Source organism: Pan troglodytes, chromosome 9 (genome assembly GCF_028858775.2).
Source record: "Pan troglodytes isolate AG18354 chromosome 9, NHGRI_mPanTro3-v2.0_pri, whole genome shotgun sequence".
NCBI classification, from domain to species: Eukaryota; Metazoa; Chordata; class Mammalia; order Primates; family Hominidae; genus Pan; species Pan troglodytes.
Genome location: NC_072407.2, coordinates 43130868 through 43275046, shown reverse-complemented (window position 1 = coordinate 43275046; position 144179 = coordinate 43130868). Strand labels below are relative to the sequence as shown.

The following is a 144179-nucleotide window of genomic DNA, read 5'->3' as shown; positions in this document are numbered from 1 at the left end:
GCGACATTCAAGATTTAGCAGCAGTCTGTGCCTTTTTAGATGACATGGATATACCCAGAAGTCAAAACCCTGTAACTTAACAGCACAGGATTCATTAATAGCACCTGATACAGACCCTTTCAAGGGGCTGGAGGTAGTGATACTGGAGTCCATGTCCTGACTGGAAGTTATAAAAATAGTCTACAACCTTGCAGTGATTAATTTTTATAGCTTTGTAATAAGTCAAAGGCTTAGTTTAGAATTTTGGTTTTGAAGATATTAATCAAAGATATTAAAAGGCCGAAAACATTTAATTAAAACAGAATCATAGGTTATTGTAAAACAATAGTCATTCATTTAGCTAAGTTATAGTTAAAAGATCTTAAAGGCCATGCAGAAATTTACATGAATGTAAAAACCATAAACATTTTAAATCTCAGTTTTCCTAAGTAATCAAAAACCTAATAAAGACAATGTAGTAATTATCTTGGTAAAATGTAAAATCTTGTTGTTTAAGCTGGTTATCAAAAAGGCTATAGAAAACTTTCTGCAGTGTGAGTGCTTCTACTTACGAGAAGCCTATTTAGATAACATAGAAGTCAAACCTGATGAAATGAGTACTCAAATTTAATCAGGTATAGGAAAAGTGTGTTTAAGGTTATGAGTATCGCAGGGAAATACGTGACTCTTTGTAACTGCATGAGTTTTCTGATTAGATTGAAAACTTTAGACATACTAACAAAAGCAAGAGTATAAAATCAAGTTATAATGGAGGAAAACATTGATTTTTCTAGTTCTTCAGGATAAAATATTTCAGCATCAGGCCACAACAATAGTTAGGAACAGAGGAAAAAAAGTTGCAGGAACTGACAAAAATGTTGAAGAAAACAGTTATAATCTTAGGTTTTCTGAAGGGGCAAAAAAGCTGAAAGCAAAGAGACACACAAAAGTTGAACTTCTGAGATAATGAATCTAAGAAGTTTTCAAAAGAATTAAGTTACAAAATTAAAAATTAAAATTTCTTATAATTTTGTTAAAAGTAAATCAATACCTTAAGAAACCTTGTTTTAACATATTACAATATAATAATACTATCATAAATAATTTCCCTTTACTTATAAGCAGCTTAATCATACACATTTCTTTCATAAAATATCTTCCACGAACCATAATATGCCTTATAAAGACCAACTACAACTTGGTTGGATGTTTTTGATTCATCCTATGTTTCCTCTTTTTAAAATAACTAGTTTTATTTAGCAGAAAAATTTACCATACAAGATTCCCTTTCATACAAAATTACTCTCTTTTCTTTATAACCTTTCTTACCAAAACTACATCTTTACTGCTGCAGCTCTTTTCACGTCTCACTTTCCTACTTTCTGGTTCACTTTTACCCTATTTTTCTTTTCTTTTTTTTTTTTTTTTGAGACAGAGTCTCGCTCTGTCGCCCAGGCTGGAGTGCAGTAGCGCGATCTCGGCCCACTGCAAGCTCTGCCTCCCAGGTTCACGCCATTCTCCTGCCTCAGCCTCCTGAGTAGCTGGGACTACAGGCGCCCGCCACCACGCACGGCTAATTTTTTGTATTTTTAGTAGAGACGGGGTTTCACCGTGTTAGTCAGGATGGTCTGGATCTGCTGACCTCATGATCCACCCGCCTTGGCCTCCCAAAGTGCTGGGATTACAGGCGTGAGCCACCATGCCCAGCCCCCTTTTACTTTATTTTTCAAATAACTTTTATATAACTTTCAAATTATATACCATTATTCTTTTTCTCAATAAGAACATAACTTATAGAATTTATGCATTAATTAGAACTATTATTCTTAGTAATCTTAACTGTTAATAAAAACCTAGGAAGAAATTCTGAAGTGTTTATGAGATGGTAGCATTTTATAGACAAAACAATGCCACAATTTTTAAAAACATGTTTCTCAACTTTATAACCCTTTTTTAATTGGAAATGACCCAGACATACAATGAGCATTTATTATTCAATTCAAAATAACTTTAAGATCTTAAATTATACAAAAAGTTACCTACAAGCATTAATCCCATTTACATGTACTCAATTTTTTGAATAGTTTCCCTAGAATTTCTCTGAAAACTGAGATATTAGACGAAGCTAGCCATTATTGAAAGTTATTTCTCTGTTAACCATTTTAAAAGCCTATGATCATCAATTGTTTCCCTAAGAACTTTAAGTTAAACACATAGGCATTTTGCGAGTAACTCAGAAGATTCAGTTGTTTTCACTGAACCACAATTTTAAATTATTCTTACTTGTCAAAAGGATCGCACAAAGATTATTCTGGTTTTGGCTGGGTTTACAATCTTGTAATCTTTGTGCCAAACCTTGACTCCTTGAAATATCTAGCAGAGGCAAATATAATACTTAACACAGACAAAAATGTGTGCTAACAATTTTGAATATATTTTCTAAATTTTTATTTTACCAATAATTTTAAAACCATCTTATTTATTAAAGATTCATTAAAGTCTTGTAAATTTGAAAAACATTTGGACTTATTTATTTAATTTGTATGTGCTCTCTTATTTGTATGTCAATTTATTACTATGTAGATACAGCAAATAAAATAATACATATATATAATGTAAACATACCTAAACGCATATATACACACCCAAATAAGAACTTTAATTTTTTTTCCCCTTGGAACTCTAGCCATGAGATAGGAACTCACAGGTTTACATGAGATAGCTGGATCCAAATGGTATTTCTGACAAAACTGGGACCTGTTTATATGTCTAAACTTATTTTGCCATTATAGGTAATCAAGTGAAGACTGTCGACTAAAATTTTGGGTAAAATAGTTTCCATGGCAGTTTGATTTTAAAGCCTCTTTTACTTTTTTTTTTTTTAGTTTTAGTTTTTAATGTTTATATATTAGCTAGAACTGGATGAACTATATAAGAAAAACAAAATTTTCAAGTAACATTGAATTATTGAGTTTTATCTCAACACTAGTAGCTTAATAACAGTGGATTTAAAGTAGGCAGAAAAGAAAAGAGAAATAGAGATATTTGGAAGACTCTACTTAACTATAATTGCAGATTAACTATTTGAGCCCTGAATGTTTCTTACTATAATTTGTCCATTAGTTTTTAAATGTGTATAAAAGTAGGCCATAATATGTAACCAGTTGGAGTCCCAGAAAACCTGACATTTAAACGTGCCTTTAAACTTGCCTTTAAACTTGCCCATGTTTTTAAACATGTAAGTCCAGGTCCCACAAAAACAACCGACATAAATGCAAACGACCAATTCTCAAATTAGGTAATAGTCCAACAACTATTCCTTTCTGCAACAAGGTACCCCAATCAAATACACAGAGTAGTTTATTCTAAGGAAAAGCCTAAGTGGAAGGAAAGACACTTGCCAGTTGTGCATACTAGAGTGATTTACCCAGTCTTGGAGCCTGTGGACTCCACCAGACACCGCATTTCCTCCAACAAGGCATTGCAGGCAGTGATGACACGAAGGGGAAGGAAGGGAGAATTCCTAAGGCAAAATGTTCTTAACAGCTGCTGATATGTCCCTAGTCATGAGCAGCAGGCACTCATGAATGGTTTTTGATTTGCCCCATAGCATGAATGGTTAAGCCCGGGCACGCTGCTGTGGTCAATTGCTTGGTCCCTTGGAAACACAGCAGGCTGGAAAACACAAGCCACACAGTCCCACGTTGTATGCCATTAAATTGTAATTGAACCTAGGTTCTGTGATTTGCCACTTCAAAGCCAAGCACAAGAGATAAGAGTTGGTGGGAAGACAAGCAGTTTTATTCAGAGAGCCGGAAAAATGAGAAGGTGGTGAACTAGCATCCTACAATATCATCTTAGGTCAATACACATTTCAGGCTCTTTTTATGTTAAGGGCAGGAGGAAGAAGAGAGAGCTGCAGTCAAGAGATGACCAACAACTGCCCACATCTGGGCACCAGCAAGCATCTGAAAAGATTGGGAAATCTTTTGTCCTTGGTCAGATCACAATGCTCCTATAAATCTTTAACAAAACATAGTTAGTTGCTTACCTAATTTCCCTTTAATCCCAGAGTGAGTTTTAAAAACTACATGATTGCTGTTTTTGCATATCATCTCAGTTCTCTAAAACTACCCTAGCCTACATGCAGGAATAGGTAAAGGCCGATTAACCAAAATGGAGGTAACATAATGGTTAGTTCTTTCACTGTTTCACTGTTACAGAGCTTTTACAGGATAAAGACAGGACAGGCAGTTGATTTAAAGTTACGTCACATACTTAACATCTATTGATAGTGGCTGGCATCCTATTGGTCTAGAATTAAATCCTAATTTGTGAGAATGTGCTATAGGCCTTCTATCTGGTTTTCTACAACACCAAACATTTTCATGTCTTAGGAACTTTAAAATTGGTCCTCTCTCTTCGTTAACTTTCCATCCCTTCTAACCCTATCGTCAGTATAACCAGCCAACTCAGTTCTTCCAAAGAGATGCAAAGGTGCATGTAAGCACTTACTTGCATGCTTGTATGTATGTGCACACACTGGCACACTTGTGTCAAGACTTGCTTCCCCAACGTTTAAAATGGTACCTGTAATGTATGACCCATTCAGTAAGTACTTGTTTAATAAATGATGTAATGAATGTTTTTGAATAAAGGAGTATGCTTAAGCAGACAGAAGACTCTTGGGAGTAGAGGGTAGACATTGAGTACGTTGTTTAAAATATTTGGAGGACTTTATCTTAGAAAATCTATTAAGTGGCTTTGGTGAGATAGCAAGCTGCAGAATTAGAAAAAAAAATTAAAGCTACCAGGTCAAAGTTTAACTAAATATTTGGGAAAGTTTCTAAGTGGAATAATTATCTGAATAATAGATTACTGATTGAAATGCTGATTTTTTGGTCACTATATATGTTAATAAACCTAATTTCTTTGTTTCATAGGAACACTCTTATTTTCACTTTCTAAAGTCTCTGAAATTGGAATGCCTCCTTCATGTGATGGTGTCTTAAAATTGCTATTGTAGTTGTTACTTTCCATGAATTCCTGGCCATCAGACAGTATCAGCATTAAACTTAAGAATACTTATCACTGGATTGAAAGATAATTGCAGAGTCACGCCAGGCATTAAATGGGGCTGTGGAAATAGGAAGGGAGGTGGTGATCCGATGTATAGTAGAAGTCCTGAAATAGGTTAGTGATGCTGTCTTGCCAATACTTTTGATAACCAGAAAATTATTTTTTGTGAAAAAAATATAAAAAATAAGCATTTGAATCTTTAGTTAATTCAAATAAATAAGGTGCTGGGAGTATAGAAGTTTTAGAATTGTGTAACCAATTATTTTGTTTTTATTTTCCTTTGATGTTATTCAAAGGTAATGTATAAAAAATGATGACTACTGAAGTCTAGACAAAGGCTTTAATAAATATAGAACTTAAATTCTGGGAAAACACTGTATCAAAGTTTAATTGGCAGTGTCTCTTTTTTATCTTTCAAATGGTAAATAAACTAATGCTTCAATAGCAATTTAATCTTATATTTTATGAAGTATGATTTAGGTTCTATACTGTGCTACCATCTAAAGAAGGTGGTGAAGAGCATACAGTTAAATTAGATGGATAACTAAAAGTTAACATACTAAAATTCTATTTTAACCTTACCTTTCTTTGTTTATGTGTTATGGATTGAATTTTGGCCCACAAAAATATATGTCAAAGTCCTACCCTAGGAATCTGTGAATATGAGCTTTCCTGAAAGTAGTCTTTGTAGATAGAATTAAACTATAATAAGCTTATATTCAACTAAGGTGGGCCCTAATGTAATGTAACTGGTGTCCTCATATGAGAACAGACACAGGGGGAACACCATATGAAGACACAAAGACAAAGAGGAAAGATAACTACGTGAAGATAGAGGCAGAGATTGGAGTTATGATGCCAAATCCAAGAAATGTCTGGGCTACCAGAAGCTGGAAGGGGAAAAGGAGGACCCTTCCGTAAAGGGTTTGGAGAAAGGATGACCCCATTGAGAACTTGATTTTGGAATTCAAATCTCAAGGACAAATTTCCATTGCTTTAAAATCTGCATTAGTTTCCTAGGGCTGCCATAACAAAGTACGATAAGCTGTGTGGCAAGGGCCATACTCTATTGCAGGGTCTAGGAAAGACTCTCTTTCATGCCTTTCTCCTAGCTCTGGTGTAACCAAAAATCCAAGAAGTTTGTCAGCTTGCAGCTTTAAAACTCCAATCTCTGTCGTCACATTCTCCCTCTATGTCTTCACATTGTCTTATAAGGAGACAATTCATATTGGATTAAGGGCTCATCCTGTTCCAGTATGACCTCATCTTAACTAATTACATCTGCAACTACCCTATTTACAAATATGATTATATTCTGAGACACTAGATATTAGGACATCAATATGTCTGTTTGTAGGACATTATTCAACTCATAACACTAAGTTCACAGGAAAAGTTATTTTCTGTTTTAGCTAGCTAAAAATCACAGTAGTGTACCTTTAATTTCACTATATTGAAAACAGCTTCTTGTAAACACCTTTTAATTCATGTTGTTAGACAAAATGCTGATTTGTGGTTGTAAAGTGTCTAAATTGTGTATTCTGAGTCTTAAGCACTCACAAATGTAAAGAATGTTATTTCGTCAGGAGTCTGACACATTAATTTCATTACGATATATATTTCACTGTTCCTATTAGGAAGAAATAATAAAGACCATTTTTAGGACTCTGGAACTTTAATATCTGCGTTAATTATTCATTCAATAAAGATAGTAATAATCTTAACTAGTCTTTTTAAAATGAATATTTTAAAATAGACAATACAAAAATTACAGCTATATACTTTTTAAAAATAGGCGTATTCTAATCTAATTACAATAAACTGCCAACTCAATGCCATTAACAGCCTATTCTGAGTTGAACTAACAATTTTTAAAAGTTAAGTTGTCGTCTTGGTGTCCATTTATGTTTCCAATGATGATAGTTTAGACATCTAGAACTCACCTTTGTACTGTTTCTTCCTTCCCTGATAAGTCATTAAATGATTTAATTTTTCAATGTTGTTCTTGGTAAATGCCATGTTTGATATAATGGAATACATGAATCTGTCCTATCATGAGTTAGTAATCTAATTAAAAGTATATAGTTTGTGTGTATAAATATGTGTGCATGTGTTTCTGTGTGCGTGCAAGGACAGGTTTGATCGCTAGTTATACCCATAGTAGGAATGAAAAAGGGCATTTTATTCAAAAAAAGAACTTAGAGTAGTTTTTTTATGGTTGAGACACCACAGATTTTCCTTCCAGTAGCTCTATCACAATTCAAAATGTTCTAACATCTAATTGGAACATGCCATCTGTTAACCAGGGAGGAAATTCTTTGTGACACATCTATCAATTCATTTGTCAAGTTTGGGATGAAGAAAAATCACTAGTATAATTCTAAATACTTTGCTGGGGTTAACATCCAATGTAACTAATACCAACATTCTAAGGAGCCTCCTCAGTTTTAACTCTGTTTCTTGCTTCCTTTAAGATCAATTCCTCTTCTACCATAGAAAAGGAAAATATAGTTTCTTTCCATTAATAATGAGACAGAACCTCGTGTGAGAAAGGCACAGCCCTTTTAAGAGAATGATTAAACTGTGATAAAGGAATCTAAAAAGATTAACCGCAATGGAATGCCATTTTGTAGTCCTAGAAAGAGGTAAGGATCTAGCTACATCTCTAAATTCTTGCAGAGTGGAAAGGCCTTTCGATAAATTGAAGAGAGAACTGACAACACTTTCTCTGATTGCCTGTTGTGAAAAACTAAGGCCTAAGATGATTGTACTCAAGGTTCAAGGACTTAATCTGCTCCAATGAGCCTCTATTAATCTGGCATTAAATAAGCTAAAGTCTACTTTTCCCAATCCAGAAATAAAGGTCCTAGTCACATTATAATCTGTCCCATAAGCTAGAGAATATTGAATGCATTTTGATTAATATTTATTTCGTAAGTACACTCTTTCTATGTAATGTCAAGACAGGACCTCATAAATTGCTAGTTTTCCTTGGAAATAAGGACATAAGTGGAATATTCATATAGCATTTATTTTCCTTGGATATTCTTATTTAAGTGCACCAAATATACATGATGCTAAGCCTTTACTATTCTAGGGAGGTTTATTCACAAAGTAAACTATGAGAGTAAGATATCCTATTAGTAAATTACAACTACTGTGGTGTAAATATCTGTGTCCCCTCAAAATTCACATGCTAAAATCCTAACCCCTGAGATAACGGTATTAGGAAGTGGGGCTTTGGGGAGGTAATTAGGTCATTTGGGTAAAACCCTCATGACTGGGATTAATTCCCTGATAAAGGAAACTCCAGGGAGCTAGCTACCCCTTCCAACATGTGAGGTCACAATGAGAAGGCACTATCTTTGAGGAATGGGTCCCTCACCAGACAGATTAAGACACCAGACTCTGCTGATGTCTTAATCTTGGTCTTCCAGCCTCTGGAACTGTGAGAAACAAATTTCTGATGTGTATAACCTACCTGTTCTATGATATTTTATTATAGTAGCTTAAATTGCCTAATCCATCAACCATACTCAGTGTATACCAAGGATTTAACTTGTTCTGTGGATTTGCAGAGACAAAACATGAACTAATGAGTGGAATCCATGAGCAAACAATTAAGTTTAAGAAGAGAAGGACTTTATATCAGGCTGCTTAAAAGAGAAAGACTTTCTTTCCAAGAGACGGAGTTCTTAAGAGTGGACTTTTCTGTTCATATTCCCAACACTGACTTTCTTTTTCTTCTTCCAATAGCCTCTAAGTTTTGGAGAAGGTCTATGTGGTTACCAGGATGTCAACTTACTCCTCCAGGTGTAAACATGTAATCAAGATTAAGCAATCAACCGGGTGCGGTGGCTCACGCCTGTAATTCCAGCACTTTCGAAGGCCGAGGCTGAGGGATCACCTGAGGTCAGGAGTTTGAGACCAACTGGAACAATATGGTGAAACCCTGTCTCTCCTAAAAATACAAAAATTAGCTGGGTGTGGTGGCAGGTGCCTGTAGTCCCAGCTACTCAGGAGGCTGAGACAGAAGAATTTCTTGAACCCAGGAGGCAAAGGCTGCAGTGAGCCAAGACCGTGCCACTGAACTCCAGCCTGGGCAAAAGTGTGAGACTCCATCATAAAAAAAAAAAAAAAAAAAAAATTAAATGATCAATGCATTTCATTCATGTGTATAATTATTGGCTTATGTTTGGCAAGTAACAGAATCGGTCTCAGGATCTGTTCTGGAACTTTTGTGACAAATGTGCTCACTTTTTCATCAATATGACAATACGATCAATATGTATGATAGTAGAATGTCTGAAACTATTGAAAACATGCTTGCTACAGAGTGCGAGGAGAAGGCACTATGAGGATGAGGGTAGAGTAAAGAGGAAAGACAGGAAAGAATATCATAAGAAAGAAACTGGAGGCCTGATGCCGTGGTGCACCTCTGGATCAAACAATACCTGAAATAAGCCATATCTCTGAACTTAGTGACTACATCAGCAAGTAAATTTCCAATTTGTTTCTATGTGAGTTTGAAGCTCTGTGTCACTTGGAACCAAAAGCAAACTAACATAACCTGACACTTGACTTGCAGACATGTAGGCTGGGACAGAGATTCTTAAAATTAGCATCATAACAGACTGCTGTGTTGGAGGGAAATTGCTACAATTATAGTTTGAATCACTAAAATTCAGAAGCCTTTCTAAAATAAATGAAATATAGTGTTTTTATATAAAGATATAGCTATCATTTAGATGTAAAAGGAGTATTTTAATAATCTTGGCAAGAATTGCATATAACTCATAACTTTTTCTTTTCATTGCCTCAGCTCTTGAGTCTATGTGTGTTTATTATGCCTGTGAATATCTTATCACGTATGGTGGAGAGAAACATAGCAGCTGAAAATGAGTGATCTAGAAGCCTGTTTCTGGAGAACGTTTCAAAGGTGATGGAGCTATGAGCTGAAAACAGAAGGCACTGGACAAGTAACCTCTAAAGGCCATACAACCCCTGAGACGTGATTTTACAATAACTGCATTTCTAATTAAATATCAGAAACTGGAATTCTCTTTTTATTTGTTTGCATGTTTTGCATTAAATAAATCATTTTTATTTTTATTTTGTGTTTCTAAAGTGTCTCATTTCTGAAGATAGTCATTACCACACATAAAAGATTTAACTTCCTTTTACCTGGCTGTGAAAGTACGTCAACATCTTAGCCTATATATATTTTTAAAAAAATAAAAAATAAAAAAAATAAGGGCTGGGCAGGGTGGCTCATACTTGTAATCCCAGCACTTTGGGAGGCCAAGGTGGGCAGATCACGTGGTAAGGAGATTAAGACCATGCTGGCTAACATGGTGCAACCCCGTCTCTACTAAAAATATAAAAACAAAACCAGCCTGGCGTAGTGGCAGGCACCTGTAGTCCCAGCTACTCGGGAGGCTGACGCAGGAGAAGGGCGTGAACCCAGTGTGTCTGGACTTTATTCCTTCCGGTGGGTTCTTGGTCTCGCTGACTTCAAGAACGAAGCCGCAGACTTTCGCGGTGAGTGTTACAGCTCTTAAAGATGGTGTGTCCCAAGTTTGTTCCTTCAGATGTTCAGATGTGTCTGGAGTTTCTTCCTTTCAGTGGGTTCGTGGTCTCGCTGACTTCAGGAGTGAAGCTGCAGATCTTCACAGTGAGTGTTACAGCTCTTAAAGGTGGCACGTCCATATTGTTGATTCCTCCTGGTGGGGTTCGTGGTCTTGCTGACTTCAGGAATGAAGCTGCAGACCCCCTTGGTGAGTGTTACAGCTCTTAAAGGTGGCACGTCCATATTGTTTGTTCCTCCTGGTGGGTTCGTGGTCTTGCTGACTTCAGGAATGAAGCCACAGACCCTCTTGGTGAGTGTTACAGCTCATAAAGGTAGTGCAGACCCAAAGAGTGAGCAGCAGCAAGATTTATTGTGAAGAGTAAAAGAACAAAGCCTCCACAGTGTGGAGGGGGACCAGTGGGGTTGCACTGCTAGCTTGGGTGGCCAGCTTTTATTCCCTTATTTGGCCCCACCCACATCCTGCTTATTGGTCCATTTTACAGAGCACTGACTGGTGTGTTTACAATCCTTTAGCTAGACACAAAGTGCTGATTGGTACATTTTTACAGAGTGTTAATTGGTGTGTTTACAATCCTATAGCTAGACACAGAGTGCTGATTGGTGTGTTTTTACAGAGTGCTGATTGGTGCATTTACAATCCTTTAGCTAGACACAGAGTGCTGATTGGTGTGTTTTTACAGAGTGCTGATTGGTGCATTTACAATCCTTTAGCTAGACACAGAGTGCTGATTGGTGTGTTTTTACAGAGTGCTGATTGGTGCATTTACAATCCTTTAGCTAGACACAGAGTGCTGATTGGTGCGTTTATAATCCTCTAGCTAGGCAGAAAAGTTCTCCAAGTCCCCACTCCACCCAGCAAGTCCAGCTGGCTTCACCTCTCACCAGGAGGTGGAGCTTGCAGTGAGCCAAGATCATGCCACTGCACTTCAGCCTGGGTGACAGAGCGAGACTCCGTCTCAAAATAAATAAATAAATAAAAGGTTCAATTTATTTTAATATGTTAGTTCAACATTTGGGTTAATTAATTAAGCTTGCTATGACTTAATATAAATGGAATTATGATAATATTTTTCTTAAAGGTTTTTAATGAGTTTTGACTAAGATCATCCATGTAAACTATTTAGCTTGGTGTGTGGCACGTACGGAGCACTCAGTGATTACTTCTATTGGCCTGAAATAAATCTGATGCAACATACGACTTAAATGACATTGATTTATTCTAAACTTTTCCAATATATGCTGAGACTGGAGAATACAATCAATAGTAATATATAACATTTATATATTACAAATTCCAAAGCATTTTGACATACATAATTTTTTTCTGCATAAAAATGAGTTTGGCATCATCATTTACAACTAACAAACAAGAAAATTGAGGCTCAGGTAAGTAAAGTGATCACCCTCATCACCATTCATTCACACACACAGAAAATGAAAAGTTCAGGACCTAAATCTAGGCCTTCTGACACTGAGCACATTATTCTTTCTGCTATAACTTTATTATATTTGGTCATCATAACTCTTTTACCTGAAAAAGCTCAGAATATATCTGTACCATCATGTCACATGCATACTGATAAAGAAAAGAAATATTGAACCATCTTGGAATTTGGTAGGAAACTCATGCCTGATAAATAATCAGGAATAAATATGAATGACTACAAGCGGGATCCAATGAATTTAATGTACATATTCTTTTTAAAACAATCTTAAAAATATGGTGCCTTTAATTAGTGGGCAGTTTTCCCTTGCATGGGACTTGTTTAAAGAATATATGAGGGTTAGGTATAATCAAATTATAATTATCATATTTTACATTAGAATAAGGCTTTACATATTGAAGGCCCTTTTTTTTGAGATAGGGTCACACTCTTTTGTCCAGGCTGGAGTGCAGTGGCACAATTACAGCTCACTGCAGCCTCAACTTCCTGGCCTTAAGTGGTCCTCCCAGCTCAGCTTCCCAAGTAGCTGGGGTTGCGGGGGTACACCACCACACCAAGCTGATATTTGTTGTTGTTGTTATATTTATTGTAGAGACAGAGTTTCACCATGTTGTCCGGGCTGGTCTGGAACTCCTGGGTTCAAGCCATCTGCCCACCTTGTCCTCTCAAAGTGCTGGGGTTACAGGCATGAGGCACCACATTTGGCCTTTTATGACTACTTTATATGTTTTCTCTCATATTTTTAATTTGTAGATTTGCTCTACAGTATGTTCTACAAATGTAGAAATTGTTATTTTTAGATTAAGCAATATGAACAGTTTTATTTAACATTTCTTATAAATAATTTGTATTTTACTGAGAAATTTCCAGACTTGCAGCAGACTGTATTTTGGTGTAAGGAAATGTCGAGTAGCTAATAATACACTGTAGAGATGTATTTTGGGGCTGTCTGGATTTGATGTGTAGGAATGGGTATGTTTTAGTGAGTACAAGTACAGTTTAAGGTAAAATATTTGGAAAGGTAATCCAAGCTCTACCACAATGATAAGCTTTTTATCTCTCACAAGACTAATCAAAGAGAATGTTGATGGTATTATTATTCACCTGCTCGTTTGCTGATTTATGCAACTCACTTATTAGTATCATAGAAAATATAGTCGCTTAGGATGTATTATTCATTACAATATAGCCAGTGGTAGTGTCTCTGCCAGTTGCCACTGTGCACACAGTTTCATGCAACCAGATTTTGTGACTAAGAAATCAATACAGTGAATTGCTAGGGAGCTAGGACTCCAGCTAGAAAGGGGACAATTTACAGTTCTGGGTTAGTGAATAAATTTAGTTTGAAACCAGTAAGGTGCTGGTTCAAATTTTCACCTTTCATCATTAAGGGTGATGCATTTCATAATAATGATTTTAGGACTTTCCTGAAGTAATATAGGGAACAATGGAGGTATGTATGCATTGAGGATGTCAGTTAAGGCATATAGGTCCACTAATCTGACTTAATTCTAATACATTTTGCAATGTCTTTATGAATCAAAAGCTGAGCCTATAGAATTTAGTGGAAGGATTTCCTGGTATCTCTGACAACATCTATTAAACCTTATTCATGGGGCTGTAAATGGCTATTAAAAATCATTGTGCAATAAATGCTTCTTTTTTTCTTTTTCTTAATTTCCTACTAATTTTGTTATGCACACAGGCTTCCCAAAAACTATTCAAGGAGACATCAGTAGCAAACTTTCATTAAATCCCTCAAATATTTAAAGTATCTGAAGGCTCTTTTCTTCACTTACTAGAGGCTGCTGTGCAACATTGGCTGCACAGATGTTTTTCCTCTCCATGTTGTCATAATTAGAAAACTTCAGCCCTGCTGTAAGGAAGCAGAAGTGATAAGGAATCCTTCAGTCAGTAAATTGCTTTATGAGGTATAAGTGTGTCTGTATAATAGGGAATTATGCCAATGAGAGTGCCATTAAAAACAAAAGGTTTGAAAAAAAGAAAAAGAAAACAATGAATTTCTCTCTAAAACCAAAAGACTTTTTAGCGTTTGCTTCCTGCTTCTAAATATATTGAAAGTATCGTATGGGTCATTGCACAAACTGTTGCAAACTGCCTTAAGGCAACTGGAGTCTGTACTTCTATGAAGTTATTTTCAAGAGATAATTAGTAAGCACCAACAATATTTTAGGTGAATGAAGTGTACCCATGCTCCCCACACCTCCAGGTTAAAAGTGTAAGCCTAAAGAATAAATTGTCTGATTAAAGCAAACATTTACAAAATAAATATTAACCCAACTGCTGGGTGAAGTCTCCTCATTTTGTCCTTTTGGGTGCTCTATTCCTGTGGCAGATGGAACAAATCTCCATAGATGATGTTCTGTGATGTATAGTTAGCATCTAGCAAGCAGGACTCTTCCACAGGTGAACAATACGTTTAGTTAGGAATCAAACGTTGTGATACATCCTTGAGAGTAAAAGAACGGAGGTTTACTGATTTTTTTCTTTTTTCTTTTTTTTGGACGGAGTCTCGCTCTGTTGCCCAGGTTAGAGTGCAGTGGCGCGACCTCAGCTCACTGCAAGCTCCGCCTCCGGGTTCACGCCATTCTCCTGCCTCAGCCTCCCGAGTAGCTGGGACTACAGGCGCCCACCACCACGCCTGGCTAATTTTTCGTACTTTTAGTCGAGACGGGGTTTCACCGTGTTAGCCAGGATGGTATCAATCTCCTGATCTCGTGATCAACCCGCCTCAGCCTCCCAAAGTGCTGCGATTACAGGCCTCAGCCACCTCGCCCAGCAGAGGTTTACTGAATTCTTATCCTGTGTTAGGAGACACAAACTAGGAGACCCCTTCAAAATATTTTCAGCCAATCTACAATAATAGATAAATAGACAAAACTAATAAACACCGTCAAAATATTTTCAGCCAATCTACAATAACCTGCATACTTTTAATTTTACCAGAGGTATTCCATTTCTAATACTCTCATCATAACAAAAAACTATTATTTTTACTGTTTAAAATCCATTTTTGAGCATTCATTATAGTAATTAGCAAAACATTGGATTTTCATTGATAAATGGATGACAGATTGCTTGTGGATACTGCTTTTTTTATAGCATATTAGTTGCTCTGGATTATCACTTAACCTAAATTGCCAACACAAAACTTGAATAAGTAGTAAGTCATATATTTCAAAATAAATTGTAGACACTACCAAAAGCTTCCCCAATTTTAAACTGAGAAATGTGATTATGGTGACATGTCCAAGAAAAAGGGGTAATAATTAGTTGAAACATATGAAAGACTAAGAAGCTCGAATCCTAAATAATAAAACTCTAAGCTAATTCATGATCTCTTCTGCTGATTAAAAAAATAATGTAGTATTGTTAAAAGCATAAGAACTAGGAAATCGGTCAGCCTCGGTGGCTCACGCCTGTAATCCCAGCACTTTGGGAGGCCAAGGCGGGCAGATCACCTGGGGTCGTGAGTTCGAGACCAGCCTGACCAACATGGAGAAACCCCGTCTCTACTAAAAATACAAAATTAGCCGGGTGTGGTGATGCATGCCTCTAATCCCAGCGACTCAGGAGGCTGAGGCAGGAGAATTGCTTGAAGCTGGGAGGCGGAGGTTGCGGTGAGCTGAGATCGCACCATTGCACTCCAGCCTGAGCAACAAAAGCAAAACTCCGTCTCAAAAAAAAAAAAAAAAATCCTATGAAATCAAGATAATAGAATGGATTCCAATTTTAGCACTAGCTAAATGAACTTTAGCAACTCACTACCCCAAACTCAGTTTCCTCACTTGTGAAATGGGTTGAAATTCTCACTTTTCAAGACTGCTGTGAGAATTAGATATCGACAGAATGACCTTTAAGACAGCAGTTCGTCCCACAGGCTCTATAGACATATCTCCCTTCCTTTGGAGTAGCAAAACTGATATCACACCTGATAATTCAGAACGCATGAAAATTATTGCTAAGTAGCAACAGAATAAGAAGTGGCTCCGAGAAACTTGATAGGTGAACATAAAAAAACACCAACTTAGAAATTGTATTGAGTTGGATAAAAATCATAACCTTTTCAACTTCAGGTTAACACAAGAATTAGAGCAACATAGACATGAGAGCTGCGTGTTTCAGTGAACTCTAATGGGAGAGGTAATGCATTTAATTCTGAAGGACTTTGAACCACAATGAATCAATGTGGCTCTCCATTGTAAATGGCTTCAATTTTGCTTGCTGACAATTTTATTATTAATAAATCTGTTTAAACATGAGAGTACAGGTATCTCTGACATACTAATTTAATTTCCTTTTGATATATACTAGGAAATGTGATTGTTGGATCATAAAACAACTCTATTTTTAATTATTTGAAGTACTTCTATATTTTTTTCTATAATGGCCTTACTAATGAACATTCCCACCAACAATGTATAAGAGTTCCACTTTGTCCACATCTATGCCAGCATTTGTTATTTTTTCTTTTTATTCATGACCATTCTAAGTGAGATGATATCTCATTGTGGTTTTGATTTGTGTTTCCCTGATGATTACTGCTGAGAATGTTCTCACATCCCTATTGGTCATTTGTTTGTTTTCCTTTGAAAAAATGTCTATTCAGGTCTTTTGCCTATTTTTAAATCAGATTATTTGTTTTTCTGCTATTGAGTTAATTATATTCTGAATATTAACTCCTTATCAGATGGATAGTTGGCAAATATTTCCTCCCATTCTGTAGGTTTTCTCCTTACTCCGCATATTTTGTTGTTGTTGTTTGTTTTTTTGTTTGTTTTTTTTTTGCTTTGCAGAAGCTTTGTAGTTTGATGTGATCCCATTTGTCTATGTTTGCTTTTGTTGACTTTCTGGTGGAGGCCTTATCCAAAAAATCCTTGCCCAGACCAATGTCATAAAGTGTTTCCCCTGTTTTCTTCCATCACTATTCACAATAGCCAAGATATGGAATCAACATATTTTCATCAATGGTTAAACAGATAAAGACAATGTGGTATACATACACAAAGGAATATTATTCATCCATAAAAAATGAATGAAATCTTGTCATTTCTGGCAACATGGTGAACCTGGAGGGCATTATGTTTACTAAAATAAGCCAGGTGCAGAAATACAAATGCCACATGATCTCACATATGGAATCTAAAAAATAATAATTTCATAGACATAGTAGAATAGTGGTTATTGGAGACTGGAAAAGGTAGTGGGAGAACTGAAAATGGGGAGAGATTGGTCAGTGTATACAATGTTGCAGCCAGATGGGAGGAATAAGATCTGGTGTTCTAGTACACACTGTGGTGATCATGGTTAATAGTATTTTATTGTATATTTCAAAATAGGTAGAAGAGTGCATTTTGAATGTACTTACCACAAAGAAATGATAACTGTATCAGGTGATAAATATGCTAAATAACCTGATTTGATCATTATACAATGTAAACATGTATTGAAACATCACACTGTACCCCATAAATATATATAATTATTACATGGCAATTAAAAATAAAATTTAAAAATAAAAAATTGTATTCTCTTATGAATTTCACTCTCCTGTAATTACAAGACAAATAATTTCACTTTGGTTTCTTTTTTCCTTTTCCATTTTTCAAATTCTTTAAGAAAATGAGGCTTGAAGAACCCTCTCACCGATTGTTGATAATTGACAAGTAAATGTTTGCACCTGTTTCTTTGAATTGATACATACAAAATGTGAATGATGCTGCTGAAAATAACAGTCATTAAAATACCCGCATAATTTTTATCTCTAAAGATATTCCTTTAACTGCATGAGAAAAATAAACCCTAGTCCTATCAAGAAACACTCTTTTAGAATAAAAATTATTTTATTTCCTTAAAGAAGTCTGTAAAATTCAAGGAGGAATTTCTATTAGAGGTATGTAGGAAGCCACTTAGTCTTGCTCACATGTTTTGGTAATTTCTTCTTCAAAATTACCACTAAAATTACCCTAGAAGTTTATGTTTATTTAAGAATAACAATTTCATTCCCTATATTATGTAATTTTGAAATAAAATCACATAATTTCTATTACAAATTAATATAATTGAAGAATCTTGCTTTATGCTTATAACTCTAAAATTTTTGAGAAAAATGTAGAGCGTTAAAATGTACATTTCAGGTTATAAGAGTATTTAGAGTATTGTTTCACTTGCAGATTATTGCCTGGAATTTATTTAGGCTGAATTATATTCTGCCTTGGCTGGTCACAGTCTGAAAAACCTCTAAACTATATCATAAAAAATAATAATATCCAACAATTATTGAGTACTTACTAGATGTCAGGCACTCTTCTGAGCAGTTTGCTTTGGGGTTACCTAATTCAATCTTAATATCAGATTTAGCCAAGGAATATCATGAATAATTGGGGCTTTTTTACTATACCTTATTATTTTTAATTGAAACCATGAATTGAAAATCTGTACCTTAAGCTTCTTTACATTGTCCTTCATGGTCTTCAAGCTTAGAGGACACAGTGTCCCATTTCTTTTTAAAACAAATCTGAGTTCCCTATAATATTCTTCAAACTCTATTTCATATTTCACTCTCTTTAAATTTAAATTTCTCTCTTCTTTTCTGATTCCTTTTTCCCTCTGTTCTCTGCCTCTTTTTCTTCCTTTATATTTATATTTCTCTGTCTTTTCTTAACCTTCTTCTCTTTGTTCCTTTCTTTCTCCTCTTTATTTTTACTATATTCTAAATTGCATTTTCCCTATTTTATTTTTCATCCCTGCTTGTTTGTCTTTTTTTCCTTCCTCCACCAAATATTGGCCATCAGCATGTATCCAATTCACTGATATTTCTCAGCATTTTAAGATAGGTGGTTTGTCTTACAATGATGTCGTCTCTCTTTCTGGGAACATCTCAGCCAGTTTAAGGATAGATGATAGCAATCCCAATCCCATGCTGTTCATAACACGTCTGTCATAAAGAAACAATATGCTGGGAAGGAGGCTGTACCCTGCAAAGTCACAGAGATGGAGCTGTCCAAAACCATGGGAACCCACCTCTTGCTTCAGTGTGACCCAGATGTGAGACATGGAGTCAAAGAAGATCACTTTGGAGCTTTAAGACTGTACTGCCCTTCTGTATTTTGGACTTGCATGGGGCCTATAGCCCCTTTGTTCTGGCCAATTTCTTCCATTTGGAATGGCTGTATTTACCCAATTCTTGTACCCTCATTGTATCTAGGAAGTAACTAACTTGTTTTTGATTTTACAGGCTCATAGGTGGGAGGGACTTGTCTTTTCCCAGATGAGACTTTAAACTGTAGACTTTTGAGTTAATGCTGAAATGAGTTGAGACTTCGGGGGACCACTGGGAAGGCATGATTTGTTTTGAAACGTGAAGATATGAGATTTCGGAGGGACTGGGGTGGGATGATATAGTTTGGCTCTGTGTCCCACCCAAATCTCATCTTGTAGCTCCTATAATTTCCAAGTGTTGTGGGAGGGATTTGGTGGAGAATTACTGAATTATGGGGGTGGGTCTTTCCCATGCTGTTCTCGTGATAGTCAATGGGTCTCACGAGATCTGATGGTGTGAAAAAATGGGAGTTTCTCTGCACAAGCTCTCTTTTTGCCTGCCATCATCCACGTAAGATATGACTTGCTCCTCCTTGCCTTCTGCCATGATTGTGAGGCCTCCCCATCCACATGGAACTGTAAGTCCAATGAAATCTTTTTCTTTTGTAAATAGCCCAGTCTCCAGTATGTCTTTATCAACAGCGTGAAAACAGGCTAACACTCTACATTTCCTATACATCTGTTATTCTGTATTCTTTGACATATATCTCCCTATTTCCTTCCTATCCCCTTCACTTCTGGTAACCACTGCTTTATCATCCTTGCATATTTGAGCTCTTTTTATTTAAAAAAAAATTCCTCATATAAGTAAGATTATGCAATAATTTTCTTTCTCTGTCTGGCTTATTTCACCTAGTATAATGTCGTCTATAGTAGTTCCATTCATGTTGTAGACCTCCTTCTTTTTAGGGGTGATTATTTCTGTGTGTGTGTGTGTTTATGTGTGTGTTCGTGACATTGTCTTTACCCATTTGTCTGTCTATGTGTATTTATATTGTTTACATGTGTTGCTATTGTAAATAATACTGCAATCAACATGAGAGTACAGATATATTTGCAAGTGTCTATTTTATCTCTTATGTGTATGTATTCAGAAAATGGATTGCCAGGTCATATAGTAGTTTTATTTTTAACTTCTTTAGGAACCTTCATACTGCTTTCCATCATGGCTATAGCAAACTACATTCCCATCAACAGTATACCAGGGTTCCCTTATCTCCAAACCCTTGCCAACATTTATCTTTTTCTTTTTAATTAATAGTCATCCTTATGGGTATGAGATGATATCTCATAATGGTTTAATTTGCATTTCCCTGGTGATTACTTATGTTGAGAATATTTTACATCTTTTTATATTTTGTATTTTAAAGCTTATTGTAGCTATAGTTATTTTTTACTATAACTGTAGCTACAGGTATATTATTTTGACTTTTAACCTTTGTACTGGAGATTTGAAAAATTAACACATCACCATTACAGTAATAGAGTACTTTGGGTTTGCTTATGAATTTTCCTCTACCAATTGGGTTTATACATTTTTATGTTTTCATGATAGTAATTATCCCTTTTTTTCAGTTGAACTTCTCCCTTAAGCATTTAAGTCCATTCTAGTGATGATAAATTATGTCAGCTTTTGTTTCTCTGGGACAGGGTTTATTTCTCTTTTATTTCTGAATGCATTGCTGGGTATAGTATTCAGGATTGATAAGGGTTTTATGTATTTATTTTTCGCAACCCTTTGAATATAAGGCAACCCATTCCCCCTGGTCTGTGATTTTTTTTTTCTGCAAAATCCTCCCATAGTCTAATAGAGATTCCCTCACAGGTGACTTGAAGCTTTTATCTTGCTCTTTTTAGAATTCTCTCTTTGTCTGTGCCTTTTTTTTCAATTTGTAAAACATAGAATGCTTCACAAATCTGTGTGTTGTTGTTGCACAGGGGCCATGCAAATCTTCTCTGTATATCACAATTTTAGTGTATGTGCTACTAAAGTAAGCAATAACTCTAACACTCCATAAAGCAGTGATTTGTATCTGGATTTACATATCAGAGATTTAATGCTTACAGAGTTATGATAACTGACCCTAGAACACTCAGATAACAAATTATAAAGCCAGAATTTTGACTCATGCTTTCCTGATATCAAAACTTATACTCTTACTTGCATTACTAGACTGCCTATTAAAGAACTCTTTCCCTTCATGAGTCAATATCCATTACCTCATATAAGTGTACTCGTTAAGTTTGTTTTATATGTATATTTTTAGGGTGGATTCCTTACACATGCTTTGTCACTATGGTAGTAGTGACAATATGAATTTACAGCATTAGGAAATAGATAACTGGAGAATGTAAAATTTACCCTGAATATCCTGAAGAGTCTTCACAGGCTGAGGTATCAGTACAGTACTGTACAATTTTTGAAGATATTACTTTCTATAACTCAAACAACAAACTGAAATTTCTGGTGTTTCTGTTACTTGTATTGGCACATGCACAGACATAGATTTGTAACGTTGGCCGGGCGCGGTGTTTCACACCTGTAATCCTAGCACTTTGGGAGGCCAAGGTGGGCAGATCACAAGGTCAGGAGATCGAGACCATCCTGACTAATGCGGTGAAACCCCGTCTCTACTAAAAATACAAAAAATTAGCCAGGCTTGGTGGCAGGTGCCTATAGTTCCAGCTACTCGGGAGGCTGAGGCAGGAGAATGGCGTGAACCTGGGAGGCAGAGCGGCAGTGAGCCAAGATTGCACCACCGCACTCCAGCCTGGGAGACAGAGCGCGACTCTGCCTCAAAAAAAAAAAAAAAAAAGATTTGTAACCTTGCCAAATATTGCATGGCAGGCAATCTTTGTAGAACATGGAATTAAAGCCATCAGGACATGATAATAATGTGAAAAATATTAGCTTATTAATAGCAAATTTTATAATCCTTAATCACTCAATACATTACCAGCAAATATTCTGAAGTTCAGAATTCAATATTAAAATCTAAAGAATTGGTTGTTAGCAAAAGCTAAAGTCACTGGGGGTTCAATTTTCAGCCCACCATGATGTCTACCACCTTATACTTCCATGGGGTTAAAGGTCAGATATATTAATTTGACCAAAACTTGAGGTGATACTAATTTTAAACATTTCAAAATTGTTAAAAAGAATAGTAATTTCCTCACATTAGCTTTGTATTGACTGACTACTTTATTCCTCTTTTTTTTTTTTTTTTTTTGAGACTGTTTTACTTTGTCACCCAGGCCAGAGTGCAATGGTGCAATCTCGGTTCACTGCAACCTCTGCCCCCCGGATTCAAGTGATTCTCCTGTCTCAGCCTCCCGAGTAGCTGAGACTACAGGTATGCACCACCACACTTGGCTAATTTTGTGTTTTTAGTAGAGATGGGGTTTCTCCATTTTGGTCAGGCTGGTCTCGACCTCCCGACCTCAGGTGATCTACCTGCCTCGGCCTCCCAATATTTTATTCCTTTTTGTGTTTAACACTATCCACCATTCCTCCACCCCTCTGATTCCTGTCTAACTGGAGGAAAGTCACCTTGTTGACACACATCTCAGAAATATTGTGTTTAAAGATATACAGAGTACCTTGAATTAGGAAAAGCTTTCAATAACCCATACAGTCTATAAATGCTAGAAAAAAAAATCCATACTGGTGCAAAAATATATTCCAAGCTCTCTACAAGCCTCTGGATTATACAGCCATTATTAATTAAAATAATTCCAGTCAGAACTAAATAGAATCGAACAGGACACTTTGTCTTGCATCTACTAAGCCCCTGCACTTTTATTTTCTCCGTTAGGGCTCTTTTACCAAGTCCTGGGAAATTTTGTCTGGTTTACTCTGCTTACTTGTATGTGGAATGAAATCACACTTGAGTATATTGCCACTCTTTTCTTTTTCATGAGTTCAATTAAACAGTAAGAAAGATCAACATGGGTTTGAAGGCCAGCTATATAACCTTGAATAACTATTCAAGTTTTTTAAAACTTAATTGTTTCATTTGTTAAATAAGGCCAAGGGTGGTTGTCATTGTTTTACACAAAATGCTTCTTTGAAACAATTATCCCAAATTTTCCTAGAAAAGATATATTTTAGATAGAACCGTTTGGAAAACTCTATATACTATGTTATCATCATTACATATCAAAATTATATTATTATATTAATGATTCTGAGCAGTACTAAAATAAGGAAACCTGTTTATAGTAATTCAACATTTCTAAAACATATTGATTAGATAAGCTGTGTGTTTAGTACTTATTAACCTGCTGCAGAAATAGACACTTACGGAATACACTTTGGAAAATGCTGTTTTAAGGATTAAAAATTGTTTTCAGCCTAGATCACATTGCTAAATTCTAGTCTACAACTACATATTTGATAACCACACTTAGATATCTATCTAGAAAAGTAAAAGGTTTGGAAATGAAATTCTGATTTTTCTCTTTAAATCTGCATCTTATGTACTCATTCTAAACTCAGTAAATATCAGATCAATTATTTGGCTGAGACCAAAGATGTTGTGATTATTCTTGATTCCTCTCTTTGTCTCCTACTCCACATCATGCTCATAAAAAAAATCTTATTTAAAAATACAAAAAATTTGGCTAGTTCTTACCAACTCCACCATTATCACACTAGCCCAAGTCACTCTCTTTCACTTAAATTTCAGCAATAATTTTTGGCTTGGTTTCCATGATCTTTTCATTCTCTTCTACAGTCTTTTTTCAACATAGCAGTTGAAAGTTGTGTTTTTAAATGGAAGTCTCACTGTGTTATTCCTGCTCAAAAATGTCTAATATTTTTTAAGTTGTGCAGATTAAAAGCCAATATCCATGTAAATGACCCCAAAAGTTCTTCAGGATCTGCCTCAGCCTTTTAATTCTCAGACTTCATTTCCTGCTACACCCTTTTTGCCCTCTTTCTTTTAGCTAAAGTAGAATTTTAGTAATTTTTAAGCACAAAGCATGTGTATCAGTCCATTTTCATGCTGCTGATAAAGACACAACTGAGACTGGCAATTTACAAAAGAATGAGGTTAAATGGACTTACAGTTCCACATGATTGTGAGGCAGGTGAGGCCTCACAATCACAGCAGAAGGTGAAAGGCATATCTCACATGGTGGCAGAATACAGAAGAGCTTGTGCAGGGAAACTCCCCATTTTAAAACCATCAGATCTTGTGAGACTTATTCGCTATCCTGAGAACAGCATAGGAAAGACCTGCCCCCATGATTCAATTACCTCCCACTGGGTCCCTCCCACAATACATGGGAATTCAAGATGAGATTTGGGTGGAGACACAGCCAAACCATATCATTCTGCCCCTGGCCACTCTCAAATCTCATGTCCTCACATTTCAAAACCAATCATGCCTTTCCCCCAAAGTTTTAACTCTTTTCAGCATTAACTCAAAACTCCACAGTCCAAAGTCTACTCCAAGACAAGGCAAGTCTCTTCCACCTATGAGCCTGTAAAATCAAAAACAAGTTAGTTACTTCCTAGATACAATGGGGGTACTGGCATTGGGTAAACACAGCCATTCCAAATGGAAGAAATTGGCCAAAACAAAGGGCTACAGGCCCCATGCAAGTCTAAAAATCCAGTTGGGCAGTCAAATCTTTTTTTTTTTTTTTTTTTGAGACAAAGTCTCGCTCTGTTGCCCAGCCCAGAGCGCAGTGGCTCAATCTCGGCTCACTGCAAGCTCCTCCTTCTGGGTTCACACCATTCTTCTGCCTCAGCCTCCTAAGTAGTTGGGACTACAGGTGCCCACCACCACGCATGGCTAATTTTTTTGTATTTTTAGTAGAGACAGGGTTTCACCACGTTAGCCAGGATGGTCTCAATCTCCTGACCTTGTGATCCACCCGCCTTGGCCTCCCAAAGTGCTGGGATTACAGGCATGAACCACCACGCCTGGCCCTGGGCAGTCAAATCTTAAAGCTCCAAAAAGATCTCCTTTAACTCCATGACTCATATCCAGGTCATACTGATGCAAGAGGTGGGATGGGAACTGGAGCAAGGGTGACTCCTCTTATGTTCTAGCCTACAGACTGGCAGCATTTTACCCCTGTCCTAGAGATTTGTGGAATTTCGAACTTGAGAGAAATGATTAAGGTCAACTGGTGGAAGAAATTTATAAGCAGCAAAGCATATGAGAAGTGACCTGGGTGCTGTTAAAGGCATTCAGTTTTATAAAGGAAGCAAAGCATAAAAGTTAGGAAAATAGGAAAATTTGCAGCCTGACAATGTGATAGAAAAAGAAATCCCATTTTCTGAGGAGAAATTCAAGCCAGCTGCAGAAATTTGCATAAGTAATGAGGAGCTGAATGTTAATCTCCAAGACAATGGGGAGAATATCTCCAGGGCATGTCAGAGGTCTTCACAGCAGTCCTTCCCATCACAGGCCTGAAGGCCTAGGAGGAAAAAGTGGTTTCATGGGTTGGGCCCAGGGTCCCTGTACTGTATGCAGCCTAGGAAGTTGGTGCCCTGTGTTCTAGCCACTCCCATCATTGCTAAAAAGGGCCAAGCTTGTCCCATGGCTTCTGAGGGTGCAAGTCCCCAACCTTGACAGCTTTCATGTGGTGTTGAGCCTGTGAGTGCACAGAAGTCAAGAACTGAAGTTTGGGAACCTCTGCCTAGATTTGAGAGGATGTATTGAAATGCCTGGGTATCCAGGCAGAAGTTTGCTGCATGGGCGGGGCTCTTATGCAGTACCTCTTCGAGGGTAGTACAGCAGGGAAATGTAGGGTAGGAGTTGCCACACAGAGTCCCTACTGGGGCACTGCCTAGTGGTCTGTGAGAAGAGGTCTGCCGTCCTCCAGGTTTTATTGAACTGTAAGTCAATTAAATATCTTTTCTTAATAAATTACTTAGTCTCATGTAGTTCTTTATAGCAGAGTGGTTGGAGCAGTTTTCAGGGTTCAGAAAAAGACAGGAAGATTTGGGAAAGTTTGAAACTTCCTAGAGACTTGTTGAATGGTTTTGACCAAAATGTTGACAGTGATATGGATAATGAAGTCCAGGCTGAGGTGGTCTCAGATGGAGAGAGGAACATATTGGGAACTGGAGCAAAGGCCATGGTTGCCATGCCTGAGCAAAGAGACTGATGGCATTTAGCTCCTGCCCTAGAGATCTGTGAAACTCTGAACTTGAGAGAGACAATTTAGGGTATCTGGCAGCATACATTTCTAAGCAGCAAAGCATTCAAGATGTGACCTGGCTGTTTCTGAATGCATACAGTCATATGTGCTCACAAAGATATGGTCTGAAATTGGAAATTATGTTTAAAAGGGAAGCAGAACATTAAAGTTTGGAAAATTCAAAGCCTGACTATGTGATAGAAAATAAAAACCCATTTCCTGGGAAGAAATTGAAGCTAGCTGCATAAATATGCACAAAGTAATGAGGAACCTGTTATTATTAGCCAAGGCATTGGGAAAATGTCTCCAGGGCATTTCAGCAATCTTAATGGAAGCCCCTCCCATCACAAGCCCAGAGGCCTAAGAGGGAAAAATGGTTTTGTAGACTGGGATCAGGGCCCCCACTGCTCTGTGAAACTTTGGGATATAGAGCCCTGTGTCCCCAGTGCTCCAGCTCTACTCGAGGCTAAAATAGGACAAGGTACAACACAGGCTGTGGCTTCAGAGGGTGCAAACCCCAAGCCTTGGAAATTTCCACGTGGTATTGGGCATGTGGATGCATAGATGGCAAAAACTGAGGTTTGGAAACCTGTGTCTACATATCAGAGGAGGTATGGAAACAACTGTATGCTCAGGGAGAAGTCTGCTGCAGTAGCAGTGCCCTCATGGAGAACCTCTGCTACGGCAGTGCAGCAGGGAAATGTGGGATTGGAGCCCCCATACAGAGTCCCCACTGGGTCACTGCCTAGTAGAGCTATGAGAAGAGGGCCATCATCCTCCAGACCGCAGAATGGTAGATCCATTGACAGCTTGCACCGTGTGCTTGGGAAAGCTCCAGGCACAGCAGCCTGTAAAAGAAGTTTCAGGGGCTATACCCTGCAGAGTTGCAGCAGCAGAGCTGCCAATAGCTCAGGAGCCCACCTATTGCATCAGCATGCCCTGGATGTGAGACATGGAATCAAAGGAGATTATTTTGGAGCCTTAAGTTTTAAGATCTTCCCTGCTGGGTTTCTGACTTGCATGGGGCCTGTTGCCCCTTTGTTTTGGTCAATTTCTCCCTTTTGCAATGGCAACATTTACCCACTGTCTGTACCCCCATTGTGTCTTGTAAATAACTAACTTGTTTTTAATTTTATAGGCTCATAAGTGGAAGGGACTTCCCCTGTCTCAGATGAGACTTTGGACTTGGACTTTTGAGTTAATGCTGGAATGAGTTAAGATCGGAGCGACTGTTTGAAAGGCGTGACTGACTTTGAAATGTGAAAAGGATATGAGGTTTTGGAGGGGTCAGGGGTGAAATGATATGGTTTGGCTCATGTCCCCATCCAAATCTCATCTCAAATTGTAATCGCCACTTTTGAGGGTGGGACCTGTTAGGAGGTGATTGGATCATGGAGGTAGGTTTTCTTCCTTGCTGTTCTTGTAACAGTGAATTCTTATGAGATCTGATGGCTTAGAAGTTTCTCTCTCTCTCTCCCCCCCCACCTTCTCTCTCTGCCTTTCCCTCTTAGTCCAATCTGGCAGTGCTTCTGCTGGTATAACATTCCCCCATTCCCCCAGACCTTTATAGTTTCCTGCAAATATGTCACTAGGATTTTTCAATAAACAAGAGATTTCTTCACATTTTTTTTTTGATAATCCAATCTATATTCCCAGATTAGGCTGAGGAGGTTGAGGAAAACCCTGAGTCAATCTCTTGCTTTTGTTGTCACTACTCTCACTCCCTTCATGTCTCTCTAATAGGACATGTTGTGATTATATTAGAGCCACCCAGATAATCCACAATAATTACCTCAATCTACCTAATCACATCTGTAACATCCCTTTGTCATATTAGATAACATAATTACAGGTTTCAGTGATTAAATATGGATTTTTGAAGATATCTCAAATAATTATTACATATTTTATTTCCTGGAGAAACTCAGCAATTAGCATTGATATATTGTCTCTCCTCCACTTGACTTCAGCCAAAAGGCCAAGAAGCAATTGCCTCTCCTCTGCTATAAGCATGCATTCAGAATTCAGCCAAAGAATAAAAAGGAAACAAGTTTCCAGAAAAAAAAAAAGAAAATTACCAACCCTATTTGGAATAAAATTAAACCTGAATGGCTATATAACTCTTTTCAAACTAATTCATAGTGCAGTTATCTAGCCAAAAATATACCAGGCCAATAATATTTTTTTATTCAGGGATCTAATTTAAGATGGTCCTTTTTTTCAGACTTGTACAGGATGTACCAGAACACAACCCATCAGAAAAGAAAAACTCTCCTTTATGAGGTGATTACAGCTTTAATATCAAAATTAGGTAATGACAGTATAAAAGGAAAATTATAGATCAATTTCATTTATAAAATATAAGCAAAATTCTAAATAAATATTAAAAACTTGTCTAGTAAGGGATATAAAAGTAATGCATAATGATTATGCTGTGTTTAAATAAGAAATTTTGGCCAGGCGCAGTGGCTCATGGCTGTAATCCCAGCACTTTAGGAGGCTGAGGTGGGTGGATCACCAGGTCAGGAGCTCAAGAACAGCCTGGCCAAGATGGTGAAACCCTGTCCCTACTAAAAATAGAAAAAATTAGCCGGGCATGGTGGCGGGCGCCTGTAATCCCAGCTACTTGGAAGGCTGAGGCAAGGAATTGCTTGAACCCAGGAGGCGGAGGTTGCAGCAAGCCCAGATCGTGCCACTGCACTCCAGCCTGGGTTACAGAGTGAGACTCTGTCTTAAAAAAAAAAAAAAAAAAAAAAGTATCAGAGTTTTTCATCAAAATGGGAGAACAATGAGGAATAAATAGTTATTTTATTAAAGTATTTGATCAAATTGAACACCTAATGAATTTTAAAATCTTAACCATGTTATATAAAACAGAAATATTTTTATTCTAATAAACATTTTCAAAATCTACATAATATATTAAATATAGTTATTAAATGTTAAAAGCTTTCCACTTAAAATCTAGAACAAATCAAAAATGCACACCATTTCAGTTTCTATGTAAAAATTCCCTGGATACCTAGTCGTTATAATAATAAAAATAAAGTAAGCAGAAGGTAAATTACAGAGTTAAAGAAATTATTATTTTTCTTAGATGATATAACTGTCAAAGTAAAAAACTCAAGACAGTATGTAAACAATTTATTTAAATTATTAAGACCATTTAACATGTTTGCCAAATGTACAATAAACATAATATATCAAATGCATTCCTCTACACTAGCAGCAAATATTTTAAAAATACGGTTTTAAAATGTGACACATTTTGTTGTTATAACAGCAAAATATAAAGTGTCTATTAATAAATCTAAAAAATCATAAAGCCTGTAATATTATTGATTTTAATTAAAATATAGATAGAAATAAAATAATTAAGAAAATGACGTCAATAGAAGGAATTTGCTATGCTTATAAATAAGATTTAAAAAATTAGAAAAGCCTTTATTCTCCTTAACTTAATCTGCCAATGAAATCAGTTTATCAGATCTTTCTAATACTGATCTGCATGGGCAAAGGACTGAATATAACAAAGGCAATGTTTAAATTGCACATGATGGAGGAACTTGTTCCACAACATGAGAAAACTTACTATAAAATCATATTAGTTACCATCCTGTCAAAATCCTGGAGGGATATAGACATTTCCCAATTAAACAGAACTGAAATCCAAGAAATATCCACATTTCTATGGAAACTTCATACATGGCAGAAATACACTTGCAGATCAGAATGGAAGAAAAAGAGAAATTAATACTGATGGAAAAATTGATTATCTCTTTTGAGAATGTTCTGGGTCTATAACTCTCATCAATAGCAAACACCAATTTCATGTAGTTTAATAAACAGAGAGAGCAAAACTAGAATAATATTTTATCATATCAGTATAGGCAACTTTTTCTAAAGAAACACAAGTAAAATAAAAATTTAAAAAGAATAGAAATTCTAAGGTATGGAGTATGGAGAGGTAAAATGTTGACTTTAAAGTAGAGATGCCTAACAACCTCTACTTTCACTGAATGATCAAAGTTTCTATGTCATAAATATCATATACCCCTGGTTTGATGCAATGAGTAGGACAGTTTTCTCAAAATCCATATACTCAGTCTCACCATGAGAAAACTTCAGATAAACCCAAATTGAAAACTATTCTACTAAATCTTAATAATTACCCTTCAAAAGTGTTAAGGTTATAAATAACATGAATAGGATGAGAAAATGTCACAGACTGAAGAAGACTATGACAAGATGACTTAATGCAACATGGTATCCTGGCAAAGAAAAATAGAATTCGTAAAAAATTCGGTGGAATCAAGTCTGTAGGTTAGTTAATGGCATTTGACCAATATTAATTTCTTAGTTTTGAAAAATGTGCCCTGGTTAATTAAGATATTTACAGTATAGAAAGCTGAGTGAAGATCTATAGGAACTCTACAATGTCTTTACAATTCTTGTGAAAATCTAAAATTATTTCACAATAAAACTTTTAAAAAGATTCCTGATTTGAATACATTCAAACAATATCAAGAAAAAAGAACTCTATCATAAGACTTTATAATTTAGTTTTAGAGACAAATTTGGAAGAAAATATTGCAATGCCTATAACTGAACATAGATTAATATTCAGAACAGATCAAAAGTGCTACAAAACATAAAACATCACATAAGTAAAAGAGAAACAAACTTTTTGCAAACATCACCTGAAATGAAAAATAAAAAATCCAATATGCTCATCCATTGACTGAAGCTAAGTAAATTGACTTAAATACACTGGGGAGAAATACAGGCATAGCAATATCTAATCAACTCATATATTCAAATAATCTTTAATTCAGCCATTTCACTTTGTTTATTCACTAACTTTCCACATACGTGAACAAGGAAACATGCACAAGAATGACATTTACATTATTATAAAACTAGAAAAAGTTTAAATGTTTATTTAAGAAGAGAACAACTTAATATAGGAATGTTTTTGCAATAATATACTATACAAAAATTAAAATAAGTCAATTCAATGTAAATGCTTAAATTCATTGCTGAAAATTGCTCAAAAGTTGTTGCTGAAAAGAACAGAGTTAATTTTTATAGATATGAATATATATGTATAAAATAATGCCATTAAAATATTATCAAAACATTCAAAACAACGGATAGGTAGGACAATTATAAAGATATGTTGGTAATGATAAAAACAGATTCAAGATTGTGAATTTCTCTGAAAGGTGTGAAGAGAAAATGCTGAGGAAGGAGGACATGCACAGTGAGGCTTCAACTGTTTTAGAAAAGTTATACAGATGCATATTGCACAAATTATTTTTTTAATTCATAGGTGTCACCTAGGTAAAAAGGAGCAGGATTGAATGAAAGAGAATTTTATAGGTTTATGTCACATTGAAGAAAAAACCCAAGGCTCTAACTGGAGTGGAGCATATTAAAAAATACTGGCGACCTCATTACTTTAAATCTCCCCCAGATTTAAGGATCATAGTGCCAGAGAAATGGCTGAGCTTCTGTCAGGCTGCTCTTTACAAACTGCTCTGTAAGTAGTTGTGAAAATTATTAATATGCTTCTCTCATTCTATTGGCATTGATCCTTTATTTCTGGCATTTTGTAAGATGCATATTTACATGTTGCACTTATACTCTAGGGGCTAATTTTTGAATTTCGGAACAAAATTAAAAATGTTGGAAGATTACATAAACTTAAATGTTATATTTAAATGATTGAGAGGCACTAAGGCAAAATGTCAGCAGGATTCAAACTACTTTACTAGGAAACTAGTTCCATATGATGGAAAATGTAGCCCTAGACCCATATCCCATTAAAATGTAAATAGATATCCCAATATGTTTCTTCAAACTTTTTAAATAAAAATTGAGCTGTATTTTATGCATGAGGCTGTAGCTAAAATTGTCTTGTTGCACATGTGCATTGGGATTACTGGAGGTTTTAGTATTTGATGCCAAAAGACTTGAAACTCATACCCAGAAATCCATCTAGAGAAAAGTGAGGTTAAGCTACTATTCCTCATATTGTGTGTGCATTGTGGATTACTGGACCAGATCCAGAAAGTTCACATTAGTTTGAACCAACTTGGAAAACCTATAAAAAGATAGGAGTAGATTAGTTACTGTGAGATTCTTTAGAGTAGGCAGCTCTCACATATTCTAGTTTCTTTATAACTGAAACATCACTGTATTAATGCATCTGTATGTACTTAGAAACATTTTTTTCTCTAGTCAATTATCCCTATACTTGCCAAGAGTAGAAGAACGTGGTGGTTCAGAACAGCAGCTTGGGAGAAATATAGTTGCATATAAAATCTGTACCCACTCATGCACATGCTACATGAGTGACCAAGAGGTAAATTTCCCAAGCTTTCAGAGTTAATTTTCATCACCTGAAGTGGGAGTTATACGAAATACCTACCTCATAATGGTTTTGTACAGAATGAATTACATAAAGTATCTAGGATGATATTGTAGACATACTAGGGAGTGAAAAGTGATAATTATTTTTATGTATGGCATTATTATTACAAAGCAGACTTAAAATGTAAAGAAATACATTTTATCAAATCTTTGATCTTAATTCTATGTATGTATTTGCTATTATTGATGTTTATAGGAAATAATGTCTTTTAAAAGGAAAATTTATAGGGTGATCATTTCCTATTCCATTGAAACTATCTCACTGCCTCCTCCCCTTAATTCTCTGAAGAAATTGTCTTTCCTATTTCAGAGAAGTGCTACCAAGGGTACTTGAATGATCATCATATTTCTCCAAGTGAAGTAATCTTTTCCCATCTCTGAATCCTCATATTTTGACTCTTTAAACATTTAATATTTTCTTCTTTATGTCATAATTATTTGCATTCATTTAGTTTGCACCACAACTAGCTTTCAAACTTTTTGACTAACACTTTCAGTAAGGAATACATTTTATAGGGTGATCCAGAGTATGCATTCTTATTCTCACCTTTACCATTCAGGCTACTCTAGTCTACTGTTTTCTAGTCTTAGAACAGTATACCTGTTATTACAGAGCATGATAAAAATTGTGACATTTTGGAATTAAGAAACTGCATGGAATGAGAATAAGTTTTGTTAATATGTTAGCAAAACAACTGGCTATTGCAAAATACACATATCCCATGGGTCTTCTCCCCTCTCCTCTCTTCTCCTATCCTTTCCTCTTGTTTTCTCTTCTCGTCTCTTCTCACTACCTTATCCTATCCAAATCTCTTTTTTATCCATCTGTCTCTTCTCATAATCTGATATCCTAACATATCCTATTTTACTCTAATTAATATTTTAAAATTCTTTACAGAAACTCTAAATTGATTACATACCAAATAAAGCTGTGATCACTGTCTGTAAACCATTTCCCTGGTCTTCTTTAAGTAAGCTGCACGTTAGATTCTTCGTGTGCCTTTAATAGTGTAGAATGGGCTGGGCGTGGTGGCTCATGCCTGTAATCCCAACACTTTGGGAGGCCGAGGTGGGCAGATCACCTGAGGTCAGGAGTTCGAGACCAGCCTAGCCAACATGGCGAAACCCTGTCTCTACTAAAAGTACAAAAATTAGCCAGGAATGATAGCGGGTGCCTGTAATCCCAGCTACTCAGGAGGCTGAGTCAGGAGAATTGCTTGAACCCAGGAAGCACTGCACTCCAGCCTGGGCTACAAGAGCGAGACTGTCTCAAAAAAAAAAAAAAAGTGTAGAATAGTGCTTTCCGTAGTATAAATGTGTGCAAATATTTATAAATGGACAAATTAATGAAGGGTCTGTTTCAATTCAAAATAACTCAAATTTTGAAGCTCACAGAATTTTTGCTGTTGTTGTTAAGAGCAGTGGTCTATATAGAAAGAGGATTGTCAAATCCAAACTTATTAGATACAGAAGCATGAGGTTAAGCAATCATGATAAAATGGTATAGCCTTGAAGCACAATTCTTAATTGTTTGAAAGTTTAATCTTTTTCATTTGTGCCAATGATTTATGTTGATGGATTCTGAGTCATCAACATTTTTTTCAACTCTTGTTTTCCTCACAAGTTATTAAACAATAGATTTTTTTCAGATGTCATTTTAATATATTTACTCATGGATTAGGTAACACATTATCAGACTATTTAGTTACCTAAAACAACATTCTTTTATTATCTATCACAGAATGCGTGGTTGACAATGCAGATTACAGTGATTACAAAATATTTTGATATCATATGAAAATATTTTTCTTTACACTGCTAGAAAACCCTTGCTCTAGAACTATGGAGAATACAAACTTCAAAATCAAACAAAAAAAAAATCTTCTCCATGAAATTTTAGAATTAAGAAATTGCATTGAATGAAATTTTTATGTCAACAAGGGCAATTGCCTGTATCAAATATACACATCTCCCATGTGCAGGTCTCCCACTACCCAGTGCATTATGGGACAGAACACAGGTCTAGACATTAGACACCATGAGAGACTTCTTCTTTGTCGTGTGTGATTTGGGAAGAGCCATTCCCTCCTTTGATGTGGGCAGTGACTGGAATCCATAATCAGAAGGGTTGAGCATAATACTGATCTTGAGCCCTATTCTATCAACTTATTGTTCAATGTTTATGAGAGTGTAGGTTCCAGACTTGATGTAATCAGCTGGGATGCAAGCATTGTAGTTGTTCCCAGTCTTGATATTCCATGTCAGAACTCTATAGGGTTAATTACTTTAAAAACTATTCTATAGTGGGTTTCCCTGATGTTCTGTAAGAGGCTATCTCTTTCAGAATCCAGCCTCTGGGGAATGGCTTTGGATAAATTCAACCCTACCTCAGAGTGATAGTTTTGAGCAAGTGCAATTCCTCACTGGAAGTTGCTATGGTTTGAATGTGTCCCCCAAAGTTCTGAAACTGACCCAATAGTCACATAGATAGTTTTTCAAATAAACATTGAAATTGACCCTTCTTGTCTTAAAGCTTGAACCTTATATTTGTTTTATCTGAGTTCCTTCCTCAGGAAACCACCTTAGGGCCTCTCAAAAAAAGACTCAAAGAACTGAAACTCACCAGATCACTGCATTCAGACAATGAGATGCAGGACCCCTCATTCATCATGATTGCCTCTTTGCCCTTCCCTAGTTCCTCTTTTACAAAACATTGCTACATTTCTTCCCTGCTATATAAACCTCTAGTTTTAGTTGGTCAGGGAGATGGATTTGAGACTGATCTCCCATCACCTCAGCTGTAGCACCTGATTAAAGCCTTCTTCCTTGGCAATACTTGTCTCTGTGATTTGCTTTTTGTGCAGTGAGCAGCAGAACCTAGACAAAATGCCAGGTGTTTCAGTAACAAATGTATGTACTGGAAACTTGATTCCTAATGTGATGGCATTAGGGGATGAAAACTGATGGGAGACGTTTGGGTCATGGGGGCACCACCTGCATGAATAGAATAATGCCATTATTATGGGAATGGTTTTCTTATTTTAAAATATGGGTTTGGCCACCTCTTGCTCTTTGTCTCATTCTTTTTTGCCCCTCCCCCTTCTGCCGTGGGATGAGGCAGCAGGACAGCCCTTGTGAGATGCCAGCCTCTAAATAAAGTTATGTTCTTTATAAATCACTCAGTCTGTGGTATTCTGTTATAGCAGCACAAGACAAGCCAAGACAGAAGCTTTATTAAGCTGCTTTGTAATTTTTTTCATCATTAAAAATCTTTCTTAAAGGTGTAGAACTTGTAATAGAGAAAATAATTTGAAAGGAAAAATTAACAGAACCAATTTTCATAATATATTGGTATATCATCTAACTTAAATTTAGTAAAGGAACTTACTTTTCTAGTTAGTAAATGGAGTATGTTTCCTTTTATTAGCCAAGATTTTGAATATCTCTACTTTATTCAAATTTGGGGGGAAATGGTGGATATTAGGAAGCATAACATATAATGAAGATACATGAGAAAGGGCAATTTATTCATAATAGACTCCAAAATTGTATCAGCAAAATTGACCTTTTTAAAAAACTTCTGGTACTAGTATTTGAAACAGTACTCACATCACATTTACTTCTATTTGAAAAAGGAAAATATGCATACATTATCTAAATGGGTTGTATAAATGGATTCAGTAGTCAAATTTCCACAGAATGTCATGCCACAATATTCCAGAATTCCAATTACATTTTAGAATTGGACTGTCCACAAAGAAGGTTTTAGGAAGGAACACACATATGTGCACACGTGCACACACACACACACACACGCAAACTAAAATTGTCCTGAGTTTATTTCTCGAGGACTTATTTAAAAGGTAAATGAAAGGTACTGATATATCAAATAGAACAATTTTCTAGAAGCCAGTTAAGTATTGTTTGTCTGAATTTGTTTAAAAAAATCATTAAGTAAAAAGCACTTGAAATATAATGGAGCCTATTTGCAAAAACTTCTAAATTTCTGTTATGTAACAACCAAGAAACCTAAAATCATGTACCATGAATCATGTAATTGTTAATATTACAATGAAATTGTTTAGGATCTGAGTCCTAAAAGAAGGGAAAAAAGAAAGAAAAATAAGTTGAGAATAAGCTCTTTTATATAATTCAATTATTTGTAAAAGTTTTATGACTGAGTTCAAATTTGCTAAAGGTAAGAGGTTGTTTTCTTAGCTTCCATACATCTGGTCAAAGCTGTGGCTATGAGAGAGGATATTCAACGAAATATGAGCTTTGATACTAATTTGGGTCTCACCAATGCCAAGGTCAGCTCCTCTGGGTTATAGTAACAGACTATTCATCATACTTTGTCTCCATGTGTGGCCTTGTTCTGAACTGATGAGAATCTGCAGTTCACTGGGCATTGCTTGTGACTGAAGGGCTAAAATTAAATCAAATGACAGGGAATCAGTTGGATTCATCTCTATATATAAAAGATATTTTCTTAGGATAAAGAAGAGTCAAGAAGTAAAGAAACTCTTAGAAAATATTCCTTAATTCCAGTTAGATCCAGACATGACATGCTATTTATTCAAAAAATTTATTCTCAGCAAGGGGAGCTTGAGTAGGTAGGTAAAAAATTTGTTTTCAAAGACTTCTTTTTGAATCATTAATCCATTTTCCTCTGCATTTCTAAACTAGCTTTCTTCTAGAAAAAAATTTTTCATTGTTGGTGCTTTGGAAAGAAAGTTTTTGATCACTCTGAAAAAAAGTACACTAAAATATGAAAGTAGTGCTAACAAATTATGCCCTGACTACAAAATGAAGAAAATTAGAACATATCTCTGAACTCTGAACATATACATTTTAAGAAAAATTTTCTATCTTAAGAAGATAGGAAGGCTCAAAATTAAGATATTAGTTGCATTTTTACAAAGGCATTTGCATTTCTCACATTCAACATTTTACAGTACAAACTAGAATGAGCTAACATTTTGTTTCAATGTTCATAAATACAACGTCAAGAGGCAGCTATATTAAATTTGGAATAAAATGATTTTGTTTCAAAGCTAAAATTGATTATCTCGCTGTTGTTTAACTTTGAATAAGTCATTTAAATATTTGAGATCTTGGTGTCTAATCTCTTTATAAACTCTAAAATGAATATAATGCTGTTAAACCCACAAGGTGATTGTCATTCTCAGTTTTTTCCCAGTCCTGCCTTACCCACCATTCATAACAGACGCCTACTTCAGTTAATACTCTCCAGTCGATCAAACTAAGGTCTAAGGCTGGTGATTGTACATCCAGTGACAATTTTCCACTGGCTGATTGGGTCTGGAAATTGTCTGGGAAAGAGTTTTCTTACATCAGACACCACAGAAACAATAATTTTTTAATATGATAATGTTTGAGTAATTCTCACCCAAAAGTCTTTCATAAAATCTATTCAAATTATTTAATATAAATTCATTGCATATATTGGAATAATATATCTTTTGGGAATATCTATATTCTCAGTCAAGGAAGCTGGACTCCTACTATATAATTCCACATATAGTTTTAAATGACATTGAATATGTTGTTATAGTATATAAATAGGATGGAATTTAATTTTAAATACTAATAATCAAAAATATATGATAAACTGATTTACTCTGAATCTATGAAAATTTTGACCTTATCTTATATTCTTTTCCATGAATGGTGTATTTACATATTCCAGGAATTATAATAATAACATATGAAATACATATTTATTGATAAGCCCTCCACATATGAGAATTTATAAAATACTATAATTAACTTTTACCTCAGTACAGATTAATCTATCTAATTCCAACTTTTAGTTTCTCCAATGTAATTGCAGGATTATGGAATTGTAACAAATTTACTGTCAAGAATGAGAGGTGAAGACGTTTCTCTACTATCCTCTTATATTTTCTCATTAAATTTTTGTCAACAACAACCTGTAATTTTTTTTTATACTTTAAGTTTTAGGGTACCTGCAACGTGCAGGTTAGCTACATATGTATACTGTGCCATGTTGGTGTGCTGAACCCAGTAACTCATCATTTAACATTAGGTATATCTCCTAAAGCTTTCCCTCCCCACTCCCCCCACCCCACAACAGGCCCCGGTGTATGATGTTCCCCTGCCTGTGTCCGTGTGTTCTCATTGTTCAATTCTCACCTATGAGTGAGAACATGTGGTGTTTGGTTTTTTCTCCTTGCGATAGTTTGCTGAGAATGATGGTTTCCAGCTTCATCCATGTCCCTACAAAGGACACGAACTCATCATTTTTTATGGCTGCATAGTATTCCGTGGTGTATATATGCCACATTTTCTTAATCCAGTCTATCATTGTTGGACATTTGGGTTGGTTCCAAGTCTTTGCTATTGTGAATAGTGCCACAATAAACATACTGGTTTATGTAAAACAATAACTAAAACACTTAATTTAAACTTAAAATCTTCTTCCAAATTATAGTTTACATGAAGATTGAATTCCATGGCTAAATAGCTTTTGAATTTTTGTCTATGTGTTCTACTAACTTTTAACAACAGCCCCTAGATTTCATTTTTACAAATATGTGTATAAATGATGGGTGAACCCCTAATTGTGCAACATAGTTCCAGTAGTCTCATAGTATCTTTTGATTTTCTTATGGTCTGCTCTATGATTTATTAAATTTAGCACCTATGAAATATATTGAAATGTTAAGCCTGCATAAACCTTTCTACCTAGGTTAACTATTTGGATCTCTCAGTCATAAAAGGTACTTTCCAGGCCTTTCCTGTCTACCATACTTCTAATTTCTTCTGATAAATTTAAAGTGACTTTCCCAGCACTATCACTGCAAATGTTAGTGACCTCTTTATGCTAGAAATTCCTTCCAGAAAAATGATAACTGCCTAGCAGGACTACCATGAATATTAAATGAGATAATACATATGATAGAAACCCAGTGATTGGTACTGTGGACTGTCAGTATTAGTTTGCTTCTTTTCCTGGCTAAAAGGAAACAAAAAGAATACCTCATCACTAAGCAGGTGCTGAGAGACATTGATTAAATTTAGGCCATATTTCAAAGTAGTTATTCCATTAGAATGCTTTAACTAGGACACTAATTAGAAAATGGCATAGATAGTGCTTAGTTTTGGCTGCTATTACAATTTCTGGCATAGAAAAACTATACTTATTTCATTCAGAGACTGTAGAATTACACTGTATCCACTTTAAAACATACCTCCACTTATAAGTTGATTCCATCTGAAAAGAGGAATGAATGCTTGATTAATTATATTTGTGTTGTTTTATTTTATCTAAAGATAAAGTAATATAGAAACTTATAGATGCTTATTGAAAATAAGTATGATTTTTGAAGTACTCTGTGACATTATCATAGACAAGGAAATACTTTAAATGAAGTAAAATTGATAGATTGCATATACTAAGCATGCATTGATTAAATATAGGAAAAGGGTTTTCAGAGATAATTTACATAAGAAAAAATATTTTTAGGCAGAATAGAGCCAAGCTCTTTTACATATCTCCAAAATAATATTAGGCTGTTTTTCAGGGGTCTATTTCTTGGTGAATACTGAATGTGAATATTTCACACCCCTCCAACCCTCAGCTCAGTGAGTTTGTCTAAAGATATGTTTACCTTCTTATTCTTTCAGTCAAAATTGGCAGACACCTCTAGGGAACATGTCTTTCAATGATGGGCTTTTGTCTCTGAAGTTTCACCATTTTAATACATTAGCTCCACAAGTCCTATTGCCTTGTTAAAACTCTTACATATTAAGTTTGATTTTTTTTTCTTTTTAAAAGAATTTAAAGTTATTCTCAGTGGAAGCGTTACTCCAAAATATATCATGTGTCATTTTTGGTAGTGGAACTACTTGGTACTCTTCTTAAATTTAATTATTAGGAAGAGGTAGAAGGTAAAATAACAAAATCAGCTTCATATACTCCAGTATTGTGTTGCTGGTCGTAGAAGAGGCTAAAAATTTGGCATTCAGCATTCACTAAAAAAGTAGAGCCCTGGCCGGGCTCGGTGGCTCACACCTGTAATCCCAGCAATTTGGGAGGTCGAGGCAGGCGGATTACGAGGTCGGGAGATCGAGACCATCCTGGCTAACATGGTGAAACCCTGTCTCTACTGTAAAATACAAAAAATTAGCCGGGCGTGGTGGCAAGTGCTTGTAGTCCCAGCTACTCGGGAGGCTGAGGCAGGAGAATGGCCAGAACCCAGGAGGCGGAGCTTGCAGTGAGCAAAGAACTCCAGCCTGGGCGACAGAGCGAGACTCCGTCTCAAAAAAAAAAAAAAAAAAAGAAAAGAAGGAAAAGTAGAGCCCCCCCAAAATAGCCCAAACATTAGTTTGGCACCCTGAACTGTTATTATACTAAGTAAAAATTTAATATACCGAGTAAAAAACAGCTAGTCACAGAAGACCACGTTTTTTTTAAATTCCATTTATAAGAAATGTCCAGAATAGGCAAATTTATAAAGCCTGGAAGTACAGTAGAATTTTTCTTGTGTCAGCCACCTTGGAGGAAATGCAGAGGGATTGCTCATGAGTATGAGATTTCTTTTTGAGGTGATGAAAATAAACTAATATTTATTGTGATAATAGTTGTACACCTCTGTGAATATACTAACACAGTTTGAATTTTATATTTTAACTGGTGCATCACATGTCATGTGAATTATATCTCAAACTATAACTTTAAAAATGAAAGCAAAATAAAGACATTTCCAGGGAGAGAAAAACAAATAACCAATCATCAGACCTAATTGCAATAAAAAGTCAGATATTTCTATGGCTAAATAGAAGATAAAATAAAATGAACAGATGAAAGCTTGGATATTTAGAAAGAAAAAATGGAAAAATATGTACAGAAAAACACTAAATAAATTTTAAATCTATAAATTAATGATAATAATTTTTATATATTCAAAATTTATAAAATAAAATGCATGAAAAAATAAAGTAAAAGAAATATACTAATAAGTGTTAAAGTGTTCAAAGGTTTTTTACTTGGAAGTACAAAAGTAGTAATTTTCCAGCACTATTTGTTGAAAAGACTACTCTTTTCTCCGTTACATTGTCTTTAAACCCTTTTCAAAAATCATTTGAACATAAATGTGAAAGTTTATTTCTAGACTTCCAATTTTATTCCATGGATCTATGTGTCTGTCCTAATGCCACTGCCACACGGACTTGATTACTATAGTTTTGCAGTTAGTTTTGAAATCAGAAGTGTGAGTCATCTATTTTTGTACATTTTCAAAATGGTCTTGACTATTCATGGTCCCTTGAGATTTAATAATCAGCTTGTCAATTTCTCCAAAGAAGCCTTTTAGGATTATGAGTGGGATAGTGTCTAACTTGAAGATTGATTCTAAAATGATTGCCATTTTTACATTAATAACTTCTAATTTATGAACATATGATGTTAGTCCATTTATTTAGATCCTTTTTAAATTCGTTCAGAAATGTTGTGTAGTTTTCAGTGTATATATCTTGCTTTTTTTTGCTAAGTTGATTTGTATTTTATTCTTTCTGAAGCTCTTGTAAATGACAGTAATTTACAATAAACTTAGTAAGTCAAAAACATATATTTATATTTTTAAAACAAGATAAAAAATCGGAATATAACTATTGCCCCACCTGAGATGTGAATCATCCCTTTGTCCAGTGTGTCCACACTCTCCAAGCTACCTGCCTGTTAATCACTCAATAGCCATCTCCCTTATCAGATCAAGTGTCAAATATCACAGTGCGTATGCGCCACTAGCCCTATTTGAGGTAGTAATGGCCCCAAAGTGCAAGAGTAGTGATACTGGCAATTTAGATATTCCAAAGAGAAGCTGTAAAATGCTTTCTTTAAGTGAAAATGTAAAAATTTTTGACTTAATGGAAAAAAAGGAAGTCATATGTTGAGGTTGCTAAAATCTATAGTAAGAAATGCATCGTCTATCTGTGAAGCTGTGAAGAAGGTAAAAGAAATTTGTGCTAGCATTGCTGTCACACCTCAAACTGCAAAAGTTATGGCAACAGTGCATAAGTGCTTAGTTAAGGTGGAAAAGCCATTAAATTTGTGGATGGAAGACATAAACAGAAACGTGTTTCAATTGACAATGATGTGTTATGTCAGAATGCATTGAGGCTATATGACAACTTCAGTAGGAAGTCCCTGAAACAAGAAACACAAAGCCATTTACTTCAAATTAGAGACAGTGCACAGATTCAGGAATGGGTTTAAACTAAAAAATGTAAAAATTACTGGGTAGGTTGTGTCTGCTGATTAAACTTAATGAGAGATATGTATATTTATGAAAAAAATGATATATATAGGGTTCCATGCTATCTGTGGTTTCAGGCATCCACTGAGGGTCTTAGAATATATCACCCAAAATAAGAGGGAGTTACTGGACTTTTGTTTGAAGAAAAGCAGAGAGAAAACTGTAATAGCTGGAGCTAGAGGTATATGAAAAAAAATTGTTTCTCTTAAGATAAAATATCCCATAACATGATTATATACTAATCAGAATGGTAATAGACAAAGTAGGTTTAATTAATGAACTGAAGTCCTTAATATGGTGAAAGGTGAGTTTATCCACAACAAAAAGGGAAATGGCCTTTTCTTGGAAATCATTAGGAAAGGTTGAATGGAGGAAGAAGAACAAGTTTGAGTGGCTCCTGAAGCGGGGAAGAAATATGAAAATGAGTTTAAAATATTATAAATCGAATTATTCCTAATGAGACCTTTTGTGGCAGAATAACCTAATAGGTACATAGGTTAGAAGATTCCGTGTATTGTCATATTTCAAGGATTGAGTATGGTAGGGGTTAATTTGAATAGAAGAAAGAGAAGGACAGGAAGAATTTGAATTCTCTAGAAAACCCTGAAGAGGGAGAAAAGAGGCAGGGTATAACATATGTGAGAAATGAGATGAGGACATCCTTAAAGTGAGAGACACTAAAGAAATGGTGTCAAGAGAAACATATGAAATGGCATTTATAAATTATTTGATTATGGATACCACTTAATAAACACATTTTCTCAGTCTTCCCTGTGAATTTTTAAATTATATACACATTACTCACTAATGTTCATATCTACCCAGGGATAGAAGAATGATTTAAAACGCATTGATTTCGTGTCTGAGAAGCCCTATGAAGCACATAAATAGCATTTGTGCACACAGGAGTGCCAGAAAGGGACACTTTGAACTCTGGAAGTCATTGCCAGTAACTGTTTCTGAAAGGATTCTTGCCTGTCCTCACGGAGCCATCCTACCATCAAGCTGGGCATGTATTTGACTTTAAATTCTGCCTCTTGAGCACTTGAAAACATGTGTCTTTCCTGTTTGTAATAATCAATGAGGTACTGTGTAGCTGATGTCACTACAACACCTATTTGGAGATGCTCTGTGTGGTAGACCAAAAAAGCCTGATGTTACTTACTGCCAACACAAACATATAAGATTGTGTTCAGACCCCTAACGTGCCCCTACCATACTTTCAAATTCCAAGAGCTGAAGTAAATCAATAACTCAGGTTGGGAAGCCCTGAAGAAAAGATACTGAGGTTCTAGAACGGAGGTGTGGTAAGTGCTGTAGTGGCTGAATCCATAAGGCATTTCCGAAATGGTATTAGATAATGTTGGTATTCAATTTTTTATGTAACACTTCAGAAAAATTCAAGCAAAGATACAAGTCAAGATGGCTAGGATTCTTATTTCCAACAATTGACAGTAAAGGTATTTCATCATCTGAGACCAGAAGGCAGAAGGAGAAGCAAACTTTTGGAGTGGAAGACAATGAGTTTGTTTTTGACAAATAAGTTTTAGAGTGATTACAGCACAAACATTATAAATAAATTTCAAGCAGGAAGTTGGTTATAAAATATAGGTCAATTATTTCTCTAATGTTCATCACTTTTTTGAGATTGCACAATCTTGAAGATAAGGAATAAATTTTTTTTTAAATATTAGGAAAGATAACACTGCTAAAAACAAAATGGCTATTAGAGTACTTAGATATAGTTTCTCATGAAAGTGATGTGAGGGAGACCTGGCTGCAGGATTGAAGCCATTTTGGAACATAAACACACAAAATTATGATCAGCTGATGATTAAATATTTGATAAATGTATTAACCAAAGTGAGAAAAAAATAATCACAATCTTTAGAGACTCATCAGACTGTGGAAGGCGTGGCTTTGCCTCCTTCAGATTATCAACCAAGCAGTTAGATCTGTGTACATCTTTCCTTAGTCCTCCAGGAGAGCTACCAGCCACTGGCTTCTCTTTGATAAATAGAAAGCAGCTGGTGTCTCAAGGATGGCTATTAATCTCCTCACAAGATAAAAGGAACTGGCAAAGCTGAGGAATGCTTTGTAATCATTGATTCATGCATTCCTTTCCGAAGAATAATAAAAGATCTTTGAAGCAGTTTCTGTTTAGAAGATGGATGCATTTTAATTGATACATGGTCATTTTAAGAAGTCAGGGTGTACCAATTTGAAGTCAGAATTTTAAACAAAAAAAACTATTTTTTATTAAACTTTAAGTTCTGGGATACATGTGCAGAATGTGCAGGTTGGTTAAATAGGTATACATGTGCCATGGTGGTTTGCTGCACCCATCAACCCGTCATCTAGGTTTTAAGCCCCGCATGCATTATGTATTTGTCCTAATGCTCTCCCTCCCCTTGGCCCACACCCCCTGACAGGTCCTGCTGTGTGATGTTCCCCTCCCTGTGTCCATGTGTTCTGATTGTTGAACTCCCACTTATGAATGAGAACATGCGGTGTGTGGTTTTCTATTCCTGTGTTAGTTTGCTGAGAATGATGGTTCACAGCTTCATCCAGGTCCCTGCAAAGGCCATGAACTCATTCTTCTTCATGTCTGCATAGTATTCCATGGTGTATATGTGCCACATTTTCTTTATCCAGTCTATTATTGATGGGAATTTGGGTTGGTTCCAAGTCTTTGCTATTGTGAATAGCACTGCAGTAAACAAAGGTGTACATGTGTGTTTATAGTAGAATGATTTATAATCCTTTGGGTATATACCCAGTAATGAGATTGCTGGGTCAAATGGTATTTCTGATTCAAGATCCTTGAGGAATCGCCACATAGTCTTCCAGAATGGGTGAACTAATTCGCACTCCCACCAACAGTATAAAAGCATTCCTATTTCTCCACATCCTCTCAGCATCTGTTGTTTCCTGACTTTTTAATGATAGCCATTCTAACTGGCATGAGATGGTATCTCACTGTGGTTCTGCTTTGCATTTCTCTAATGACCAGTGATGACGAGCTTTTTATCATGTTTGTTGCCCACATAAATGTCTTCTTTTGTGATGTGTCTGTTTGTATCCTTTGCCCACTTTATGATGGGGTTGTTTGTTTTTTCTTGTAAATTTGTTGAAGTTCCTTGTAGATTCTGGATATTAGACCTTTGTCAGATGGATAGATTGCAAAAATTTTCTCCCATTCTGTAGGTTGCCTGTTCACCCTGATGATAGTTTCCTTTGCTGTGCAGAAGCTCTTTGATTTCATTAGATTCCATTTGTCAATTTTGGCTTTTGTTGCCATTGCTTTTGGTGTTTTAGTCATGAAGTGTTTGCCCATGCCTATGTCCTGAATGGTATTGCCTAGGTTTTCTTCTAGAGTTTATGGCTTTAGGTTTAAGCCTTTAATCCATCTTGAGTTAATTTTTGTATGAGATGTAAGGAAGGTGTTCAGTTTCAGGTTTCTGCATATTGCTAGCCAGTTTTCCCAGCACCATTTATTAAACAGGGAATCCTTTCTCCATTGCTTGTTTTTGTCAGGTTTGTCAAAGATCAGATGGTTTTAGATGTGTGGTGTTATTTCTGCAGACTCTGTTCTGCTCAATTGGTCTATATATCTGTTTTGGTACCAATATCAGCTCTTAATTACTGCCTCAATTTCAGAACTTATTATTGGTCTATTTAGGGATTCAACTTCTTCCTGGTTTACCCTTGGGAGGGTGTATATGTCCAGGACTTTATCCATTTCTTCTAGATTTTCTAGTTTATTTGCATACAGGTGTTTATAATATTCTCTGATGGTAGTTTGTATTTCTGTGGGAAAAGTGGTGATACCCCCTTTATCATTTTTTATTATGTACATTTGATTCTTCTTTCTTTTCTTCTTTATTAGTCTGGCTAACAGTCTATTCTGTTAATCTTTTCAAAACACCAACTCCTAGATTCATTGAGTTTTGGAGGGTTTTTCATGTCTTTATCTCCTGCAGCTCTGCTCTGATCTTAGTTATTTCTTGTCTTCTGCTAGCTTTTGAATTTGTTTGCTCTTGCTTTTCTAGTTCTTTTAATTGTGACGTTAGGTTGTCAATATTAGGTCTTTCCCACTTTCTTCTGTGGGGATTTAGTGCTATACATATCCCTCTAAACACTACTTTAGCTGTGTCCCAGAGATCCTGGTATGTTGCGTCTTTGTTCTCATTGGTTTCAAAGAATTTATTTATTTCTTCCTTAATTTCATTATTTACCCAGTAGTCATTTAAGAGCAGGTTGTTCAGTTTGCCTGTAGTTGTGCAGTCTTGAGTGAGTTTCTTAATCTTGAGTTCTAATTTGATTGCACTGTGGTCTGAGAGACTGTTTATGATTTCCATTTGCTGAGGAGTGTTTTACTTTCAATTATCAGGTCGATTTTATAATAAGTGCTATGTGGTGCTGAGAAGAATGTATATTCTGTTGATTTGGGGTGGAGAGTTCTGCAGATGTCTCTTAGTTCTGCTTGGTACAGAGCTGCGTTCAAGTCCTGAATATTCTTGTTAATTTTCTGTCTCATTGATCTGTCTAATATTTACAGTGGGGTGTTAAAGTCTCCCACTATTATTGTGTGGGAGTCTAAGTCTCTTGGTAGGTCTCTAAGAACTTGCTTTATGAATCTGGATGCTCCTGTATTGAGTGCATATATATTTAGAATAGTTAGTTCTTGTTGCATTGATCCCTTTACCATTATGTAATGCCTTTTTGTCTTTTTTTATCTTTGTTGGTTTAAAATCTGTTTTATCAGAGACTAGGATTGCAACCCCTGCTTATTTTTGCTTTCCACTTGCTTGGTAAATATTCCTTCATCCTTTTATTTTGAGCCTATGTGTGTCTTTGCACATGAGATGGTTCTCCTGAATACAGCACACTGATGGGTCTTGACTCTTTATCCAATTTCCCAGCCTGTGTCTTTTAATTGAGGCATTTAGCTCATTTACATTTAATGTAAATATTGTTATGTGTACATTTCATCCTGTCAACATGATGCTAGCTGTTTATTTTATACATTAGTTGATGCAGTTTCTTCGTAGTGTCATTGGTCTTTATACTTTGATATGTTTTTGCAGTGGCTGGTACTGGCTTTTCCCTTCCATATTTAGTGGTTCCTTCAGGAGCTCTTGTGAGGCAGGCCTGGTGGTAACAAAATCCCTTAGCATGTGCTTGTTTGTAAAGGACTTTATTTCTTCTTTGCTTGTGAAACTTAGTTTGACTGGATATGAAATTCTGGGTTGAAAATTCTTTTCTTTATGAATGTTGAATATTGGCCCATACTCTCTTCTGGCTTGTAGGGTTTCTGCAGAGACATCTGCTGTTTGTTGGATTGGCTTCCCTTTGTAGGTAACCTGACCTTTCTGGCTGCCCTTAACATTTTTTCCTTCATTTCAACCTTGGAGAATCTGATGATTATGTGTCTTGGGGTTGCTCTTCTTGAGGAGTATCTTGGTGGTGTTCTCTTATTTCCTGAATTTGAATGTTGGCCTGTCTCGCTAGGTTGGGGAAGTTCTCCTGGATAATATCCTTAAGTGTGTTTTCCAGCTTGGTTCCATTCTCCCTGTCACTTTCAGGTACACCAATCAATTGTACATTTGGCCTTTTCACATAGTTTCATATTTCTTGGAGGCTTTTTTCATTCTTTTTCATTCTTTTTTCTCTAATCTTGTCTTCATGGTTTATTTTATTAAGTTGATCTTCAATCTCTGATATCCTTTCTTCCCCTCGATCAGTTCAGCTATTGATATTTGTGTATGCTACACAAAGTTCTTGCACTGTGTTTTTCAGCTCCATCAGGTTATTTATGTTCTTCTCTAAAGTGGTTAATCTAGTTAGCAGTTCCTGTAACCTTTTATCAAGGTTCTTAGCTTCCTTGCATGGGGTTACAACATGCTCCTTTAGCTTAGAGAAGTTTGTTATTGCTCACCTTCTTAAGTCTATTTCTGTCAATTTGTCAAAGCCATTCTCTGTCCAGTTTTGTGCCCCTGCTGGAGAGGAGTTGTGATCGTTTGGAGAAGAGAGATTCTGGTTTTTGGAATTTTCAGGATTTTAGTGCTGATTTTTCCTCATCTTCGTGGATTTTTCTACCTTTGATCTTTGATGCTGTTGGCTTTTGGATGGGGTTTTTCTGTGGGCATCTTTTTCATTGAGATTGATGTTATTGCTTTCTGTTTGTTAGTTTTCCTTCTAACAGTCAGGCCCCTCTTCCACAGCTCTGCTGGTATTTGCTGGAGGTCCACTCCAAACCCTGTTTGCCTGGGTATCACCAGTGGAGGCTGTAGAACAGCAAAGATTGCTGCCTGTTCCTTCCTCTGGAAGCTTCGTCCCAGAGGGGCACCCTCCTGATGCCAGCCGGAACTTTCCTGTATGAGGTGTCTGTTGATCCCTGCTGAGAGGTGTCTCCCAGTTAAGAGATACAGAGGTCAGGGACCCACTTGAGGAGGCAGTCTGTCCCTTAGCAGAGCTCAAGAGCTGTGCTGGGAGATCTGCTGCTGTCTTCAGAGCAGGCATGCAGGATCATTTAAGTCTGCTGAAGCTGTGCCCACAGCTGCCCCTTCCCCCAGGTGCTCTGTAGCAGGCAGATGGGAATTTTTTCTACAAGTCCTTTACTGGGGCTGCTGCCTTTCTTTCAGAGATGCCCTGCCCAGTGAGGAGAAATCTAGAGAGGCAGTCTGGCCCCAGGTGTTTGGCTACACTGTGGTGAGTTCTGCACAATCAGAGTTAACACTGTGAGGGGAAAACCACCTACTAAAGCCTCAGTAATGGCAGACACCCCTCCTCCCACCAAGCTCGATTGTCCCGGGTTAACTTCAGACTGCTGTGCTGTCAGTGAGAATTTCAAGCCAGTGGTTCTTAGCTTGCTGGGCTCCATGGGAGTGGGACCCTCTGAGCAAGACCACTTAGCTCCCTGGCTTCAGCCCCTTTTCCAGGGGAGTGAATGGTTCTGTCTCGCTGGGTTTCCAGGTACCCCTGGAGTGCAAAAAAGAAAAAAAAAAAAACTCCTGCAGCTAGCTCAGTGTCTGCCCAAACAGCTGCCCAATTTTGTGCTTCAAACCCAGGGCCCTGGTGGTGCATGCACACGAGGGAATCTCCTGGTCTATGGGTTGCAAAAACCATGGGAAAAGCATAGTATCTGGGCCATATAGCACAGTCCTCATGGCACAGTCCCTCACAGCTTCCCTTGGATAGGGGAGGGAGTTCCCTGGCCCCTTGAACTTCCTAGGTGAGGCAATGCCCCACCCTGCTTCTGCTCACCCTCCATGGGCTGCACCCACTTTCTAACCAGTCCCAATGAGATGAGCTGGCTACCTCAGTTGGAAATGCAGAAATCACCCAACTTCTGTGTTGGTCTTGCTGGGAGCTGCAGACTGGAGCTGTTCCTGTTCAGCCATCTTGCCAGAAAGTCTAAACAAAGTTTCTTACTCAGAGCAAACTATTACCTAAAGGTGTATATTGTATGAAGTTTCTTAGTGTCTTTCATTATAGAGTAGAATCACAAACCTGGTCAATTCTAGGAGGAGTCAACTAAAAGTTCTTCTTCTTGGTCTTAACATCCTTTCTACCATCTACTCAACTGTATTTTAGGGCTAAAAACTGAAACATAGTGATTTAGGTTTTAGAACAATACATTTATTTAAAAGAATAGTATATGGACCTCAAAATGAATAGTAGCCATTGGAATGTCTTTGTAGGTTCAATTTTTTTAAATATGAGAATTACTTATTATTATAATGCACATTATTCAATATAATTTACTTTATTACAATATTCATCAACTGGAAGAGATCCAAAATTTCTTTGAAAATAGTTGAAAGAAAATTTATTTTCTTAAACAGAATATTTTATATAAATGAAATTAAATTGTTTAATCACACAACCATGTAATATTGCATGTTACATATATATTGCAAATATGCTTATTACATATTATTATTATTATTATTACTATTATTATTATTGAGATAGAGTCTTGCTCTGTCGCCCAGGCTAGAGTGCAGTGGCATGATCTCGGCTCACTGCAAGCTCCGCCTCCTGGGTTCACGTCATTCTCCTGCCTCAGCCTCCCCAGTAGCTGGGACTACAGGTGCCCGTCACCACGCCTGGCTAATTATTTATATTTTTAGTAGATACGGGGTTTCACCGTGTTAGCCAGGATGGTCTCAATCTCCTGACCTCATGATCCGCCCGCCTCAGCCTCCCAACACACATGTATATTATAAATTAAAAATGTAATTTTTAAATATTTTATACTTAAAAATAGTAACTTGATAAAGTCATATTCAGTCCAGAGCTTTTTAAATATGGGTCCAACGATAATTAGTAATAATTCAATAGCTTCCTCATCAAATCCATAATCAGATACCCAAGGCCTTATATAGCAGAAATTGTGATGGACAAATATACAAATGTGTAAATGAAGAAAATCTTCCCTCTGACAATTCCACAGTACTTTTTTAATCCCTGTTTATAAGAATCATTTGGAGTTAACTCAGGATGGAATTTGGAATGCCTATCTACTATATCTAGATAGGTGGAGGATATAGTTGACACAAATAAGGCTGAAACTCTTATTATGAATAAACACAAAATAGAATGCAAGGGAAGGGAAGATTAATTCATAGCAGTTTTTATGAACTGGTTATAGTTCATATTTTTCTATTATTTATGCTTGGTCAGTAAATAAATGATTATTAATTTTATGGATTTTGATGGCCAGATATTATTTGAATACATATAACTTCCCACAACCTTTAAACCAAAAATTAGGAGAGATAAAACCTAGTAAGTACAACAAAAGCCCTAGAAATCTTATTTTTTTTGCCCATTTAAAAAAGCTTAATAAAATACTATGTCATTAATCCGAAAAATAAATGAATTTTGAAATATATACAGATTAATTTATTTTTTCAGGAAACTATTTCACTTGGAGTTAGAAATATTTATTTCTAAACCAAAAATAAATGCAATACTGCTAACAAATTTTTTTTAAAAAAACTATATATTCAGTTGTTGTTCTTAGGTGATTTTTAAATTGTTTTTAAAGCCCTAAACAAGTTTCTATCCAAGATACTGAACGTGTTTGCAGTATTTCTGATCAAAACTATGTCCCAAAATACATTAAGAATTCCCACTTTAAACTTCCTTATATAAGCCAAAGCATAATGTTAGGTAAGTGTTTTGAATGTATGAATATCTTTGTTTCCTCTCAGTGACACATAGAGTCCTATATTTTGGTTTGTGAAGTTATATATTTTTATTAATTGTTTCTGTGTATGTGTGTGCATATATTGATGTATTAGCTCATTAATAATGAGTCAATTTTTCTTCCATTTCTGAAAGGTTGATAATAGTTATTCATATTAATAAAATTAATATTGATATATAAAGAGACAATAGTGCCTCAGCACCGACATTTATAATTCCTCTTGCAGAACCACTTTCATTTACTCTAGTTACAAAAGTTGCCAGAAACTGTATTCAATACTTTGGTGTTCTAAGTATCAATATATTGATTAAACATATTTTTACATTGAATAAACTTGTATGTCACTCTCATAAGTGCTCTAAGATTTCATATCTATTTTAATATTATGATTATTTTTATAGTACAGATTTACTTCAAACTTGCTGTGGTCTACATGTTGGTGTCCCCCAAAATTCATATGTTAGAACTGAATCTGTAACTTCATATTAAATCAATGTCCATTGCTAATAAGAAGGATTTAATTTATGCTTCAATCCTGGCAGTTAAGATTTGATCACTACATTCTAGTGAATGAAGAATGAGGCCTTCTTTATTCTTTTACCACCATAGAGAAACATCATAAAAGCTTTGGGAAAAGGTATTAAGGGGGAAAAAAAAAAAACTAGGACAATCCCCTCATAGTTTTCATAATCAAGGATTTGTTTATAATAAAACATTCACAATTTTGCAAATGAGTACATAGAAATTTTAGTATTTTTTTACTTAGAAAGTGCAAAATGGGGCCAGGTGCGGTGACTCACGCCTGTAATCCTAGCACTTTGGGAGGCCAAGGCGGGCAGATTGCCTGAGCTCAGGAGATCATTAATATACTATATTAATATAGTAATATTAGGAGTTCGGGACTTTGGGGGAAGTGATTAGGTTATGAGTGCTTCACCCTTATGAATGGGATTGGTGATCTAATAAAAAAGGCTTGAGGGAGGCTGTGTCCTTCTACCATATCAGGAGGCAACAAGAGGTGCAATCTATGAAGCAAAGAGCAACTTCACTAGACACTGAATTTGATGGAGCCTTTATCTTGGACTCCCCAGTCTCTGGAATGGTAAGCAATACATTTCTATGATTCATAAATTACCAGTCTAAGGTATTTTGTTATAGCAGCCAGAATGGACTAAGGCAAAGGTTATCCTAATTATGTAGGAGTTTTGGTCATTTTGCAATTTTTTTTTTTTTTTTTTTTTGGAGATGGAGTCTTGCTTTGTCACCCAGGCTGGAGTGCAGTGGTGCGATCTGGGCTCACTGCAACCTCTACTTCCCGAGTTCAAGCAAGTCTCCTGCCTCAGCCTCCAGAGTAGCTGGGAGTACAGGTGCAAGCCGCTGCCACACCCGGCTAATTTTTTTTAATATATTTTAGTAGAGACTGGGTCTCACCGTGTTGCCTGACCTGGTCTCCAACTCCTGAGCTCAGGCAATCTGCCTGCCTCGGCCTCCCAAAGTGCTAGGATTACAGGCGTGAGTCACCGCACCTGGCCCCATTTTGCACTTTCTAAATAAAAAAATACTAAAATTTCTATGTACTCATTTGCAAAATTGTGAATGTTTTATTATAAACAAATCCTTGACTATGAAAACCATGAGGGAACTGTCCTAGTTTTTTTTTTTCCTTAATACCTTTTCCCAAAGCTTTTATGATGTTTATGGTGGAAAAAGAATAAAGAGGGCCTCATTCTTCATTCACTAGAGTGTACTGATCAAATCTTAACTGCCAAGATTGAAACATAAATTAAATCCTGCTTATAGGCAATGGACATTGATTTAATATGAAGCTACCGATGCTATTGACAGGCTAGTCAGAAAGCTACATCTTACTACTAGTAAAATTTACAAACTGAGAGTTATGTTGTCTAATGCTTTTGGAGGTCATGGAAGATGGATTCTAGATCTTCTAATTAGGACTACTCTTAATTTTTAAACTATGCATTTTTAAAAACATATTTATATATGTATATATATAAATATATATGCATATATACTTATAAATATATATACATATATATTTATAAATATATATACATATATTTATAAATAAGTATATATATATAAATATTTACAACATATTTATATATACTAGATGTCCTGTGACATTGTCAGGATTGCAGCAATTAAGCCACTTGCTGCAGTAAAGAGATGGAGTTAGAGTACTGGATGACAATTGTCATTCCATTGTTCTTACTTTTCGTCATGTAGCTTGGTTACACAGATTGAATTAATCATAGCTTAACACATTATCACTACTGGAACATTCATGATGCATTTTTACCCTTAATTTATCCAGTTATTCAGTTAAATAAAGATAATTTCTCATATCCACCACTCAAACGGACAGCTAGAATACTCCAGAAAACTTACATGTACCTGTTGGAACTGCACCTATCCAGTTTTACTGTCCACCCTAAAATGAGCTGTTACTGTAACTTTTGTGTTTTTATTTAGTTTTTCTTATTTCAAGTTTTATAACACAGGTAGTCCTCTGGTGTTATTTCCAGCTTTATGCGTTAAGCAGTCCCTTATGTTGCCAGTGACTGGCCATACTATCTGTACCATGTGCCAATGTTCTATATGGCACAAGTGTATTTGAGATCCTTTGAAGCACTTTATTCTGTTCTATTGGTAACTTAGTTTGTCCCTTTATAAATATACACTGTCTTAGTAAGTTAAATATAGACTTTTTTCTTAGATTCATTCTAGAAAGTACTCCAATCTCCTCATCTAATTATATTCATAAAGAAAAAATGGAGTTGCAGATAATAAGTGTCTCAATGAAAAGAGATAATGTATTATTGTTAAAAATGAAAAAAAAAACCCTCATTTTAAGGCACTACATAATCGAACTGCATTTGATAGAAAATCAGGGAGAAATATTGCGTTCTTATAATGATGCTGTATTCTAGATACTTAAATTGATTTTTGTAAAATTATATAAAGAGAAATTTCTTCAGTTTAATACAGAGTCTCAAAATTTCCTCTTTTAGCTACGTTGGTATGTATTTTCTTTGGGCAATGCTGTTGTTGTAAATAAGGAAATTTGAAGAAAGATAAAGCAAAATTTAAAATAAAAAAAAACAACAACATGCATATGAAAGTTTCAAGGGCTTCTGTGGCATCTAAGACAAGAGAGTCCATAACCCCAGAAAGATGGGAAACTTATTGAGAATAGACCAATAACCTGCACCTTACTTTTCCTCTTGGGACATTTTCCAAGTCTTAAGTGACATCTAGCGAGAGACTAGATAGCCCAGCAGAGCACATCTACTCTGATGTCAAGAAACCAGTAGAGCTTTCTGCAAATTCTTAAAAACATGGGGAAAAGAAAATGGGATTTGGGCATGGCTTTGTTAGCAGTCAAGGCTTGTGCAGCCAAGATTCTGCAGAGAAGAGATGCATAGAGGTTAAATATGATGCCCTACCTGGACTTTTCCTCAGATCATTTCAAAACTCTTAATGTAAACTGTGACAAATACTAAGAAACCTAGTAAAAAGTAGCTGAAACACTTAATGGATCTTTTGACAATCTTACAATGGTGAATATTTAGTGGTTCTGACAATAAATTGGATTTCAGGACCTGGTGAGACCTGGCAAGTTGGTGCGGGGTAGACTTAAAATAGATCAAGCATTGAATATAAATGCAACTTCTAGTTAGCTTCATCCATTACGGATTAAGGTGATCCTTTTTTTTCCCTTACTCTAGAAGCCTGAAAGAGAATGGGTGTATGTTTCCTGGAGAAAGATATCATTCAAAGCATCTATAATAGTTTAAAACATGATGCCTGACACACAGTGAAATGTTATCAGGTATTCTAAGGGTAAAAAAACAAAAGATTTGAAAAACAGATAACATAGTTTAGAAGCAACTCAGATATTGAAATTTTCAAACATAAACTTTAATATAATTGTGATTAATATGTCAAGAATATGAATGATGAGATGGAGAAATGCACCAGATTGCTGGGGAAAATGTATACATATATAACAATATATATAAAACTCTGCATGTGTATTTCAATAATCTGGTCAATATAATGTAAATTTTAGAACAAAATACATGAATGCCATTAAATTAAAAAATAATAGGCTTAGAAGTGTATTAGAATAAAAGGAAGAGATTACCAATGCACTGGAAAACGGTCTAGACTGAAACACATAGAGAAAGAAAACTGATAGATAAACAAAAAGAAAGGCAAGAGACATATGGGATGCATAAAATAACACAAGAATTATCAAAAGTAGATAAGAAAGAAATAGGAATAATTCATATTCAAAAAGATAATCACTAAGAATATTCCTAAGTTGATGAAAGATATTAAGCCACATATTCAAGAAGCACAACAAACTTCATGTAGGATAAATACAGATAAAACTAAACTTAATGCACATTGTAGTAACACTGTTAAAACTCTAAGACAAAAATAAAATCTTTAAGAATGAGAAAAAAGATTATCTTTAGGTGAACAAAAGCATAATGATCAACTTACTAATCACTGAAGAAGAAAAAATAATACATCTTAGCAAAATTGATGTAAAAAACTACTGGTCTAGAAATCTATATTCAGTAAAAATGTTATTCACAAGTGAAGACAAATAGAAGTATCTCCAGTCAACAAAAATGAAGAGGAAATTCATCATCAACAATCCCACACGAAAAGTAATATTAAACAGTGTTCTTCAGACAGGAGAAAAATTATGTCAAGTAGAAAGGATAGAACGTAATGGTAACTATGGTAATGATATGAGTAAATCTAAATAAATATTGACAGTAGGAAACAGTAATTGTAGTTTGTTATGTAGGTCAAAATCAATGTAGAAATGAATATATGAACAAAGAACACCCAAGGCAGGAGGAAGTAAAAGAAGTTAATGTATTATAAGGCCAGACAATTGTCTGGGATGTGATATATTAGTTATTTATATTGGATGCTACTAAGTTAAGGTGCATTTGTTCATGAAACCATTAAACAAATAATAAAAATATTTTATCATAAATAACCCTGTAGATGAGGCAATGAAACCCTACTGAAACTTGACTGATACAAAGAAAAAGGGAAGGACATACAACATGTAGAAAACAAATTGGATCAATTTACATCAAATGTAAATAAAGTAAAACTTCCATTATAAAGTCACAGATTATCAGAATGATTTTTTTGTTTTGATTTTTTTTTTTTTTTTGAAACAGAGTCTTGCTCTGTCGCACAGGCTGGAGTGCAGTGGTGCAACTTGGCTCACTGCAACCTCTGCCTCCCGGGTTCAAGCAATTCTTCTGCCTCAGCCTCCCGAGTAGCTAAGATTACAGCCATGTGCCACTATACCTGGCTAATTTTGTATTTTAGTAGAGACGGGGTTTCACCATATTGGCCAGGATGGTCGTGAACTCCTGACCTTGTGATCCGCCTGCCTTGGCCTCCCAAAGTGCTGGGATTACAGGCATGAGCCACTGTGCCCCGCCATCAGAATGAATTTTTATGAAGAAAAACTATATTCTATGTGGAAGAAAGACATTTTAATTAAGGGAAGAGGAACATGGAAAATGAAAGTATACAACATTTGTCATGCAACGAATTTTTAAAAAAGAAATAAAGAGGAGCTATATAAATATCAAACAAAATAAACCATAGGGCATGAATTACTCCTGGAGATGAAGAGGAATACTTCAAAATAATATGGAGGCCGATAAACCAGGAAAATGTAACAATCACAAATATTATGCAACTATTAACATAGTATTATCATTATAAAGCAAGAATTAACAGAATTAGCAAATCTACAAGTCTCTCATCAAAATGGGAGACTTTATCACACCTCTGTCAGTAAGTGAATGAGCAACAAAAAAACGTAGAAAGAATTCATAAGATCTGAAAAACCCTATTTTCTCAATTAACTTCATTAACATATGTGGAACATAGCACACAACTGCAGAATATACATTTATTTTAACTTCATAAAAACCTTTGCTAAATATACATCAAGTCTGAGGGATGTAGCAATACCCTGAATATGTAATAATGTGTTACCTTAAATGCATATGGTTTAGTTATTTATCACTGCATGATAGACTACCTCAAAACTTCACAGATTTATAAAACAAATAATTCATTTATTTTCAAGAGTCTCTGGATTGTCTGAAATCACCTAGCCATTTTTTTCTTGGGGTTTCTTTTCTTTTCTTTTCTTTTTTCTTTTGAGACGGAGTCTTGCTCTGTCGCCCAGGCTGGAGTGCAGTGGCGCGATCTCGGCTCACTGCAACCTCCACCTCCACCTCCGGGGTTCATGCCTTTCTCCTGCCTCAGCCTCCCTAGTAGCTGGACTACAGGACTACAGGCGCCCGCCACCACGCCCGGCTAATTTTTTATTTTTCTTTTTTTTGTATTTTTAGTAGAGACGGGGTTTCACCGTGTTGGCCAGGATGGTCTCGATCTCCTGACCTCGTGATCCGCTGGCCTTGGCCTCCCAAAGTGCTGGGATTACAGGCATAAGCCACCATGCCCGGCCTTTTCTTGGGGTTTCTGTTCAACACTGACAGATATAGTCACTGTTGTGTAAGGTTACAGTCCCACTGGGCTCTAAGCGAATGGTTTAATAACATGGCTATTGGTGAATATCGATGGTTGTTTAAAAACTCATATGGGATCGTATGAGAATGGAAGATTTTAGTTCTCCATTATATTATCTCCCATTATCAAGCTCATGGCTTGAGCTTCTTGTACCACAGTAGCTGGATTTCAAAAGCAAAAATTCCAGGAATAATTTTGGTACCAACTCTTACAGTAACTTTTCAGCTATCTTTGTGGATAATAATGCAATTCTTATTTATGAGTTCAGTACTTCTCAACAAATCCATTTTTATTTTTACTTTATGATATTCTGAAACTAAGAACTATAACGATGTAAATAAATACTAGAACTAATGGGGTCCATGAAATAAAGGAGAGTAAGCCAGATAATCTACATGGTGTTTATGTTCAGATGTGAACGTTAGAAGTATACCTCTTCTCGGCCGGGCGCGGTGGCTCAAGCCTGTAATCACAGCACTTTGGGAGGCTGAGGCAGGCGGATCATGAGGTCAGGAGATCGAGACCATCCTGGCTAACACGCTGAAACCCCTTCTCTACTAAAAATACAAAAAATTAGCCGGGCGTGGTGACGGGCGCCTGTAGTCCCAGCTGCTCAGGAGGCTGAGGCAGGAGAATGGCATGAACCCGGGAGGCGGAGCTTGCAGTGAGCCGAGATCGTGCCACTGCACTCCAGCCTGGGCGACAGAGCGAGACTCCGTCTTAAAAAAATAAAATAAAATAAATAAAATAAAAAATAAATGAGAGTACTAAATAAATAATTTATATTTTATGTCTTCCACATGTTTTGACTTAGAGTTAAGTTGTAGCATGATAAAAAAAAAAAAAGGGAAAAAGTTTTTCTCTTTGTAAGTGTAAACTAAAATAGTGCTTAAATTTATATGAAATCTCACATTGCACTATTTTGAATGCCTTTTCTATCTCCAATGTTAATAAACTGCCTCAATTTATTTTTCCTACAAGAAATTTGCAGAGAAGAGGAGTTAAGCATACCAAGTTAATAACACAAATGTTTGGAAATGAGTATGGTTATACTAAAAATTAAGGTAAAAACTTGTGCTTATTGAACTTTGGCCATCCAAACTTCGCTTACAATTTTAAGGTTTAACCTTTAGGTTTTCTCCTATTACTGCATATCAACTATTTAAAGTCATTCGAAACTACCCATCAGAAACATTTAACTTCCAGTGACACTGTGCTGTATTTTATTCAATATGATGTCTGTTCTAAATGAAATATAAGACTAAAGTAACAGTGTTTCCTTTCTTTGAAATCAGGTTTTCATTATAGAGCTGACCTTTAAATGTCCCATTTTTGTTAGGCAAACAACATTATTTGAAATTAGTCACAGGTTTCTTGTTCTGTGTAAGCAAAGCTTGATTACAAGCCTTTCCATAAAGCTTCTATTCGGTTTAATAATTCATACTTCTCTGCTTATCAGCTTTAGAACTCTAAAGGAGGCATTTGCCTATAAATCTTTCCTACTGCTACATTTTATTTTAATTCACAGCAACAGAACACTAACATAATTGGTGCAATCTGTTATTTACAGATATGCGGTGAGACGCAGGTGGCAAAGTCTTTTTTAGTGTTGTAAGGAAAAGTAAGACCTTCTTTCACAACTTGAGTTATGTGAATAAAAATTGTTCCTGGGTTAGGGTAGCAGCCATTGTCACTAAGGTTGTTCTCTAATTTCTGAAGTAAATCTTTTCCGTATGGAATCCTTTTCAAGTCCACTCTGCACCAGAATGTGTATTTTGTGTTTCTTAAAAAAGGGGCCCCATAAAGAAATGTTATTGGGTTTTGTATTTGTAATTCTTAACAAATATCCAGAATAAATTGGTTTATGATTTTGTTCTAATAAAATTATCTGCAAATGCTTTCTAAAATCTAAAACACAAATCATGCTTTTTTGCCCCATCATAACTTCTAGTTTTAAATTTTCCAAAATCAAAGCTCAGTTGCTTCATTCATCACACAGACCTTTGATACATTTCCATTGTTTGTTTAAATGAACATCCCAATAAACATTTTTTTAAATAGTAACTCTGTAATGACTCAGTTGAAAATTTTATCATATAATACAAGTCCACGTTCAATTGCCTACAATCTTTGAGGTCAGATATAATTTGGACATCAGAACTTCTTACATGTTATAAAGGCAATATAAGTGTATATTGCATGTTATACAGAACTTCAGCACCGTGTAATTGTGGGATAGAGAGCCTCATTTTAATTTAATCAGGGTTTGCCCCAATCTTCTATTTTTTTAAGATTCAGCTTTTGGAAATTGTGAGTAAGTGATTACATTCTTTAATATTCTCTCCCTCCCTCCCTCCCTCCCTCCCTCCCTCCCTTCCTTCCTTCCTCCCTCACTCCCCCACTCCCTCTCTCTCTCTTTCTTTCCTTCCTTCCTTCTTTCTTTTCTTTTCTTTCCTTCCTTCCTTCCATCCTTCCTTCCTTCCTTCCTTCCTTCCTTCCTTTCTTTTTCTTTCTTTCTTTCTCTGTTCTTAACTTGCTGATACTCTAGCAAAGCCACAGGGGGATTTTGTTGTTGTTGTTATTTTTGTTGGTGGTGGTTTTGCTCACTGATGTTTATAAAGTGTTTACAACAGTGAGTGGAAGATATAAACACCCAAAAGATAATTGTTGAATGAATTGTATGAATGAACGTGTGGGTACATTTTATTTCCATTCAACTGCCACTTGTTAAGCACAAAGCATTATCCAGTTATCGGGGAACTAAGAATTTATAATAATGTAAGGAAGTAAATATATAAAATAGTAAAAAATAGCACTTATTGAAATTTACATTGTGCCAGTAGTTTTCATAGTGTCTTGCGAAATTCTCAAAATAAGTTTGGGATATGCTTACTATTATTTCCCTTAAATTGTGTATGTAAAACTGAGAACTTAGAAAGGATAAAAGACTTGTCAAAGATGTCACAAATGGTAATATCAGAACTAGACTTTGAACACAGGCAATTTGACTTTGAAGCCCACAGCATTAAGGATCTAGATATAGTGAACATGTCAGCAAGTAGGTGATAATGCAATTCAGTATGTTAATAAGGATAAAAAAAGATTTTTAAAAGTATAAAAAGTTTTCACATAATAGCATGGTTGTAATGGGTGGAATAATGAAAGAGAGCTTCACTGAGGTGGCAGGCAGGAAAGGATAATTATTGATAGATATATGTAGGCTTTAGAGAGGTGTAATGTTGAGAAAAACTACCACATAGACTCAAGGTCCAGAGTGAGGAATTTCTAAACATGCTAACATATGTATTCATGGTACTGAAGGAAGAAAAGCTAATCTTGAGAAAATCCAAAATTTATAAAAAGAAGGTAATCCCCAAAACACAACACCATAAAGCATCTTTTGTGGCTCGACATCTTTTCACAACTGCTGCTTTATTTCTATATTTATCTCTATATAAAACTTATGAACAGAATATTCAATACTTTCCATATCAGTTTATCACCTCATGCTTGGTTCTACTCCAAGAAGATTGTCACCATAATTCACTATTGTGATAATCATCAATAATAACTATTTGTCAAATTTAATGGTCAATACTCAGTCTCTATCTTATTATGACTCAGTAGTATTTCAAAATTTTCTAGCAACCTTATTGAAATTTTGTTTCACTTGACTTATTATATGTATCATTACATGTATTTTTCTCCTCCTTCCCTTCTTACTAATACTTTATGTTTTTTGCTGGAGTATCTCTTCATATTTCTAAATGCTCAGCAGCTCATGCTCAGTTTTCCAATAATCTTTCTTTTTTCTCTTTCTCCTCTCTCTCTTTCTCCCCTCCCTCCTTCCCTCTTTTTCTTTTTTCTTGTTTTGTTTCTTTCTCTTTCTTTTCTTTCTTTTTCTTTCTTTTCTTTCTTTTTCTCTTTCTTTCTTTTTTCTTTCTTTTCTTTCTTTTCCTTTCTCTCTTGCTTTCTTTCTTCCCCTCTCTTTTCCTTCCTTCCTTCCCTCCCTCCCTCCTTTCTTTCTTACTTCCCTCCCTCCCTCCCTCCTTTCTTTCTTTCTTTCTTTCTCTCTCTTTCTTTCTTTTTCCTTCCTTCCTTCCTTCTTTCTCTTTCTTTCTTTTTCTTATTTATGATTCCATACAGGTTTAGCTATAAATAGTTGATCTCCAAATTTATAGCCTGGGCTGGGTGTGGCAGTTCACACCTCTAATCCCAGCACTTTGGGAGGCCAAGGCAGGCCAATTGCTTGAGCTCAGAAGTTCGAGACCAGCCTGGGCAACACGGTGAAACCCAATCTCTACAAAAACACAAAAATTATCTGGGCAAAGTTGCACACATCTGTAGTCCCTGCTACTTGGGAAGTTGAAGATCACTTGATCCCAGGAAGTTGAGGATGCAGTGATCCATGATCGTGCCACAGCACTCCAGCCTGAGTGACAGAGTGAGAACTTCACACACACACACACACACACACACAAATTATAGACTGATGTATATAATAATCATGGAACTCAAGAAGTTTACAACTAAATACCTGCCAACATTTCCTCTATAGGGTCTTAACATAACCGAAACATTACTTTTCTCTGTAAACAAATTTCTGCTCCAGTTTTTTCTGTCTTGTCATTCACTATTTGTCCAATTGCTCAAACCCGGAAGTCACCCTTCATTCCTTTTTTCCACTTTTATCCTGAGCCCAATTAATACATTTTGACAAATTAACTTTTTAAAAATGTATTTTTAGCTGACAAATAATAATTGTACATATTTCTGGTGTATATCATGATGTTTTGAAATATGTATATAGCATGGAATGGCTAAATCAAGCTAATTAACATATACATTACCTCACATATTAATATAATCTTTTTTTGTAATGAAGACACTTAAAATTTACTCTCAGCAATTTTCGAGTATAAAATACGTTGTTATTAACTATAATTACCATGTTGTAAAAAAGGTCTCTTGAACTTACTCCTTTTGTCTTACTAAAATTTTGTATCTCTTGACAAATATCTCCCCATTTCTTCCTCCCCCAATCCCTGGTAACCACCATTCTACTTTCTGCTTCTATGAGTTTGACTTTTAGATTCCACGTGTAAATGATAACGTGCTATACAGTTGATGCTTGAATAATATGGGTGTGAACTGTGCAGGTCCATTTATATGCAGACTTTTTTCAACCAAACTCAGATACAGTAATTCAGGGATGCAAAACTTGCACATAAGTAGGGCTGACTTTTGGTATACATGGGTTCCTCGGGGCCAACACTGAATTTGAATACACATGGATTTGGTTGTACACCACAGGGTGAGATAGTGGTCCTGGAATCAATCCCCCAAAGACACTGTGTTTGTCTTTCTGTGGCGGGCTTACTTCACTTAACATAATATCCTCCAGGTTCATCTATGTTGCTGCAAATAATAGGATTTCTTTGTTGTTTAGGACTGAATAGTAATCCATTGTGTGTTCATACCACATTTTCTTTATGCATTCATTCACTGATGCACACTTAGGTTGATCATATTTCTTGCCTATTGTGAATTATGCTGCAATAGACATGGGAGTGTAGATATCTCTTTGACCTGCTGATTCTATTTTTTGGATATATAGATGAATCAACTTTCAAAGTATATCTTGAATCAAACCTTTTTCCTTCATTGTTGCCACTACCATCCTTGTCTGAGCTGCTGTCATCTCTCCCATCATCTACATCAATGCCCACCTTAATAGTTTAATTCTGATCTAGTTCAGTCTCCATGCTGCCCTTTAAAGTCGTCTTTTAAAATCTTAAATAACATCACTTCACTACCATACTCAAAACATTTTGGTGGTTTTCTATCACATTTAAAACAATGTCTAACTTCCTAATGCAGGCTACAAGGCCTCATACTATTTAACTTTTAACCTAAACTTCTTCCTGCTTTAGCTATGCTAACTCTGTCTGGATCACACTGTCCTTCTTGAAATTTCTTAAGTTTGTTAAGAAATTAGAGTTATTTCCTGCCTCAGAGAGTTGAACTTCTGTTTCTTTCACCAGAATGTTCTCCCTTTTCACATTGTCACCGTGCTGTTCATGTCTTCATTTAGAGTTCTACTTAAATATTTCTTACTCATAGAGGCTTTCCCTGACCACCTTATTAAAAAGAGAAAGCCCACTACAATTCTACTCACTCTCTATTCCCTTACTTTGTTTTACTCATTCTTCATATTACTCATCACTACTTTAAATTAGCTGCATAGGCCTCCTGGTGTATTGATTCACCTAGAAGTGCCTGTTATTGATAAGAGAAGCTATCCATGCCTTAAGAGACACAGATGTTTTGTCATATTTATCATAAAAGGTATCATATTAGTGACATGAAGAACCAGCTGTGCCTTTACCAAAGTATAGGATGCAGTAAGCTTCCTGAACATTCCTATGTTTTGTACAATTAAGATGTTTAAATAAAAATACATATGAACAAATATAATGAACAATGTTTAGTATTTTTAGTAAGTATTTCAATTTTTCTTAACGCTCATAAATTTACTATTAAGCATAGATTACCTGTGACATTACTGATTTTCTTTCAATTAATATTGCACATCTCAAATGTGCCAAACAAGGGAACAGATCTTAGACGAATAAAGCAAGTTCCCTTCTCTGAGGTGCTCTTAGAGTAGTAGGAACAAAATATTTGAATACAACTAACAATAGTATGAATGTAGTCTAAAGAAACATGTATATTTATATATGAATTTTGAAAGACTGTGATGTTGCAGATCTCAGTGATTAGGTATAATGAGAGCCTTTAATTTCAGGCTTAAGTTGACTTGCAGTTTTTAAGAGTTCAGTCACAATTTAAAGTATAGATTTAAATTAGAACATCCATTTATATAAAAGCCTATCAGCAAAGTATATGTGAACTCATATTTCTAAAATGTATTAATTATGGCACAATTTCACAATTATAGCCCAGGAATTATTATAATAATCTTTCTGCCATAAGAAACTGTTCATTTGTGCAGACCACATTCAGAACATCTTGGAACAATTGCCTTTCTACTCCAAATCAGAAAGTATCTTGAACTATTTGCTTCAGGTTGACATCTTTGCTGATGTCTATATTGTAAAGGGAAATGATCAAAGTGGTAACAACAGAGAAATAAATATTCTCTTGTTCTGTATAATTCTCAGGAGAAAATGTATTATTTCTGTCCTAAGCCATTTTTGTAAACTATGTCATTTAAAGTCCCTTTGTAAGAACAGACATGACCATAGCAAATAACATTGTAGGGCTTTGCTATTATTCTCACACAAAGATTTCTTAGAATAATCTGATTCATATTTTCTAGCTCCTACAAAAGCAAACTCTGTTTGAACAGTATAGGTATGTATTTATTCTGTTGTTACACTTGTGTCCACAATAGTTGAATAGAATCCCTATTTCTCTAAATAATTATACAATCAATTGATTCACATTCCAGAGAACTGACACCTACATTCTTAACTATCAAACTATTTTATAACTAGTTTGAATGGGTAACCTTTAAAATAAACATGTATCATAAATGTAATTTAATCTTTTCACCTTGCCTGTAAGGAAACAACATATGAAAATAAGAAATATGAGCATGGTAAAATCAAGAACAAGTAAAATGAGAATCGTGGCTATTTTTAAAACATGTACTATGTACTAGGCACTGGATAAGTGATTTGCTTTTTTTTTTTTTAAACCCATAGCAACCTATAACATACATGATATATATTATGTTTATCCTTTTTCGAAAGATATGGAAACAAGAACAGTAAAATTACATGATTTTTCATAATCATTTAACTAACAAGGGAGTTGTTATTCAAATCCAGACAAGTTGACATAATGGCTCAAGTCTTAACATTCACACTCTTATTAAACTTTCATTTATTTATTCATTCATTTGCATTTTTCCTGTTAACAATGTATAAGACTATGCTGTTGTCACATGCAGATTGTCAACTTGTGATTCCCCACACCTACCTATTTTAGCTGTGTCATCTTGAGAGACATCTTGTTGTCAAGAGAGATTACACACACTCTTTGCCTTAATTTCTTCATCAACAAGATGGAAATAGCAAAAAGAACAAACTATATAGGACAGTTAAATGAGATACAGATGTTCAACAGTTCACAGAATGGGTAATTATTCAATAAGTGTTAGATATCATTTTAAATTTAAGACGTATTTATGGAGCACCATCAATATGCCAGGAACTTTGCTTGTCACTAGGCAGGATAGAATTCCCTTGGATCTGCTACTAAAATCACCAGTGTTAATGACATATTAGTGTATTAGTGACATATAATCTTTCTACACCTATTTATGCCTTCTGCATATCCGTACCTATCATTTATTTGGCATACATATTCTGAGCATTTAATATATGCTAGCTGCTAGGTGCTGGAAGAGTGAGTGATGTATGTGTTCAAACCTACTGTTTAGACATATCTAGGCATGTCTTGGGAACTGATGAGGTAAATCTAATTCACATCAATTTGCATGAAGTGAGAACACATCCTAAAGGAAAACTAATAACTAAAACTCATTGAGTATTTAATAATGCCATTTTGATTTAAATGCTGCCCATGTACACAGGCAAGCAAATTTAATCCCATGGATCTCTGCAGGTGGTACCACTTTTTATTGGAGTACACATTTTATGTGGCTGAATTTTTTACCAGCTTTATTGAAGTACAACTGATATACAAATAACTGTATATATTTCATGTACACAATGTGATATGTTTGGTAACATTGTATTATTGATTTTATACATATGGGATATGAGGCACAAGGAGGTTAAATAATTTGCCAAAGATCACTCAACAACTGTGTAGTAAAGTCCATGTCCAAACACAGTCAATAAGGCTTAGAACCTACACTTTTTTTTTTTTTTTTGAGGTGAAGTCTCGCTCTGTCGCCCAGGCTGGAGTACAGTGGCATGATCTCAGCTCACCACAAGCTCCGCCTCTTGGGTTCATGCCATTCTCCTGCCTCAGCCTCCCAAGTAGCTGGGACTACGGTTGCCTGCCACCAAGCCTGGCTAATTTTTTGTATTTTTAGTAGAGACGGGGTTTCACCATGTTAGCCAGGATGGTCTCGATCTCCTGAACTCGTGATCCTCCCGCCTAGGCCTCCCAAAGTGCTGGGATTACAGGCGTGACCCACAGGGCTTGGCCAGAATCTACACTCTTAGCCATAATACCATACGATCAATTTTGGACCCAGAACAAGGTGTCATAATACAGAGTTGAAAAAGATTCCTTGTATAGCATGATGTTTGACAATTAGTTGCTCACTATAAATTCCCCATAGATTTCTAGTATAAGAGAATGAGTAAAAGCAGGGATTTTTTTTTTCTGAAATCTTTTTTTGATCATTTATAATATTTAATATTTAGAGCAGTCACAATATGCCAATCATTGTTCTAAACAATATATATGTATATGTGTGTATGTATATTCATACGTACATTTATTTAATCTTCATAACAAACATAACCATTTTATAGATGAGGTAGTTGAGGCCAAGATTGTCTTTGGTCTAGTTGGGTTTAGCGGGTTGTTTTGTTTTGTTTGGCTCATATGTATTACTGCTCTAGGCAGTATTAATTAATTGATTAATTTCTTTAAAATTTATTATTTTGAAATAAACGCTGGTACTGCTTGTCTTTACTAACTATAAAAGTTATTTTTTCTTTCAATTAAAACTATTATGCATCTACAATGTGCTCCCCATACTTCTAGGAGCTCACAATCAAGTGGGAGACAGGGATTTCAACAGACATTACAAGTTAAAATTGTAGGTAAGAAAATAAAGCCGTGCATAAGACATATAGAGGGTTGTATTACTCATGGTTCTCCAGAGAAATAGAACCAATAGGATACTTGTAAATATATATAAAAGCAGACTTACAGGAATTGGCTCATGCATTAGGAAGGCCAAGAGGTCTCATGATCTCTGTGGTTTAAGAGGTAATTTTCTATTAAAGTAAGGTATAAAATACATGAGAAGGGGATTCTATTCCATGTCATCACAATCACACAACCTTGACACATAGAAGTTTCTTATGGATAGGATGTCTGGCTAGAGAGAGCAGTACCTGAAAAACAGAGCAATGGTGTTGAACAGAGGGAGTAGTAGAGTCAGTCATTCAGCCAATTCATCAACAGTGCTACAAGTGGAGATGATGCTGCCCAAGCAAGGCGGCATAGTGTCGGTAACCAGCAGAATCAGCAGTGATGTGTGAAAATGATACAGCGTCAGTAGACATGGTGGTACACATGGAGAAAGGATCAAAGCCAAAGAAGCAACAATGAAAAAATTAGGTCTGGTGGTAAATCTAATGAGCCAGAAGTATCCTTGAGCTCATGTGTAATATCCTCCAGGATTCCCAGGAATAATTGTGGGAATATTTTAGGCGGCAGAAGAAGAATATTTTAGGCGGCCAGGAATAACTGTGGGAATATTTTAGGTGGCACTAGATTTTGATGATGATTTTGCTTTTATCTTAACGTGGCATTGCAAAAACTCAGATGTCATAAGGTATAGTCTTTGCCCTTAAGAAACATATGGTCTTTGAGGTGAGACAATCAAGCAAATACTTACTTGAAACATGGCTCTTGAGTTACACACCACATTCAGTTGTAACACAATCAGTGAGGAGGAGGAGAACTCCCCAGTCTCAACATTTCTTATACCTTGTTCTGCAACATTCCTCCCAAAAGTTTTTCTTTCATTGCTCTGATTGCAGCTGGAGTGTTTGTGTTGCATGAATTAAGCCTGAATCTTAGTTCATGAAGGTAAATTTCTTCTGCATTTTATGTATTTTCTCCTTCTCTCATTTCATGCCAGGCAGGAACACAAGATAGAGGAGGAGAAATAAGTGCAGTCAATTCTTCTTATTCCTGGTAGTTATGTTCTATAAAGCAACTGCAAACCATGAATTAGCAAATACTGAGCTATGGCTGCTAGGGGAAATACAGAATTGGGTCCCTGCAAGCCTCTGGTCACAACAATTAATATATATTGTTGATTCATTATCTTTGAACCCACAGCCAGCAATACTGTAACTCATGCCAGAATGAATATTATCTAACATATGTGTTTTCTCTGTAAGTTACGTCCCAGCCTTTCTGAGCTAAGGAACCCTAAGCAGCACTTCAGCACTATGCAAGCAGGCCACTTTAAAAAGTAGAATTACCAACAAAAAGCACAAAATGTGAATAACTTGACAACAGCACAAAAGGACACAGTATGAGAGCAGAAACCAGAAGCCAGAGTACCTGAGTATCTCTTATTTGATCTCAACTAGGAAGGTGTGTGCACGACCACATATAATGTCTCACTCTGTCTGCAAATGACTGTGAAAGCACAACATATTTTAATTTTGGAGTTACAAACAAATTTTGGTAAATAGGTAAATCTGCAAATATAGAATTTATGAATAATGAGAATTGACTGTATTGGGTGAATAGCATCATGTCATTAATTTCCTTAAAATCTTATTTTTACTTAAAAACTGACTCTAACTGGGACCCTAGTAATAAATAAAACTGAAAACATTTTAATCAGTTAAATGAGATATCTTTTATCATAGCTTATAAAACATTAGAAAATACACAAAATTATTTCAAATCAATTCTTGATAATGATATAACTATCACTCACATTTTACCTGATGTTTTATAATTAATAAGTGTTTGTACATCCAGTGCATATACATTTTAGTCTTCCTGGTAAAGTTTTGAGTTTGGTATTTTAATCTCCGTGTTTGAAGAAGAAAACATACACAGTCTTCTTCTGAAGAAATTGCTCCATGTTCTTTTTTGAACAAAGTACATTGAACAAAGTACAATGATATGTCATTGATGTTTAATTATTTTTCTATTTATCTTTTAGCCATATCATAGTAGTTTTGAAACTCAGCATTGTGAGTTATTATAAAATTGCTAACACAGATTCCTGTACAGTGATTTTTCCCCCACAGATCCTAGTAATAAACTTCTATCATCAAAGATAAACTGTGTTTGTATACTACTTGAGTCAAGAACATAGTTAATTATGGCCAAGGCAATTGACGCTCTAAGAGTTTGAATGAACTGGCTAAGGTCACACAGGCAGAACTGACACTAGCCACAGACCCAACATATCCAACTTCAAAACTGCTCATGCATATTAAACAAAGGCTTTTCTATTTTGTTTATGCTGGCACCTTAAAAGGGCCCAGAATTGGCACATGTTCTACATGGCTTCAGTGAAAAAATAAAATTTACTCCATGCTAAAAACCCACTATAAAAGAGGAAATCAATTTTACCCCCAGGCATGTACACTCACTGTAAATTTCTACCTTAATTTAAAATTTCATTTTGTTTTTCTTGTTTATCTCCTCCCTTTTCATCAACAACTTTTACATCAAAAGAGATTTAGCACACTAAACTTCACTTGTGGGGAATACTCCCTTTTCAACAACTTTTAAATCAAGAGATTTGACATACTAAACTTCACTTGTGGGGGAAAAAACCTTCCATCTATAAATGGAAGATAACATGTTCACAGATAAAAAGAAAACTTATCTTTAGCCTCAGGCTTGCTAAGTAAAACCTTACAAGGACAAAACACTTGACTTTATATTAATCAAGAAGCAGCCTCCCTAGGCAAGAGAGACCTGAACAGGTTGGATTCATGATGTGATGCTTGTGAAGTGTCTCGAAATATTGTCACCCCTGCTGAGACTCCTGATGCTGCCATTTCTAATGCCAAACCCGCTGTCTCTCCATGTTGCCCTCTTGTTCAAGCCACTTTACAGCCCTGTCCAATAAGCCAAGAAACACTCTAAAAATCTGACTGTTCCAAGTAAAATAAAAGCATTTTTAGCAACAAAATTATGAACTGCAGGGGCTAAAGATCAGTAATCATGATTAATTATACTCTAGAACATGGTTCTAGAAAAAGAGATCTGAAAAAAATTCAGACCAGAAAGCTAAGAATATGATGAATATGGAGTTAAAGAAAAGTCAATCTCCAAATCATTAGGATTGAAAACAAAAAAATTAAGGTGTCTGTGTAATAGTGAATATTGGCATAATATTTTAATGGTGATCATCTTTACAGTTGCCTAAATATTAGTATAATAAATAAGATTGAAGTAGTTAGACTAGGTTATAATAATTTATATAAATTAGGTTCATGTCCACAAATTAGATTATATGAGCTATAGAAAAGTACCTTATAGTTTAGGTCCACGAAGTTAGATAAACATGTATTTAATTGTGTTTTACAACTCGTTTGTACATGTAGAGATTGTTTAGAATTGTTATACTTAATCTTTTGCACCTTGTTTTCTTGATATAGAATACATATAATAAAATAACCTATGCCATGGATTTATTGCATAGGTAAAATTGGAAAAATCGGATTAAAATTTTAAAAATTCTATATTCAGAAACAGAATTATACTAAGATAAGACCTCATTGTCGGTTTTAGACCATAGCCAGAACATTTTTAAGCTAGATATCAGATCACATAACTGCTTGGTTTTAAAATTGTTAAAAGGCTGGGCATGATGGCTCAAGCCTATAATCCCAGCACTTTGGGAGGCCAAGGTTGGGAGGCCGAGGTCAGGAGTTCGAGACCAGCCTGACCAACATAGTGAAACCCCATCTCTACTAAAAATACAAAAATTAGCCGGGTGTGGTGGTGCGTGCCTGTAATCCCAGCTACTTGGGAGGGTGAGGCAGGAGAATCACTTGAATCTGGGAGGCAGAAGTTGCAGTGAGCTGAGATGGTGCCACTGCATTCTAGCCTGGGTGACAGAGTGAGACTCTGTCTCAAAGAAATAAAAAACAAAAATAAAAATAAAATCGTTAAAAGGCCATCATTAGGATGGAAATGAGAATAAGGTCTCAAATCCTTAGCATTGTGAAAAGTCTTTCCTAACTCTATCTACATCTTCATCTGCCAACACTGTACTCGCTGCTCTGTTCCAGGACCCCTACCACCCCAGGTTTCTTTTGCTCTTTAAAATATAACATAATTCCTACCATTCATGAGTCCTAGGCCCTTTACTGGAATTTTCCATTAAAAAAATTTTTTTTCATCCTTTGGATCCTTCAACTTTCCATTTTTTAAATATTTATTTAATGCTTGCTATATGCTAAATATTTTCAGTTCTTTTCCTGTATTACCTTACTTAATATTTATAAAACTGTATGTTATAGAAATAATTACTACTTCTATTTTAATGATGAGAACACTAAGGCAGAGAACGTAAGTAAATTGTCCAATGTTATGCTCGTTGTGAAGGAGAGAGTAGAGATTTTGAGTCCTTGGTATTTACTAGGATGCTATCTAACTAGGAAAAAATTTCTTCCTGCTCCCAGTGGATCACATCACACTGGTATATGTTTTCATATTTTCCTATTTTATTTCCTCCTGGCACTGAGTACAGTTCATAATAATACTTTCATTTGGGAGTTGGTTCACCAATAGTAGTTTATCAAATGATCCCTGGAGTCAGACAACCTGGGTTTGAAATATGACCCCACTACCTACTGAATGAGTTGGGCAAGTTATTCTACGATCAGCTTGTTATTTGTAAAGTATTGATGATAATATCACCTGAGGCATAGTGTTATTGTTAGAGCTAAGATAATATATGTCTAACAGTCCAGTTATAGGGACCAAGATCCTAACCACTGTGTGATATGCCAATCTAAGCCAACAGATGGAGAAGACTATTGCCAAACTAATGAAGAAATGTATAAACCAGAAAAAGCTAGATGAAAATGTGAAGAGAAACAAGATGTTTGCATAGTCTCAAAGTATTTTTCCTGGACATTTATTGATAATAAAGAACACAATACAAGCTTAACAATGGAGGACCCCAGAAAACAAAACATTAACCAAATGATAAAGTTTAATATTATTGGTAGAAATGCCATCACGTGCTCTCTCAAGTGATGTACGGATATATGTAACATGTCTTTGATATTTTTGTCTAAATTTGTGACATCAGTCTAATCATGAAAAAACATCAGACAAATACAAATTCAGGAACATTCTACAAAATAATTGACCACTACTCTTCAAAAACATCAAGTTGTGAAAGACAAGAAAAGTTAAGAAATTGTCTAAGATTGAAGTAAACTGAGACATAAAAATTAAATGCAATTTATGATCCTGGAGCAGAAAAAAGTGCTAATAGAGGGAAAAAACAGTAAATTTTGAATAAGGTCTGTATTTTTGTAATGAATGGTATTGCACCAAAACCAATTTTCTAGTTTTCACAACTGCACTATAGTTATATAAGGTATTTACATTAGTGCAATCTAGATAAAGGGTTTGTTTTTTATTTTTGCCAATTTTTTATTATCTATAATTATTTGAATATTAAAAACGTGAGAGAGAGAGAGAGGGAGATAAAGAGAGAAAGAGACAAGGGGAGAGGGAGAGACCTAGACACCACATGTCAAAGGAGAAGCCCAACTGCAAATTAAATAAGCATTTTGAATTTGACTCATAGATGTAGCTGAAACATAATTTTAGTCTGAGAGGGCTGGGGTCAGTTTCAGGTCTGCAGCTGAGACTATGGGCTCACTGACCATAGTCCCACACCGAGCATGGGCCTACCTTCTCAAAATGTTCCTCTTCCGTTGGCTACTCCAGATTTTTGTTAGACAACCTCCTACCTAGATCCCAAAGCTACCTCAAAGTCATTTTTCTTCATGAATAGCTGCCAAATTATTGTTGCTGTGGGAAGATATGAGAGAGGAACCTTCTATTTTGCCATCCTGCTGATGTCACTCCCAAACGACCTCTGTGTCTGCTATTTTGCTGTCAGCTTTCTTTGTTGGAGTTGTCAAGGTACCTTTCATCAAATAAACAGTATTATTTATTTTTGTATCAGCCACAGCACATGGTGAGCACTCAAGAATTTGTTGAGTGACTGAATGAAGAAGCATATAAATGAATTAATTGATGTTTCTAATATACCATGGATTGTGAAACTAATATGAGGAAAATTCAAAGTTCAGTGAGGTATTAAAAGATATTTGAAATTATGCCTTTTAGTGGCCTTCTGTGCTTACTTGTGGGCCCTTTATTTTATATCAGAAAACTGTCTTTGCAGGATAAGAAATCACTGTGATAATTAACAAATATATTAATTTTTTAAAATTAGCCTTCAACATTATATTAAACATAAAATTTCCATCATTTAATTACAATCGTTATGTCCTTGCATCTCCTTAATTTCTAAAATATACATGGATAAATTATTGATCTACAATCAACTGACATAATTAAGTTTTGCAAATATATTTTCATGCTACAAAAACTATAATGATGTACAAGTATTTCTCTCTCTCATACATACGAACTTAGAAAGTAGCAGAGCAGATTTATAGCTACAATGCACGTCGTCTAGTCAATGATTTCTTTCATTGTCTTTCATAACCCACAGGATTTTGAAAGTTGGTAATTTGACTGTTTTTTACTACATGGCTCTTACCTTACTCCTGCTTTGAAATGAGCCATCAGCTGACTGCTCCCACCTCCCATTCAAACCCTGAATTCTGAGATTCTCAGGCAGAGTTGGACCAGCATCTTCTGGGAATATGTAGAACAGTTCATTTGAAGGGAAGAGACAGAGAGTAGCTATGACCAAGACCAACACCAGAGCAGCTTTTCCTCTTTGCCTTTACCACTGTCCATCTCTTTGGTCCACTTAAGAGTGCCTCAGCATTTGGTACAGCTTTACAGTTCAGAGATCCAAGGACCTGAAAGTGGTTTGTTTGTGTGGTCCATTCCTCCCTGAAGCCTTGACCTGCTGTTTTCTTGGTTGAGAGCTCAATTTATTGGCAGTGATTTTTGCTTGTTAAAACACTGAAATGTAATATTCTAAAATCAATATATTTTATTGTGTTTATTCAACTTTCTCCCCCTTTTTTTGTTCTCACTTATCCTCGCTTTTTGGAGCACTGCTTTTCCAGACTGAATACCAGATGTCTTCTACATTATATAGTAATAGTTTTTGTTTTATTGAAAAACCACTGCTATAGTCTGGCTACCAAGAGTGCCATTTTTGGTTGTTTCTACAATTTAACATTTGGATTGGCAGATGGGGTGGAAAAGACTGCCAGGGGCAGGATGGTGTAATATATTGATCCCTTTAACTCCCAATGCAAGACCGTAAAATAGAAGAAATGATTATGATGTATGTTGCATTCATCATATCAAACCCCAATATTACATAATATTTTAAAGCATCTTTTATAATTAACACGGACCAAGCTGATGTCATATGATTTATATTTTAAGTAGGCTACAAGATGCATGTAAAATGCAAAAGAGTTAGGGAATGTATCTTTTTCTATGAGCCATGGGAGTAAAGTGTAAGTACATGTGAGAGTCCCTAGATTCATGCTTTTATGATACTAGCCTATTGCCATGGTGATGGCTGTAAACAAGCCCATTACAACTCTCTGGAGCTAAATAAGATAGCATATAAGATAAATTAACTAGGTTATTGGAACAAGCTCCTACCTTGTGCTCTTTTAAAAGCCAATAGAATAATCTTTCCAAAATGCAAATCTAATTATGTCATTCTTTGAAACTAGTCAACAGTTTTCCATCACATATAGGATTCAGCTGCCTAAGTGTGGCAGAGATACTTAGTCCACCTTTCTAGTTTTCAAATTCAATTCTCAAGACGGTAGCTTCTACTCCTGAGTCCACTAGATCACAAGGAAAATTTGTAATCTCTTATCGGAGTTATCAGATTCCATCATAATTGTTTTGCATTAGCAAACAATAAGTTTTTGGAATAGGAATGAGGAGCTAGTTGAAGGTAGACAGTGGCACTGGGATTTATAATATAATCCTTAGTAGATATATCATAATGCCAACTGCTGAGAACCACTTTTGAAAGATTTTTAATTTTTTTCTATAGTGTTAAAAGCTCAATGTTTGCAAATATGTGGAACATGAATTTCATTAAGATTTTATACATAAAATCCAGTTTATAAGAAATACTAGGGGTGGATGGATAGGTTAGCAAAAGAAAGGAGGAATGTTTTGAATATTATATTTTAGGTATTAAAAAATAAATGAACTCAAGAAGGCTACATGTCTCTTAAGAGTCTGAAAGAATCAGATAGCATTGCCTTACTTAACTTTCTTGAATATGTGGATTAAAATTTCTGATGTATTTTAATACTTCTTACATAATAGTATTATCCATTTTAATACTATGAATATATTTTATCCTGTTTTTTCTCAAATTGCACATATAATTATCATAGAAGGTACCAATAAAAGCAATGAGTTTCCTTTATCAGACAGGCTAGGTCAGGACACTGGTCAGGAGTATGCATTCTAACATCTTGGATCTAGATTAGGTAGAATGTTTATTTCGAAGTGGCTGAAAACAAAAAGAATTAGAGGATGGTTAAAGTAGGGGAGGGAGTACATAATCAAGCATTAAAAAGGTTACCCTAATGATCAATTCTGAGTCGGGGAGCAGAGCCAGGTACCAAAGACAAGGTCGAGCAGTTGATTGACAGAGTAATACTTGAAAGAGTAGAGAGGAAGGATGGAATCAAATACACCTGTTCTAAATATGGCTATAGGCTTTCAGCTCATTTCTTCCATTGTCTTATGATATTTTCAAGTGTTTAAACTGAATTAAATCGAATATATTTTGTTGTGCTTTCTTTTGGTGTGTTTATTTTTTATTGGAACCACTATAGCATAGTTTCATGTTACTAGAATGTCATCTTATTTAGAACCACTTGAGGAGTCTTTTAAAAGGCAGATGCCTGAATTTCATTTCCAGAGATTCTGATGTAGCAGATATAGAATCTGCTTTGTATTTAATAACTCTTCAAAATTCTTGGTGCAGTTTTTTTCCATGAACTGAGAAAATACGGTATCATGAGTAAAAGCATAAACTATGAGTTTAGACTAGTTTTGAATGTCAACTTCAACACATATTCAATGTGAGACTTTGAAACATCCTAACCCTGGTTTTCATCAGCTATAAAATGGACTAAATAATAATTGCATCACACTTTTTAATGATTAAATCCGGTGACGTATGTAAAAAACATACTGCAGAGTATCTATCTAATATTTTATAAATAGCTATGAACATAGATGAATCAATATCTATTAATAAAGGAAAAAAGAGGGCAAATTCAGGATTTAAATCCTCAATTGTCCTAAACCTACCACCTAAATTTGCCTGATTCCTTCTCTTTGCCTGATTCAAGTATTATTCTGTCATTCAACTGTTCGACCTTGTCTTTGGTACCTGGCTCTGCTCCCCGACTCAGAATTGATCATTAGGGTAACCTTTTTAATGTCTGATTATGTACTCCCTCCCCTACTTTAACCATCCTCTAATTCTTTTTGTTTTCAGCTACTTTGGAATAACCATTCTACCTAATCTAGATCCAAGATGTTAGAGTGCATACTCCTGACCAGTGTCTTGACCTAGTCTGTCTGATAAAGGAAACTCATTGCTTTTATTGGTACCTTCTATGACAATTATATGTGCAACTGGAGAAAAAAAAACAGGATAAAATATATTCATAGTATTAAAATGGATAATACTATTATGTAAGAAGGATTAAAATACATCAGAAATTTTAATCCACATATTCAAGAAAGTCAAGTAAGGCAATGCTATCTGATTCTTTCAGACTCATAAGAGACATGTAGCCTTCTTGAGTTCATTTATTTTTTAATACCTAAAAATGAATGTTCAGAACATCCTTCCTTTCTTTTGCTAATAGCCTTCTTATATGAACTCCTTCCTTAATTTCTACTTTAGCCCATGCAGAAAGGAGCTAGAATCATTGTCAGCATCTTCTCTGATATGTAGAAGCTTCTGTACACTGACCTTGCTGCATGTCACTTGGTTCTCACTGCTAGGTGTTTATCAGGGAAGAAAACCAGTGCTTAAATACCATCCTGTAGCATTAGTAAGCCCAAATAAGAAAGTGAAGGAGGACACTCTCCTTCCACTCCCCCATTTTATTTTCCTGAAACATGATATTTCTCTTTTGTATTTTTCCCCTGGACATGCCTCTTACACTTAATTTGTTTCTCATAATTATTATGTAATGAGGTTATCTGACACATTTAATAAATTCTTAAGTTACAAATAAATTATACATTTAGGAAAACATAAACAAAGACATCATTTCCCCGTTTTCACCTTTACCTTGTCACTGTATGCATATGCAAATATATGATTACCAAAAATAAATGGCCATTTCTGAACACAGAAAACAAAGGTTTAAATAAAAATTTTGACTAATATATTATTTAGTTTACACAAATACCTCCACTGTTGTCTTCAACCAGCACTCCACTTGAATGGATGAAAGAATAACTTAGTCAACCACACTGGTTTGCGGTCACTCTCTATGATTGTACAATATGAGTGACAGTGCAGGTGATCATTTTGCTATAGGATGGAGAAGCTGACCATCATTGTTAAGTAGAGAGAAAGTGTCGAGTTTTGTAAGAAGATCTGAACACAGAGTTTATTATTCCACTATGACTATCAGGAAGATTTGCCACATTCTTTATGCCAAGATTTGACATATAAAAAGAAAGGAAAAAATGTTCTAAATAGCTTCTCACAATGAAGAAAAACATGTTCTTAAAGAACTGTGATGGGTCACTTAAAGAACACGGGGCTTTTGTTTTTATTTTGTCATTTTTCCAAAACAAAAAATGACATAGATAAACACAAAACACTAAAACATAAAAGTAAAAATGTTTTTGTGGACACCATAATTTAGAAGAGAAATTGATAATTTTATGGCTCCATCTCAGAAAATACTAGGATTGTTTAGATATTATCATGTATAATGTTTCTATCCCCTGAGAGTTATACCTATACCTTATTTCTTTTCATATGAATGAACCTCTCTTAACTTGTAAATCACAATACAAGCAAAATATATTGGATACCTCATTTTATTTTAATTTTGATGCACTACTATGTCTCTCTAGTGAAAAGTGTATTATTCATTGAAAAAAATAATAATTATTTATATTTTTCCAAACAGAAAAGTTGTTGCTATTGATACAAGGATCAAAATGCCCTCCTTTAAAAATACTCATTTGGATAACTCTCAACACTAAGCATTTACATTCTATTATTTAATCTTTATTCAAATTTTGATTTAATTTCTGGAGGTTTGATACAGTTGTGATTATATTTTATTTGAAATCTTTGTGTTCAACAAGATAGCATACTATTTCAAAATATTTAAAGATGTTTGTTGGATAGTAAATATTGTCAAAGAGTTCAATATAATAACGTAGAAAATATGGAAAACAGAAACAACAGTTTAAGAATGTAATGTAATGAAATGGAATGATCATGGACCTGATAGATGGAAGGTGTAAGTTTTTGATCCTAGCTTTCAGCAAGAATTTTTTCAACTCTTACTTCCCTGTGCTGTAAAGCAACGGAACTTGCTTTCAACAGTATGATGTTGAAAGTAATTCAACATCAATGTAATTTTAAAAAATTATAATTAATTATAAAAAATTAGGTTCAATGTAATTATTTTTAAAAGTGTCTAAATGCCTGATAAGTTTTCTAATCTTTAATTTACCTATTCCACCTATATCGCAACATCCCAATTAGAAAAATATAAATAATAATTGATTTTTACTCAGAGGAGATTAATATTTACTAAATAAAAGTGTCATATAGTCTTATCACTATATTTTTAAAATTTTAAATTAATTAGTAACTTATCATGTCAGCTTTTGTGCCAAAAAAACCACTCTAATACTTAGTGTCTTAAAAAAAACTCCCTTTATTGAGGTTACAGTACTGTGGGTTAGCAAGTGGGGCTGGCCTCAACTGGGTGGTTCTTTTGCTAGTTTCTTTGAAAGGCTCACTTATGTCTGGCTGGAATCAACTGCCACGTCAGGTGTCAGCTGATTGGTCAAGAATGAACTCATTTGAGATGATATCTCTGCTCCACGAGGTCTCTCAGACATCAACCAACAGTCTATTCAACACAGGTATTTTGGAATCTGGGCGCTCATGAACTCTTATCAAGAGCAAAAGCTATAAGGCTTAAAAGTGTCAGACTGTCTTTGTGCAAGCTCAGAGCTTGTCAAAGCAAGGCATAGGCTAGTCAAACACAGAAATGGGGGGAAAGTACACCTCCTAATGGAAGTAGTTACAAAGCGTTCCAGCTGGTTTACAAACTCCCCCAACAGTTACTAAGGTAGTATTATGTATGCCAGATGTCATCATGATTCACTGTTGGTTATGTGGGTTGAGAAGATCTTGTTTTTTGTGTTTCCTGTATTTTGCAGAGAATTTAGAGAGAGAATCCATTTCCAACTAATGTAGCTTAGCCATAATAAATGTGCTGCTTTAAAAACTTGTCATGCCTTTTCTAACTACTCCCAAATAATATTAAGCTTCAATTTCTTTTATATATTCTATTTAACTTAACTTTATTATTTTATTATTGTTCATTGTTTAGAAGGCTTCAGTATGCTTATTTTGATTAATTTTGATCACTTGTAGCAAAGGATACTATAAAGCCATAAAGGGTCAAAAATACAGGTAATGACAAGAAAATTAAAGTTTCGAGGAAAAAAAATTAGCATTACTTCTTTTTTTGAGACGGGGTCTCACTCTGTTTTCCAGGCTGGAGTGCAGTGGCACAATCTCAGCTCACTGAAACCTCCGCCTCCCTGGTTCACACAATTCTCCTGCCTCAAATTTCAGAGTAGCTAGGATTACAGGAGTGCGCCACCGTGTCTGGCTAATTTTTGTATTTTTTTTTTTAGTAGGGATGGGGTTTCACTACGTTGGCCGGGCTGGTCTTGAGCTCCTGACCTCAAATGATCCGCCTGCCTCAGCTTCCCAAAGTGTTGGGATTACAGGTGTTAGCCACTGCGCCTGGCCCAGTATTACTTTCAACTCAGTAAAGATGGTTATCTCCAAATTATAAAGTATATTTAGGAACTAATGAACACAATATGAAAATTTGACATCGTTCCAACAATCTCTTGTTGCATAACAAACTACCCAAAACTTGGTGGCTAAAAACAACAAAAAAATAGTATTACTTTTCTTTTCTTTCTTTTTTTTTTTTTTTTTTTGAGTCGGAGTCTCACCTTTTAGCCCAGGCTGGAGTGCAGTGGCGCGATCTTGGCTCACTGCAAGCTGCGCCTCCTGGGTTCACACCATTCTCCTGCCTCAGCCTCCCGAGTAGCTGGGACTACAGGCGCCCGCCACCACGCCCCGCTATTTTTTTTGTATTTTTAGTAGAGACGGTGTTTCACTGTGTTAGCCAGGATGGTCTTGATCTCCTGACCTCGTGATCCACCCGCCTCGGCCTCCCAAAGTGCTGGGATTACAGGCGTGAGCCAACGCGCCCGGCCAATAGTATTACTTTTCATGCTTTCGTGGTTTGACTGGACTCAGAAGGATAGTTCTTTCCTTAGATCTTGCATTTGGCTGTAATGGGAAAGCAACTGTGGCCGAGATCATCTGAAGGTTCAATTCCACCTTCACAGTTGTGTGGGGAATTCTAGATGTTGTCTTCATTCTCCTATCTGACACATGGACCTTCCTTAGCCACTCTCCCTCTCCATGCAAAATATCACATTATCCATATGAATTGCTTGTTTCCCAAGCAAGAGAGGCCCAAGGTAGTCGCAATTCTTACAGTTGTTAGCTCCCAAAAGTCAAGAAGTAACAACTATCAGGCCAAATGAGGCGCCACACAGAGCTGGCTGTTGGACAAAGCAGTTAAAAGCCCTATCCACAATCAAGGAGGTGAAGATTCTGCTCCTCAACAAGAATGTGGCAGGATAACATTGCAAAGAGCATGCAGGATAGGAGACATTGTTGTAGCTATCTTTGGAAAATAAAACGTGGTAGAGTAATGAACACCATTTTACTGATAAGAAAAATCAGTCTCAGAGAGATTAGATACACTGTGCATTATATCATAGCTATTGGGTGGCAGATTTGTGATTCAAACCCAGGTCCACCTGGTTTTAAGACCCGAAATTTTTTATCAAAAGTAATGAAATTGATGACTGTTATTTAAAACACATACACACATATCACACATGCATATTGGGTAAGCACCTTTCTTTATGATATTGAGAGTTGACAGCATGCTTGCCGTCCTCACAGCCCTCACTCGCTCTCGGCCCCTCCTCTGCCTGGGCTCCCACTTTGGCGGCACTTGAGGAGACCTTCAGCCTGCCGCTGCACTGTGGGAGCCCCTTTCTGGGCTGGCCAAGGCCGGAGCTGGCTCCCTCAGCTTGCGGGGAGTTGTGGAGGGAGAGGCACCGGCAGGCGGGAACCGGGGCTGCGAGCGGTGCTTGCGGGCCAACTCGAGTTCTGGGTGGGCCTGGGCTCCGCAGACCCCGCACTCGGAGCTGCTGGCCGGCTCTGCTGGCCCCGGGCAATGAGGGGCTTAGCACCTGGTCCAGCGGCTGCGGAGGGTGTGCTGGGCCCTCCAGCAGTGCCGGCCCACCAGCACTCCTGTGCACCCTGAGCCTCCCCTCAGCCCGAGCCTCCCCAAGGAGCTCCGCCCCCTGCTCCACGGCACCCAGTCCCATCGACCACCCAAAGGCTGAGGAGTGTGGGCGCACAGCACGGGACTGGCAGGCAGCTCCACCTGCAGCCCCAGTGCGAGATCCACTGGGTGAAGCCAGCTGGGCTCCTGAGTCTGGTGGGGAGGTGGAGAACCTTTATGTCTAGCTCAGGGATTGTAAATACACCAATCGGCACTCTGTATCTAGCTCAAGGTTTGCAAACACACCTATCAGCACCCTGTGTCTAGTTCAGGGTTTGTGAATGCACCAATCGACACTCTGTATCTAGCTACTCTGGTGGGGACTTGGAGAACCTTTGTGTCCACACTCTGTATCTAGCTAATCTAGTGGGGACGTGGAGAATCTTTGTGTCTAGCTCAGGGATTGTAAACGCACCAATCAGCACCCTGTCAAAACAGACCACTCGGCTCTACCAATCAGCAGGATGTGGGTGGGGCCAGATAAGAGAATAAAAGCAGGCTGCCGGAGCCCTCAGTGGGAACGCGCTGGGGTCCCTTTCCACACTGTGGAGCGTTTGTTCTTTTGCTTTTTGCAATAAATCCTGCTGCTGCTCACTCTTTGGGTCCACACTGCCTTTATGAGCCTTAACACTGCGAAGGTTTGCAGTTTCACTCCTGAGGCGGGGAGACCATGAACCCACTAGAAGGAAGAAACTCCCAACACATCTGAACATCAGGAGGAACAAACTCCAGACGTGCCACCTTAAGAGCTGCAACACTCACCGCGAGGGTCCACGGCTTCATTCTTGAAGTCAGTGAGACCAAGAACCCACCAATTCCAGACACGATATGGCTGTCAGAAATCTATCAGACAAATTTCATCCACATATATTTTTATTTAAATGTTAAAAAAAAAATCTCTTAAGGATTTAACTCCCATTGTGCACAACACAATCAGGATTTAAAATGTAAGGTGTTATTTTGATCATAAGTGGATGATTTTATCCTGTACCTTGATAAGATGGTATTCTGTCTTTAAAAAATGAGAAAGAGGGCTGGGCGTGGTGGCTCATGCTGTAATCCCAGCACTTTGGGAGGCCGAGGCAGGCGGATCACGAGGTCATTAGATCAAGACCATCCTGGCTAACACGGTGAAACCCCCTCTGTACTAAAAATACAAAAAATTAGCCAAGTGTGGTGGCACATGCCTCTAGTCCCAGCTACTCGGGAGACTGAGGCAGGAGAATCGCTTGAACCCAGGAGGCAGAGGTTGCAGTGAGCAGAGATCGTGCCACTGCATTCCAGCCTGGGCGACAGAGTAAGGCTCCATCTGGAAAAAAATAAAAAAAATAAAAGAAAGGACAGAAACATATTACAGTCGTTTGTCTTAGCCTATTAACATGTACTCAATTTTATATTCACACTCTTAAGACAATGATGTGGACACCTTAATTAACCTAATTAACACACACAGGCAGCAAAATAAATGCTTTGGTAAAAGAATGATAACCTTATCAAATATTTTACATGTATTTTGGAAGACACTGGCCTTTCTTATTGACAACCAAATATAATTTTTTATCTTGTCAGCAAGAGGACTTAAATGTTCCCTGCAGCTTGACTAAGCTTTAGATTGGTTTCTTCCTGACCAGAGGTCCCTTACACCTCCCTTTTCTTAGTGCTTTAATTTAGAAAACTTGCAATTGTAAATTCTTTCTCTGCCCCTTAGACATGGAAATTGTCTACAACCCAGGAATGTCTTTCTCAGGGAGTTAGGAACAATCCTTTGAAATGTAATCAAGAAATAGACCACCCCTATCTTTCTTGATTGCATTCAAGTTTCTTTGTGGGGGTAGAAGCCTATCTTTGATAAATGCCAACTAGCAAACACAGATGGAATAATCACATTGACTAATCTTCTCCCTAAAGTCCTCCAGGGTTTTTCCATTAGCTCAACCCAGCATTTAAAACCCCTCTTAACTTGTGTTTTACAGTAGTTGAGTTCAATCTCTTTTCTCTATTGCAATAGCTTTGAATGCTATTGAAATGGTGTGAAACATGTTTTTCTAGCCTGTTTCACTGTGCCTCGTGGAATTTTTCCTTGACAACTGCATTAAGTTTTTTGTTTGCTAGACATAAATTTAATTACCAAACCATTTTCACTGGTTTCTCTTTGACATCTACAATTGGAGTCCCAAGAACTTGATGTTATTGTTCTTCTTTGATTCCAAAAACAAACAAGTTTTTATATATGAAATGTTTGTTACTTATACAGTAAACTGCAAAAGTATTTTCCAAGGTGAGAGGTTTAGGTTCTGTAAGAAGAAAGCAAGAGCAAAACAGGAAGAGTGTATTGGCGTGTTACAGTGGCTGGGGGCTGGAGATGAAGAATCCTGATGTAGATGGGAATTTCCCACCAGCCTCAAAGGATAAATGGCACAAAGTGACTCTCTCATCTTGGAGGCCCATTGAGGGGGGTCAAAGAAGAGAGGTGGGAATGGAGTCCACCTGCTTGTTACAAAAATAAGTGTAAACGTAGTAATGCACTTTATTTTAGCAGTTACGGTCAAAGGAGGAAAACATAAACAAAACAGGGCTTGAGTTAGACAGTGATGCTTGTACATGTCTTTTGGGTGCAAGAAAATTCTCTATAAGCCTGAGACTTTGGCAAAGCCTGAGCACTGTCTCAGGGGATACTTTTGTGGTGTCCTGGTAGTGGCTAGCAGCTGGGCTGTGCTACATTAAGAAGTCTTTGTGAAGAACAGATTTTAATGATAAAAGACAAGTTTCACTAACTGCTCATACTTAGAATGTTAAGAATAATTGTTAAAGTGCTTTGCAAAAATGAGAAACATGATTTAAGCATTTTGATAGTGATGATGATGATATCAGATAAAAACATATTAAGAATATTTATTTAAATCTAAAATTACAAAACGAAAACATAAATATGTTTAAAGCTCAAATGTCCAATAGCTTGCATTATCTGTACTGGTGTTTCCAAGTAGTAACAAGAAATTATGTATATTATAAATAAGGTTGAAATACTGGCAAATTGTTAGTCTTATATCAATGTATTAATATAATAAAAAAGATCACGGTAGTTCTATTTATCAAAAGTGTTTTTTTAAAATGCATAAAAATCTTAGTAGAAGCTATGTTATTAAAAAAAATGGAGAAAAATAGTTATATTCAAAAGATTTATACATTTTGGAGATGATCCCAGTTATGATGTGATTGACAAAGGACTTTATTTTTTTTCATTTTTGTTTAATAAAAATTGATTGCACTTATTATAGCGTCATGCATCACTCTACTACTGGAGCTAGGAGACATTTCTTCCTTATTCCTATTTGCAGTCACTTTTAGCCTTCAAAAACACATTGGCTTGAAATTCATCATCATTGTTCTCCTGATTCGTAAATGAGAATTTTCATTGAAAATTTGGTGAAATTCCATTCTCCATTTTTTGAGTTACTGGAGCATTAAAATTAGATATTTTTCACCTGCATGTCATTTTAGGTACAATTTGGAGTATTTTTCTGGTGAAGGTCATTGAAGAAAACTTTGGAGTGAGCATATTCCTGAAAGTAGAAAACTATTTTGAAAAATTTTATATAAAATTTTTGGTATTTACTTTGGATATTATAGTGGAAACAAAATTTAAAAAACACTCTAAAACTACAATTTCTGTTTATTCTTAATTTATAGTATTTATTCAATTCTCTTTTTTTCTAATTCTTATCGTTGTACTCACATCTTTCTGGGGACACTGACATGTCTTTTCCTACGTAAGATTCGGTACAAAAATACACTGTATTTTCATTATAATCTAAAAGAGTAAGTGTTTCCATATTGTAATGGATATCAATTAAGGTATTTTAAAGATTATATTCTATGTTAAAAATAAATGTGTGTGCAATTTTTTGTAACTTTTATCATGACTTAATTCCTTGAAAAATACAAAAATAATGATTTCATCTGGATTTCATGCCTAGTTATATGAGCCAGTAGATTTGACTCACGAAAATAAAAAAAAAAAAGCTTGAAGGTAAAAATCTTTATTATTATTTTATTTTTATTTATTTATTTATTTATTTTTTGAGACGGAGGCTTGCTCTGTCGCCCAGGCTGGAGTGCAGTGGCGCGATCTCCGCTTACTGCAAGCTCCGCCTCCTGGGTTCACACCATTCTCCTTCCTCAGCCTCTCGAGTAGCTGGGACCACAGGCGCCCGCCACCACGCCCACCACCACGCCCGCCACCACGCCCGCCACCACACCCGGCTAATTTTTTTTTTTTTTTTTGTATTTTTATTAGAGACAGGGTTTCACCATGTTAGCCAGGATGGTCTCGGTCTCCTGACCTTGTGATCCGCCCACCTCGGCCTCCCAAAGTGCTGGGATTACAGGCGTGAGCCACCGCACTCGGCCTATTATTTTAATTTTAAAATTAGCATCTATTAAGTAAAATTGGGAAAATAACAAAATAAAAGTTAAATATAAAAATTAAATTCCCCTAAATCCTCACACCCAAACATAACAAAAACATTTTCTAGTATTTCCTACAGATATTTTAAACAGAAACATGTACACACACACATATGTGTGTTCATGTATGTGTGTATGTATATGTATATGTATGTGTGTGTATATATATGAGATTATATATACAAGTGTATCTATATATACATGCAAGTCATTATATATATGTGTATAAAATCACTTTTAAGCTGAAGAAAGACTTCCCAAAAATATTCACATCCTTATCTCTGATATTTCTGAATGTTACCTCACATGGCTAAACAAGTTTTTGAATATGCTTATATTAAGTATCTCTCTCTCTTTTTTTTTTTTTTTTTTGAGACCGAATTTCACTCTGTTGTCCAGACTAGAGTGCAGGGGCACAATCTCAGCTCATTGCAACCTCCACCTCCCAGGTTCAAGCGATTCTCCTGCCTCAGCCTCCTGAGTAGCCGCCTCACCGCATCTGGCTAATTTTTGTATTTTTAGTAGAGACCAGGTTTCTCCATTTTACCCAGGCTGGTCTTGACCTCTTGGCCTCAAGTGATCCACCCACTTTGGCCTTCCAAAGTGCTGAGATTACAGGTGTGAGCCACCATGCCTGGCCACATATTAAGTATCTGGAGATAAAATTATCCTCAATTGCCCAGATAGACCTTAAATGCAATCACATGTATCCTTAACAGAGGGAGGAAGAGGGAGATAGCACAGACATACAAAGGAGAATGAAATGTTAAGATTGAGGCAGAGATTAGAGTGATGTGGCCACGAGGTGAATAATTCTGACAACCACTAGGAGCTGTAAATGGATGAATAGATACAGAAAAGAGGGTACATATACACAATGGCATATTATTCAGCAAAAAAATGAAATCCTATCATTCACAAAAAAACATGTAGATTGAAGCTGACGATATTGTATTAAGTGAAATAAGCTAAACACAGAGAGACAAACATTGTATGATCTCACTCTTATGTGGGGGCTAAAAGGAAATTCAACTCATGGAGATACAGAGGAGACTGATGGTTATCGGAGTTTGAGAAGGGTGGTGAGGAGGGGAGCATAGAGAGAGGATGGTGAATGGCTGAAGAAATACAGTTAGCTAGAAGGAACAAGGTCAAGTGTTTGATGGCACAACAGGGCAACTATAGTTAACAATAATGTGTTTGATATTTCAAGATGACTAAAAGAATGGGATTATACTCTTCCTAACACAAAGAAATAATAATAAATTCTTGAGGTGTTGGATATCTTAATCACTCTGATTTGATCATTACACATTGTATACTTGTATCAAAATATCACATGCACCACATGAATATGTACAGCTGTTACATATCCATTATATCGGCCTCCTTCTTAAGAAGCTCTGATAGAGAATTTGGTCCTTACCATTAACATTTTTATTTTTTATTTTTAATAATAACTATTATTTATTTAAAAAACAAAAATATTAAAGGCAAGGAATAAATTCTCTATCAGAGCCTCTTAAGAAAGTGTTGCCCTGTAACATCTTGACTTTGACCCAGTGACACTGATTTTGAACTTCTGGCCACCAGAACCTTGAGAAAATAAATTTCTACTGTTTTAAGCTATCAGTTTTTAGTAATTTGTTACAGCAATCCCAGGAAACTCATAAACCACATAATTATAAACACGTGATTGTTGTATAGATAATTTTATTTTCTAGTGTTGTCACTTTATTTATTAGTTTACACCATTCTTGGCATGTCTTTATCTTTTTCCATCAGTTACATAGGTAAAAATTTGACACGCTAGCTGTTGCTTCCAAAGGGATATAAAACAAGGATATAGCCTTCATCACTTCACAAGTTTTCTTTTTATTCTCTCCACAGCTATATGTGTTGGTATTTAATATTGACTCAGAAAGGCATAACGCAGTTTCTTCTCTCCTTTGTCTCTGGCTGTGAATTCTGCCAATTCACTTATTGGTGACTTTTCATCAATCCTTGATTGAAAGTGATGTGACAGTGGTTACTTTGTGGTCAAGCCTTGGAATCCAGGTATTATATTGATTTTTTTAAAAGTACCTTGCTTTTAAACAACCCAGCATTATCACAAGAACGAATCTGGTATTGAATCTTGCAAAAATGGCCTAATCTCCTTAGAGGAGAATGATGCTATGGAAATACCAATAATAAATTTAAAATATTATTGAGATGAATGAAAAGGTTTCAATTGCCTTCAGGCCACTGCCATTATGAATGGACTGTGGATCTATGTTTCGAGGAAAATAAAATATTAAGAAGTATTTATATCATTTTCTTTTGTTTTACATAGAGAGAATCAATACATACTACATAGAGATGATAAATTATTCCAGTAGAAGAGGCAATAAATGATTCTCCTCTACACCTTGGGTAATATAATATTTCCTTTCATTTATGAATGAACTGCACTTTTAGCCATATAAAAGCTCTCTGCTTGTCTCATTTTATAGCTATAATTTGTTTTCTTATAATTACATATGTTAAGCAATGAAACTACAGCGTCCAGCAACCGTTGCCACTTAAAGGATTACTTGAAGACTCAGCTTAGTATTATATAATGCTTGCAGCCTTGCAGACCTGTGCTTTGGTTTGGTTTGTTAGCTTTTGTGATTTTGTGCCTGGGATAGGGTTCACTTCACCCTGTGTAAGAAGCAGCACAACTCTCAAATTAACTGTTTTATTTCTTGTATAAAATTATTGTGTGTGTATGTGTGTGTGTGTGAATGCTAGAGAGATAGAGAGAGAGAAAGATCACAAATATCAATGTCTAGGTGGCAACAAGAACTAGCTATCTGAGTCTTCTCTTAAGAGTATGATATTCAATACTAGCATTTCACATGGCATTGTTTTTGCTACACCAATGAAGTTACATTTAACCTTCATATTGGAACAACGATGAATTACAGTTACTATTGTGATGAAATCACAATTTTATCTGGACTCTGGGAATTTAAGCCCAGGAAGGAAAAGCTTATTAGTTTCCTGGGCTGCTTTAACAAAGTATCACCAACTGGGTGGCTAACATAACAAAAATAAATTTTCTCACAGTTCTAGAGGCTGAAAGTCCAAAATCAAGGTTTCACCAGAATTGGTTACTTCTGAGGGCTTTGGGAGATAACCTGTTTCATCCCCCTTTCAGAGATTCTTGTGGTTTGCTGGCAATCTTTGGCATTCCTTACATTGTATCTCTGCCTTCATCTTTAAATAGCATGCATCCTGTGAATGCATCTAACTACCAATTTTCTCCTTTTATAATGACATTAATCATATTGGATTAAGGATCCACCCTATTCTAATATGACCTCCCCTTAAGTAATTACATCTGCCACAACCCTGTTTCCAAATAAGAACATATTCTAAGGTACTGGGGGTTAGGACTTCAACATTTAAATTTTGTAGAAACACAATTAAATCCTTTCCAGGGAATATTCTGCCTGGCTTTTCTTTTGTTTTTGTTTTTTGAAGCTTCAGTGTGGGGTGACATAATGGAGACACAACAATAGAAAATATTCGTGGTAGAAAAGGAGATATCTATGGGAAGTTGATATAGTTTGGTTCTATGTCCCCACACAAATCTCATGTTGAAATGTAATTCCCAATGTTGGGAAAGGGATCTGATGAGAGATGATTGGATCATGGGGGTAGATTCTGCCCTTGCTGTCTTTCTGATAATGAGTGAGTTCTCACCAGATCTGATGGTTTAAAAGTGTGTAGCACTTCCCCCTTTACACTCTCTCCTGCTCCACCATGGTAAGATGTGCTTCCTTCCCTTTCACCTTCTGCCATGATTGAGCTTCCCAAGGCCTCCCAGCCATGCTTCCTGTTAAGACTCCTGAACTGTGAGTTAATTAAACCTCTTTTTTTCCTAAATTACCCAGTCGCAGGCAGTTCTTTATAGCAGTGTGAGATAGGACAAGTACAGAAGTGGTAATTAATAATAACATTTTGAAAGGCTAAAGAGACTTTAGGACCAAATGGTATGCACCTTCCCATTACCCTAGGGTGGCTAATTTTTCTGATACTTCTATAATACTTGGGTCATTTTGGGGAAATTTTATATTTTAATTGTTAAGGCTTCACTGGGGCAAAAATTATTAACATGCATGTATTGGTTTAGAAAAGACAAACAGAGAAGTTTAATTTATTTTGACTTTTTAAATCAAACAGTTTGTGAATAGCTATAGATTCAGTTGTTTAGTCATTTTGAGTTCTAGTTTATTAATTGATTTATATAAATGTCAACATGCTCATTTTATGGGCATGACACTCACTGGAGTGCTATTTGATGAATGCAATTAATAATTGTAATCATTCTGAATTAAATGGGAGTGGAAAGAAGAGAGAAGTTAATACAAAAAAGAAAAAACAGAAAATCAAGGAAATGGAAGGAAGTTAAAAGAGTTAGGAGAATGAGAATGAAAGAAAAACACATGAAAACAAGACTTATCACCTGACCTGAACCCTTTTTTTTAAGCATCATATGGTTCACGTACTAAATTCAGATAGGAATATCTTCTTATAAAGTACTTCACATTCATCTTTTTTTCATTTAGATCCCCCATACTCACAGAAATGAGATGTTTTAATTACACTCATTATGAAATGATGTCAAAATTCATTTTAAATTTCAGCAAACACAAAATCTTTCTGTAGTTATGTGGGAGTAAAAATAAGAATTATTTTGTTAGCTGTGATTTTCATGTATTTGCATTCTACACTTATTTCCCCTGTTAATTAGTATCATGGAATGTCTCTGAGTCGGTATATTATCCCTCGTCAGCATTCCAGGTAATAACTGAAATTCAGGGCAGGTACTGTATTACAAAGCTCATTGATAAAGTTAATTAATGTAATCCAAGTTAACTCAAGACTGGTGTATGAAACAGGAAGTTCTTCTTCCACGTTATTATCACAGATCATGTGTGTGTGTCTGTGTATATGTGTGTCTGTGTGTGTGGGGGGCTTTTGATGGCTGAATTCCTTGTATTTTGTATTGCTTTGGCTATAATACAATTTCCTTTGCTACTGTTAGGGCTTTTATTATTATTATTATTTTTACACTTCTGCAACCAATTACCTAATTACATATTTGGTTTCCTCCTAAAATCTGTACTCTCTCATTTAGTGAAATCCTTCAAGAAAGAAGCACTGTATTTTATTTTGTTGATAATAACTGTATTTTTGATGCTGCTTTCTGAATTTCTCTGAGTCTATGCCTTTACCACTTGTTTATGTAATAGTTCTCAAAGTTTTAAGTCTTTAGCATGTTTTGAAACCCTTAAATTTTTGAACTATGCTTGAAAACATTAAAATGCACAAGGAAGTATCACACTAGTTACGTGGTAGCTCTTTGCCCTTTTGTCTTTGTTTGGCTTTGAAGGCTAAACTTCCAGATGTAAGGGCTCAGGAGTAAAGGCTTTCCCACATTCCCTAAACACTTTTTTTTGTTTTTATTTTCACATTAAGCCCTCTCGTCCTGACTTACCTTTTCATCTGACATGACCATTTAATCTTAATATTTCATGCCAATATGTTCAGCAGAATAATAAATGACCTCATTTGTAATAAAAATTATCATTAAATAAATTAGACTGCACTCATGTGAAGAATTTTCTCTAAGCAATCTGCAAAAGCATTTTCTGCAATGTGTAAACATCGATTTTCTTTAGGTTTCTTTTACAGCAAATTTTCTCTTGCCCTTAAACTGAAAGCCATACTGCTATAGTAATTCTCAACACTGCTATGTGATACAATATACCAGCATAAATTTCATTAACTTAGTTTTCTATAGGGTTCATTGTACAATATTCGACTAGGGAATAGAGAAAATTCTAAGAAACAGAAGTAAATAGTCAAAAGTAAATAGTTTGTTCAAAATTGTTCTCACTTTTTATGCAGCTATTACTGTCTTCCTAAGAAACATGATATTAAATATTTTGAATTATTACCTTACAAAATTTCAATCTCTTTCTTCAGGTAGCCAGTGTAAATATCAATAAAGTTTCTAATAAAGTATTTTTTAGTTAGGTTGTATATCCCCCAGTTAAATAAAATCTAATAGCAACATAGCACAGCAGCCTTGCTTCTTATGTCATTATTTATATTGTCATTCAAATTTCTCCCTGGCTTCTGGAAGTTAAAATGGTTGAGTTCTAGAACTGCGAGTTTATTTAGGAGACAATTCTAGTGCTAATTTCCTCCAGGCTTTGATAAAGTCTTACCCTAAGGAAATATCTGTATAAATTCCCCTAGGCCCTATTCTAAAGAGTTGTTTGTTTGTTTGTTTTGTTTTTGTTTTTAATACATGAAGATTGTGGTATATTTTTTGAAAGATACTTTTTTTATACGTAGTTAAGGTTTTTCTCTTCCTCCCTCAAACAGAAGCTATTGTGATTATGTCAAATTGTTATTTCAGTTCAATTCTATTTTACGTCTCTTCCCTGATCTGTAAAATTATTACTTGTGACACCCCTTATATCTGGAAAGGTATTTCTACAGATATAAAAGTGAGCAATCCAGAGCATGATTTAGTTGTTTTATTTGGGGTAGGGAAAAGGTGAGTAGTCAACTTAAAAATTCACATTTCATCGTATTCTGAGAAGTGTTTATATCTAAAATTTTATTTGTGAATGTAAAATCTTTAGTATTAGAAATACAATAAAAATACTTTGCATAACTTAAAAATTTGTTTTCCAAGGTTGAATCGATTATATCTTTAAAGTGCCTGGAAAAAAAAACCCCTTAACTTCTAATTTAATGTAGATAAAAACTGCTTTATTTCATGACTATTTGTCAACCTAGCATCCACCTCCCTTTTTCTAAATAACCCTTAAATACATCATCCTTACATTCCATTCATTACTTCTAGTCTTTCACTGCCTTAATTTCTGAATTCTTCAAAACCATTTTCCATCAATCACTACACCCTTAAACTCTGGGAAACAGCCTTTCTCCCTTTTTGTTTTTCATAATATATTTTGTAGAAAATTTTTTGGGGTCCCAAGATGTGGTAGGTATTTTCGAGTTGTAGCTTCATATATACAGTTAGATAACCCACAGAAGCAGAGAATCATATTATTATCATTGGGTATAGTACATGTCTGTTTTTTATTTCTTCTCTACAATGATAATATTCTAAAGTATAACTGAAGCACGGAACAGAGACAAAAAAAAATCCAAAAAAAAAGAGGGAACAAAGACACGTTTGCCCTGAAGAAGACAATCACAATTAGGTGTATTAATTCTTGTTATTATATTTAGTTTCCTAAAGGAGTTCCAGAATACCCACCTATTTTAAAAAGAAAATTATATGAATCCAAGTGACAAGAACATTAGTCAGAAGCAAATGTGAAATAGTAGTTTCTATTGGCAGGGATTCAGAAAATAGATGCCAATGTTTCTCAACCTTAATTGTAGTGAAAAAGATAAATAACCACGCAAAAATTCTAGCAGAAGGAGTAGCATATTGTATCTGCCCAATCCTTATGACATAAGCTATAATTATTTGTCCAAATCATCAACTTTGAAGATCAGGTTTTTAGGGTACAAGATATTATTAGTGAACGTCCCATAATACATCTATGGCAGAAACCTCTCCATATAGAATGGCATACTGTGCTCACAAAATAAAAAAGGTGCTTCTGAGGGTAAAACATAATAATGCTGACTGGAAATGTTACCTAAAAATTAAGAGTTTTAGGATTTTTTTCTCTATTGGTCACACTCCCAATTCATCTGGAAAATACAGAAAAGGATAAATAAAGAAAAAAAATATATCGCAATTCCACGTTTCATAGATAACGATGTTAACATTTTCCTACAATCCTAGAGCTTCATTTCATCACACTCTATTTAAAATTCTAAGTCCTGTTTTATTTTTTAAAACATTATACAGTAGTTCCCTCTTAGCCATGGGGAATATGCTCTGAGAACCCCAGTGGATGCCTGAAACTGTTGATAGTGCCAAACCCTATATATACTATGTTCTTTTGGTAGAACAGAGGATACTAGAGATTGAGAAGAGTAGGGGGAAGAAATGACAGCTAGATAGGAGAAATAAATTCCAGTGTCACTACCACTGTAGGATGACTATAATTAATAATAAGACATTATGTAGTTTCAAATGGCTAGAAGGAGCACTGCGAATTTTCCCAACAGCAAAAAAATAAACGTTTAGGATGATGGATATGCTGATTATTGATTACCCTGATCTAATTACTATAGATTATATGTGTCAAAATGTCACTATATGTCCTGTTAATAGGTACATACGGTTATTATTGTATGCCAATTTAAAACTTAAATTTAAAAGAAGAGGAGAAACACAGATGACCACGTTTTAATTATAAAAGGTCATTCTGCCACTGACTGAAGAAGGAATAGAGGTACTATAAAGAGGAACAATGACCACTATGGCTGAATTTGTAAAAAGTGTGTTTCTTCATCATGTACACTTAAAATTGAACATCTTTCAAATAATAAGACACTCTTCAAATTATCAAGAGTAAATTTAAGATTTTTTATTACAAAAAAATACAAACCTACCAATGATAAAGTTTAATTCAGAAGTTAAGCACAATAAAGATTAACAACAACAATAAAACAATTATAACAATTCTCAGAAGAATGCACAATTGTACACATGAATTTTTTATATATGTGATTTTTTTCTTTAATATTTTCAGGCTGTGGTTTACCAGGAGTAACTGAAAAAGCAAAAAGGGACACTTCAGATAAAGGGGGACAACTGCAAACAAATTTATTCCTTAGAAATTATGGTGTTTGGGTCAATTATGTTTAAGTATATTCCCATATGATAATTTACTTATGGAGTTTTCTTTTTTATTATGTTAGTCTTTAAAACACTATTTGTGTGATTTTTTTTAGATATACACTATTTTCTTAATTTATTGTTTATGTAACACAGTCAATAGGCCAAATCTCTAAGTTGTATGAGGTCCAATTGTTTTGCCAATTAGTTATGCTAATTTTCCTTTCCACAATGATTCCAGAGTTAGCACATTGACATTAAATATTTTGCTTTTCTCTTTGCTAATTTGTAAGCATAAAACTGTACATGGTTGTTTTATTGTAATACATATTGTATTATTGTTAAAATTTCTTTTATTCTACCTTTTAAATCTTTTAAAATTAATAAGGATTATTGCTTTTTTGAGATACATATGTCTTCAAAATTTTTCATAATTTATTTCATTGCTTTTAAATTTTATCCTGTTTCCTCCAGAGATATCATAATTGATCAAATATTCTTATATTTTAATGGTGTTATTTTTATGTTTCATCATTTTATCAAATAAGAATTAATTTTTGATAAGGCAGATTTCTTAAATAATCATATATTGAATAACTCTGTCTTTATAATATATTGGAAATGTTTATTTTATACCAAATTAAAGTATTTTATGTAATGTTATTTGTTTAAACTCTATTCATTTAGTTCTCATGATCTTCATATTCACTTTATAGTAGCATCACTTCTTTTAAGTTATTCTAGTTTTCAATATGTAATAATGTTAGGACAAATCTTAATCCTACATCACTATTCATAGTCAAAATAAATAACATTTCCTCCTTTTCATTTTTTTTCTTCTGGTTATTATATCACATTCATATTATTAGTATTAATTAATTCAAAAATTAATTTTTCGTGTTTCTCCTATAATGATTGCCCCAAAAATATGATTTTTGAAATTAAGATTACATTAAAACATTATAAGTTGAAAAGTACCTTTGTGTTTTTCAGCCTTTTTATTCACGAAAGTTTATAATTTTTAATTTATACCATACATTACTAAGAATAAATGAGATACTAGAAATAGTATATTTTGATGCTTTTTTATGGCTACAAAATAGTTCATATAATTTATTCAACTGTGATCCATTTGATTATTATTTACTTTACATTTCTTTTAAATTTTAAGATTTTACAAATTACTATATAATTTTTATGATGCATAGCTTATATATGTATTTATACTCTTTTAATTACTGTAGAAAGTTTCTTAGAAAGAATGATGATTAGGTCAAAGGCTATACATATATAGACAATTCTAATTTGTACTTTCTCATTATTTTTACAATAATAATTCCAATAATCTACATTTCCAGCAAAGTATAAGATTTCCCTCATTTTCTATAGTTGCATACATTGAAAGCTATCCGTTTTAAAAATTTGCGTGATAGTACTGAGTAAAAATTTATGTTTGTTGGTTTTGCCTTCCTACATTTCCCTCCCTTCCTCCCTTCCTCCATCCTCCCTCCCGCTTTCTTTCCCTTTCTCTTTCTTTGTCTTTCTTTCTTCTTTTTCTTTCTTTCTTTCTTTCTTCTTTCTTTCTTTCTTTCCTTTCTTTTTCTTTCTTTCTTTTTCCTTCTTTTTCTTTTCTTTCTTTTTCTTTTTCTTTCTTCTTTCTGTCTTTCTTTCCTTTCTCTCTCTCTCTCCCTCTCTTCCTCTTCCCCTTTCCTTTCCCTTTCTTTCCTGATTAAACATAAGACATTTATTTCTCACAGTTCTGGAAGCTGGGAAGTCCAAAATCAAGGTGCAGGTAGATCTGTTGTCTGGTGAGGGCATTCTTTTTGGCTTGAAGATAGATGTCTTTTTGTTGGATCCTCACAAAGTGGAGAGAAAGAGACTAGAACTCTTTCTCATGAGGGCTCCACTCTCAAGACCTCATCTAAATCTAATGACCTTTCAAAGGCTACACTTCCTAATACCACCCGTTTTGGGGCTAGAGTTTTCACATATGAATTTTGGGGGAATATAAACATCTACATATCATTTCTTTTTACTCATTTCACAAATATTTATTGAATGACTCTCAATTGCTGCTGATTGGTAATAAAGACATAAATAGTGAACTAACAGACGTCATTATTTTGGAGCTTACATTTAGTTCAGGAAGACAAATAATGAGTAAATAATTCATAAATAAGATATTTTAGTTAGACATAAAGTGTTATAAGTGAAAAATACTTAACAAAACTCAGGGAGGGTGGACTACTTGGGTTCTTTATATGTCAGGGACTGAAGTGATGACTTGGATGCTAGTCTCTAAAAAGCCAGGTAAAGTACTTCTCAAGCCATGGGAAGAGTAAGATAAAAGACACTGTTAGAATTGTATTTTTATAACACATTCACACTCACGTTCCAGTCCAGATACTTATTAGTTGAATATTTATGTCAGTGGTTATAGTCTTGGGCTCTGAAATCTAATAGCCATGGATTTAATTTTTAACTTCTCTAATCCTAAATTTCCTATCTTTAAAATGTAGTTAATGTTATGTACTTTACCAAGCCACTATAGAAATTACACACATAATATATAAAATGTCTATTAAAATATTTATTTTCATTAACTATTGATGTTATTGTTATTACTGTCAAGTAGAGACAGCTGATACAAATGATTGTGACCTGGGATTTACAGTTACAATATATAGATGAACATCCAATTTCTGCCTCATAACAGCTGCATAGCCAACTTATTAATCATTTATGAAACAGATTGGTTTTGTCTTATCTTTGCTTATTCCTGGAGCCCTGTTTGGTATCCAGTTTCTTCCTGCACTAAGATCCCCCCTTTCATCACTATGATACATTAATTAATCCATAAAATTACTCAGTCATTGAGTACCTATGCTTGGTCAGAGATCTCCAACATAAAAATTGTCTGGTAACCCTCCTAAACCCTTGTCTATCTCTTAATTTCTTACTGGTATAATGTTCCCTTTCTTCTTCTCTTTGACAGTGTCCCACAAAGCAACTAGAATTTCTCCCTGCTGGCTATTCCCTGAGAGTTCATTTTTTTAGAAATCGGTCTTATTGGCGGGGCGCGGTGGCTCACGCCTGTAATCCCAGCACTTTGCGAGGCTGAGGCGGGCGGATCACGAGGTCAGGAGACTGAGACTATCCTGGCTAACACGGTGAAACCCCGTCTCTACTAAAAATACAATCTCTCTCTCTCTCTCCCCTCTCTCTCTCTCTCTCTCTGGAGATAGAGAGAGAGAGGGGAGAGAGAGAGAGAGAGGAGAGAGAGAGAAAGAGAAATAAATAAATAAATAAATAAATAAATCTGTCTTATTGCCAGGCTCTATTTCTAGACTTGTCCCTTTGCCCCAGTGAAGACAAAATCTTTTTTTTTTTTTTTTTTTTTTTGAGACGGAGTCTCGCTCTGTCGCCCAGGCTGGGTGCAGTGGCGCGATCTCGGCTCACTGCAAGCTCCGCCTCCCGGGTTCACGCCATTCTCCTGCCTCAGCCTCCCGAGTAGCTGGGACTACAGGCGCCCGCTACCACGCCCGGCTAATTTTTTGTATTTTTAGTAGAGACGGGGTTTCACCGTGTTAGCCAGGATGGTCTCGATCTCCTGACCTCGTGATCCGCCCGCCTCGGCCTCCCAAAGTGCTGGGATTACAGGCGTGAGCCACCGCGCCCGGCCAAGACAAAATCTTATAAGTAAATATTTTATCTACAACAACTATTCAGCAAATGAGATTACAATTGCTTGTATTTTTGGTAGACCTAGAAGTTACTCACAGAAGTTATACCAGTATGAGTTATTGTTTTGAAAAAGATAGACTTGAAAAAAGACTACTACAATGAAATTATTAAGAAAGCTCGAACTAAATTTTAGCTGAACTGTCTTATTTGGAAGATTATTTATAAAATTATATATTTGCAATTCTTTTCTCAGAGAAAATTGTAAAAAACAAAGATAGATTTTCAGAAACAATATTCATTTATGCTCTATGGCAACTTAATAATAATAACAGAATATGATTGTAACAAGTCACATATTGATGGCTAGGAAGAAACTTATTCCAGTAAATAGTAAGTAGGATATGATATAATCATATCAATTGGAACTACACCCAGAAATAAAATAAAGCTAACTGCCACAGCTGACTTCATTTCAACTGAAAATATAGTAATTAAAAAGACTGAAAAGAGAAATCTGTATTGCTAGAATATTAAACTATTTCAATAAATTATAAAAACAACATTTGACGGGCAGTTATGTTTAATGTTAAAATAACATTACCTTTTATCTCAAGTGAAATCAGACACATTGGTATGAAAATTTCTTTGGGTATACTGTTTAGCTCCTAGTTTGTGGTAAATGGCTTTTGAAAATATGCTTCTTAGATGTTAAAGCTAGAGAAATCTTGATAGGATTATATTCAATATAAACAAAAGAGCTTGAGAGAAAAAAAGACACACACACACACACACACATAAAACTTTATGAGATTTGCCTATTTTTCAAAGCCCTTAGTAATTCCTGTTTGCTCAGTGCAAATCAACTATTTCTCACTTCTAAAGGCACAGTAACCATCTTTCTTTACATCCACATTGTAATTATTAATTCTCACAAATCTGTATTTTAGCTTAATTCCTACATAAATGGCAGACTTCCTGTCTTCGACACTCCTTGACTATGAGATTGACTGTGTTAGAAGCCACACGTAATTTTTGTTAGTTTACATTTGCATCATATTTTCTTTCATTTTCCTGGAATTGTGATTATGTTCCAAACTCAGGATCTGGTCATAAGCTTTAATTGTTGGTGCTTTTCTAGGAGATAAGAATGCATTTATTTTCTCATCATATTCTTTAGGCTCTAGTAACTTTGAATCTTAGAAGGATCTGCAGTCATTACAATGGCTAATCATATTTTTTGAAAATGTAAAAATCAATCCAATTCTGAAATTAATGTAGTGTTGTTTGGATCTCTTTATATCAGTGCAGGAAACTTATAGTTCCTTAAGAATCAAAAAGAGAGAAAATGGGCAAAAGGGCACAGGCTCCAGGTACATAGAGTTTGTCTAATTTGAGAAAGGAGCTATCATACAAATATATAATAAAAAATATATAAATATATAATAAAAAAGATCACACACACACACACACACACTGAAGTTGGAATAGTGAGAGAGAACCCTGTCCAAGGATCCTCAGTGTATCTGAAACAGTATCCAAGGACATTCTAAGGGTATATGGTTCTACTGCCAAGTTTTACTCTGGAGCCTCAAGTTAAAATTCCCATGACTAGGCTACAGCTATTTAGAAATCCACAGCTGGGCAATTCACTAGCAAAGAGACATATATATATATTATTTGGAAAGGCAGCAAAGACTGAAAATCATTAGGTAAACACCAGCTGGCAGACAAGATAGAAGAGCAAAAAAGAAAAAGACAGGTGATAGAGACAGATGGAAAAACCAGGATGGAGAAAAGGTATTAATATAAGTGTGTCAGGGGTACAAATTCTATAACTTATGAGCAGGGCCTGCAAGTTAGGCATTGTAAGTATTAAAATTATGACCATGCAATTAAGATTATTGAGCTAAGTAACTGACAGGAAAGAAACAGGCAGATATTCACAAATATATGAAATGAAGACAAACATTTATGGAGAGGCCGAGCACAGTGGCTCACACCTGTAATCCCAGCACTTTGGGAGGCCGAGGCAGGTGGATCGCGGGGTCAGGAGATCGAGGCCATCCTGGCAAACATGGTGAAACACCGTCTCTACTAAAAATACAAAAAATTAGCCGGGCGTGGTGGAACATGCCTGTAGTCCTAGCTACTCAGAAGACTGAGGCAGGAGAATGGAGCCAACCTGGGAGGCAGAGCTTGCAGTGAGCCAGGATCACGCCACTGCACTCCAGCCTGGACAACAGAGCAAGACTCCGTCTCAAAATAAATAAATAAATAAATAAAAACCCCAAAAAATTTATGGAGAAAAAATGGATAAAAAGAGAAATTGAATGATGCATACACTTTATGTTTTCTTGCTACAAAGACTACATCTAAAACAGGATAAATAAAGCATGATGCATGGAGATTGTCCTCTATATAACAACATTTAGATAGATAGCCCTATTCCATTTAGATAAGCCTACTATTTTCCATTACTTAGAAAGGAACTGAGATCAAATCAGTTTTAAATCTGTGATGAAATGGTTCTGTTCTGCTTATTCCTTAGGTGAAATTTCACACAGTGTAATCCTCTTATTATGAAAGTCAATTTGAAAATCCCGACATCTGAGCGGAGTACTGAAGATGACGTTGCCCAGAATCAACAAGAAACTGTCCATTCAAAAATAAATAAATAAATGTATTGATTATTATGTTCCTGACATGGGCTAGGCACTGAGGATTCCATTACAAACAAAAGGGAAAAAATGTGGTCTTTATTCTTATGCAGCTAAAGTTTAGAGATGGAGAAAGAAACAATTTCACAAATTAGTGTAATAGATACAAGTTGTGATAAAAATCAATGAAGAAATAATGCGAAGTCTTGTGCAAGTATATAGCAAGTGAAGGTGGGGAGAGGCTGAAGTGCTGGGGTTTGGGATGAAAAAGAAGGCTACCCTGAAAATAGCTGGATTCCTGATTGAAGTAGAACTAGGAATCCACACAGGAGTGGGGAAGATAGAAATAGAGGATGATGGTTGGTGGAGTACATTTAAAGCAAAGTAAGGACCAGTGGTAAAAACACCTGCCTGGGAGGATTATCAATAAACCAATGGTTGTTATTTGTTAGAATGAATGGGTGTACGGTGTAGGAGGAGGCAGGAGGAGCATGCAGGGATAGATTATGATGGCTTTTGACATTCAGACCATGTTTTGACAGTACAGGTGATGATATGTGCATAAATCATAAAACAAATTTAAATAGAATATTCATAGAGGCCTTAGTAGAGTCCTATGGAAGGACAGTACAAGGAGGGATAATTCTTACTGATAGGTTAGTGAAAGCTTCATGGAGGGGGTTATATGTATGTAGGGCCTTGACAGAAAGGTGATATTTTAATTGGAGACTTGAGATGAGATGCACAGGTCAAAAGAATAGTTGTTGCAAAAGCACAGAGGAAGATGTGACTGGGATTGGAAATAATGAGTCTATGTGAATGGAGACAGTTGGGGATAGGGCTGAAATTATAGACTGGAGTCAGATTGCAGAGAATTGTGAATGCCTGACAACGCTGGTGACATGAGAACTTTTTATTTGATTATACCTTATTTTGTAAGCAAGGAGAAAATGCACTATTTAGAGCATGAGATTTGGGTTTCAGTCCCAACCCTTTACTTACCAGCTGTGTAATTTGACAATCTACTTAATATTTATTTACCTATTTTCTTCATTGAAAATACAGAAAATGACATCATTGGGATGATACAAGAACTAAATGAATATTCAATAAGATGAAGATTAAAAATATTTAGCTTAGAGATTGGCATATAAAACCTTAATAAATATTATTAATATTAATAAAATCATTTTACATCAGCATGTGGAATATTTATATATACAGTATAGAGGGCTTAAAATCAGTAATTGAAGCCACTGTAGAAAATAAGAAGTGACGAGAACTTGAGTAATGGCTATTGGAGTATAAAGGAGGGCAATAATATTCCATAGACGATATGAAGGAAAACCAAATGCTACTTCGTACCTATTATCACTACAAGGGCACTAAGCTCTGAGAAGTAAAAAAATGCCTATGTTTAAGTAACTGAAGCTTAGGAACATGTTGTTTTGCCATTAATTGAAATCAGAGCACAGAGGAAAGGAACCTTGTTGAGGAGGCAGGAGTTGGTAAGTGTGAACAGCATTCTCTGGGTAGTGAAAACAAACATGTCTGATAAGAGAGGATATGCATTATCGATGATTCAAATTCAATTTGTTCATTTACCCTATAAAAGCTATCAGAAAGGCCGGGCGCGGTGGCTCACGCCTGCAATCCCAGCACTTTGGGAGGCCGAGGAGGGTCAATCATCTGAGGTCATGAGTTTGAGACCAGCCTGCCCAACAGGGCGAAACCTCGTCTCTACTAAAAATACAAAAATCAGCTGGGCAGGGTGGCACGCACCTGTAATCCCAGCTACTCGGGAGGCTGAGGCAGGAGAATCTCTTGAACCCAGGAGGCGGAGGTTGCAGTGAGCCAAGATCGTGTCCCTGCACTCCAGCCTGGGTGACAGAGTGAGACTCCGTCTCAAAATAATAATAATAATAATAATAATAATAATAATAATAATAATGCTATCGGAAATAAAACCATTGTGGTTAAATTTATCTCATGATGTATTGTTAATTTACCTCATGATTTATCGATTTATTTATTCAACCTGCTGCCTGTGACAGCTTGAAACATATCACAGACACAAACACAATTATGTGCAATTGTAGAAGCTGTAATTTTTTGTTTTATTTTTTATAAACTATAATGAATGCAAAATATATAAAATATAAATGTACAGCTTAACAAATTATGATAAAGAGAATACTTGTGTCACTATATAGAAGAAAAAGAGAAGGAACATTGAAGCCTCAGAAGCCTCCCTCCATTCTCCTTCTCAGTCACCTCTCATTTCTCTATTTCCCCAAGTTTTACATTAATTAATATGTATAATTTCATCTATTCATCTTCAAAACCTAACTATTTATCTTCAAAACCATTCTTTTTGTCTTTTTTACTTTTAAAGTTAATGTATATGAAATCAAACACTATGAATTCTCTTCTGCCCGGTTTCTTTACTTCAAACTTTTATGTTTCATCTGTTGGGTTGCTTGTATTTGTAGTTGTTCATTTTATACCTGTGTAGTATTGCAATGGATGAATACACAACACTTTATTTATTACTTATATCTTTTAAGGGCATTAGGGTTGTTTCTATTTGGTGACTATTATAAATAATATGTGTAGACTATATATGTTTGATGGTGCAAAAATACATTCATTTCTGTTTGGTTAACATATTGCAATTGAGTTGCAACAGCATCACTTAAGCATATATTCAATTTTATTAGACAATGACAAACTATTTTCCAAAATAATTAGGACCATTAGCCAATGATGTTATGGATGAGTGTTCCTGGTTGTATACCTCGCAGCCCACATTTCGCATTATAATTTGTTTTATTTATTTATTTATTTATTTAATTTTAATTTAATTTTATTTTTTTTGAGACGGGAGTCTTGCTCTGTCACCCAGGCTGGAGTGCAGTGGCACGATCTTGGCACACTGCAAGCTCTGCCCCCCAGGTTCATGCCATTCTCCTGCCTCAGCTTCCCAAGTAGCTGGGACTACAGGCATGAGACACCATGCCCGGCTAATTTTTTGTATTTTTAGTGGAGACGGGGTTTCACCGTGTTAGCCAGGATGGTCTCGATCTCCTAACCTCGTGACCCGCCCGCCTTGGCCTCCCAAAGTGTTGGGATTACAGGTATGAGCCACCACACCTGGCCTGTTTCATTTATTTTAATAGGTGTGAAATGGCCTATCATTGTGATTTTGAATTCTTTGAGAACATTTTGCCTGTATTTATTGGTTTTCTACTACTTCTAGATTTCTAAATGTTTTTATTTTGAAAGGATTTAGACCTATTTTAATACTTTATTATTTCTTGTGTCTGTTTTGGTAAGTTTTATTTTTCTATAATTTGTCTATTATGCATAATTTTTCACCTTATTTAAATAATATTTTTCGTATTATATTCTAATTAACATTTGAATGTGTAAAGTATATGTAGCAATGTTCTTTTCATTTCTGAATTGGTTATTTGTAACTTTTCTCATTTTATCTGATCATTCATAATAGATATTTACAAATCATATCAAACTTTCGAAAATAATTTTCACTTATTTTTATGATCATCTAAAATTGTAATTATTTAATTATATTAATTTATGTTTTTCACATTCTTATTTCTACTTAATTTATATTACATTTCTTTTTCTAACTACACACTAATTTTCAGCAATTCTTTCATCTTATACATGCATGTATCACTTTGAGATCCTGATTTCAGTTCTTTTAAATAAATACCTAGAAGTGGGGTTGCTGGATCATAGGGTAGCTCTATTTTTAATTTTTGAGGAACACCCATACTGTTTTCCATAGTGGCTGCAGCATTTTGCATTTGCACCAATAGTGTACAAGAGTTCTGATTTCTCCACATCTTTCCCAACACATATTGCATTTTTTTTTAAAATTGACAATAGCCATCCCAACAGATTGAGAAGATATCTCATTGTGGTTTTGGTTTGCATTTCTCTGACGATTAATATCATTGAATATTTTCTCATATGTGTTATCCATTTTTATGTCTTCTTTGGAGAAATGTATTTCCAAGTTGATAGCTTATTTTTAAAATCAGAGTATTAGCTTTGCTACTGTTGAGTTTTAAGAGTTCTTCATATATTTTGGGTATTAGCCATTTATCAGATGTGTGGTTTGCAAAAAAAAAAAAAGTATCCCATTCTATATCTTATACCATACAGAAAAATCAACTCAAATTAGACTAAAACTTAAAGGTAAGAGCCAAAACTATGACACTCCTAAAAAACTGGGAAAAAAACTTAATGATGCTGACGTTGGCAATGATTTTATGAATATGATACCAAAAGTACACAGGTAACAAAGCCAAAAATAAACAAATGGAACTAAATTAAGCTAAAAATCAGGACAGCAAAGGAAGCAATTAACAGAATAAAAAATCTACCTATGGAATGAGAAAAATATTTTCAAATCCTATTATCAACAACTCACATTAGTATCATACAATCATTTGTTAACTTATGGGCCTATATTTGATACATTGTTATTAGCTAAAGTCCATAGTTCAGATTCTTTATGTAATTCGTTATTGTTGTTGTTGTTGTTCCAGGACCTCATCCAGAATACTACCTTATATTTAGTTGTCATCTCCCTTTAGATTCCTCTTGCCTGTGACAGTTTCTTAGACTTTCCTTGTTTCTAATGACGTTGGTATGCATTTTGTAGGACGCCCCTCTCTAAAAAATTCACCTGATGTTTTTCTCACGATTAGACAGAGGTTATGAATTGGAGGAAAGAAGATACCAGAAGTAAAGTGCCATTTTCACCTACATGATGTATGACTCTTGATAATGACCCTCATCACCTTGCTGAGATACTGTTTGTTATCTTTCTATACTCTGAAGTGACACTTCCCCTCTCCCTTTCTACACTTTATTCTTTGGAAGAAAGTCACTGTGCACAGTTCACGTTTAAGAAGAGTGTATTCACATTACCTCTTCTAGAGAGGTAATTATCTTAGCATATTTTCAAATATTGACCTATCTGTGTATAATTGGATAAATGCTACTAGGTTGTACTTTATTTTTATATTTTGTTTGATTTGATATGCTAACATTTATTGAGGATTTTGCATCTACATTCATGAGAGATATGGTCTGTTGTTTTTCTTTCTTGTAATGTCTTTATCTGTTGTGGTATTAGAATAATTCTATCCTTGAGGATATGTAGGAAATCTTTCCTCCATCTCTGTTTTCTGGAAGAGATTGTAGAGAATTTGTGTCTTTTCTTTCTTAAATGTTTGGTAGAATTCACTAATAAATTTTCTAGGCTTGTTGCTTTCTTTTTTGGAAGGTTATTACTTTTTGACTCAATTTCTTTAATAGATACAGGCCTATTTAGGCAATCTCTTTATCTTTCTGTAAGTTTTGGAAATTTGTGTCTTTCAAGGAGGTGGTCATTTTTGTCTAAGTTATCAAATTTGTGAAAAAAGGGTTGTTCATAATATTCCTTTATTTTTTTAGTGTCCATAGGATCAGTAATGCTGACCCCTCTTTTATTTATGTTATTAGTGATTTGTGTCTTCTCTCTTTTGTCCTTGGTTAACTTGGCTAGAAGTTTGTCACCGTTAATGATCTTTACTAAGAACTACCTATTAATTTTACTGATTATCTCTATTGTTACACTTTTCCAATTTTATTGATTTCACTTTTATTTTTACCACTTCTTTACTTCTGCAAGCTTTAGGCTAAAGTTGCTCTTTCTCTAGTTTCCTGAGATGGAGGCTTAGATCACTGTTTTCAGATATTTATTCATTTTACTAATATTGACTTAATACTATAAAATTATTACTAAAGATTTTGTTATATCAACATAACTTGATATGTTGTATTTCATTTTCATGTACTTCAAAATATTTGTGAAATTTATTTTTGACACATTTTATTTGATAATTGTGTCATTTAAAGGTGTGTTGTTTAATTTCCATGTACTTTAGAATTTTCTAGTTATCTTTCTAGTATTGATTTCTAGCTTATTTCCATTGTGGTCTGAGAACATATTGTATAAGATTTTTATTAACTTACATTTATTATGATATGTTTTACGGTCTGGAATGTGATCTATTTTGGTTAACATTCCATGTGAACTTTGAAAATCATGTATATTCTAATAATGTTGTATGGAGTATTCTGTAAATGTCAATGAGGTAAAGCTGACTGATAATGCTATTCAGGTCGATGATATTTCTTTCTAAAAGTTTTGAGTATAATAACTTCTTAAACTTAGTAGCTATTTTGAAAATGAAAACAAATATGCAAATTATCAAAGCCTAATATTGACATTTTGAAATTGTTCAAGGAAAATAAAGTATTTAGAGCCTATAATTCTAAATATACCTAATAATTTATAATATTTTTTCTGCATTATTAGTAGTATTTTATAAAGTCAGTGTTTACTTAAGTTCACTCCACTATATATGTTTTCATTATGTTTTATTCTTTACACACTTCCAAAATCCATTTGGCATAATTTTCCTTTATTTTCAAGAATATTCCTAAGAATCCCTCTTTATTTTACTTCTACTGATAGTAAATTATTTGTTTTTGTTTTCCTAAAAATGTCTTTATTTCAACAGCATATCTTCAATCATAATTTTCTTTGGCATAGAATTCTGAATTGGCAGTTATTTTCTTTTTCACAAATGATGATATCTTGTCACTATATTTTGGCTTCCATCACTGTTGAGAAATCATCTGTAAATGTCACTATTACTAATTTGAAAATAAGAGCTCTTTCATGTTTTTACTTGATCAGTTTTCTTTAGTTTTATTTTGATGGTTGATGTGTAGATTGTCTTTTGTATCCACTCTACTTAGCAGTAAAAAAAAATCATGAAAAAATGGGCTAGTCATATTCATGCATTTTAGAAAATTTTCATATGTTACCTTTTGTATTACTTCTGTCTCATCAATATACTCCTCACTTCTGGGACTTGAATTAATCATATGCTAGAGATTCACCAATATGCTATTTGTTTCTTTTCTCCTATATAAAAATTTCCGAACTTTTATCTCTAAATGTTGCATTCTGTTTTGTTTGTTCTGGCCAAATGTCAAATGTATTGTTTCTCCTTTGCTTTGTATAATATGCTTTTGAGTATGTCCATTGAGTCTTTGTTTTAGATTGTTGTTATCCATTGCAATAATCTATGTATTTTTCAATATGCTAAGTCTCTTTTTATTGTTTTTGGTACTCTATCCAATTATTGCATCTTAGTTTTTATCTCCTTGAATGTAGAAATAAATAATTTTTTTTTAAACTGAGTTTGGCTATTGTTGCCTAGGCTGGAGTGCAATGGTGTGATCTTGGCTCACAGCAACCTCCACCTCCTGGGTTCAAGTGATTATCCTTCCTCAGCCTCCCAAGTAGCTGGGATTACAGCCACCCTCCACCACGCCCAGCTAATTTTTGTATTTTTAGTAGGGATGGGGTTTCACCATGTTGGTCAGGCGGGTCTCACCCCTGACCTCAGGTGATCGACCCACCTTGGCCTCCTAAGGTGTTGGGATTACAGGCATGAGCCAAAGTGCCCAGCTGAAATAAATAATGTTATCTTCAGTCTCTGTCTGATAGTTCCAATATTTGTAATTTCTTTTGAGCTGTTCTCTTTATTCTTATTTTTGAAATTCCTGCTCATATCATTTTGCCACCTTCTTTTCCTCGTTACATTTGATTGTGTTTGTAGTATATTGTCACAGAAAAAGTACTCGCAGAGGTAAATTTGAGGATGAGGATTATGTTATCTGCAATGAGATTGTGTTTGTAGCATACTGTCATTGAAAAAGTACTTGCAGAGGTAAATTTGAGGATGAGGATTATGTTATCTGTAATGGGATTGTGTTTGTAGTATACTGTCACTGAAAAAGTACTTGCAGAGGTAAATTTGAGGATGAGGATTATGTTATCTGTAATGGATTTTTTACTCCAGAAATTGTTTGTAATTTACTTCTGCCTGTTATCTATAGACTTTAGCAATCATTAATTACCTTAATTCAATTGCATGGTTTGGAATTGTTCAGACTATTCATATTATTTTATGATAGACTCCACTATGTAGGGATGTCAAGTTTATTACATTCAGCTTTACTCTTAGATTGGAATTCTTTGTGTTGCAGGAAGGGAGTGGTTACCAAAGTCTACTGCATTTACTTTTTTTTTTCTTAATATTATGAGGCTGTCCAAAGTACAATCCAACCTTTCAGCCACTTCTTATGGATTGGCAAATACCCAGAACAAATTTAATCCTAAATGTTGTACCTTCATGACCCTTCTTCTATTCCTAGCAGACCAATGCCTCACTATATTTTTAACTCTTCACTTTATCTTATATATAAAACAGTTAATTATTTAGTACCCTTATCAATAAGGGTAAATAGAACATTACCATAATTATTTTATTTCTAATTCAAATCTTTCCTATATATTTTGCTTGCAAGTTCCATTCAGTTAAATACAAACTGGTGTATTCCAGATGAATAGAAATATACAGCAGGTTTTTTTTTCCCAGAAAATAAGCAACAAAAATGTTATTTTTGAGGTTTAAAGACTATATAAATATGGAATATTTAAAAGTGTACTTATTGTTCATTACTTTTTACATTGGACAGCATAGTTTGTAATATTTTATAAAAGAATATTATATTATAATCATCATAATATTTGTGATCATTGCCCCTTCTGTGATAGGTGCTGTGCAGAATATTTTCTTTAATTCCCTGTATCTCATAACTAAAATTTAGATTTTAAGGATTTGGTATCCCTAACTCTACAAGTTAGAATTATTTTTTTTTAAAGGTAGGTAACTTATCCAAGGTGCACACGGCATGAAATAAATAAGGCAGAATTAAAAACTTTTTTATCTGACCCCAAATTATTTGTTCTTTACATATTTCCTTGATAAATTGATACATAATTAATAAAAGTAAATTTATCTAATATTTTAAATTGCTGTTGAGTAAATAGGAGCACACATATAAACTCAAATTGTATTTGAATAACTAAATGTGATTTTTTAAAAGAATGTATTATAGATTTCAACATTCTGTTTCTGTGTTTTCTATAAAATATTAATGATACAAATTATTTTATTGTTTTACTTAAATAACAATTTACTTAAATAACTTTTTACTTAACTTTTTATTTAAATAACTTTTTACTTAAATAAATTCAGAAATCTTTGATCAAAAATGTTCTCTAAAATTATAATAGGATTGATTTTCTGAGAACCTAATTATTTTTAAATCTTATAATTGCTTGTCAGTATCAAAATTCACTGGATCAATACTATGCAACACATTAACTGATATGATATACAGTGTATCATGTTCAGTAGAGAGACAGAAAAATGAGGTAAATTATTTTCAATCTCAGAGTACTAATTTTATTTGAATTATAAATTACTACCACTTTGTAGATCTAAAATTTAAAAACAAAAATGAAGACCAATTTACTAGCTCTGTATCAATTTTTGTTCTGTTTATTTACTTACATGCAATATGAAAATTAAATGTCACAAGTTTTTTTTTTTACGGTGTAGCTCAGAGATGTTAAAAAAATTGTGTAATGTCATAAGGCCATTTTTTTTCCATCCCCCAAGTGTACCAATGAGTCACTCAAATATAGACCTCAACCTTTTTCATAAAGGAAAAATGCTTTATCTGACATAGCCACAGTTTGTGCTTTTTACGTCCCTTTACTATCATTGATCAACTATGTTTTATACAGATCATGATTTTTCATCTGCTCTTTATAAAATTCTTTATATATGATTTATATATTGTTTTATGTTTTATATGGAAACTCTTTCTCAAAAATGTGAAATTACTAATTTAAGATAACAGCTAGTACAAGAAGAGCAGCAAACAGAATAAAGGTCTCCAAAATGCATATACTTTCTTATATGGATTTGGTTAATTATCAAAATCAAGTTGATTTTATATCTAACTTTGAGGTTTGCATGGTGGGTATGGATTATTATGCTGCTTTGGGCAGAAGTAGATATCTTTTATCCACAGAGTAATTCTTTGTTGTTGAAATTCCAAGCATACTTCAATATTAGGCAGATGAAATCACAAGACTCTAGCATACTTATTTCACCTATTGATAAAATCAACCTTCTAAATTACCAATAGCAAAGCATATTTAGCATTAACTCTGTTAATTCATGGAAGAAATATTTTGCCTAAATAACTAAGCTAGCACATTTTCTTTTAGAGTGTCAGACTAATTATATTTATTGATGAAAGCATATGAACACTTTGAGTGTTTGAATTTCATAAGGAATCAGCCAGGCTTACAGAAAAGTGCAGTGGTCTTTAATAAATATTTACCTCTTACTAAGTGCCATGTGCTGAGGATAAAATGAAGAATATGATGTAGTCTCCATTCGTTAGAATATCCTACTCTTGTAGAAAGACTTTCATTATTTAAAAATTCTAATAAGGATGGCCATAATCTTTCTCTTAGAGTAAGGTTTTGTTTTATTACAATGTATATATTATATATTTTGTATATTTTATATATGTTTTATTAAAATATATATAACTGTGCTAGAGAACAGAATTTCATTCATTGGTCAGTTTTTATTATTATTAACAATAGCATTTACAATAGATTTTTGGTGCTAAATTATATCTCAGAACAGTATAAATGAAAGCATTCTGCCTATGAATCAAGAGACTTAAGTTTTTGGCTTACCTATCTTGATAACCGGCTGTGTGATGGTGAAGAATCATTGGCTCTCATTCTACCTCCACCAAGTAAGGAATGCGAAACAGATACTCTGTTGAAAATTCACAAGAAATTCAAAATTTAATGATCGAAAAGTATTATAAAGTGTTACTAAAATATTGATCAACATCTAAATTATACACAATAACAGTGTATTTCTTACCCTATTTCTACAAACATTGTATTTCTTAGAGGATGGGGTTATGTCTTAATGATTTTTTTGTTAACTCCTATAGTATTTAGCATGCTGCTGGTTGTGGAATATGTGACTAGGTCAAACCTGTATCCTTTTTTTTTTTTGTCAGCATCCAAAATCTTTTCAATAAAAGGGTAGGATCCAGGGTTATTATTATTATTTTTGTTTGGAGATGGAGTCTCGCTCTGTCGGCCAGGCTGGAGTGCAGTGGCGCGATCTCGGCTCACTGCAACTTCCGCCTCCTGGGTTCACACTATTCTCCTGCCTCAGCTTCCCCAGTAGCTGGGACTACAGGTACCCGCCACCACGCCCGGCTAATTTTTTGTGTTTTTAGTAGAGACGGGGTTTCACAGTGTTAGCCAGGATGGTCTCAATCTCCTGACCTCGTTCGTGATCCGCCCCGCCTCGGCATCCCAAAGTGCTGGGATTACAGGCGTGAGCCACCGCTCCCAGCCCCGGGTTAGTTTTTGTGGCCTTGGTTGTCCAGTCGGCCTCTGGCACGCTCGAACTTCCGGCCCTTGGAGCGGACGTAGGTTTTGGCGCCGCGTTTCCGGGGCCTTGCCGAAATGCCGGTACACCTCTCGCCTTCGAGAGGACCAGAGAGCAGGACGGTGCCACAGCCCTTGGGGGACTCTAGGGCCGCGGCGGGCCCGGCTGGTCATGCGCAGCGCACAAACCTTCAGTTTGGGCACCTCCTGTACCCGCACATCATCCCTTACAGTCCCCACAAGCACGGCGGTTTTCTTTACCCGGCCAGGAAGCTTCATCTTGCGGATTATCCGGAAAGGGGACAGAGGTGGCCCCTTGGTGCGACTCATAAACAACCTCTTCAGCACAACCTGGTTGAATGTGGAGTTGGTTCGTCTGGCCAGAAACCTGTACAGCTTGACCAACAGCCTCAGGTAGGTATCCGGGCTCTTGGGCTCCTTGCAGGGAACCTTTCGGTCCTTGTTGTGGAGGATGTCAGCTCCTATGATGGCATCTCCTATCTTGTTTCTGTTATAATAGGAAAAACTGATGCTTTCAAAGAAATACCAAAAGGTGTTTCACATATTTTTCTCTGTATTTAATGATTTGATTTTGAAAATCTGAAAAAGATGATATTCAATAATTATTTGCAATATAATTGGGCTATTTTTTTCACTAAAAACATAGATAACCTAATCAAAATTTGATTGTAGGCTTGCAAAAATATTGAGTGGTTGCAATTACCAACTACTAGTAATAAAATTACCAGTTTTGTTTTAATCATTCTTGAAAGGTACTTCTCCCTGATTGAAAGGATAATAAATCTCATATCTTATCTAAATGATATGCAGTATTTATTGACACAAAGAAAATTTATTTATATATATATAAATTGATTTGGATGTATGGATGGATGTGTATACATACACATTGAGAAAATGTGAACATATTTCTGGTTAATGAATAAAATCTTAGTTAAAAAAATCAGTAAATATGTAAGTCATAAATAAGTAGAAAATACAGCATGCGAAAGAACAAAAGCTTTATGAGAAATGACCTTTAATCAGAAACATTAAGTACCTTCTGATATTCTCTATGATGTGTGGATGATGAATGTAATCTTTAATATAGTTTATTAAAGTGAATACATTTCTAAGATTTCTTGCTAAATTGAAAACATGTCCTTAGTAAATTATTTTTAAGTAATAAATAACAGTTTATTATCATTGAGTGAATAAGAAAAGAGAGTCTAGAAATGCATGAAACATACAGTAGTAAGGGAAAACTAAAAAAAAATGTGCCTATGTAGGAAAAAATGATAAAGATTATTAAAGATAAAATAGAGCATGGATAGCTATGATTTTTAAAGTTATTTTATTTTCAAAAGTATCAAATTAATTTCATGGGTCCACATGGAATTACATATCAATTTTATAGTCATTTTAATCAGAATATTAGTAAATATGTTTTAATAGTAATTAATAAATATTTAGAATGTCACATTTACGTGAGTAGCTTTCAAAGAATAAAGAGTAGACCTTATAATTTTCATCTTGTATAGGGACCTTTTTGTTTGAAGAGCTACATTTTTAAAAGTGTTTTTAATGAATACAAAAATGTAACAGAAATCAAATATTTCTAAATACGTGCTTGCTAGCAAAATTAAATAGTAGTAAAATTAGCATCCTTAATATTTTTTCAATAAGGTCACTGAAGAGATGTTTACATAATCACCAAGTGCATGTAATATATTCTGATGTAAGAAATTTGATATGACGTTGGATGGATAACCAGCCTTTAATACCTGGCATTTCTATTACCAAACTTTGAGATTTTTTGTTTGTTGGTTTCAAGAACTGATTCTTATTTCAGATATTATTTCTTAAAAAACTCTTCTCAAGTATTCATTTTTCTCTTGAAATATTTATTTTTCTTTAGAAAGTCAACTTTACATTATGTTTTATTTGCAATATATAAACACATATTTCAGATAATGAATACAGAATTATTTAGAAACCAGTCCTTCCCTTTTATTTGAATGGTATCATAACAATTAGGAAAAAGACTAGCCACAGCTCTAATATTTGATTTTGCTAGTGTTCAGTTGAAAAGCACTACAATGTTTATTTTATTTATAATCATGGGACCCATTGTCAGAGATATAAAACTGACATGCTACTTGTTTCAAGGTACAGGTAATTTTTGTTGAATGTTTTAAATATATTTCTCTCTCTCCCATGTGTGTGTTAGTGGAGGGGGTTATTTTAATGTCAACAGAGATATGAGGTGTAGAATAAGGTAGAAGGAAAGATAAATATTTGAAACACCAATGGCCATTTCCTTCTACCAAGTCACTAAAATTTTTGTCAAAGAAAATTAACATTGCATGTACATCTATTTTATATATGAGTGCACATATATGTAGTATGTGTGTGCATATCTTTTGCTTATTTTGTTTTCTGTAACAAGGAGGAAGGTCTATTGCTTAAGGAGAGTTGGGAAAGGATTTGCAAAGTATGTCTCACTGTGAGCACATTCTCAGGCAGATTATTTTCAGTAAAGTGTGCATATTAAGGATGAAGATTGGAAAAATGGGTTTCTTGAAACTGTCCATATTTGTATGCTCCTCAAAAAGTCTTCTTGTGCTCCACAGTATACACAGTGCTTGCTTGAAAATCAGTGAACCAGAGACTTAAAAAAAAAATTTCACTAAGAAAATATGCTGCATCTGAACCCTAGAAAACCTTTTTATGAAGTTAAGAAGAGGAGGAGGTTTATAAATTAGACTAGGAAGAAACACCCAAAGATGTAGGAAAAAATGAAGAATAGTTAGGTGCACTAGAATCTGAGTGAGGAAACAGTTATGAGGAACTTCTCAACTGTGTCAAATGCCGATAAGAATTTGAGTTCAATGTGAATTTGGAATTGACTTTTTTTTCCAGGATGAATAGAAACATTAACAGGGGAAGCTGTCATAAAAGCCAAATTGAAATGGGTCTCCAGAAATGAAAAGAGGATCTGGAGACAGGGTAGCTTCTTAAGGAAACTTTCTTCTGAATTTTGTTACATGGGATTGCATAGAAGTAGAATAGTAGTTAAAAAGATAGAATCAGGGGATGATTCTTCTTTCTTTTTAAGATTGTAGATCATAAAGCAGGTTTCTATCCAGATAGTAGCATTCAAGTAAAGCAAGAAAAGTTGATGAGACAAAACAGAAGCAGAAAATTATGGGCTGGGTGTGGTGGCTGCACACCTGCACTTTGGGGGGCTGAGTCAGGCAGATCACTTGAGGCCAGGAGTTTGCGACCAGCCTGGACAATATGGTGAAACCCCATCTTTACTAAAACATACAAAAAAATTAGCCAGGCATGGTGGCGGGCGGCTATAATCCCCGCTACTCAGGAGGCTGAGGCAGGAGAATGGCTTGAACCCGGGAGGTGGAGGTTGCAGTGAGCCAAGATTGTACCACTGCACTCCAGCTTAGACGACAGAGTGAGACGCTGTCTCAAAACACACACACACACACACACACACACACACACACACACACAAAATAAATAACAAATGAAAGAAGAAAATTAGGGATGTGAAGTCCATCAGTAAGTGAGAGGGGATGGGATCCAGTGTACATCCCTGAAATGGGAGTAAGTACACTCCAGTCAAACAACAGCATGGTTGGTAGAGTATACAGACACAGTTACAGATGTGTGAAGGGATAATTGTGAGTGTTCTCTTCTTAATTGCTTCAATAACGTAATAAGTAAGATCCTAAGGTGAGAGTAAGGATGAAGGAGGTGTTATTGACAATTTGAGGAGAGACACTGGAAACCCGAGGTTTAGATCACTAGTAAATCAGCTCAGTTGTGTATTTTTCCTAGCTGATTCTCATTGCAACTACAGAAAAAGCCATGTGCTGGATCTTAGCATAGCTGTGTTTTGCTTGTAGACTACAATGAAGAAGAGTACAGTTGGCAGAAGGATTGTGGATATGTGTAAGGCAATGATTATAACAATAAACCAAAATAAAAGTGAGAATATGAGGAGAGGAAACAACAGAAAAATTTCATACAGTCAATATAAACTAGGTTTCTGTGGTGTAATAATTGTTGTGTGGAGTGACTAGAAGTGGTGAGTTGGAAACTTTGAAGACAGTGAAAAGAGAGTAAGATGTCTGGACCTGAGATTTGGAAGTTGTGTAGTTTTGAGTTATTGGGGAAGGATATAAAACAGAAAACAAATACACACACAACTGAGAGACAAGATTGATGAATGGATCATTTATCTTATGTATGGATCTGTAATTGCAGAAATAATTACTGGAATAGGGATGGAGAGTGAGATGCTAAAGTGAATGAGGATTGGTAACTGGGAGAACAATAGATGATAACTTTAAAGATAATAAATAAATTTTCTCTTAGGGGGAAAAAAAGAAATTATAGTCTAGAACAAGGCTGAGTAAACTATAGCTTATAGGGAAAATCCAGACTTTGGCCTGTGTGGCCAATTAAAGTAAGTCGTGTATGTGTGTGTGTGTGTGTGTGTGTGTGTTTTAAAACAAACACCCAAAGGATTATAAATCATGCTGCTATAAAGACACATGCACACGTATGTTTATTGTGGCACTATTCACAATAGCAAAGACTTGGAACCAACCCAAATGTCCAACAATGATAGACTGGATTAAGAAAATGCGGCACATATACACCATGGAATACTATGCAGCCATAAAAAAGGATGAGTTCATGTCCTTTGTAGGGACATGGATGAAGCTGGAAACCATCATTCTCAGCAAACTATCCCCAAGGACAAAAAACCAAACACTGCATGTTTTCACTCACAGGTGGGAATTGAACAATGAGAACACATGGACACAGGAAGGGGAACAGCACACACCGGGGACTGTTGGGGGGTGGGGGAAAGGGGGAGGGATAGCATTAGGAGATATACCTAATGTTAAATGACGAGTTAATGGGTGCAGCACACCAACATGGCACATGTATACATATGTAACTAACCTGCATGTTGTGCACATGTACCCTAAAACTTAAAGTATTAAAAAAAAGGTTCTTATTGACACACAAACAAACAAACAAAAGAAAGAGGAGATGAAGGAGGCAGCAACAGCAGCCACAACAGAGACCATATATTGACTATAGAGCCTAAGCTTTACTCTCTGGCTCTTTAGAACAAGTTTACCATCCTCTAGCCTAGAAGCAGCAATGAGAAATTCACCTAAGAGTTTAGTTAGGTCTGAAGATATGGTTGGCTATGGAAAGGGATCAGTGAAAGCTGCCACTTTGAACGACTGCAGCTAAAGCAATATCGTCAGGTTATGGCTATTTTTAGCTAGATAGGAATATACTTACAGAAAAATTTTGAGAATATATCAGCATATATAATGATGAAAGATCATGATGAGTTCTAGAATCACAGTGAAATATTTTGGAGTGTATAAAACAGTAAGGGATTTGAATCAAATGAAAGGGTGCACTACTACACATGAAGAAAGAAGTCTAGGTAAAGAATAACATATGTTTAAACATCCTGTGATGTATCACTGACGTTTAGTTATACTTAAGATCCCTGGGTTTCCTCACTTTTTTTGTCTTCTTATGCAAATCTAGGATTTATGAAGACATTGTCCAGACTATATCAGTTCCTTTCTAGGGCCACTCATAAGCAGTTTGCAAGCTCAAGATAAGTAACACATTATGAATCTGTAGAATATGGTAATTTCTATACATGTCCATGCTAATCAGGAAACTATTATTCCTGACTGAAAGAAAACCTGTGTTGGCCGGGCACGGTGGCTCACGCCTGTAATCCCAGCACTTTGGGAGGCCGAGGCGGGCGGATCACGAGGTCAGGAGACTGAGACCATCCTGGCTAACACGGTGAAACCCCGTCTCTACTAAAAATACAAAAAATTAGCCGGGTGTGGTGGCAGGAGCCTGTAGTCTCAGCTACTCCGGAGGCTAAGGCAGGAGAATGGGGTGAGCCCGGGAGGCGGAGCTTGCAGTGAGCCGAGATCGCGCCACTGCACTCCAGCCTGGGCGAAAGAGCCAGACTCTGTCTCAAAAAAAAAAAAAAAAAAAAAAAAAGAAACCCTGTGTTATTCTTCTGGGTATTTCCCACTCAGTCAGAATATGTTGGTTGAACCGAGTGAAACTCTCATACACTTAAAAGGTAAATGAAACTTTTCCTTAAATTTTATATAAAAAAATTAAACTTAAAAGTGTTTCAAGAACACTACAATAAGCATCCTTGTATTTATCGTCTATATATAATTTTCTCTTTCTTTTTACGCTCTCTCTTCCACCCCCCACTTCTCTTTACCCTTCTTGTTCACATTTTACTATTACTGCTTTCTCTTTCTTTCTTCCTTCTCTCCTCAGCCCTTCATTTTGTGTGTGTGTGTGTGTTTGTGTGTGTGTGTATATGTAGACACAGATTTTTGGTTTTTTTAAAACTGAAGTGGGTAGAACATTGTGGTTAATGATAGAACATAAATTCTCAATGAATAAATATTTTCTTCAATATAAAAACAATATAATGTAGCACAATCAAAAAGCTTAACATCAATTCAATAATTCTACTTAGTATTTGAACTCAAATTCACTTTTTCCCAATTCTCCTCATAATATCCTTTATAGATGTTTTCTTTATGACCCAGAATCTAATCTAGAATCATTTTACTTGTTATGAATTTAGTTCTTCTTTGATCCAGGAGAGTTTTCCCTAGAATACTGTTGCCACTCATGACATTAAAGCCTTGCAAAAATATGCAGTTGAAGTTGAGAAACTACTTTTCCATAGTAGACTGTTTTTGTTTGTTTCATACAAGTGAAAATGTGTATGTAAATTTAGCATACAAATTAAAATGATAAGAGCTAATTGTCTCTATTTTAGTGTCCATTTCGGTGAGAGAATGACACGAAAATAATAGCAGTGGGAATTTTTTTCTGAGAAAGCTGACTTTTGTAGTATAATATGTTTATTGAGTGTAAAAGTTAATATAAGTAATGATATTTAAAGAAAAACATAAATGCTTAATCACACACCCTATCTCCATTACTTACTTTACAACAAAAACTAAGCCAGTTTCTTTAACCAAAAAAGCAATAGAGGTTTTGCTTTGAAGCAATTTTCTTACTATATAAAACTACTGAAAACTGATTAGTGTGATTTATTGTATGCTTTGAAATATAATTATTTGATTTTCTGTACCGTAGAAAAGCAGTGCAATATAATTATTTGATTTTCTGTACTATGCTTTAGTATGTAAAATTCGCCATGTATTTATCTACCCTGTAATTTCATGGTGTTACAATGTTATTACTCAATAATGACATAGCAATTACTCTATAATTGCCTTATCACTGAATAGTTATTATCACATAATTAGGGAATACATTTTCAAAGATTGGGAAAAAATATGGCAATTTGGGCCTTGTAAACAGTTATTGTAAACTTAAATATATTTATAATATTAGAGCTTGCATATAAAATAAACCCAATAAATGCAATTTAAAATCCTATAAATAGTTAATGAAAGTAGTTGAGGATTAAGTTTATGACAAGTATATAATCTTGTGATTATATTAATGGAGCAATTATTTACTTCTCATTAAAATCTATTAGTAAAAGTGTTATTAATAATAAGTAATAATGTACACGATTAAAAACAGGATCAGGAATAATAAATGATAGTCTTTATTAGTGGGAAAATAATAAATGAAACAGCTAAAGAGAATTCCTCCTCTATGTCATTATACAGAAATATTATTTGCAAGCATTAAATATGGTAACACTTTGAATAGAAATAAAAATAACTATACATTAAATCGTTTGTGCTTCTTAGTTTCTGTACTTTTTTAACTTGTGCTGCATGCTGCTAATATACATTTGGTGACATGATTTCGCTCTAAATCAAAATTCTAAAGTAAATCAACATTTTTACCAGTCTATTAAAAATACCACAGCTCCTCCAGATTAATTATTAATTTCCAGAATATTACATTTTTATTTTTGCATATTACACTAGAAATCTCCTTCTCCTAGGCCATCTATAAAATGTTTCCTAGGAAGATTGATGAGTCTTTTGTACCTGAGTCAGATATAAGAACACTGACATTGTCTGTACCAGAACTTTACTATTTCTTCTTCTGGAAATTCACTGGTAGAGTAACTTTTTCTTTTTTCTTTCTTTCTTTCTTTTTTTTTTTTTTTTTGAGACAGGGTCTCACTCTGGTCATCCAGGCTGGAGTGCAGTGGCACAATCTCGGCTCACTACAACCTCCGCCTCCCAGGTTCAAGCGATTCTCCTGCCTCAGCCTCCAGAGTAGCTGGGACTATGGGCACACGCGACCATGCCTGACTAATTTTTGTCTTTTTAAGTAGAGACAGGGTTTCACCATGTTGGACAGTCTGGTCTTGAACACCTGTCCTCAAGTGATCTGCCTGCCTCAGCCTACCAAGGTGCTGGGAATACAGGCATGAGCCACCGCCTCCAACCAGAATAAACTTTCAAAAGTGCATCTATTTCTTTCTCTTGCCTGATTGCCCTGGCCAGAAATCTAATACTATGTTGAATAGGAGTGGTGAGAGGGCATAGGAAGAGAGAAAGCCAAGTTGTCTGTTTGCAGAAGACATGATTGTATATTTAGAAAACCCCATCATCTCAGCCCAAAATCTCCTTAATCTGATAAGCAACTTCAGCAAAATCTCAAGATACCAAATCAATGTGCAAAATTCACAAGCATTCCTATACACCAATAATAGAGATCCAAATCATGAGTGAACTCCCATTCACCATTGCTACAAAGAGAATAAAATACCTAGGAATAGAGCTTATAAGGGATATGAAGGACCTCTTCAATGAGAACTACAAACCACTGCTCACACAAACAAATAGTAAAACATTCCATGCTCATGGATAGGAAGAATCAATATTGTGAAAAGAAAGGTCCATACTGCCCAAAGTAATTTACAGATTCAATGCTATCCCCATCAAGCTACCATTGACTTTCTTCACATAGTTAGAAAAAAACTACCTTGAATTTCATATGGAACCAAAAAAGAGCCCGTATAGCCAAGACAATCCTAAGCAAAAAGAACAAAGCTGGAGGCATCACACTACCTGACTTCAAACTATACTACAAGGCTACAGTAACCAAAAGAGCATGGTACTGGTACCAAAACAGATATATAGACCAGTGGAAAATAACAGAGGCCTCAGAAATAACACTACACATCTACAACCATCTAATCTTTGACAAACTTGAGAAAAACAAGCAATGGGGAAAGGATTCCCTATTTAATAAATGATGTCAGGAAAACTGGCTAGCCATATGCAGAAAACTGAAACTGGACCCTTTCCTTACACGTTATACAAAAATTAACTCACGATAGATAAAAGACTTAAATGTAAAACCTAAAACCATAAAAACCCGAGAAGAAAACCTAGGCAATACCATTCAGGTCATAGTCATGGCAAAGACTTCATGACTAAAACACCAAAAGCAATGGCAACTAAAGCCAAAATTGACAAATGGGATCTAATTAAACTAAAGAGCTTCTTCACAGCAAAAGAAACTATCATCAGAGTGAACAGGCATCCTCTAGAATGGGAGAAAATTTTTGCAATCTATCCATCTAACAAATGGCTAATATCCAAATCTATAAGGAACATAAACAACTTTACAAGAAAAAAACAACCCCATCAAAAAGTGGGTGAAGGATAGGAACAGACGCTTTTCAAAAGAAGACATTTATGCAGCCAAAAACCATATGAAAAAAGCTCATCATCACTGGTCATTAGAGAAATGCAAATCAAAACTCACGCCAATTAGAATAGCGATCATTAAAAAGTCAGGAAACAACAGATGCTGGAGAGGATGTGGAGAAATAGGAGCACTTCTACACTGTTGATGGTAGAATAACTTAGTTTAACGTTGTGGAAGACAGTGTAATGATTCTTCAAGGATCTAGAGCCAGAAATACCATTTGACCCAGCAATCCCATTACTGGGTATATATATATATATATATATATACACCTGAAGGATTATAAATCATTCTACCATAAAGACACATGCACATGTATGTTTATTGTAGCACTATTCACAATAGCAAAGACTTGGAACCAACCCAAATGCCCATCAATGATAGACTGGATAAAGAAAATGTGGCACATATACACCATGGAATACTTATTACATTTTTTTTTTTTTTGCATTTTTTTAGTACAGATGGGGTTTCACTATGTTGGCCAGGCTGATCCTGAACTCCTGACCTCAAGTGATCTGCCCACCTCAACCTCCCAAAATGCTGAGATTACAGGTGTGAGCCACTGTGCCCAGCCCTTTCTATGTCTTTTGATTGGAGAGTTTAGTCCATTTATACTCAATATTATTATTAATAACTATGGAGTTACTCCTGCTATTTTGTTATTTATTTTCTTGTTGTTTCATCATCTTTCTTCTTTTTTTCATTCCTGTCTTCCTCTAGTGAACATGATTTCCTGGTGATATGATTAATTTCCTGTTTTTCATTTTTTGGGTATCCATTGCGTTTTTGGTTTGAGGTTACTATGAGACTTGCAAATACTATCTTATAACCCATTATTTTCACCTAACAACTTAATACTATGTAAAAAAAATAGCAGATAAGTAAAAAGAAAACTAATAAAAACTATATTGACTTTGTCTCCTTGATTTTTTACTTTTTGGTGTTTCTATTTGTAGCTTATTTTACTATGTCTTGAAAGCTGATGTAGTTATTGTTTTCATTGGTTTATAGGTTAGCTTTTCAACTTAGAATAAGAGTAGTTTACACACCACAGTTATAATATTTTGTGTGTTATTACCAGTGAGTTGTGTACTCTCCGATGATTACTTCTCATTAATATTCCTTTCTGGTTATTTCTTATAGGACAGGTCCAATGTTGATGAAATCTCTCAGCATTTGTTTATCTGGGAAGGTCTTTATTTCTTCTTTAATTTTGAAAGATATTTTCACTGGATATACTTTTATAGGGTAAAAGGTGTTTTTTTTTTTTTTTTTTTAGTACTTTATGTATGTCATGCCACTCTTCCTGGCCAGTAAGGTTTCCACTGAAAACTCTGCTGCCAAATATATTGAAGCTGCTTGGTATGTAATTTGTTTTTTTCCTCTTGTTGCTTTTAGGATTCTTTCTTTATCCTTGACCTTTGGGAGTTTGATTATTAAATACCTTCAAGTAGTCTTCTTTGTGTTAAAACTGCTTGGTGTTCTGTAACCTTCTTGTACTTCGATATCGATCTCTCTCTCTCTAGGTTTGGGAAGTTCTCTGTTATCCCTTATAAACTTTCTACTTATCTCTTTCTCTACCTCCTCTTTAAGGCTGTTTTTTTTTTTTTTTTTTTGAGACAGAGTCTTGCTCTGTTGCCCAGGCTAGAGTGCAGGGGTGCAATCTTGGCTCACTGCAAGCTCTGCCTCCCGGGTTCACTCCATTCTCCTGCCTCAGCAGGCGTCCACCATCATGCCTGGCTCATTTTTTGTATTTTTCGTGGAGATGGGGTTTCACGGTGTTAGCCAGGATGGTCTCAATCTCCTGACCTTGTGATCTGCCCGCCTCAGCCTCCCAAAGTGCTGGGATTACAGGTGTGAGCCACTGCCCCCGGCTGGCTAATAACTCTTCTATTTGCCCTTTTGAGGCTATTTTCTGCATTCTGTGGGTATGCTTCGTTAATTTTTATTCTTTCTTTTATCTCTTCTAAGTATGTATTTTCAGGTGGCCTTTCATTAAGCTCACTAATTCTTTCTTCTGCTTGATCAGTTATGCTGTTAAAGAACTCTGATACATTCTTCAGCATGCCAGTTGCATTTTTTTCAGCTCCAGTGTTTCTATTTGATTCTTTTTTAGTTATTTCAATCTGTTCATTAAATTTATCTGATAGAATTCTGAATTCCTTCCCTGTGTTATCTTAAATGTATTTAAATTTTCTCAGCACAGCTATTTTGAATCCTCTGTCTGAAAGGTCATGTATCTCTGTTTCTTCAGGATTGGTCCCTGGGGCTTTATTTGGTTCATTTGGTGAGGTAATGTTTTCCTGGATGGTGTCGACGCTAGGAGATATACTGGTCCGCACTGTCTGAGCTTATTTGTATTCATCTTTCTTGGGAAGGCTTTGCAGAGATTTGAAAGGACTTGGGTGTTTTTATCTAAGCTGAGTCTGCTTTAGGGGTTACATGAAGCCTAGTGACACTGTGATTCTTGCTGACTTATAGAGGTATGATCTTTATGGTCTTGAATATGATCTGGGAGAATTCTCTGGATTACTAGGCAGAGACTCTTGTTCTCTTCCCTTACTTTCTCCTGAACAAAGTCTCTCTCTATGTTCTGAGCAACATAAAGCTGGGGATGGAATAACACAAGCACCCCTGTGGCCGCCACAACTATGACTGCACTGGGTCAGACTTGAAGCCAGCGCAGTGGTGGATCTTGTCCAAGGCATGCTATCACCACTCCCTGGCTACTACCTATGTCGTTTGCTCTAGGCTCTGGGCAGTGACACAACAGTGGCAATGGCAAAACCAGGCAGGCCTGTGTTCTTCCCTTCAGGGTAATGAGGTTCCCTGGGCCCTAGGTGGTCCAAAGATACTGGGAGTCAGGAACTAGAGTGAAAACCTTAGAAGTCGACCTGGTTTTCTATGGTACTGCAGCTGAGCTAACACTCAAAACACAGCAGGCACTCCTTCCCACTCTTCTCTCGCCTTTCCAAAGGCAGAGAAGTTTACCCTGTAGCCACTGCCACCCTAGGCCATAGGTGTACTGCTGGATTGCCTCTGATGTTCCCTTAAGGCCCAAGGGCTCTTAAGTCAGCTTATAGTAAATGATGCCTGGTCTTGGACTCACTCTTCAAGGTCGAAAAGGTATAGGAGTCAGGAAGTCTTTGCCACTGGATACTATACTTATTTTTTTGGTGTTCTGGAATGTAAGGTATCAATAAGCATTCCTAATTATCTCTCAATATAAAATGAAATGCATAAAAATCTCCTTATAAAGTTATGCTAATTATTACATAAGCTTCCTTGTTGTACCTGCTTCTCAGTTTCTTGAGAATCATCAGCCATCAACTCCAGTGATCAAGTAAGAAATATCCAAATAACCAATATCTCTGACAGGTATTACAGTAGACTTAAAAACCTGAGGTTTATTTATTTTGCTCACAGATGATGGATATTGGAAACTTCATTAATTCTTAAGAGGCCAGAAAAAAATGTATTATTGCTTTCAGGTACATAGGAGCTAAAAGTTTTCAAACATCAATGAGCTTCAGAATATATATCAAGATAAAATCAATGTCTTTTAGGTAAATCTCCATTATGCATTTACAGTAGTGAGTGTTTTTTTCTAGGTGTGCCTTTAAATCTTCCAATTCTAACTAAAATGCATTACATTCTGTATGGTAAGCTTTCTCCTAAGAGTTAAATTACGGCATGTATTGAATTTAGCTCTGAAATGAGAGGACAAAAATTGATTAGAGGGCTGTCTTATCAAGAAAGATTAAAGCGAGTACATATTTATAACTAAGTTGAAGGGGAAGTAGGTTAATTTGTACATGTATTTGAATAGGGCAAATGTCAGAGTAAAGAGGAATTATTTATTTTGGTACAAGGTATTATGTAGCTCAGAATATTGGGATAAAATATAGAAAGAGATATTTTGGTAAAATTTGAACTGTAAGATAGATGTAGTCTTTGTAGGAAAGTAGTAAAACTAAAATGGACTGGCCTACTTTTAAGAAATGTGTTAACTTTACTCAAGGAGTGGGAAGAAACCAGATGATGTGTTATGCTTTTTATCTCTACTGTTTTTACAACATTTTTTTCGGGGTGTGAGGGGACTTTGAAAAACTTCTGAGACTCTGTTCATTTTTGATTTTAAGTAAGATACATCCACCAACAAAAATAATAATATTAACAAGTTACCTGTGGAAGACCTACTATTACTTGAATTGCAATGCAATTGCATTAATTAAATTGCATCAAATACTTTGGTATAAAAATACTAATATCTGAATTTAAATTAAGTGAATTTAAATTGAGTAAATTTTAAAATGTTTGCTACGTACTCCCTAAAAGAAAGAAAAAATAAATAATAATAACAACAAACGTAATCCCAACGACAGCCATTATAATGACAGCAAAAATAATTTTAATTCTAGTATGTCCTGTAGTGAGCCAAGTGTGAGACGTGAATTGGCTGCACTCTCGTTGGTCTCGTTTCATGGACTTCCCACAAAATAATTACTGTGTATTAGTCTGTGTTAGTCTAGTGTTAAAAACCAGTAATTTTCATGTACTATAGCTTGTAAATAAAAGCTAAGAGCTGTATCTGGTGTGTAATTGAAGAAATGAAGATCTCTCCTACAATGGAGGGAAAGTAGTCTGTGTTAGACATACTGACATGGTAAAAGAATTTTGTAGCGTGCTTCTGTTCTACAGACAATTATGCCTTAAATTTTGACTTTGGAACTTAACCCCGTATAAGATGCAACTCCACTCTACTCCACTTAACTCTTTTGATTCTCATATCATGAGGTAGACACTTTCAGTGACTCTGTTTATGACAGGAAAATTAAGGAATATAGAAGTTGCATAATTTGACCAAGACCAAATTAGTAATCCTGTAAATGGTAGAAACACTATTTAAATCAAAACTGTTTAAAGTCCAAGTTTGTGTTCTTATACACTTCCATATAGTCCAAGTTAGTGATCTACAAACGTAGAGTATATCAGAATCACCCAAAGGCAGTGTTACATATCACTTCTCCACTGTGCATTCAGTGGTGTTACATTTGCAACTTGAAATTGGCATAGTGGGGGTATTCGCACCCCAGAAATAGGTAAACACTACAAATCAGAGCCTTTCTTCTTCTTAAAAAGACATTGCTAGGGTCACCACAGAGTTTCCTACTCAATAGGTCTTAAGTGGGTCCCAATAATTTATATTTCTTAGAGGCCCTAGGTGATACTGTTGCTGGTATCTGAGACCACACTTTGAGTACCACTAATCTTAATCATTTTTCTCCATATATAAACAGGTTTATTACAAGCATTGAATAATGCAGTAAGATACTATGTATTAATAAAATCATATTTATGTTGGCCTTTAATTGGATATTAATATTTCATCAAATTGTAAGAGACTAGAAAAATTTAAACTCATATAGGAAAAAATGTAAAATTTCATTTTTAATGTATATGTTAAGTGAAATGTACAGTCTTTTTTTCTAACTATGACAATTTCTACATAAATTGGAGTAAGCTTTTACATAAATCTGAAAAAGGTAACCTATATTTTTCTATAGACTCAAAAAACAAAACAAAGTAAGTTAATACCTGAACTTAATGCACTAGTTCTTAGGAGCTTTAAGAGGAAGCATAACATGTAGTCTCAGCAGTTTTAATATTCATAAGAATTATGTTGTTGATTTTATATGTAAGCTTATTGGTTTTATTTGTTTCAATTTTACTTGTTTAAAGTCAGGGATTCATTTCTATACAATATTCTTGAGTCTATCCTTAGAATTATTTATCTCAAAATGCTTAATCTACTGACAAAAAGGGCAAAATTAATGGTGTGGATGATAGTATAGTAAACATTAATTGTTAAATATTTGGGTGAATTATTATTTGAAATATTTAAAGACATAATTTATAACTGCCATTTAAATCCTGACTCAATTTTTTTGCATTTATTATTGATTGATCCTTTACTAAAATAATAATTTATTGAATAATACTTGAAAATCATTTAAGGCCGGGCGCAGTGGCTCACGCCTGTAATCCCAGCACTTTGGGAGGCTGAGGGGGGTGGATCACGAGGTCTGGAGATTGACATCCTGGCTAACACGGTGAAACCCCGTCTCTACTAAAAATACAAAAAAATTAGGCGAGGTGGCAGGTGCCTGTAGTCTCAGCTACTAGGGAGGCTGAGGCAGGAGAATGGCGTGAACCTGGGAGGCGGAGCTTGCAATGACATGAGATGGCGCCACTGCACTCCAGCCTGGGGGACAGAGCAAGACTCCGTCTCAAAATAAAAAAAAAAAGAAAAAAAAAAAGAAAAAAGAAAATCATTTAAATAATAAACTTTTAAGGAAAATATTTGGAAGGTTATAAACAGATGGTATATCGGGTACTATTAATATCTTCTAGGTCAAAATGTAAACAGGATATTTGGTTCTCTAGTGAGAGAGAGAGTTTGTATATTTTAAAGCCAAAATATTCAAGATAAGTTCTTTGGATCCTGTCTTCTGTGAGTTAGGACCACCATGTTGCCAACCTCCAAGGGGATTACATTGTACACACAGGCAACAAACACTGAGTTGGCAAAATTGCAGCCCTGCCATACATTTTTTAGTTAAATACAGTTATTGGAATTGGTCCTAGAAGATGGTTTATAACTGTTAAAGCCATTTGCATCAAGTACCTTTTCAATGTTAAATTTAGCTCTTTCATTCTGAGGCTCAAAATCCTGCTTACTACACACTTGTCATGTATCCATGCTTATTGTAACATAATTGATATCGTCACAGGCTTAGATAATTAGGACATTAGAACTATGGTCTAGTTTGAGATTTACTTGCTAATATTGCCTACTTGTTTTCTTCTTGATTAGTAGATCTATAAGTATCTTTCAGGGGGTGCTAAGTAAGTCATTCTTTTCAAAAACAGTACCTCTTCAGAGAAATTGATGTAATGTTTCCAGTCTTCATGGTCAAATCATGTTTAACAGCTCTGTTTTGAGCTCCACCAGTCACCTGCATTGCAAAACATCATAAAACAGTTAAACTTCTTTTGGTGACAAGAGATGAATAAAATATCTTAGCTCTTGGTTCCAAAGGCACAACATGATACAAGTTGGCAAGGAAGACAGAGGCATTGCTTTTTGGCTCCAAATAGCTTCATTGCTGGCTGCTGTAAAAGAAGTATGTTTTCAGCAGGCAGAAATTGACAGGAATACATAAGCTATTTTGGCAAGAACTTTTGCTTTTGGTCTTTTCCAGCTGATGCGCCAAGATGATGAAAGGCCCCAAACAAATTAACAATATTTTGTTTCTTCCTTTCAACCTTACAGCCAATAGAAATACAGTACAATTTGAAAAAAGATTAAAAGATGGAAAAAACAATGACTAAAAGGAATAACTGAGAGCATGATGGGAACTTTGAAGCAGCTTATTCCACTTGATACAGTGGAAAAATAATTAAACATTTGTTTATTAAATGCTCACTATATTCTGGCATTGGTCAGATAACAAGTTGAATCAGAAGCTTTTGTTCTAATGAAGAGACAGGGCCCATTACCAGATACTTAGTGTAAGGAATGATGTAGTAATAGTATGAACAAATATCAAGGGGTACATAGGACCTGGTCTGTCTCCACACATATCCTATATTGTTGCATAATATTGGGCAAATCATTTCATTTCATAATATTGGCAAATCATTTCATTTCATTTCTTGCAAATCATTTCATTTCTTTTGATTTTTTCATCCCTGTTGCACTGAATGCTGGCTGGAAGAAAATGCAAAACCTCTCAAATTTTGTGTTTAGCTGAGTGAGAAACTTATCTCCCTTCTGAACTGTAAGGCATGGGTGTAGAATGGAGTCATCAAAACCAGTACCCACAACACTCATCGGAAAAAAAAAAAAAAAGAAAGAAAGAAGTATAGGTCAATGGGAGGTACTAGAAACATTGATCAAATGTAGAGTATACGTCCCAACTGAATGTGTTACAATTTTTTAAAAATAAAGCATTGTAGAGGTGGGGACAAACATGTACCAAACACACGTGTGCACAAACACACACACACATAGTTGTCAATGAAATCTCACTTGAATCTTACAGAATAAATAATATAAGGAGGAGGAAGGCATAGTGGATTTAGAATTTAAGTTCAGCTTTGAACATTAGTATTTACAAAATCATAGAGGAACAGAAAATGTTATTCTAAAATGAGGCGTATGACCGATAAGTATATCATTTCAGAGACTCAAATATTCACTTGAAATAAAAAAAAAATTTGAGAAGTCTGGACAAGAAAATCCAGATACAGTAGCTTGAAATAAGTTTAAAAACATAGATCAGCTAATTTTTGTATTTTTGTAGAGACAGGGTTTCACGATGTTGGCCAGGCTGGTCTTGACCTCTGACCTCAAGTGATCTACCCACCTTGGCCTCCCAAAGTGGCAGGATTACAGGAATGAGCCACCACACCCAGCTATGGTGGCATGTGCCGTAATCCCAGCTGCTCCGGAGGCTGAGGCAGGAGAATCGCTTGAACCCAGTAGATGGAGGTTGCAGAGAGCCGAGATCACGCCACTGCACTCCAGCCTCGGCAACAGAAGGAGACTCCGTCTCCAAAAAACAAAAACAAAACAGAAGAAGAACAACAAAATATATATATATATATATATATATGTATAGCTACACATAGATTGGTTTGAAATTTTATTGAAACTATTAACATGAACTTTAAATTCCTGGAATGTATTGAGAATACAGGAGATGAGATGACTGGTAACATTGTTTCATAAAAGTGACAACTTAGATCTACATTATTTGTCCAGATGCTTTTCTTCTATTAAAGTGAGTATGCATTCAATATTTTTCTTAAATCAAAGCCAGTAAATGAAATTTGGTATTCTCTTATTCTGTATGTTTATATTATTTTAGGCTTTATAGGACTTGAACTAAAGTAGAAAACTATTTAGTATGGCTTGAAGAAAATTCTGCCTCATAGAAGGGAGCTAGAGGTGAGAAAGACTTGAAGTTGATTTTTGATCTCCAAATACATGCTTTTGCTTTTCGGCATTAAAAAAACTATTTTATATGTATGAGCATTTTTCTTTTATATATAACGTAAACTGTATCTCATAATATTGAAAGTGAGAACTGTTAAAAGTTTCATGATATTTTTTAAAGATGCATTTTGAAGCTTTTGTTCAATACAAAAAATTAAAAATTCACAAATAATTTCATTGGCCATATTTCAAATTACAGTCAGTTTGTCAAAAGAACTTATTCAGCATATTAGCTTCTAATATTTGAAGAGCTGGGAAATCTACCATATTTAATTTATATTTAAGAAAATTGTTTTTTAATTATTGCTTTCCTCCTGTTCCATTACCATGTCTGAGAAGTTTAATTATCAATAGTCTCAGACTTGCTGATTTATTATTAACATCCAGATATGTTTTTATTCAACCTGGTAACTGTTGTTAGTTATTAAATGAAAAACAAATAAATTATATTAATTAGGAATAAAAACTAATTGAAGGGATACATTAGAATCTAAAAATGTAATATCAAAAGCAAACACATTCAGAGACTGAATTTAATTAAAGACTTAAAAGTCAACAAATAAATCTGCTCTGAATGCCAACTACTTTGCTGCACCTCTACTATTACCATCTGGTTCATACGTCATGACCCTGCTCCTGGACTATGTCAATAGTTCCTTAAATGGTCTTGCTGCTTTCTAGTTCTTCTGTGATCCATTCTCTAAATAGCTATTGCTTTGTGGTCCAACCACAGTGATTTTCTTTCCATTACCTAAACATTTAAAGATCCCTTTTGTATAGCACCTGCTGGTCCTCTCTTGGGATGCTGCACCACCACATGCTCGCAGGCTTGGCTCTTTCTTACCAGCCTCCTTTCTGCTCATGGGTCATCACCTCTGCGAGGCTTCCCTGACCATTACAATTAATGTAGCTGCGAACCAAATGCACACCCTCTCATATGTCTGTTTTTCTTTAGAGAATATTAATTTCATGAGACTTCCCTGTCTTATTTACTATTGTATTTCCAGTGTCTAAAACATTGCTGGAATATAGAAGACTCTCAAAACTGTTTACTAAATAAAGGAAAACTCTAATTGAGGAAAATCGTAGAAAGTGGTTAATTTTATGAGATTTAAAAGATTTACTGATTATGATTATTAACTAGCAACATTTTAAATTTAGAAGAGACAAAGTACAACTGGAACAGTCTTTTTAAACTTCTTTTTACCTTAGAATGTGCAGATTATAAAAATATTAAAAATAATTATTTTGATTAATTAACACATGAAATGACTTGGAAACATTCTTAGAACATTATGACTAGATTCATATTGGAATTAAATAATTTTTCAAGTTTTCAATATCTGTATATATAATATTCTGTTAACTATAAAAGAGTAAAGTGCTCTTATTCTTTCATTTTCTTCCTAATTTCTGTTTGAATAATTAAATGTCATTTTGCCTATTTTTATGATAAGTTCTACTTGGGTATATGATAAAATGACCCATTTTCATTTGATTATGTAACTGTTTTAGAAAATTTATTTTAAATAACAAGAATATTTACTATAATGAATATAATTAATATACATTTGTTAGGTCAAAGGAATCTTCTGCAGGCCATTTTCTGAGTGCATCTTTCCTCTCTTTTATTAATGGTTCATATTGGACAATTTGTTAAAATATGGAAATTGAGGAGATACATTAGAAAGGTCAACAAAAATATAAACAGTCTTAAGTTTCCAGGTGACATAAAACATAGTGATTTGAGTAAGGCCTAGAAGTTATAAGGCTCTGTGTTTTTTTCTCCAAATGTTATTTAAATAGAGTATCGAAGTGATTTTTATAGTTCTCTTCGTTCTTCCATTAGTTTATAATTTAAAACCCTGTGATTAAATATTTCAAACATTAGCATTTTCAGAGTATAAAATGTATAAATGCAAATTATTTGTATTGCCAATGAATTTTTAACTTTCAGAACTGTAAATTCTCCCAAAGTTGGGGATGCTGGGAACCATGAGGATACTGTCACTACTTCATCTCGGCACATATTCCACTTGCTTTCACTACAACTCTGTTTATTTTTAATGAAATCTGTAGTGCCTCTAAAATGTGTACTTTGCATTTGATATGCTTTCTCAACATTAGCTCATTAATCTTCTAGCCTTTCTAACAAGTCATAGAAAAGTGAGTCTATTCCAAGTGCAAAAATCCACAGAATAAATTTAGCATTAAGTTGTTTGTGACTGAAAGCCATAGAAATTATGGTAGTAATTAGAAATGGTATAAGAAATGCTCTGTATCCTTTTTTCCTGCATTTTCTTTTTCTCTTCCTGTCTTTCTCATATTATTTTTTCAACATTTATCTTTTAGACAGTAAGTACAGTAAGAGGAATGAGTTGATATTGACTAGTAATTATAGTAGCATACTTTTTATTTAATTTTTCTCTATAAATTTACATTCTCTGCTTAAATTCTCCATCTCATCCTTCAGTATATTGACCTCTCATGCTCTATTATATTATTTTAGTCACAGTTATTTTAATGTTCTGGTTTAATAACTGTAAACTGCGAGGACATTAGAGGCTTTGGATCTTGTTATCTTCCTCTAGAAGGGATTCACTTCAAGTTCTTCAGTCTCCTAGGACTGAATTGTTCTCAAGGCCTCTCAGCCATGGCAGTTGTGATGTCCAATTTCTTTCTCTTCTGTCTGGCACAGTTCAGTCTAGAGATTCTGCTCATCTTGTCAGTTCCCTCAGCAATCATTTTTAGTTAGCAGATGCCACAGCAAGAGGAGTTTAGTGTTATTTTAATGTCTCTGTATTTCTCTCCTACATACCTCCTCAGATTTTGACTGCATGAGAAGCTCTCAGGATTCTTCAAATTTTTTTTTTGTATGTCGCTAGCATTGGTTTGATACAATCTCACTTACCACATTCAGAAATAATTTATAAAAAAAGTATACTTATTTAGTAGTATTTATAATATTTAATAATTTTAGTATTTAGTAATTGAGTAGTATTTGTAGGAATACGATTTTAAAATAACAACAATATTTCTTATACCATTATTTGAGAAGTCTTTATGTAAGAATCAAACTGTTACAGCATGTGCTCAAAAACTGACTACTTTGTAATCTAAGATGAAAGGTATAGAGTCAAATGAATAACGTTTTGGGGACAGCTTTTGACTGAGCACATGATTTTAGTTGGATCAATTAACTGTTCTCAGCCTCAGATCATCCTTTTGTAGGAAATCAACTTTTTCAGTCTCACTTCCTCTATGAATAAAGATTATCTGATAAATGAGAAAACCCGCTGAGATCCGCAGAAAGAGGGTACAATGTAAAAGTAAAACATTGTTTTGTAAAAGGAGCTATCTCAGTAAGGGATTGCTTTATTGAGCAATCTGAACTAATTGTGATAACCTCAAAGGGTAGTAAAATACACTGATCTATGCCACCAACACTGCCATATTAGCAGATCTAGAAAGGGTGAGCAGAGATAGTAGGGAATGAGATCACAGACTTAAAAGAGTACAGGAATGGTGTGGGTATAGATTATGTAGAAGTTTTTTAGGCCACCGTGTGGACTTTGCTATTTAGAGTCAGTTAGGAAGCCAAATTAGGGTTGTAAGAAGAGGAATGTCATGATTAGATTTTCTTTTAAAATATTTCTTATATGGCTGCAATATTCTGAATAGATTAACGAGAAGTAATGACAGAAACTGAAGGGGCAATAAGAAACTTATACAATAATTTTTGCTTATCTCTTTTATTCTGTCAGGAAGGTAAATGTTTGTGAGAAGCCCACTAATAGATCACACCTCAGGCTCAGTTGGCCAGGATTGAGTTATTGCTTACTCCTGAGCTGCAAGTGTATCTAAGAAAGGAGATATCTGGTATTGTCTGTGGATATAGTGGAAGACAGACTCTGCTGGCAAAAAAAAAAAAAAAAAAGGGAGAAATAGCCATTGGTTAGGCAATGAATAACGCTTTTCATGGTGATATTTAGGCTTAGAGCATTACGAATGCCTTAAAGCTATTAGGTAGGATATTAAATTGATGAAGTTATTTGAGAATAGCCTTTCTGACTGTTCCAGAAAAATGGACCAGTGGTGAGCAAGACAAGAAGTAAGGAATCCAATTAGAAAGATCTTGCCGTAATTCAGAAGACACATGATAGCATATGAAAGTGGCCTGGGATTGACTGAATGTGAGAGCTGAGGGTCATGGAGAGGAAGCATCAATGATGTTGCTCACACTAGATTTCTAGATTGGACAAATGGTTATAATATGTTGCCATTATTGACACTTGTGCTTTTGTTTTGAAGGGGAGCAAGTTTGGGAAGGAAATGATGAGATTAGCTGTGATTATGCTGAGTTTAGATGTGCCTGGAAAAAAATCTAAATAATAATATGAAATAAGCAAAGTCTGAAGCACAAGAAAAATATCAAAGCTAAAAATATATATTTTACAGTTATATACATGCTGATAATTCTGGCCAAATTATAAAATAGTTAATCCAGAAAAAACTAAGATTGAATCAAGATGGTGTTGTGAACAAACACTTTCACTCTCCTGTCCTATATGCAAAGAAGGGACAGCGAGAGTGAGGCAAATAGCAGATAAAGGGAGGTTCAAAAATAAAATATATAACGGAAGAATATTTGTGATGAATTGGAAATGTTCAGTCTCAGACTATAAAGAACATATAAAATATAATCTTTAGAAATATATAGTTTTCTTTTTTTTGGAAGATAGTGGATTAGAGGCTTTTGTATGTCTCAGCCACGTGGAAACAGGAAAATAGCACATAAAAACGAACTCTGAGAGTGTTAATTCAAGAAGAAAGACAATAATTCACCAGAATAGCCAAGGACAACCCAGACCCTGGAGAGGAGAAGGTGGGCAAGCAGTCCCTGTTATGGCTTTTGGCTGATAAATATATGAGTGAAGCCCCACTACGTGAGAGGGTTAGTTACTCTCCCTCTATGTCTCTCCTTTCCTCTGGGGATCTGTGCAACCCAGGCCAAGGGAGAGCACCACTTTTCTCTCAAGCCCTAGAGCTAACTTGGGGAGAGGCTGAGAGACAGACAGAGGGAAAGACACTGGGAAAAGCTGCAGGCATTTTCCCAGACCTAGGGCTGAGAAGAGGATGTCATTTTAAACCTAGTCTCATAGAAAATCAGATAAGGAGTGGGAGAGAGGCAGATACCACTCCCCTGGAAATCTAATCCTCACCACAGTTTACCCCTAAGGAAGGAGGGAGTGCAGCCTCCCAAAGCTCTTTTGGGTCAAAGAAAACATGAACATGGTGCCAGGTATTGAATGTAGCAGCACAAAAGCCCTGGAATAGACATGTAGGATGGATGACCCCTGCAATGGGCACATCTCTTGCCTCCATTCCCCTCTTCAGTGCACTGTTGTAGACTCAGCAGTGGCCCTTCCAGTTAGGGCCTGAGGAGTATGAGCTGAAAGAAACCACTTCTCGGCCAAGCACAGTGGCTCACACCTGTAATCCCAGCACTTTGGGAGGCTGAGGCAGGTGGATCACCTGAGGTCAGTAGTTCGAGACCAGCCTAACCAACATGGAGAAACCCCATATATACCAAAAATACAAAATTAGCCAGGTGTGGTGGTGCATGCCTGTAATCCCAGCTACTGAGAAGGCTGAGGCAGGAGGAGAATTCCTTGAACCCGGGAGGCGAATGTTGTGGTGAGCCGAGATCGTGCCATTACACTCCATCCTGGGCAACAAGAGTGAAACTCAGTCTAAAAAAAAAAAAAAAAAAGAAGAAGAAGAAGAAGAAAAGAAAAAGAAATCAGTTCTCAGGATTTTTTAGCCTCTCCAACCCCAATGAAGGTGAACACATGCTGAGAGAGGACACTTTTTATGCTCTCCATTGCCTCGGCCACCACCCCTATCTGTTAGCTCTTATTCTTAAGTGCCATCTGCTAAACTATAGCCTGAAATATACCACCAAACAAAAATACATCACTGCAATAAGAAACATCTGAGAAAGCCACTGCATGAATCTATCTGCAGCCAAGGAACCTGTATGGAGCCTCAGCACCTTGAAAGCACTCAAAAATAAAGCCAATTGATTATATGCAACATATATCTTGGTCATGCCATCAAGAGTAAAAAGAATAAAAAATAAAGAAGTACCACTGAAATTAAAAAAAATAAAAACAAACAAAAAAAGTCTCCGAATCATCAGCTCCCTGAGATGAGAAGGAATTGGCACAAGAACTGAATGTCAGAGTTTCTCATCACCTCAAAATAATACCACTAGCTCCCAAGCAATGAATCTAAATCAGAACAAAATGTCTGGAATGACAGATATAGAACTCAGAATATGGATGACAAGGAAACTCAACTAGATTCAAGAGAAAGTTGAAATTCAACTCAAAGAAGCCAGAAAAATTATCCAAGACTTGAAAGGCAACAGAACTATATTAAGCTATATTAAGATGGAACCAAACAGAAACTTCTAGAATTGAAAATTTTCCTATAAGAACTTCAAAATTCGGTTGGAAGCCTTAACAACAGGCAAGACCAAGCAGAAGAAGGAATTTCAGAGCTCAGAGTTTGATCCTTTAAATTAACCCAGTCAGACAAAAGTTAAAAAAAAAAAAGAATTTAAAAAAAAAAACAGAGCTTTTGAGAAATATTGGTTAATGTAAAGTGACAACATTTACTACTTATTGGCTTTCCCGAGAAAGAAGATAAAGTAAGCAACTTTGAAAACATATTTGAGTATATAATTCAGGAAAATTTCCACATTCTTGCTAGAGAGGTCAACATGCAGACATAAGAAATCCATAGAACTCCTGCAAGATAATATACAAGATGACCATCCCCAGGTCACATAGTCATTAGAGTATCTAAGGTTGATGTAAAGAAAAAAAAAAAAGGCAGGTAGAGAAAATGGTCATATTACCTATAAAAGGAAATTCATCAGACTAATAGTCTCAGCAGAATTCTCAGCAGAAATCTTATAAGCCAGAAGGAAAAGGTCCCCTTTTTAGCAGTATTAAAGAAAGGAAATGCCAGCCAAGAATTTTTATATCTTTCCACACTAAGTTACATAAACAAAGGACAAGGAAAGTCATTCCCAGACAAGCATTTGCTAAAGGAATTCATTGCCATCAGGCCAGCCTTATAGGTATGCTTAAGGACGTTCTAAACATGGAAACAACATAACAATATCTGCTACCACAAAATCTCCCACAAGCACATAACTACAGATCCTATAAAGCAACTACACAATCAAGACTACAAAGCAACTAATTAACACTACAACAGGAAAAAATCTCTCATATCAATATTAATCTTAAATATAAATTATCAAAATGCTCCACTTAAAGGCAGAGAATGGCAAATTTCATGAAAAACAAGAAGCATCCCTCTGCTGTCTTGAAGAAAACCATATTTATGTAATGACTCTCATAGGCTCAAAGTAATGAGAAAGAGAAAGACCTATCACACAAATGAAAAATGAAAAAGAGCAAGTGTCACTATTCTTGTATCAGATAAAACAGGCTTAAATGAACAACAGTAAAGGACAGAAGGGAATTTCATAATAATAAAAAGTCTAATTCAACAATAGGCTTAACTATTCTAAATATGCTTGCAACCAACAATGGAACAACCAAATTTATAAAACAACTATTTGTAGACCTAAAAAAGACTTATACGTACACACAATAATAGTGACATCTTCAACACCCCACTGACAGCATTAGATAGCTCATTGAGGAAGAAACTAACAAAGAAATTTGGGACTTAAATTGGAACTTGACCAGTTGGACTTAATTGATTTCTACAGAATAGTTTATCCAACAATCACAGAATATACGTTTTTGTTCATCTGCACATAGAACATACTCTTAAGATTTACCACATGCTTGACCATAAATTCAGTATCAAACAAAATGAAAGAAAATTAGAATCATACCGAGAATTTTCTTGGACCAAAGTGGAATAAAAATAGAAGTCTCTCAAAACCACACAAGTACATGGAAACTACACAACTGACTCTTGAATGACTTTTGAGTAAACAATAAAATTAAGGAAGAAATAACAAATTTATCTAAAATGAATGGAAATAGAGGCACAACATATCAAAACCTCTGGGATGTGGCAGAAACAGTGTTAATAGGCAAGTTTATAGCTCTAAATGCCTACATCAAGTAGATCGAAAGATCTCAAATTAACAAACTAATCTCACACCTGAAGAAACTAGAAAAACAAGAACAAACTAAACCCAAAGCTAGCAGAATAAAATAAATAACTAAAATCAGAGCATAACTGCATGAAATTGAAACCCAAAAAACCATAAAAAGGATCAATAAAACAAAAAGTTGACTTTTTCAAAGGATAAGATAAATAAGATTCATAGACCACAAGCTAGCTTACCAAAGGAAAAAAAGAGAAAATCAAAATAAGCTCTTAGAAATGACAAAGATGACATGGCAACCAGTACCACAGAAATAGAAAAGATCCTCAGAGATTATATTAACATCTCTATGCACACATACTAGAAAATCTAGAGGAAATGGATAAATTCTTGTAAATCAACAACTTTCCAAGATTGAAAGAGGATGAAAAAAGAATCCCGAACAGACCAATATCAAGTAATAAAATTGAACCAATAATATAATCCTTACTAATCCAAACAATGCTGTGGATGAGATGAATATACAGCCAAATTTTACCAGACATACAAAGAAGAGCTGCTGCCAATTCTACCAAAACTAGTCCGACAAAGCAAGGAGGAGGAACTCCTTCCTAACTCCTTCTACAATACCAGTATCATCCTGACACCAAATCTGATAAAAACTCAAAAAAAAAAAAAAAGTGATAACTACTGGCAACTATCACTGATTAAAATATATGAAAATATGCTCAGCAAAATATTAGCAAACCAAATCCAACAGTACACCAAAAGTTAATTCACCACAACCAAGGGGGCTTCATTCCTGGAATGCAAAAGTGGTTCAACGTACACAAATCAATAAATGTGATTTACTACAAAAATAGGATTAAAAGCAAAAACTATATGATTATCTTAATAGTTGCAGAAAAAGCATTTGATGAAATCCAGTATCCCTTCATGATAAAAATCCTCTACAAACTAGGCATTGAAGGAAAATATCTCAAACTAATGAGTCACCAATGACAAAACTATAGCCAACATAATACTCAATGGGTAAAAGTAAGAAGCATTACCCCTAAAACTGGAACAAAACAAGGATGTCCATTCTCACCACTCCTATTCAATGTACGACTGGAAGTCATAGCCAGATAAATTAGACAAGAAAAAGGAATAAATAGCTTCCAAATGGAAGAGGAACTCAAATTATCTGCCTTCACTGACAATATGATTATATACCTAGAAAACCATAAAACTTCTGCCAAAAGACTCCTAGGTCTAATAAATGACTTCAGCAAAACCTTAGGCTACAAAATCAGTGTACAAAAATCAGTAGCATTCCTATACACCAATAATGTCCAAGCTGAGAACCAAATCAAAAACACAATCCCATTTATGATAGCCACACACACACAAATACCTACGAATACATCTAACCAAGGAAATGAAAGATCTATACAAGGAGAACTACAAAGCACTGCTGAAAGAAAACATATGTGACACAAACAAATGGAAAGGTACATCATGCTCATGGATTAGAAGAAACAAAATTGTTAAAATGGCCATACTGACCAAGGCAGTCTACAGATGCAATGCTATTCCTTTTAAGTTACCAATGCAATTTTTCACAGTATTACAAAAGACAGTCCTAACATTAATATGGAACACAATGGGAGCCCAAATATCCAAAGCAATACAAAGCTAAAGTGATACAGCCAGAGGCATCATATTAATTGACTTCAAACTAAACTACCAGACTACAGTAACCAAAACACTATGGTGCTGGTATAAAAGAGGCACATAGACAAATGGAACCACAATCCCAAAATATGTGTGAGAAAATATTGCTGAACAAATAGAGGTAATTTAAGGGAGTTGACCCTAGAATTTCTCTTTGAGAAGAGAAATTGTAGACTTATTATCTTAGATACAGGAAAAGTAAATTGTCAACAAAAACATGTGTTACTGGAAAGTTTCTTTGAGCATGGACACCAAATTTTTAGTCATAAATTTAAAGGGAGACAAGTCAGCATATTTGCTTATTTTTGAAAATTAGGTGGAATTTTGGATGTAATCATAATTGGAGTTTTGCCAAGTGGGTAACACAGAGGGAGAGTGAGTTAGGTGTTTTGATTTTATTAAAGAAGAAATTGTGATGATGGACCTAGAAGTACAAGCTGCATACAGAGTATATGGCAGGCCTGTGGACAGTGGTAGACACAAAAGTGGTAGAGTCAATGGATTGTATGATCCAGATAAATTAAGGCCTTGTTGATCTGTGTACACAGTAAATGAGTTGAAATGTTAGGAAGTGGTAGTGAGTCTGTTTTAAATTAAGGTTTTGGATGCCATATACATATTGGTAATAAAAATATCTAGGTAAGGAATGTGAGATGAGGTGGGCAAATGGGATGAAGAAAAATATTTTAAATGTGTATGTGAAAGATCTTGAAGTTAAAGTGGTATGGACCTTAGAACTAGTAAATCTTGAAGGCTACATAATAAGCAACAATGATTAGCAATAAAGAGACGTATGATGACCCAGGTGTTAAAACTTAAATGAAAGCTTTATATTGATCACAAAAT

The 144179-nt window shown here is 35.2% G+C and overlaps 1 long non-coding RNA gene, 1 other non-coding gene and 1 pseudogene across 2 annotated transcripts; all 3 read right to left on the bottom strand.

Annotated features, from left to right (window-relative positions):
• Positions 1 to 21108: 21108 nt before the first annotated feature.
• LOC112204849 (U6 spliceosomal RNA) lies at positions 21109 to 21214 on the bottom strand. The gene has a single exon (XR_002938602.1). It is a non-coding gene; the product is annotated as a U6 spliceosomal RNA (small nuclear RNA).
• A 14851-nt stretch (positions 21215 to 36065) lies between these two features.
• LOC134806985 (uncharacterized) lies at positions 36066 to 114363 on the bottom strand. Its single transcript, XR_010147533.1, has 3 exons — positions 114101 to 114363; positions 113905 to 113989; positions 36066 to 37234 (listed from the first exon to the last, which is right to left on the bottom strand). It is a non-coding gene; the product is annotated as an uncharacterized LOC134806985 (long non-coding RNA).
• A 159-nt stretch (positions 114364 to 114522) lies between these two features.
• Positions 114523 to 134272, bottom strand: LOC100609169 (large ribosomal subunit protein eL18-like; annotated as a pseudogene).
• Positions 134273 to 144179: the final 9907 nt, after the last annotated feature.